This window comes from Puma concolor, chromosome C1 (genome assembly GCF_028749965.1).
Source record: "Puma concolor isolate L17-30 chromosome C1, mPumCon1.1.hap2, whole genome shotgun sequence".
NCBI classification, from domain to species: domain Eukaryota; kingdom Metazoa; phylum Chordata; class Mammalia; order Carnivora; family Felidae; genus Puma; species Puma concolor.
Window position 1 is genome coordinate 222,303,184 of NC_141674.1, and position 137,711 is coordinate 222,440,894.

Consider the following 137,711-nt stretch of genomic DNA (forward strand, 5'->3'; position numbering starts at 1 on the left):
TTTCTGCGAGAGAGCCCAAATATCGCAGTTTCTGGATCAATAGAAGAGACGTGTTGAGTAGAGTGACGGGAATGTTCGATTTGCTCCGTCTAGAAATCACATGAGATGGGAGCCATTTACTAATAAGATTCACACGTGTGGAACGAACACATAAAACACTACCCTGAGATTATAATCTTAGCAGTTCTCCACTTGAGGTGTTGGGTAATCACTTGATAATAACCATGAAACCAAAAGAGAAAAAATTGCATTTATTTTAGGAGACCAAATCTGGCCGTGTCTGGGTTATTGCATTCGTTAGCAACAACGAAATACTGTAATGACACTTCCCACAGAGAGAATAACACTGAAGCACTTGTAAGAATTGTCTAAGCCACCTGAAGCTGTAGAACATCGTCTGAGAATTATAATCTGAGAGGTTCCCACGTGAGCCACGAATGACCACTTAACAGCAGTAAAACCGAAAGAGAAAACCAAAGCTATTTCAGCAAAAAGAAGAGCGTCTCCCTGTAGACCTGCATCCTCAGAAGCAGGCTCACTGGAGGGTGGGGGCGATTCGGAGGGACTCCCTTCGGGCACCCCTTGGCGTGGGAGCCCCGTGCCCCGATTCCAGAACCTCCTGGAAGCAGGCCGGGAAGATCAGGGAGTGCAAGGTGGTTGCACTATAAGGTGAAGGTTTGGATGAAAACTGGAAAGCGTCCGTGAGGGATTCGCATCTCACATCTGCTGTACCTGACCGTGCTGTGGGGACAGACGCTGTGCTGGCCGAGGGGCTCCTTCCCCATCTGCCGCAGTCAGCCAGAAGGCATGTCAACGCCCCCTTCAGCCGGCATTGAAATGGGGGCCGGTAAATTGGCCCAAGCCCGAAGAGGCTAATATTTCGAAAGAGGATGGGACACCTGGTGGGAAAGGGGATGGCCATCGGACGCATGCGCTGTCAGAAGCTGGAGTGCGGGAGGACGGGGGCTTCCTGTGCTGTGGCTCTGTGTGGAGCACAGACAGACTATGGCAGAGGCCAGTGAGTGCCCCCCGGGGGCGACCACTGGGATACTGGAGCAGAAAATACCCAATTCGCTGGCTGTTTGGTTTTGAGTGACGTCGCTTATGGCCAAATGACCTGATCCTGAAACCCTAAATACTCGTGGCGTCCTGAGTGATGCCCGAGAAATCCTGCAGTGGGAGTTCAGTGACCAGAAGAGGCCGGGGACAGGGGGACATTTTATTATGTATTTTGCAGGTGCACATGCCACTACGGGGGTGCAAAGAGGTACTCACGTCTGTGAGCAGGGAGCCCCCCCGAGGAGCTGCCAGGTTCCACTGCCGCATGCACAGTCCCCGACGTGCAGCTCTCGGCTGGCCCACCGAGGGCTGCCTGGCTTGTTGCTGGCTTGTTCCAAGGGGGAACGGGCCGTGTCCTAGGCCACCACTCTGATCAAAGGCGGCACAAGTGAATTGGTCAGTGAACGGAACCGCGTGCCGTCGGCCCCTCTGTTGGGTTTTTACTGATGTACGGGTGGTGGCCGACGGGCTGGCCGTGTGATCGGGTGGACGGAAGATGGAAACCCAGTCTGGGACAGAGATGGCCCCGTGCAAACCCCTGTGCATATTTAAGGGGTGTGTTTGAGCAGGACGTGTTGATTTCACAGGAAGAACTCCCTTCCGGGGTCAGAAGTGACCGGGATTGGCAGGTGAGTGTCTCAGCGCGGCTGCCTGTCGAGGCCACCGCGTCCGCGAGATGGGTTGAAGGGGGGCACATAGAGCCGGGCCGGGTCTGCCCGTGCCCCTTCCGGCACCCTGGAGCCAGGCGTGCCCACACGAGCTGCTCCGTCCGCAGGAAGAGCGGGTCCGCACACAGCTGTGGGGCAGGCTCCCCGGCGGTGGCTCCGGAAGTGGGCGCGCAGCCGACAAGCTGGACCGACGCCCGGTGGCCCCAGGGGGCCCGGTGGGTCCTGACCGACTGGGCGCCGACTCTGGACAGGGCTTTACTTACCTGGTGCCCTGGGGACGCAGTGCTCAGAGCGCCAGGGGACAGGAGCAGAGGGCGTCACCGCCACCGGGACCGTGGAGTTCACCGCTTCAGGCCAAAGAGCGTACTCTTATCTTCCGAGTGGCGGTTTGACAGAGGCCTGGGACGGGCGGCTGAGACCCGGGTGGCGTGCATTGTGCGAGCGCACACCAGGCCCCACAGGCCGGAGGGACGCTCCGGCTCTCTGGCAGATCGGGAGGAGGCAGAGAAGCGCACACGCGTCCTTCCGCAGGGGGTGGACTCTCGTGTCCCTGGACGCCTGGTGCGCACGCGCTGGCCTGGTTTTCTTGCCCGGAAGTGTGTATCTGACACTGCGTAGCCGCGCCTCCTTCACCAGGGCCGGTGTTGGCGTGCTGGGTCTCCCCCCCTCCTCTTACCCTCCACCTGCCCGTGCGGTTACAGTTGATCTGAGTTTCTTAAAGACCGTGTGGATTAGAGCCAGGTTTTTATAGCCATTCTGCCAAGATCTTTCCATTGTGTATTTGATCCACTCACATTTTCTGTAGGTGTTGATGTAATAGGGCTTAATCCTGCCGCATAAAAAACTATTGTTCGTTCTCTCTGGTTTTTGTCTGTCTTGTTTTTCTCCCCACAGATTTTGTTTTTTAGAGTAGTTTTAGATTTATAGAAAGATCGAGAAGTGCAAATACTCCCCATATACTCCGCATCTACGATCTCCTTTGGCTAACGCCTCACCTCAGTACAGTCCGTTTGTTACAACCCACGAACCCACGTCAATTGTGTTCATTCATGTAGTTTAGGTTTCTCTGATGTATGTTTCAGTTTGTATGTGTTTCTCTTCGTTTTGCTTTAAGTTTGTTTGTTTATTGGAGTGAAAGAGAGAAAGCACGAGCAGGGGAAGGGCAGAGAGAGAGAGAGAGAGAGAGAGAGAGAGAGAGAATCCCAAACAGGCTCTGAGCTGCCAGGGCAGAGCCTGACACAGAACTTGATCCCATAAACTGTGAGATCGTGACCTGAGCTGAAATCCAGGGTCAGATGCGCAACCGACTGAGCCCCCCAGACCCCAGTATGTGGCTTTTGTCTAATGTACTTTCTCCGTTGTAGTGCACCAGGCCAGAGATGACACTGTGTTTGATTTTCACGACTCCTTGGTCCTCTTGGCTGGACGGCCTCTCAGACTTCCCTTGTTTTTGATGACCTTGATCATTTTAAGGAGGACCGGCCAGGCATTTCGTAGGATGTCCCTCTATTAGAATTTACCTGACGTTTTTCCCTGTTAGGTTGTGGGATTGTGGGTTTGGGGAGGAAGACCAAGAGGTCAAGGCCATTCTCATCACGCCCTACCGAGCACGCATACTGTCGACGTGACACGTCACAGCTGATGTTGACCTTGGCCACCTGCTTCAGGGGGTGGGTGTCAGGCTTCCCTACCCCAATCTTTTCCTGTTTCCATCCTGCCGTCTTCGGAAGGAAGTCGTTATGAGCAACCCACCCTGCGGGAGTGAGGAGATAGGATCCCTCCCAGAGAGCAGAGTGTCCGTGCCAAATAATAAAAGATCTGAAATTCTCCTACACAGGAGTTGTCTCCTTCTACCTCATTGATTTATTTACTCAGTGATTTATGTATATCGGCATGGGTTCACGGGCACTTGCTTTATAGTTTGGGTCAGTAATTCAATATTATTATTATTTTTTGCTCAGATGGTCTTGGTGATGGGGGGGGCTCTTTGAGTTGGCCTCTGTATCCCTTTGACATGCTCCCATCCGTGTGGGTGTTTGGGAGGCGCTCTCTAACTTCCTGGTGCTACCAGGCGCTCTGGGCTCACTCGGGCATGTCCTGTCCCCGTTCCAGATTCAGCCACGTCTCCACAGAGCCCTGGTCCCATCACTCTACCCCCTATAGCGGGCCCTGAGCAGAGCCCCCACCCCGCAGCTTGCCCCTGGCTGGGGGGCTCCCCCAATAGAAGCAGGGCCCCCCAGGGCCTTCCTCAGCTGCCCATTGGACCCTCTGGTCCACCCCAAATCTCTTTCCTGTGGCCCTGCCTCCCTAGAGGGTCCAAGGCAGAGGTGGGCACCACTTGATCAGAGTCAACGGGCAGTTGGTGTGCACAGGGGCTGTGAGGCCTCAGCCAGGGACGGAGGAAAGGCCCCTCAACACGTTAGTGGCCTTTTCCCTAAGTGGCCGGCACAGGGACAGGAGCAGGTGCCCAGGCTGCTTCGTTAGAGCCAGTGCCTGCCAGGGGCCAGAGGAGCCCGGGGGCACAGGCCCTGAGGGACTCACCCCACATAGGCCAGCTGCTAGGGGGCCTTCCGGGCCCCTGCCCTGAACGCGCACATTTAAGTGAGCACGTCCACACACACAGACACAAACATGCAGAAACACATACATGTTCCATTTCGCACTCAAGGCGATTTCCTGCAGTGGCCACAGGTGGGGTGGGACACGGGGGCCCCTCCGGGTGAGCCAGCCCGGGCTGGGTGAGAAAACGTTTCACTTAGGAGAGCGTGGTCGGGCGAGGGGCCCCGGGGGATGGTGGGACAGGGACCCGACGTGCTGAGCCCCGCGAAGCGGCTGGCTCGGTGCTGGACCTGCTGCGGAGGGCCTGGAGGCTCCGCACACGCCTCCAATTTGCAGAAGAGGAAATGAGTCAGCAGGGTGTAGCCAGTGTTCCCCGCGGGCTGACCACACTCAGCTCCCCGGAGTGGCCATTGGCATTTCTTTTAGTCAAAACGATTGCTATCACTGAAGCTTCACACGAGCAGGCGGGGTCTCCCCTGGGCCTGCTGGACGCACGGCTCAGAAACGCTCATCCGTGTTGCCAATATTTGCCGGGGTCAGCCACGTGCCTGTGACCTCTTCCTGCTTTTCCACCTCACAGCCTGAGCTGCCGACTTCATGAGCCGGAGGGGCTGCGGGCCTCTGACCGGCACCCCGAGCACGCTTATCCCCCGGGAGGCCAGCCCTGGCCCAGGAGGCACTTGCTCTCCAAATCTCTCTCCACTTACCCACCGTTCCACCATTCAGGATTCACTCCTTTGACTAGATCACAGTCTCTCCACTGGCTCTAGAAAAGGTTACACTTTCAGGCACTGACACCGGACAGGTGTGGGCCCTGCTGGGAAGGACAGTCTGCTCAGGTGAAGCGGATACGAGGCTCCAGGCTTGGTGCCCGGGCTGAATCTAACCCCCTCGAGTGGGCAACTTCCTTGCCACCTGCATGGCTGGCATAACAGGTGAGTGGGCTCCCCGGCTCTGTCCCTCTGAGAACCCAGGTTATTTCGGCCACGAGCAGTGACGCCCAGAAGTGGCGAGGAAAGGTCTCAGAGGCAGGGGACTCGGCAGGCACTCAGCACGAGGTGCCAGCTCTGCGGGAGGCCCTCTAGGTGTGACCCTTGGGTACTATGGTGCCCCCAGGCAAGAGCTGGATGCCTGGCTGTCCCCCTGAGCGGGTCCGGGGTAGCTCTTCCTCCCCGCACCTCCCCCCACAACGGTGCCCTGCGGGCCCAGCCCAGAGCTGCACGCAGGGCTTGGGGCAGCAGCCGCCTGGGGGCCGGTGTGAAAGTCCCAGCCCTGCAGAGTCCGTGGGAGAGAGCGCAGGCTCTGGGGGGTTGGGGCCCGGACGGTGAGCCCAGCTGGGGCCAGGAGGAGCCGAGGGCCACAGCTGAGGGCCGTGGTTTGTCCCCTTGAAGGATGTGATGGATGCTCGGGAGCCCGCTGGCCTCCCCCCAGCTGACGGGGACCGGCTTCCACCGGAGGGAGGCGGTCTGTCCCTTCCCTCGACAGCCCAGGCCTGTTCCCGGCCCTGCACCGAGGGAGGCGGGGTCAGGGTGTAGTGTCCTGTCCTAAGGCTCCGGAGTGATGGCCGGGCCGGCGGGAGCAGGGTTTCGTCTGAAGTCAGGGGCCCCGTCTTGGGGCCGGGCTCCTGCGGCTCAGCAGGAGCTGCCTGCCCTGCAAGCTCGCGGAGGCCTGGCTTTGTGCAGAGAAGCTGTGGTTTTTTTGGTTTTTTGTGTGTTTTTTTTTACCACTGTGGGGAGGAACACGGTACCTGACATGGTTTGCGGTCCTCTTACGGGTGCGAGCCTGTCGCTGCGCACCGAAGTCCATTTCTATTCATGGTTTCTCTGTTTTTTGAAGACAATGAAAAAAAATTTTTTAATGTTCATTTATTTTTTTAGAGAGACACAGAGACAGAGTGCCAGCAGGGGAGGGACAGAGAGAGAGGGAGACACAGAATCCCAAGCAGGCTCCAGGCTCCCAGCCGTCCCGGCCCGACACGGGGCTCGAACTCACGAACCTCGAGATCGTGACCGACTGAGCCGCCCGGGCACCGCTAAAACTATTCTTTAAAGAGTTCTTTGTACATTAGTCTTCACCCTTTGTGACAAAGGTTGCCAACTCTTTCTCCCTAGTTTGCTATTTGTTATAGGTATCGATGCTCTTTATTGCTTCTGGATTTTCCGTCACGGTCAGAGAGATCTCCCCCGCTCCCAAGTGTAGAAAGAACGTCACCCCCGCTTTCACGTTTTTACAGTTAGGTCTGCGATGGCTTCGAGTCCCTTCTGGGAGTTCACTCGGTGCGAGGCACAGAGTCAACCCTCCCCCACACGGCCCGGGCACCATTTACCGCGATGTCTGCTTTCTCCCCAGCGACGCTGGGGCCGCGCCCGTCAGATACTGAGTGTCCTTTGTACTTGGGCCTGGTTGTGGACAGTCATCTTTGTCCACTCGCCCGGAGCACGTGCTGTGACTGCGGAGGGTTTGAGCTGTGTTTGGTGACCTGACCACAGTGCCACCGCCCGTGCGTGTCTCCTGCGGCGTTTGCTTGGCTTTCTTGCTGGCTGTTTTCATACTGATCTGGGAATCTGGCATCCAGCCTCAAAGCACTCTGGCGTTATTATTTGTTATTTTTATTACTATTATATATTTACGATTCTATATTATGTAATTTTATGCTAATGACTTTACTATTATTACTGTATCATCAACACGTATGTGTTAACTTGGGGGGAACTGACATCCTTAGGATGTTGGGATATCGTTTCTAAGAGCAAGGGATGACTTTCCGTGTTTTCAAGTCTTTCGGGAATTTAAAAAATTTTTCACTGGAACCAGGATTTACACATTCCCTGTTAGATTTATTTCTAAGCTCTTTACAACTTTGCTGTTACTAATATTTTTCTTCTCATTGTATGCTATGTGAAGCCTGTTGGATGCTTATTTTTTTTTTAATTTTTTAAATGTTTATTTATTTTTAAGAGAGAGAGAGAGTGTGCATGAGCAGGGGAGGGGCAGAGAGAGAGGAGACACAGAATCCGAAGCAGGCTCCAAACTCTGAGCCGTCAGCACAGAGCCCGATGCGGGGCTCGAGCTCGCGAACCGTGAGAGAGATCACAACCTGTGCTGAAGTCAGACGCTCAACCGACTGAGCCTCCCGGGCGGCCCTAGTGCCTGTTAATGTGACATTCCGCCACCGTCCTGAGGCTCTCAGTGCTTGTGATTGGTTTTGTGGTGTCCATTTCTTCCAGTGTCACTATCACGCTGTCTGCAGATAGGAATTGGTTTTCCTCTAACTGTTCCCTCTTGTCCGGTTTCATCCACTCGTATCTTAGCAGGAGCCGCGACTCCTCACTGTCTTTCTGACTCGGCCAGACGTGGTCTGTTCCCACCGAGTGGGGCGTCGGGTTGTGGGCGCGCCCTGTGCGCACGTAGGCGTGTACGCGTGATTAAGAAATGACCCACCACTTCCTAATGCGCTAGCATCTTTTAGAACAGGAAACAGATGTTATATTTTCTCAGAGGCCTTTTAAGTGTCGGTGGAGATAATCGTATGATTTTATTCCTAGATTGATTAACAAGGGGGATTATATTAAACAGTGGCCCAGTATGGAACCATTTTGCATTCTTCGTGTTAAACTCGTCATCGACTTTTTGTAGTAATTTTTAAGTTGCCTCCCACGTTAGTAATCAGTTCATCAGAGCTTCGTATGGAAATTATGAAAACTGTGTTCTTTCCATCAAGTGCAGTGTTCCTTAAATTTAAGTCACGCTTCCCAGCATGTGGGGGTTGCTTTATGACGTTGAAGTTTTCCAAAACAAAGACCCTAAACTCCTCAGGGAATTCTGATAATTTGCTGATATTATTTATTACAATGTGCACAGGTTTGCTTTTCCTGTACGAACTCACTGGTTACGTTTACTACATGAGTGGGGCGCCTGGGTGGTTCAGTCGATCGAGTGTCCTACTCTTGAGCTCATCTCAGGTCTTGATCTCAGGGTTGTGAGTTCAAGCCCCGCATTGGACTCCTTGCCGGATGTGGAGCCTACTTAAAAAAAAAAAAAAAATTTACTAAGTGAGCACCAGAAGCTTCTGTCCTGGAAGTACTTGTGCAGAGGCCACGTTCTCTGGGGACAGACGTGCCAGCCAGCCTCTAACCTTGGCCCCCCAGGACCCTCCCCTCCGTCCTGGGGCTACAACCTCTGCTATCACCCCCGGCCCCCCGGCCCACAAAGACTCCTTTCAAAGGGGGCTGGACGGCCCCCCATCCTGGCACCAACCCTGTGTGCACCTGGTCCTCCTTCTGGAAGCTTCCGTGTAGCCCCATCAGGCCTTCCAGAAGGCACACAGGGCTGGCCTCAGAGACCTGGGCCTGCTCACCCCTCCCGGAGCAGCCCCTCCGGGGAGGGGAGAGGGAACTGGGGCCCAGAGGGAGCAGCCTCACTGCCAGGCCAGGTGGAGAGCGGATGAAAATGGGGCGAAGGGGCAGCCACGGGAAGTTGGGGGGAGGGGCGGAATTCTCCTTTCACTCCTGCCCGGCCACGAGGACCCGGGGGCGTGCCGCCCTGAGGGTCGGATGCTGGCGGATGGTGGGACCCGGACCCTGCGTCCAGCCCGCTCCCCTGCAGCCTCAGGCTCCGGCCACCTTCCCCCGCGTGGCCAGCAGGTCTCAGGGCGAGGAGGCTGCTCGGGCCTCCGGGGCGGTGGGTTCTGGGCAGCCAGGCACCACCTGTGGAATCTCTACCCCAGCATCTTCTCAGGACCCCGTGACCCACCCTGGACCTCTTCTTGCCTTTCCTCCTCGGTCTTCCCTTTGATCCTAATTCTGTAAAGAGGCAAGAGACGCCCCGTGGGAAGATGGAGGCGACGCAGACCAGCCTCCATGGCATATGCCCTTCCTTGCCTGCCCTTCCAGAAGCCTCTGTCAGGCCAGGGAGACTGGCAGGTCTTAGTGATGGTTTATTGACGAAAGGTTGGGGGGGAGAAAGGGCTGCGGGTCCGGTCCCCCCTCGGCTCAGGGAGGCCCCAGAGTCCAGCCAGAGCCCCGGCCCTCCCCCCAGACCGCGCTGGCTCAGCGGGGGCCCGGCAGCGGCTGCCCCGCCCCACCCCGCCCAGGCTCCCGGCTTCTGCACCCCTCTGCAGGCGTCTGGGTGTCTCTAGGCCCCGGGGCCGGCTTCCCTCTAGGAGTTCGGTACTTGTTCTTCTGGCTGTACAACAGGTTCCTCTGGAACAGGCGAGGAAGGCGGCCATGATACAGCAGGACGGCCAGGACCATCCCTGCAAGAAACCAGGCGTCAGACCACAGGGCCCAGTCGGCTCGATGCAGCATGAGGCAGCCCGGGTGCTCACTGAGCCGGGACCCTCAGTGCGACGGGGGCCCCGCAGGCCTGGGCCTGGGGGAGCCTGCGCACCTCCGTCAGGGAGCCAGCGCCCGGACCCTGGTCTGGCCCTTCCCACACCTCCCTCCCCTCCCCGCCCCCTGCGCCTACCCCTGGGAGACGTGCATGACCCATCAGGAACCGGGCTCACTTCTCGGCCAGGCTCCGGGGACCTGGGCCTGGTGTCGCCGGCACAAATGTCGTGGGCCGCGTGCACAGCCTCTTTCTTCCCAGGGCTGCCTCCCAAGTGACCTGTCATCCCTGTGCATGGCTGTGTTGGGCGTGTAGGCAAGAGTGGAGGTGACAGCGAGGGAGGAGACGGGTGTGGGTGGGGCCGGGGCTGGGAAGTGCAGGGTGTGCTGAGGGCAGGGCCCGGCCCCTGGTTCCCAGGTTCTTCCCGGAACTCGTGGAGCAGAGAATCCTAAATTCTCACGTGGCCGCTAGGGTCACTGGGAAGGTAAGTGGGCCACGGCGGGACAGGAGAGCACATTTTCTTCAAGTGTACGTGAATCTTCTAAGGACTTACACAGGGAAGCCCCCTTGAGCCCGAGGGCTGTTCTCAGGTGCACACGGCCCGTCCCCCGGGAGGCGGCGGGGGAGGAAGTCACAGGGAGGGCCGAGAGAGTTAGTGCCCTAACTGAAAACCCAGAAGTGGCTCTGCGAGCCTGTTATGTAGGGAAGGGGGAGGGGTTAAGGAGACCCTCGCTGCCTCTGGAGGGGGGCGGGGATGCGGGCAGGGCAGGGACTGCTTCTCTTCCCGGTGCTTTCTGTGGACGGACCACATGCACCGGAGGCCGCTGTCAAGTGGAAAGTGAAGTCGCAAATAGGAACGATGGGAGTTCTCATGGCTCCTACAGCTGCCTGGGAGCCCCGGGGAGGCCGAGGCTGTGCTCCCCGAGAACACGCCCACCGTGTAGACAGAGAGAAGTGGAGGAAGCTTCCAGAGCTCCACTGGACCCCGCTTACCCGCCGGACAAGGTGTGGAGAGTGTGGTGAGGCCGAGGGGCCAAGGCCAGGTGCTGGAGAAGCAGTCCCTGCCTGGGCCCCGGGCTCAGGGTCCGTGAGGGCGCCCTGCAGGCGTGGGTGCGTCCCTCCTGCCCGCCCAGCACCCACGTCCACCACAAATGCTTTGCGCGGCAATCCCCAAGCCACTGTCCAGGCCTGGCCTTGCCTGCTGCCCACGGAGACTCCCAGGTGACCCCTCTGCCCTTACCTGTCAGAGGACCCAGCCAGTACACCTGCATGTACTCCAGCAGGGTGTGGCCCGAGCAGTGGAACGTGGCCCAGGTGGCCAGGGCCGGGTTGAAGAAGGCGGACGTGAAGGGCCCAGCTGTGGGAGGAGGCACAGACCGTCCCCGTGGGGCCCTGCCTGCGGCCGCCTCTCCGGCCAGGAGAGGAGCCACCCCGGAGATCCCCACCGTGGCTCCCGGCACACAGGCTGGGGCTCAGCCTGTCCTCGCCCCCCTGTACTGATGGGGACGTGGGCAGGAGGGCTGCTCGGCCAAAGCCAAAGGTCCCCGGATCAGGGAGCAGCTGGGACAAGAGTCCGTCCGCAAACCTCCCCCACCCGACCCACCGCTCATCTCCCCCAGCTCTTTTCCCCTCTGTCCACCTGGGGGCACTTGTCCTTGAGAGAAAGGGAGACAGAGACAGAGAGATGGAGAGAGAGACCGAGACGGTGAGACAGGGAGACAGGCAGAGACAGAGAGAGATGGTGGAGAAGGGCTGAGCCCAGTGAAGGAACAAGAGAAAGGGGAAGGGGCGGGGCAGGTGAGGAGGGGCTGGGGGAAAAGCCAGCGTCCTTCAACCGCGGCCACGTCCGCCGCTGCCAAAGAGCGCCGGCCTCGTCCGGGCAGACCAGAGTGGGAAGCGTCTGCAGACCAGGATCTCCAGGAGGCGCCCTGGGTGGCGGCAGGGCCGACTCAGGCGCTCCCGGCATCTCCCCCCGGGCGGGACCCCAGGCAGTCCGGACGCACAGCCCTGCTCCTGGCAAGTCTCTGCTCACCCGTGACTCAGTTTCCCCGCCTGTGCGCGGGCTCTCGCGGCGCCTTCCCGGGCACGCGATGTCTGTTCTGTACCAGACCCTGGACGGCGTCTCAGAAAGTCGGCCCTCTGGTTCTGTCCCTACCGGGCCCCGCCCGCCCCCGAAAGCAGACTTGGGAGAGCTGGGCCCTCGGGCCCTTCCAGGTGTAGCCCTAGCGCCCCGAGCAGGAGTGAGCCGCCGGCCACATGACCTGCACCCCACCCCCACAGCTCTGTTCCCCTGCCCGGGACAGCTGCCCTGTGAGGCCAGCAGTCCGGACATCCCACAGCTGACCTCAGCCCTCTGCTTGCACCACTGGTGGGAAGGGTGGCTGCGTGGGGTCCGGGAGACGGGGGCGGTGCCAGGGAGCTTGGTCAGGAGGCCCGGGGCCCGAGGCGCGGGCGAGGATGGGAGGGGGGAGGCGCTGCCCTCCCTGGAGACATCTGGGGCCAAGTGGGGAGGGGGAGGGGGCGGGGGCAGACACGGCGGGACCTGGTGCTCTTGGATGGGGCGGCAGAGGATGCGCAGGGGCTTCCAGAGCGGGGCGGGGCCTGGCCTGGGCCCTGAAGAAACCGCACTGGCTGCCCCTCCCCTCGCCCCGACCTGTCCCGGGAGCCGGCCTCCTGAGATGGCCAGGAGCAGCTGGGATGTGGAAGATCCAGCCAGAACGACGGCCCCGACGGGGGCCCAGGTCCACCCTGCCGCACCGGGTCCTGTCCAGCCGGCCGCCGTGCCACCACTGGGTTCCCGGGAAAGGGAGGTCGGCAGCTTCCGTGGGCCGGCGGTCCCCCTTGGCTGGCGGCCTCGCCCCCGGGTGTCCGCAGGTGCGGGTGGGCGCGGTGGCCACGCGGGTGCAGAGGCTCTGACGTGGCCCAGGGGAGAGGCAGCCCCGTCTCACCTGTGTGGGTCATGACGGTGGCCAGCAGGGCCACGGCCGGCACCCGGTAGGCGGGCAGGCTGTTCCGGAGGCGGAGGAGGGTCAGGTGCAAGAGGAAGGCGCCGGCGCCTTCCACGAGCGCGCCGTGGGACACGGGCGTGCGCAGGGGGGAGCTGCAGTGCGGGTCCAGGAGGTTCTGGAGGACGTGCAGGTCACAGAGCTCCCAGGCCCAGTACAGCCGGGTCAGGGCACAGGCCGCCCGCACACCGAGCCCCTGGGCCGCCAGCTTCAGCAGCGTGCGGGGCACGGAGGCCTCGGCCAGGAGGAAGTCCTGCAGGGACACGGTGGGGTTGGCCGCAGCGCCGTCGCAGGTCGCCCCGTGAACCAGGAAGAGCAGGGTGAGCAGGGTGAGCAGCAGGTCGGGGCCGAAGCCCCCCGCCCAGGGGCCGAGCTCCGCCAACATCCGCATCTCCAGACAGCAGGCCCCCAGCTGGGCCGCGCCCACCGCCTCCCGGGCGAAGCTGGCGTAGGCGCCCGCCGGGAGCAGGGCCTTGCACGCCCTCCTGGCCGCCTGGCAGAGGACGAAGGTGGCGAAGAAGAAGGAGAGGGACACGTTCAGACTGGCCATCGGCCTGGGGGCCCCTAGAGGAGCAGGCCGAGCGGGGGACCCGAGCCGACGTGTCAGGGCTGGCGCGCCCTGAGCCCTGAGCCCCGAGGACGGGGCCGCTGTGGGAGAGTCCGCCTGGGCGGGCTGTCCCTGCGAACGCCACACCTGTGCCTTCACCTCCCCGCCCCCCCACCCCCCACCTGCCGGCCCGGGAGCAGAACCACAGGGGACGCCCATAGGTCAGGCGTCCTCCCTGGGGCCTGAGGCACGCCTGGCCCCCTGCCCCCACTCGGCCAGCCGCGGGTGCTGGACGCAGCTTCAAAGCCTCCGTCGGAGCTCCGTGACTCACGGCCCGGGCCCTTGGCTCCGTGGGCACGGCCTGGCAGCTCCCTGCCCCTGTGCTGTGTCCCACCTGGGTGAGGGGCCCTGGCTCTGCCTCCACTGTGGGTCCCCTGGCCCCAGATCCCCCTGTGAAGGCAGCTGCGTGCCGGGCCAGGTGTCCCCACACAAGCGAGGGAGGGAGCCGTGGGCGCTCCGGCCTGGCCGCTCCGGACTCCTCAGGAAGCTGACCCTGCAGAAGTCTGCCCGGCCCACCATGCACTTTGCTTTTCCTGCCTAGCAGCCTAGACTCATAACGATGCATTTCCAAGAAGCCTGGCTGGCTGAGACGTTCAGGTGCTTCCTTCCGGACCCAAGATCACAATGACCTTGGAAGACTAGACCCGTTCCCCCTCGGTAAGCAGAGACTGCCTGTGAACGGCCCTCCTGGGGACAGGCTGTGGGGCCTGGCTCTCAAGCCCAGAGCAACCGGGGACTTTGGGACACTGGCCAGGCTTCAGAGACACGAGCTCGGAGGTCGTAGTCTCAGGGGCTTGAGGTCACCGACACGTCACAGTGACTGTAGTATGCCATCGACCTTGGGGAAGAGCAGACATTAAGCAGTTGCGTTGGGTCACTGACGGCGGCTGGATTCAGCGGCCAGCCCCTGGTGGAGGGGTCATTCCAGGCAGAAGGAGATGGCCTGGCACAGTGCAGAGACCGCTGGATGGGGAGCTTGCCGGGGGAGGGGTCTCTGCCAGGCTGGGGAGGGGCCTCTGGCCCTGAGCTCCTCCCTCAGGACTGGGAGGGGAGGGGGACAGAGGCTGGGAGGGGCGTGGCACTGGGGAGGGAGGAGCTTCGGGTGAAGGCCCAGGTCAAGGTCTCCTGGACATAACAGGCCCAAGGCAGTGGGCACAGTGGGGCGGGGAGATCAGCGGGGCAGGTGGGCCAGTGGGAGATGGGCACCTCGTCACCTTACCCCATGTCCCAACCCCCGTGCCCCGCAGATGGACAGACAGAGCCATGGAGATGGGCTCTGAGCACAGCAGGTGGGCTTTCCGCAAGGCAAAGGCCCCACCGTCCAGACACCGCTGGGGGTACGGGTGACGCCTCTGCCCCTCCTACCCTCACCCTGTGCCCACCTGGGGGTCCCCAAGGCCTGCAGCAGCACCTCACCCCTCTCTCTCACAAGCCTTCCCTATCCTGCTTCCCCCTGCCCCTCAAGAGAAGGCCGGCCACCCACTTCCTTCCAAGGAGTTCGGCTGAGCAAGACTACTGGAGAAAAGGCTGGGTATGACGTCACCAGGAGGGGGCCCCCTGAGAGCGCCTGACTCCTGGGGGACCGTGACTAAAGTCCTGGACGTGTCCCAAATGGCCCTGTCACCTGCAGCACTGCAGGGTTGCTCAGCAGGGCCCAGCTCTGGACCGCGGCCCCCTCTGGAGCAGGTGCACACATTCACAAGGAGGCCCAGCGGTAGCTCCGCCTCCTTGAGAACCAGCCTTCCTGCGGGGCGGGGGGGGGGGGGGGCAGAGGGGCCTCACCTCTGGCCCAGCCTCCGCCCCCCTGACCCTCCTTTTGTTTGTGTGGCTCCAGTCCAAGGGCTCCCCCCGCCCCCCTGGCAGCCTCCCTTTGCGTGGACGCAGGGGAGACTGACAGCTAGCAGGGGGGTCCAGAGCATGGGTGACAGGTGCTGCCTTTACTCTGGTTGTCCCAGTAGAGGATTTTGAGGTCCAGAACTTTCCTGGAGGTGGGGAAGGGGCCTGGGCCCCAGGGGGCAGGGGTGAGGTTAACCCCACAGGAGCTCTGCCTGCTGCTCCCCCTGGAAGGCCGACAACCGTCCAGACCCCAGCCCCAGGAAGGGGTGTGGGGGGCAAGGGGTCTGTTCTTTCCTTTAAGGTCCCGCCCTGTTGGAGGAGCGGGGAACAGGTGGAGCCCTGGAGTCCGTGAGCGGAGAAGCCGGGGCTCCCTCAGGGATCACGCAGAGACCCCCTTCCACCCTCCAACCCCCTGCTCCAACTGGGGTGGGGGGTGGGCCTGGCCCAGTCAGAACACACAGAAAGTGGTTTTAGACCCAGGAAGCACATCACCGAGAACACAAGCCTGGCTAATGCTCAGTGGCTATTCATGCTGAGCGATCAGCGTGAGTTCAATCTTTATTTTTGCCTAAGTTTAACTTTTATTTACTTATTTATTTGTATTTGTTTTTGAGAGACAGGGAGAGAGAAAACGCACCTACACGCATGCTCGCACAAGCACACACGGGGGAGGGACGGAGAGAGACAGAGAGGGAGAGAGAGAGAAAATCCCAAGCGGGCCCTGCTCTGTCAGCACAGAGCCCGACGTGGGGCTCCATCCCAGGAACCGTGAGATCATATGATCATGTGAGCCGAGACGCTTAACCGCCTGAGCCACCCGGGCGCCCCATCATTTTAACGGGGCCAACATGCACGCCGTGGGGCAGCGGGATAAAGCCAGGGGACAGGCGACGATCACAGGTGCTTACTCCTCCGTTGTCAACGCGTTCTCTAGGACCACGGCCCGCGACTGCAGCGGTGGTCACACTGCTGAGCCTGGCGGCCTCCCCAGGGGGGTGTCGGGGGAGCTCAGACCCTGTTGTGTCCGAGTCTGCTTCCTTTCAACTGCTGCTGACAGAGGACGTCCTGTCTCGCTCCCAGTCCTGAGGGTTCCCACTCCCATCTGCCCGTAGGGATGGCGTTAGCTGTGGGCTGCTGAGAGACGTGCCTTGTCAGGTTGAGGACGTGATCGTCCACGTAAAGGCTCAGGTAGCAACGGACGTTACATTTGGTCAAACGCTTTTTCTGTGTCTGTGATTTTTCTAATTTTTCTGATTTTTCTGATTTTCAACCAGATTTTTGTTGGTTTAACGTGGTGAATCACACTGATCGGTCTTTGAGCCAACCCCGCATTCCCGAGGTTCGCCCCGCCCGATCACGAGGGATTATCCTTCTAGTCAGTAGATTCGATTTGGCAAAACGTTACCGAAGATACGTTTTCTTTCTTTTTTTTTTTAATTTTTTTTTAACGTTTATTTATTTTTGGGACAGAGAGAGACAGAGCATGAACGGGCGAGGGGCAGAGAGAGAGGGAGACACAGAATCGGAAACAGGCTCCAGGCTCTGAGCCATCAGCCCAGAGCCCGACGCGGGGCTCGAACTCACAGACCGCGAGATCGCGAGATCCCACGAGATCGTGACCTGGCTGAAGTCGGACGCTTAACCGACTGCGCCACCCAGGCGCCCCGAGATACTTGTTTTCTATGTCGCTGAGACACTGGTTTGCATCTCATTTCCTTGCAATATCGTCGTGTGGTTTTGGTACCGGGTGAAGCTGACCGTACAGAAAAGCTCTGAGGCTGCCCGGGCACGTGGGTTACGCAGCCAGGTGCGGCCGGGTGCCGAGGGAAGCAGGCGGGTGCTCCCGTGACCGTCGCCCCTCACCCCCCTCCAGGCTCTCTTCCCCCCTGCCTCACCGGTGTGGGAAGTGGGTGCTCTCCGGACAGTGCTGGACCTCTGACCCCAGGGGCCATTCTTGGCCACATCGAACAGACTCAACACACAAGTAAGGCCACAGTGGACACCCGCGGGTCTGATGTTGCATAAGGAGCCACATTTATTTCTTAATTGGACAGATTCTTAAGTGCACACACACAGTACAGGAGCCTAGAGCCTAACACTCAGGTTTAGGACGTCAGGGAACTCGAGTCGTTACGTCGGGATGGTGGTTACGGTGCAGGGGCCAGGGTGTGCCACACAACCACATATGTACAAGCTACGGGGGGACGCGGGGGACGGCCAGCTGTGGGAAGCACCGGCCTGGAAGAAGCCATAGAGTCTGTTGATCCCTGGGGGCACTTCCCCGGTCCCCGGGGTAGAAGGAGGGCGCCTCCCGGGGTCCCGCACCGGAGGGGGCGGACGGAGGACCAGCACTGCGATCCGCTGACGCCCGAACCACCAGCGACATTCAGGAACTCTCCCCGAGTGCTTCGCCACGCCCGCCCGACAGGTGCGGAGGGGGAACCGGGACGGAGGGGGAGGCTGCCTCCCTGCAGCCACCCGGAGCGTGTGTGTGCGTGTGTGTGATCGGTGACCGAAACGTTGGCATCTTAGGAGTGATTCCTCGGAACACGGAGGCCTTGGAACTTGGGAACACGTCAACACCCCTGGGCACCAGCTGGGTCACACTGGAGCCTGGAGCCCAGCGCCCCCCTTCCTGGGACCACAGCGTATCAGCGGGGGGACTCCCCGTCTCCCTGGAGGAGACAGAGAGCTTCTCTGGGTGAGGACGGCTATCCCTCAGAGCAAAACAAGTGCCATCAGGTGGTAAAAAAAAATCCCAGAGAGATGGCTTTCTGGATCTTTCTTCCCTCCCCACTCGGTGAGACATCACAGCCACAGCCATGCCTGACCTCCCTCTGGGAAACCGCAGCCTCCCTCGTCACAGATGTGAAGACTGTGGCCCAGTTTGCTAAGTGCCGTCCCCTCTGACGTGACACATTGGGTAGCTTCTAGCAGGGCGGACAAGGGACCAGGTGTTCTGACTCGGATCTCTCTCCCCACCAACTCCGAGGGTCTGGCAGGGGACAGGGGGTCCACGTGGCCCACACCTGGCTCGCGGGCACGGGCACCAGGGCCAGAATCAAACGGTCTTGGGGGCACCTCCATGGCTGTGGAGGCTCCCGCGTATGGGGCGCGTCCCCCCTTCCCTCAGCCCCACGAGGCAGGTGCTCTGCAGGCTGGCTGGCCTCAGACCCCTGCGCCCCGGGTGCGGGGGCCTCGGAGCCTTCCCAGGCCGCGGCTCCAGGCTGGCTGACCTGGGTGCCCTGCGGCCCGGGCCCTGCACCTCCAGTCTCCCCGCGGGAAGGGGGGCTGTCGGGAACCAACTCATCTAGGAACCACGTCCTCCTTCCCTGGTCCCCTCCCTGCCCTCAAGGCCATCACAGGAGCCAGAATAAATGCTTGCTCTGGACTGTGCCATACCCCTGCCCTCTGCGTCTCGGCCCGGGAACGTCCGGTCTCCGGACGTTTGCTCTCTGTCCAGGATGCGAGCCCTCCTCTGGGGGTCCCCAAAGAAGGCCGCTGGGTCCCCGCGTCCCACAGATGTGGTTTCCTGGGACGCGTTTTCTGCCAATGGAGCGATGCCATCAGTGGTGACTTCCGAGCACCGGGACGAGGGGAGCGGCGGGTGGAAGTGACCGCTGACGCACTGCCCAGACCAGCTACGGGAAAGGCGCGCTCACAGCCTCCAAGCGGCCCGGCGCGGCCGGCGGAACCAGACGCGGCTGCCAGACGGCGCTCAGATGGGGGAGCCCGTCCGCCTGGTCCCACGTCCGGGGCGAAGCTCAAGTTATTGGGGGGACAACTTTCCCAAAGGGAAGCCTCCAACCGAAACCTGGTCGCTTGGTGTGGGAGCCACGCCCACGCACCCCTAGAGGAAAGAGGCCGCGCACACCTCGGGCCTCAGGGCGCGGAACCCGTACAATATCCACAGGCCTCGTCAGTGCCGCTTGGGGACAGCCAGGCTGAGGGGGCCCCAGACCACTGGCCGGGGTGCGACAAGGTGATCTGAACCAAGTGGGAAAGGGGGTGTCACTGGGGTGCCCTGCAGGGTCTGGCGAAGGCAGTGGAAGGCACCAGAGAACGGCATGGACGCCCAGGTTCCGCGCGGAACCTGCTCGTGGCGGGACAGGGGTTTCTGGATCGGTTGCTGTTTTGACTGGAGTTAGAAAGAGGCCACGTGTGGCTGCGGGCAAGGGAACAGGTCACCGAAGACCCCCCCAGACCCCGGGGTTTCTCTGATGTGTTTGTGGCCCGGGTGTGGTGCCCGACCGGACTCCCAGCCCGGGGCAGGCGCTTGCCCCGGCGGCCGGGCCTGGGGTGGGCAGTCCCTGGGGGCACGAATCGGACACTGCAGCAACACAAGGGCAGCGCCCTCCGGTGCGAGAGGGGAGCCTCCTTGATGACGGGGGCCCCGTTGCTGGCTGCCCTCCCCTGACCCCGTGGAATCTTCTCACTGGGACTCACAGACACTCCTCTCTCGGGGCAAGGGGGGGAAGCCACACACCTTCTTCCCGGGAACCACCTGGAGCTTGAGAAGCTGCACCCCCAGCCCCCCACCGCCCGGACCATCTCTCCCCCCGCCACCTGCACCCTGCCGGCCTGGACACACCACCCCTGCCGTCCCTGCCGGGAGAGCCCCACAGCCCAGGGGCCCATCTGCCTGGTCCCCCTCGTGCCCGCACGCTCCTGGGGAGAAGCTGCCGGCACTGCCCGCGGGGTCGCGTCTCGGCGGCCGCTGTCCGGGTGAGATGCGGATTCTACCTCCGGCTGGGAGGGTGCACGCCACCCCCCTCGCGGCCTGGACCTCGGGCGCCGGGTCCCCTGACGCTCACACACACACACACACACACACACACACACACGCACCCTGGGTGGAAGGCCTCCCCCACGAGCCTGAGCTCGGGCCTGGGTGGACGTGCCCCCGTGGTGCCAACCAGGTGGTGCCCCGGCCTGTGCAGACGCCTCTTCACCGTGGTCTTCCCTACGAGGCTTGGGGATGAGAGAGGGAACAAGCAGGGGACGGGGTCCATCCGAATCCTACGGGTCTATGTGAAGGCATTAGAAATAAATACTTATAAATAGAACACAGTCTTATAGTTAATTTCTGAGTGGCCTGTTTCGGTGTCACTAACTAATGTATATTAATTATAAGTCTGTCTATGCTTAAAAAAATATCAGAACGGCGGCGACGCCCCTGACTTGTGCCCTCCGGCCTCTCTGGCACCTCCCAGCCGCTCCCACCCGGGGCCCGCTCCGAAAGAAGACAGAACGTGGCCTCTGCTCGGGGCAGGATAGGTCTTGCGGTGCAGGCACCCGGGCCAGAGGTGGCGCTCTGTGTGGGGCCCCGCGCAGCGTCCCCAACAGGGGACCGGCTGGCTGGCTGGCTGGTGGGGGCAGGCTGGGCACGCGTGACATGACGGATGGTGACGGGGACTGGGGGCGGGGCTGGCCTGCTGGCTGTCGTGGGGGCGCGGGGGGCTCCGGCTCAGACCCTCATCTGGGCAGACCGCCGTCTGGACAGCTTGGACCTGCGGGAGGTGGAGACAAGCGGGGGTCGGGATGTTGGCCTCTCGGCGGCGGACGCCCCCTCTGCTTCCCTGCTCACGCGGAGACCCGGGCTCAGGAGTCGCCCACCTGCCTTCTGCAAGTCAGCGGTGCAGGAGGGGCGGGGGTCCCATCGCCAGGGCTCGCTGTGCCCAGGCCTGACCGTGAGTTGTGTTTGCAACCGCGTGAGGGCCTGCCCCCGGGAGCAAGTACATTTTGAACATCTCAGGGGCTCGTACGCTTTACCAGCAGCAACGACACAAATTAGGCATTAACGTCCTCAAGAACGCGCCCGGGGGCGGTGCCCTCCTGCCACCTGCAGGGGGAGCCGCGTACCGTATGGTCCCGGCCAGGAGGGGGTTGAATGCGTACAGCCAGTCGTGCATGTCCTTGTCGCTGTTGGCCTGCAGCAGGATGCCGCGGTGCTCCGTGCACACGGCAAACGTGTTGGGTGTCTGCAAAGGCAGGGCTGCCGTGAGACGGCGCGAGGCCTCTGCCAGGTTGGCCCGCGGTGGTCACTGTGGGGCATGGGTGGGGGCAGGGGAGGGGCGCCACCGGGACATCCCAGGGGTGAGGGGGCAGGAAAGAAGAGCCCGCAGGAGACAACCGCAGTGCACACGGCCCGGTCTGACCCACACGGGGGCGGCCCCCTCGCGGAAGCCTCTGCGGTGGGGACACCCTGTGTCTTCTCCTGCCCCAGGGCTCCCTTGTGGCCTGCTCTGCGTGGTCCCCTGGGATGCGTCTACCCCTCCCGGGCCGAGGTTCCTTCCCCTGCGATTCTGACTCCGCTGCCGTGCCGGCCTCTCCTGCTGAGCCTGAGCCCTGGGTGGGGCAGGAGTGGGCGGCACGCCGAGTTCGTGCCCACCCCCCACCACAGGGCATCAGAAATCGGCCAGCGGGTGCTGTAGGAGTCTGGCAAAGCCAGGGTCACTGCTGGCTCGGAGAGGGGCAGGGCAAAGCCAGGGGACAGGAAGGCCGTGTTCCCAGGCCCACGACATGGCCGGCCCCGTGGGGCTCAGAGCCCCGACCCAGGGTGTCCCTGGGGAATGGGCCAGTGCTCCCCCCATCTGTGGACCACAGCCATGGCTGGCCATCACCAGGACTAGGTGCCCCGTGGGAGGGCCGAAGGGGGACCCTGTGAGAGACAGGACATGGGGACCTCGGTCTGGCAGCGAGTAGGAAACGGGCCTACGGGGGACGGGGCCTGGCTCCCACCTCCCGCAGCCCTGCCGGGGGTTCGCCGGGCCTTGGCCAACCCGGGACCTGCCCATCCCATTTCCAAGGCTGTACCTTGAGCATGGCCTGCTGGTCCTCGCTGTACTCCACCTGGGCGGTGGACAGGTTGAGCACGAACCTCTCCACAGAGTCCTTGTCACTGTTGTACATGTAGGCATACGGCCGCCGTACCACCACGAAGCGCTTGGCCCAGCCGGCCGTGTGTGGCTCCAGGAAGTGCAGGTAGCCCTTCTTGGAGACGATGGGGCTGCAGGAGGGACGCCTGCTGGCTCATGTGCTCCTGGCGGTCAGTGGGGGTCTCACGGTGGGGCCCACCACCCTCCACCAGGCCCGTGGCGGTACCGGCCGGGGCTCAGGGGCTATGGGGTACCCGGTAGAACCCCAACCTGGGAGATCGGAGACCAGAACCACCAACCTATTTCTGGGCCTCAGTTTCTCCAGCTGTGAGAAGGAGAAACTTTAAAAAAAAAGCTGCAGCCGCCTTCGCTGTCACATGGGGTTCCGTGACCACAACCTGTGGAGGGTGCGTTCTTGGGCCACAAGGGCCAGGCAGGCATCTGGCACAGAGGCCAAACTGATAACTCGCAGATGCATTAAACCATCTTTCTGCAGAGGTGCCCGCGAGGTCCCCGGCCCCCTCCTGCCCTTTTGCTGTCTGCTCCTTCTCTGCTCCTGCCCCAGGTCAGGGGTGGCCTGCCTGCCTGCCTCCCTAGTGTGGTGCTGTCCCCGGGCCTGGGTCAGGGACAGAGCTGGCCGGGTGGTTTTAGAAGAGCCCCGGTTTGGGGCAGGGCACCCCCCACACACCTGACCCGGATCTCCTGGATGTCAGGAACCAGCAGGCGTGGGGGCTCTTTGTCCGCCTCCACGGCCCGAGCAGGGGATGGAAGCTTCTTGGAATCTGCCTCGGGCACAGGCTCAGGTTCTGGGCTGGCCGGCCGGGAGCAGGGCTGCGGGGTCCTGGGGAAGCAAAGCGAAGCCTCTGCACCCCTGCAGGGAGAGTCCCCGCTGGGCCGGGGAGCCACGTGGGACCGGGCTTCCTCCCACACCCAGCCGGCCCCATGGGCACCTCCCAGGGTCTGCCCGGCCGCAGCCACAGCTGGAGCTCGGGGAGGGTCCGGCGTGGCCGCAAGACCCTACCGCCCTTCTCCTGGGACTTTCCGCTTGCCGCCCCTGTGAAAGCGGCCCCCTGTCTCTTCAGCTCCCCAGCTGAGCACAGGCCCGTCTCAGATGAGGCCCAGAGGGCGGGATGCCTTTTTATTTTAAGAAGGAAACGTGGATGCCTTGAGGGATTTACAGTCTAAGGGACCGGGCGTTAAGAGGTGCTGGGAAAGCTGAGCAGACACCAGCCATCAGCACGACGGCAGGCCCGTGGGTCTCCAAGCTACTTCGTTGCTGGTTTTCCTACTGACTGTTGTACAAGCACTTGCCCCCGAAAAGGGTTTGGCTTTTGTGCCGGTTTGACCCGTTCCCGGTTTTCGTCCCCGGTGCAGTTTAAATCTACCCTTCAGCAGAAACCGGCCTCGGAAAAGTAACACAACCGGAGATGGGTGGGGGCCGCGCCAGCCAGGGCAGGGCGTGGGGCAGATCCCTTCCAGCTGGCCCTGCCCCAGATGCCTGTGGCCGTCCCGGCCACGCGCGCGCCCCGCTCCCTGCACTGTGCGCCTGAGTCACGGCCGAGGTCATCGGTCGGTTCTTGGCACCGGAAGCTGCTCCCGGAGCCCGGAGCTCACTCACCTCAGATCGGCTGCTCCGTACCGCCCCTCCACCAGAGAGGGGCAGGTGGAGGAGGGTGTGAGCGTGGCTGCCCCCAGAGGGGACATGGATGGGTCCCGAAGCAGGGTGACAGACATCTCGGAGAGCTGTGGAGGACAGTGGGCCTTTGGCGGGGGGCTTGCAGAGTGGGGACACCCTTGCAGTGGCTAGTTCCTATGCCTCTGCTCACCTTTTACCTCCATTTGGGGCACCCCCATTCCAACCGCAGGCCAGACCCTCTTCCCAGCCCCCCTCGACCTGCCCCTAGGCCCTACACGCCCCTACACACGTCAAAGGTGACGACCAGCGACGGGCCGCAGACTGAGCAGAGACTGCGCGCGGCAGGTCCCGAATCAAGGGGGGTGGGGCAGCACAGGGACCACACTAGCTCTGGGGACCAGGATCCGTCCCCTGGTAGGGGAAGGATGGCCACAGGGACGGGGCCTGACCAGCCCAGGACAGAGGCAGCTGGGTGAGGGCCAGGCCGGGAGGCCCCTGTGCTCCACAGACCCCAGGCACAGGGAGACGGGGCCCTTGGCTATGACAGTATGTTTCTAAGAAAACCCTTATTTCCTTCTCTGGATACGACTGTGAGTTCTTCTTGGTGACAACAGCCCCGTGATGACCTGGGGGTGGCCCCTCTCTGCCCACCTTGCTCTCGCTGGCGCTGACGCACACGTGGCTGTGCGTGTACTCTCGGTTGAACGTGTGCGTGAGGAGGCGTAAGCACTGTTAGAGGAACAAATGCCCGGAGTCAGGAGGCCCCCGGACCCGGCTCCGCCCCAGGCACGGCCCCTGACGTGGGTGACTGTCCGGGGGCCCAGGCACCTCCACCCTCCGAGGTGACGGCTGAGCCGGGGAAGCCTCTCAGAGCAGGCTGGGGGCCGAGGGCAAAGACGGGGGGTGGGCAGCGCTGCCCACAGTCTAAGAGGCCTTCCCCGCGGCCCGTCAAGCGGCAGAAAGAGCCAGCTCCGGGCAGAGGGGGTAAGCTCCCCGTCAGCATAGGTATTCAAGGAAGCAGGTCACTGCTCGGGGGAGGAAACTGTAAAAGGCTGACAAATTCCAGTGTGGGTGGGTGAGGGGTAGGCGAGGGGACTCCCGGGACCCCTCGTTCTCCCCGCTCCTGCTCTGACGGGACAGGGCTGAGTCACCCCCAGAGGGGCCGGGGTCACAGCAGCGCTGCCTGAGCCACCTTGACGGCCAGCTCCCGCTGTCTCTCGTTGGGAGCCTCCAGGGGGGACGGCCGGCCCTCGGCCGAGAGTGGGGACGAGGGGCCGGACGGGCCGTGGGAGCCGGAGTCCTCGCTGGAGGCGGGGGACGGCGCCTCGGGGCCGGGCCGCTGCGTGGTCTCCAGCTTCTCCCGCAGCAGCAGGTAGTGCCTGGTCTTCTCCACCTGCACGAGAGCCGGAGCGCAGCTCAGCCCCGGGGGCGCCCGGACCCACGAGCGCCCGCCGTTTCCCTGGGGCACTGCCGGCACTCGGCCTTGAGCCCCAGCCCCGCAGCCGCCCTTCGAAGCAGCCAGCGAGCTGCCCTCCCCCCGCAGGTGTGCGGCTGCCCCGGGGTCGGTGGGGGGTGGAACTGATGGACACTCGAGCCCCCCACCCCCCCATGCACCCGCAGTCCGCGCCCGATGAGCACAAGCGCACCTCCTGCAGGAGACTCAGCTTCTCCAGCTCCCACTGGTGGTCCAGGATGAGGCTGTCGCTCCGGGGCCTCCAGCCCGCCAGGTTCTCCTCGCCGCGGACGTAGGCCACAGACGTATCGAGCACACGCCTCCGCCGCCGCTGCATCCCTGGAAAGGGGGTGACGGTCTGGCCACATCCGCGCCCTGGCGCCAGGCCTTGGGCCCCCCGTGGGGACTTGTCCACGGAGGGAGGCCGGCCCCCCGGGAAAGCCTCAGCCACAGGAAGTCATCCAGCACGGCGGCCGCTGGGCTCGCCCCCCGCGCTGCCTCTCCCCTCACGGTCCTCCGGCCTCTCAGAACAACTCCCGAAGTGCAAAGGTGAGCACGTGAGTCTCGAAAGTGAGGGCCCCCCAAAACGGCAGCTTAGCTGAGGGACCCCGGGGAACCCTGGATCCTAACCAAGTACACCCCCCCCGCCCCCACCAGGCGCCTACCTGGGCTGCCGGCATCGGCCACATGGCACAGGCTGAGCTCGTACACGCCTGTCACGCGGTTGCTGCGGGGAGAGGGCAGGCGGGTGGGCACCGGGCATGGCCAGGGCCGATCAAATGTGAAGCTGGCACCGGTCCTGCTGCGAGCCCATGCCTGGTGGCCCTGCGCGGGGCCGCGGGGGCCCTGAGCTGCAGCCACGTGTGGGCGGTCCCCTTCCCAGACCCCTCCGGGCCCCCTCTTGCCAGGGACCACGATTTCGCCAAGTGCGCGCCACGAACAGGGGGGAGCCAGGCTCGCAGGCGGAATCCCGCGCTCACTAGGTGACCCTGCGTGGCCGGGTTACAGCCAGCCCAAGGCCACTAAGTCCTGAGCCCCAGACTCTGTCCTCCTGGCTGTGCCCAGGTGTCCCGCACACTGGGGTCCACGAGACAGTGTGGGGAGCCTCACCGAAGGTGAGCACAGGTGGCCCGGTGGTCTCTCCTCACTGCCGTGACACTCTCGTTCACCACCCCTCCCCGCCCCAGGAATGCAGGGACAGGTCAGAGAGCAAGAAGGGACGGCTGGGCCTGGGCCTGACACTCTCCTCCCTCGGGCACTGCCAGCCTCCAATGGCAAGAGGCCCTGTCCAGAATGCCCTCTCTCCAGTCGCAGCCCCCAGGCCTGATGGCACGGCCCTGAGGTCCTACGGGGAAGCGGGCCCAGGACCACCCACAGGAGGGCCGAAGGGCAAACCCCCCAGGCCTTCTCCTGCATGCCTGTGGGCAGACTCGGGCTCTCTCATGCCCCTCAATGTGCCATCTGTGTCCCATGGCCTCCAGTGACCCCAATAGCAGGGGCAGGTGAGAGGCTCTGAATGCAGGGGACTGGCTGGGACAGCGGCCAGTCTGCCTTCTGGTCTGGGCCCGCCTGAAGCCGGCGTGTCACTCGAGCCTCTGCCAGACACGCCAGCCGCTCCCCGTGCAGAGTCCGGTCTGTCCTCACTGGGACCAGAGTGCCGGACAGCAGACCCCCGGGCCACCCCCCGAGGGCAGGCTCACCTCTCCGAGGCCCGCAGGCTCCCGCTGCCAAACAGGTTGCGGATGGAGCGCGAGGCGGGCAGCTTGGCATCCCGAGAGTAGAAGACCATGCAGAAGTCCTTGGTGATGACGGCTGGCTGGGTGCAGTTCTCCATCTGCAGTGGGGGGCAGGGGGGGCTCAGGCGCAGGAACGCCCCGCGGCACCCGGGCCCCAGGCCCCCTTCTAACCTCCCGGGGCGCACAAGCCACTGACCGACAGCCCCAGACCTTCCTGGGTCTCTGCCCTGGCCCCCCACCCAGATGCGAGCTCCCTGCACCACCCCCCCCAAGGAGACTTCCAGGAGAGCGCCAGGGCCCCGCCTCCCCGGGCCGCAGAGGGCTGGCGTCGGTGCCGGGGACCCCGAAGGTCCCAGACACAGGCCTCACCCTGTCAGGCCCGCGCCACCTTGCCACGGGATGGGGCAACACGCTCCCCAAAACACCTGTGAAGATCAGACCAGATCCTGGCTTCCCAGCCACATTCTAACTCTAGATGACTTCCCGGGGCCCTGACAGGCCGTTTCTCACACCGCTGCTTCTCTTGTTTTCCTGCAGCTCAACAGCAGGTGCCGGCAGGGCCGCTGTGGGCCAGGACTCATGGCGACAGGGCCCAGCCAGTGCTTCCCCAGCAAACCGCCACCCCGAGAGGCAGTCGGGACGCTCCCTTCCCACAGCCGGAGCAATCGGGCTGGGAGGGGAGGTGGAGTGCCACCGTGCCACCAGCTGCCACCCTCCGGGCTGCTAGGTCCCCGCTGTTGCACCCAGCCGGCAACGCCCATGCTCCGGGCCACCCGCTGTGCTTGGCAGGGAAGGCACAGCGCAAGACCCTGGGGACGGGGTTGGGCAGGCTCTTGGTTCAGGCTGCCCGGGACATGGACGCAGGCCTCCCGCAACCCCGAGGTCAAAGCCACACTGAACATAGTGCTGGGAGGGGGAATGGCGCCATTAGAAGTACGTGGATTGAATAAGAACTTGACAAGTCCTCTGTCCGGGGCTACCCAGGGCCCCCACTGCCCCTTGGCAAGCATCTCAGACTTGGGGGGGGCAGCGATTTGGGGGTGCACCCTTGGCACAGATTTCTCACCTCAATGTAAGCCGAGAGGGTCATGTAGATTTTCTCTCGGTACGGGGTGACCCGGTTCAGCAGCAGAGAGTTGTGCATGGAGCTGTCCCACGCGGCCTCAAACTGGTAAAAGGTTCTGGAAGGAAGCAGAGACAAGGTCAAATGTGGCAGCACACAGGCCGCGCTTGTGGGCTGGGGACATGCAGACGGACAGACACAGACAGAGAGACCTATGGGCCACCGGTCAGGAAGCCCGGGCGGCAGGTCGAGGAGAACAGTAGGTTCCTCCTTACTGGGGACCGGGCTGGGTGGGGGACTCCCCTGCGGACGGACAGATGGACGGACGGACGGGGCGGCCGCAGCGCAGACGCTGAGGCGGGGGCAGAGGGGGCAGGGAAGGGAGCGCAGGAGGCAAGCGGGTTGGGACACAGCAACAAAGGGAAAGAGGGAGGGAGAGGAGGGGAGGTGGGGGCAGACAGGGGTGAGAGACGCGGAGAGGGCAGAAGGGGGCCGCCCCTTCCTGCCCCGTCTGAGTAAGGAGGTCCCGACCTGCCCAGCTTTGCCAAAACCTTGTGTGGCCCATCTCCTCCCTTGGGGGAGGACACTTGGAGTGGAAGCGGGGTGGCCCGGGGCAGATGGCCTCGCCCCCGCCCCCCGCGGCCAGGCTCCTCTCGATTTAGCACACAGCAGGTGGTGGGCCCTGCTCCCTGTCCCCATCTCGAACCCAGAAAGATTGTGAGCAGAGCTGGAGGCCCGTGGCCCCTCTGAGGGCAGCCTAAGCCGCCCCTGGGAGGCGGGACATCACACTCTTCAGCGGCCTCCGCTCCGGGGCAGGGTTTCCTATTATAGGATAGCTCCTGTTTTCAACCACCCTGCAGAGCTCCTAAACTCTTGTCCGAGGCCGGGTGGGCATTCGAGGATCCTATCTGAGGTGGTAAATTTGCCTCAGTCCGCAGTGTGGCCACTCAGCCCCCAGCCTTGCCCCGTTTCCATCCAAGCATCCTCAAAGACACAGACCGCGGGCAGCGGCTCATGCCCTGGCCCCACCGGGCCCCCCGCCCCCCGCCCCACGAGGAGCCGGCCCGGCCCAGGGGCGCGGAGGGCGGCCAGGAGGAGCAAGGCCACGCCGGGGCGCGGACGGGCTTCCCGTGACACGCTCAGGGGCGCGGGGCGAAGCTGTGGGACGGGGCAGGGCCGCTGTCACACACACGTCACCGAGGACAAAGACCCAGGGGAAGAGACGTGAGGACAGCGGGGTGACCGGAGAACTGGCAGAGAGCGCAGGGGAGACGTCGCAGGAGAAAGGGGACTGAAAAGCGGAAGAGGGACGGACCAAGCCAGCGCGGAAGAGAAAAGTGAGCTGTACCTAGTGTCATTTCCGAACGAAACGCTAAAGGTGGAGGCAGCCAGGACACACACGTACACACAGAAGAGATGGACAAGTCAGAACGAGCACGGTCACACGGCCGGGTACAAGCTAACCGACAGTGAGCGGGTGTGTGTGCTGTCCCGCCGGCCGCCGAAGCGCCTCACGGGGCGGCGGGCGGGGCCCTCTCTGACCCCGGCCCCCCGCGTCTGCGCTGAGAGCTTTGGGTCCACCCCAGCAGGACCAGGCGGGTACCCGTGGACCCGTGACCAAGACCTAAAGGGACACCCTCGGTCCCGGGGGCCCCCAGACGCCGCAGGCCCGCAGGCACGGCCGGTGGTCCACGGCAGCCTGGCCCAAACGCCCTCCGGACCCCCGGCCTCCGAATGCTCCCGCACGGCCACTAGACCCCGGGCCTTCGCCAGACATCTCTGTACCCTGCTTCCTGGACGGACCACCGGCCGGCACTGGGCCCCATGGAGACGTGCTGCGGGCTGAACGAGCCAGTACAAGGTGCCGAGGGCGGGGCCCGGGGGTCATCATCCTTAGTCCTCGCCTCCTAGAGGCCCCGATGACACACCGGGGACGGCTAGCCTGGGGCCCCCACCCAAGTGGGCCAGCCAGCCCCAAATCCTCCAGCTTGGCCCACGGCCTCAGCTCGGTGCGGTCCCCTCTGTCCACCTGCCTCAAAAGTCACTAAAGAACACCGCCGGCTTCCGTTCCACTGCAAGCGCTCCGGCCGTGTGGACCCAGCCTGCCCCCACCGCTGGCCCGAGATCGGGGACCCGCACGGGGACAGCGTGCACTCTCTGTGTGCCCCTCCCAGGGCAGGCTCCTACTCGGGCATCAGGAGCTGGGTCCCCGCCTCGTCCGGAGCCCCTCAGCCTCGGGCGGGACACTCCAGAGGAGCCAGAGCCAGCCCGGTCTGGCCAGCCAGAGACCCAGGGCTCAGCCAGGGGCCTCGCCCCAGGACCAGGTGGGCCATCCCAGAACCGGCTGGAGCCGCATGGAGAGACGGCACACCTCCAACAAGGCTTACCGAGGCCCCTTGAAGGTGCTCTTGGCCGGGAGGCCCTCCGTCAGGCTTTCGCCCTGATGAGACTCCAGTGACCAAGAATCTCTCCGAAAACCTGAACCTGTGGGTCTCACGTATGAGGTGATGGGGGGTGGGGACCCTCTTGGGCCCACGTCCACAGCCTAGGATGGCACCTTTCACCACACCGTTCCCCAGGTGCCAAGATGGCCAGGGTCTGACCTGGCATAGCCAAGCTGCTGCCCATAGCTGGCTCCAAACCACTGGTCAGCCCCCAGCCAGCCGTGGGTGCCAGACCCCAGAGCCCCAGGCAGGAAGGGTCCCCAACAACACTCCCGAGCCCCTGGAGCCTCTGCAGAGGGAGGTCCCGCCCAGATGACGGCAGGTGTGCTTGGGGTGCAGAGGGCGGTGGCCCCCCCGATGTGGGACCTAGACAGCCACGTAGGACACCAAGCCTGCAGGACGCAGCATGGGAACCGCTGCTTGGTGCCCCCCTGATCAGGAAGCAGGAAACTAAGACCCAGAGAGCCAGAGAGGGAGCCGTAGTGAGCCAGGATGCCATGGGAGGCCGTGGGTACCATACCGGACCCCCACTTGTGAACAGGCACAGGACTCTGGAGAGCTCTCTGGGCATCAGGTCACCCCCAGAAGAGAGCCCCATTCCCCACAGCACCCCTCACTCTGCCCCACCCGACACCCAGCCAGTCCCTCAGATACAACTCCTGGGGGAACCGTGCAGCCCGGACGTGGGGTCCCCGGACCCGAAGCGGCAGCACCACTCGGACGCTGCGCTGTTAGCAGTGCGGATTCTCAGGCCCCACCCCCAACCCACTGACCCACCGAGGCCGAAACACTGGGATGCGGCCACCTCGTGAGTGGAGCCCCTGAGCCCACTCCGGCGCCTCCCCTTGGGCTTGGCCCACCCCACCAGCCCGCGGGCCCTCGGGATCCAGCCCATTTGGGGAAACAGGCCAGAGCACGTGTCCCTCCTCCAGTGAGGTCCCACCCACGGCCCCAGTCCTCAGCCCTTCTCCGGGCCACCCTTGTGTAGAAAGAGCAGCGGGCAGGGCAAGGCTTGGCCCACGGCAGAGCCCTAGGGGTTCCCACGGGGCCCTCCCTCTGGAAGGAAAATGCTGCCCTGCACAGATCCTTCCGCAGCCGACTGCGGGGCTCAGGATCAAGGCGCCCCCTCCTCTGAGACATCCCTGGTCCAGTCCAGCAGCCTCCAGCCCTGTCTCAACACAGAGCAGCTCAAGCCGGGTGGGGTGGGGTCCCAGGCTGGGAGGTCGCTCGGCCGGCTCTCCTCTAGCCACGCATGAGAGTGGGGCCGCAGGGGCCCAGAAACGGGACCACCCCCAATTGAGTGCCGGGACGTGGAGCTTGATGCTCAAACAAGGGAGGACCCACGTGGGGAGAACCAAAAACTCACTTAAAAAGTTTGTCGACAGAGAAAACGTCATACGCTCTACAATGTCTTGTCCGTGTCGACTCTTGCTCAGAAAGTTTCAGCGGCTACACCGGCCAGGACAGGGGCAGGTGTCTCATCTCCCCTCGGATTGTGACACGGGAGCCCCCACGCCTGCCCTGCCCTGCCTAATCCAACGGGCTGTGCGCCCGCGCACGACCCTGCGGGGCTCAGGTGGGGCCGGACTGCCAGGGTAGGGTAATCGGGAGGTCGGGGCTCCCAGCACACAGGCCTGGGCATTCCCGATGGGACTCTCGCGTGCCGGCTGCACGTGGCCTATTTAGACATCTAGACAACCGTGTTGTGACTTGCACCTGGCGCTTGTGACAAGTGTCTCAGCTGTGGCAGGTCAGTGGGCGGGCCAGGTGGGCATCCTGACGTGAACGGATTTGTTGAGAATCTGAAAATTAAACCCATGCTCAAAGTTTCAACAAGAAACTCATAACGCTCTAGGAAGTCCGTTTCTAGAAGAGAATTACTCTCAAGAGTGGCCCTGGGGAAGGCGAACCGACAGGCAGACTTCCAGGACGGAGCCCCCCGGACTGCAGCCGGGACAGCCCTCGTGTCCGGTGAGGAGCGTGACCCCAGCACGGTCACACAGCTAGGAGCAGGGCAACGGGCTTGAACCCCAGCCTTGGGGATTCTGCTGCACCTGACGCGACACATGTAAGGCTCAGCGGCCTCACCCACCGTGCCGTGCGAGAGTCCTTGGACCAGAAGGAAAAGGAGAAATGAGACGATTAAGGGACTGAGGGGACGAGGAAGTGGGGAGGTGAGGGGGTGAGGGGATGAAGGGATGAAGGCAGGGGGTGAGGGGATGAAGGGGTGAGGGGATAAGAGGTGAGGGGTGAGGAGATAGGAGAGTGAGGGGCGAGGAAGTGAAGGGATGAAGGGGTGAGAGGATAAGAGGGTGAGGGGCGAGGAGATAAGGCTGAGGGGTGAGGGGACGATGGGTGAGGGGATAAGAGTGTAGGAGGTGAGGAGGTGAGGGGATAAGTGGTTGGGGGTGAGGCGTGAAGGGTGGGGGGAGAGGAGGTGAGGGGATGAGGGGCGAGGGGTAAGTGGTTGGGGGTGACGGCTGAGGAGTGAAGGGATGAAGGGGGAGAGATAAGTGGTCAGGGGTGGGGGGTGTGGTGTGAGGGGGTGAGGGGGTGAGAGGTGAGGGAAGACGGTGAGAGATAAGTGGTCGGGGGCGAGGGGTGAGGGATGAGGGGGTGAGTGGATGAGGGGATGAAGGGTGAGTGTTAGTGGTCAGGGGTGAGGGGATGCGGGGTGAGGGCTAAGCGGTCGGGGGTGAGGGATGAGGGGACGAGGGTGACAGGTGACGGGTGACAAGCAGGAGACCCATGGGTGCAAAGCTGTGTGCAAGCCGCCCTGCCCAGAGCTTCACGTCGCAGCCCGTGTGTGTCACGGCCATTCAGGCAGGGGCGAAATTATCCCCTTTCTAAGGGGGAAGGAGAACAAGGTTCCCGAAGGCTCTGCCACCTGTCCACACTCACTCGGCCAGAGGAGGGCACTGCCAGGCTGTCCCGGGTCCCCGCCCTACGCCGCACACGTGGGACAAGACCCTCCCTCCACCACCTCCCACGGTCGCGCCAGTCCCCGGTCCCGCCACCGCGGTGGCTCCCTGCCCCGTAGAGCCGGGCCCTGCGGGGAAGGCACAAGTGCGAGTCTTGGGGCTCTGACCCCCATTTCGCTCTCAGTGCCCTAAGCCTCCTCTTACGGGCCAAGCCCACTGGGGCCAGTGAGCCCTCTTCTGGAACTGGGGGGACTGTGCTCCCCGCTCAGGTGCAGGGGTGAGGGCCTCATGACGCTGGGGGGCTAGCAAAGAAAGCCCTGCCAGAAAGGAAAACTGCTTCCCTTTCCTGGTGCCACACCTCCCCCTGGCCACGGGGCATTATCTCTCCCCAGAACCTTCCGGAAGGTCTGTGTCTGGGGGGCGGGTTGAGGACCGGCAAGCGCCCCTCTATCCTACTGCGCTGGCTGTGGCAGCTCAAACGTGGACAAAACAGTCACGCCCCCTCGAGCCCTCACACCGACCGGCCTGGAGGTCTCCACTCGTCAAGGAAACAGCCCTTAACTTGGGTCCCGCCCAGGGGAGGAACCCGAGCCAGGGGCTCCCAGCCCAGAGCCTTCTGAGAGCAGCGACACGGCCTTAACCAGCCCGGCTCCCCGCCCGACCTCCTCCAGCGCATGGCCCGGAGAGACGGGTCCCTTCCGGCCGGCACGGCCGTGCCCCCTTTTCTGGGGCAGCCACTGCCACCCTAGTTCTCCCCTGACAGGGTCCCCAGAGGGCCCGCAGAAGGCTCTGGAAAAGATGGGTTCATCCAACAGGTGCGATGCTCGAGTGCGCCCCGAGGGTCACACCGGCGGGACCACAGCCTGCCGCCCTCCCTGGGGCCTAGGCTCCAAGTGCCCGGGTCACACTCACAGCGACCCTCACGGCCATGACTCAGTCCTGCCGCGCCCCCTGCCCCACCCTGGGGCTCCGTCCAGAAGAGGAGCAGGCACCACCCTTACCCGGCTCAAGCTACCATGCAGCCTCAAGGCTCAAACGTTTGCCGGAAGCCTTCCAACCGCTCACTTCGCCTTTCAAAACGGCTGTCCTGCGAGACCGCCACCACGGAGCTCTGACCACAGTCCACAGGACCCGGAGGGAGACGACCTTGACCCTCTGCCCAGAACAGACTTGGGTCTCAGGGACGGTCCTGATTAGGAACTCTGAGGCTGTCTGTGCCCAGGGCCTCACTGACCCTTGCACCCGGTGGGCACTGGCAGGGGCCCCACTCAACTCAGAGAGGGCATCCCCTACCCGGGAACCCCCGCCTCCGGGGGGTTTGGACCTGGGGCCACCCGAGTGAGTCCCGAGACCTACTGGGCCCTTCCCAGCTTCACCGCCCACCTACTTGCAAACAGGGTGTGTGGTGGCCAGCCTGGCCGGGCAACCGCCCAGCAGCGGAGGGTATGGTGCAGAGGTCCCTTGCAGGGCCGGTACCCGGCTGCCCTCCCGTCCCGGGCCCAGCGCCGGCCCCTCCTCCCCCTTTTCTCTTTCACCTTGCAGGGAGTGGGGCTGGTGCGGCCAGCCTGCATGCGGGGGGGGGGGGGGGGGGGGGGGGGCACCGGCTCCTGCTCCGGCAGGGGTGGGTCAGCGCGGGGCGGGCAAGGCTCAGGGGTGGGAGGAGCAGGAAGCCAGCCAGTGTCTACGGAGGGGCGGGCGGGAAACTACGGATGCAGCCAAAATCAAGAGTACGGGAAGGAGCTCAGCCAAGAGGGAGGGAGGGAGGGGGTGGGAAGAGGAAGCAACAGAGAAAATCAAAAAAGTATTCCGAGGAAAGAAAACGGAAGAAAACGGAGAAACAGGAGGGAAAGGGGAGCGAGTGTAGAAGGGATCAAAAAGCCGAAATTAAAAGTCAGGGCTGTGGGTCTGGGGAAGGAGAGAGGCTGGAATAAAACCAAGGGGGCACAAATGATACCTAGGCATGTCCGAATCAAGAAACTGCCTGCAAAACACAAACAATCACAGGTTAGTGAGGGCGGCGGGGCAGGGCGGCGGGGCGGCAGGGCAGCGGCAGCGAGGGGAGGGGCAGCGGGAGAGCAGCCGTCTGCGGCAACAGGCCCACTCTGAGCAAAGCGTGGGGACTTGCGGCGGAGGAGGCCGAGGTCGTGGCAAAGCATGAGGACAGCCCGAGCCCCTCGGCCCAAGCCAGGCCTGGGGTCTCTGAGCCCCAGCGTCTCCAGGGGGAGCGGGGCGCACCCAAGCGGCCCATCACAGGGCTCTGAGGACATCAGCCAGGGTTGGGGAAGAGGAAGATTCTCGGGAAGGGGCCCGCTGGCTTGGCCAGCGGAGCCTCGGGATGGCACCTGCCTTGGGCCGCCAGGTGAGGAGGGTCCCCGGGACTTTGCTGGGGGCAAAGCTGGGGGGTCAGAGCAGTCCTGGGGCTATACTGGCGTGGGCAGGAGCCAAGCCTGAGGCCCAAGCAGCTCTGGCAAGGTCTATGGTCCTGCCCCGTGGACGGGCCTTCCTCTACCCTTGGACCAGGGCTTTGACTTAAGACACAGGGCCAGTGGACCCCAGAGCCGCCCCGAGGCCAGCCTCACTTGCCACAGCTCCCAGGAAGCGGAACCAAAGCCCCATCAGTGACGGGTCCTCGGGCCTCTAGGGACAGGGGTGGACCTATTTAGCTACAGCCCTGCTGACCCGAGGTCCAGCCGGGAGCCACAGCCTCCTAAGCTACCCTGGGACGTAGCCCAGAGCCAAGGGCCCCTCGGCCAGGCTGGCGGGACAATGGAAAGACCCAGAAACACGGTCCTCAGTGTAGAGAGACCGCGCAGGGAGGGAGGCCCAGAGGGAACATACCCACCCCCACTCGCTTGGTTTTGCCCCCACTCCATTTCTGCCCCCAAAGCTAGAAGTTGCCTGGGCAAAGGAAGGGTCAGAGGCCAGGGGGATGCTGAGGTCACTCAGCATGGCAGACAGACCCCTCCCCAATGGCACAGGCGGTCCCGGGGCCACCCTCCCCTCTGGGGTCCCGGTCCCCACATCCCTGCAGGCAGCCCCGTGTGGCTGGGGATCAGGCCTCCTCTGACACATTCTCACGGCCTCAGAGGGGCCCCCCGGCCTGCACATCATGAGAACCCCCTCGGCACTCTGCATCCCACTCCTCCCTCCCCTGGACATGAGGGCAGCGGAGTTTCTTCTGGGTGGCTCCCGGGCAGGGCTAGGAGTCACGGCTGCCCCTCTGGGGGTCTTGGACTCCTAGCCCCCCAACTGCCCACACTGAGGGTGCTTCCCTTACAGCCCACTCCTTGGGGTGTCCATGATGAACCCAGGCTCCGTCTGGACCCGGGAGTCAGGATAGGACGACTCCCTCAGGTCCTTTTACGTTTACGGACCCCAGCCTTCATTGCAAGTGTGGGGTCCCCTGTCCCCTCCGAGCACACCAAGCCCTCAAAGTTTTTCCTGCAGACGCTGTCACAGGAACCCGTGAGGACACCCAGAGTGTGAACTCCAAGGGTCAACTCTCAGCTTCTGCCTCTGGGCCAGGTCTAGCCCTCCGCAGCGGCCATCCAGCACTCTGGAACACCTCATCCTTCCCCCAAGTCCCTAGAAAGCAGCATCTCAGACACAGCCAAGCCCACGTCCCCACCAACAGGGCAGCTCTCGGCAGTTAGGAGCTGCCCTCCCCCCGCCCCCCGCCCCGTCAGTCCTCAGATACCACCCCTCGCCTCCCGCGCCCTCGCCTCCGGCAAGCCTCAACAAGGCTGTCTTGTCGGGGGCTGCTAAGGGTGTCCCTGGGGGCTTGCATACCCCGACCATCGTCCCAGATGTGGCGGGGCTGGGGCTGCCCGGGCTGCTGAGTCTTGGCCATTAACCACAAGCTCGGAAAGGAATAGCCCAGCGACAAGGAGCGCGTGCCAAATGGTGCCTGGCGGATCCAGGACCCCCAGCCCGAGGGACCCCGGCCAGAGCCCCAGACTCACCCACAGCGGTGTGGTCGGGGAGATTCAGGACCGCCTGTCTGCGCACCACCCCGTGTTGCCCCCCCAAAACTCCTGAGGAGAGAACCCAGCTCACCAACCCCCGAGTCCCGCTGCCCCTCCACCAGGTGACCGAATGGACAGGCCGGACGAATGCGAGAGCCAGTGATGGGACAACGTGTAGACAAACACACCAAAGGACGTGGAGGCCACGAGCCTGCCCGTCCCGCACCTGTTCCGGAGGTGTCGGAAAGGAAGGCCCAAAAGTTTCGGGGCTGGACACGTACCGGACCCTACAAAGCCAGGTCGGCTGAGGGCACGCCCTGGGTCTTGACCTGGACCCTGTCTCCAGGGAGCTGGGAACAGAACCCACTGTCACCCCAAGGGGACTCACCGGTCGTCCTGGGCCGGGTGGATGTAGCCGGAGGAGAGGATGTTGAGAGACAAGATGTTGGGGTCGATCAGGGAGTCGTCAGTTTCTGGTGTGTTTCGAATCCGACCTAAGGGAAAGGCCATGGGCTCAGTCACCTCTCAGGATAACGGAAGGGGGTGCCGGGTCCCTGCCTGGGCGGGGCCTCCGGAACCGTGACACTGCGTCAGGGAGCGGGTTCCCCACGTGCCCACAAGAGCGCCGGACAGGGAGCCCATGGCAAGGTCTGCTACCAGCCCGGGCGTGAGCGCCCTGTGGATCACTCCACCGCCGTTCCTCCCGTAATTGAAGTTTTTCAGCTTAGACACTCTCAAGGTCTGTCTCTCTTGCACCCAACTGATAGATTCCAAACACTCGGCCTAGAATGTACAGGCTCTCGTTGGAAAAGAAAATCTTAGCAAGATAAGGAGAGATTTTCCCTTCAAGAAAGAAAGAAAGAGAGAAAGAGAGAAAGGAAGGAAGGGAGGGAGGGAAGGAGGGAGGGAGGGAGGGAGGGAGGGAGGACACTATCTGGGCCACAGATCTCTCCCTGAAGGGCACATTTCCAACAGAAGCCTCTAAGCCGCCCACACTGGGGTGGTGGTCCTAGCCGCTGCGAGTCAGGAATCCCGCTGGCGACCCCGTTAGTAATTTCCTGCCCTGGTAGCATTAGGTTGAATACTCTGCTTCTTCAGGGGACACACACGCGCTGCATTTTCTCCTCAAGCCCTGTGTGCCGCCCCCCACACAGAGGTGAGGCAGAGCCCGGGACCCGGCCAGGATTCTGTGTCTGTACACGCAGCAGCTGCTGGCCCCACTTCCTGGAACCTTCTTGCAACTGTTGGGCTCTGGGAGAAGGCAGGTGTGGGCTCCCCGAGAAGCGCTCTCCAGCACGTGCCCCCGTGGCTGGAGGTGGCGTGCCCCACGGCTCGGCTGCCGGAAGAAAGCTCGCCACAGTGCCGGCCTCATCCCTGCTCGGCCCCTGGAGCGCGCGCCTCCGCAGAGGTTCTCTGCGCCTTCCGAGCCTGGCCAGGTGCTCTGCCTGCAAGGGCGACGGCCCGGAGCCCATTCGCTCCCAGCCCGCTCGCCGGTCCGTGCGGCTTATGAAGCCCAGAGAGGCACCGCCCAAGCACCCCAAGGTGGAGCAGGGGCCTTGGCGTTCACACCAGCATCTCCCCAGATCCTCTCACCGGGTCCCCTTCTCTGCCCACACACGGGACACACACTCCTGCCTGCATCCGGTCCACGCGCCGGCCGGGTGTCTGCTAACTCCTTAAGTCGATTCACTGTCCACGCCGGCCCTAAACGACACCTGAGAGGAGGATTGGCTCGCCTGCTCCAGCCTTTCACCGTGTGAGTGAAAAAAGATACGAGACGTCTAAAACGAAAGCATCTGTCCTGGGCCCCCAGAACCTCCTTGTCCACAGCTCTGCGCTTTCGGGCATAGCACGATGGGTCTCACGGTCATGTCCCCGCTCCTGCACCCTTGGGACCCCCTCTCCAAGCCCCAGGGACGGCACCCTGCAGCTGCTACCCTTCTGGCCACAGAAATGCCCAGGATGGGGTTTCCAGAGGGATCCATCAATCCAGGAAGGGCAGGGGCGGACAGGTGTCCATGTCCTTGAGTGAAAACTGGAAAAAGTCTATAGCTCGGCCAAGAAACTCTTCTAGTAGACCAAAGAGTTCACAGCATGAGGTCGTGGAAGAAAACCGTCTAAGATCCATGGTGACCACCAGGAGCTGAACTGTGTCCTCCCTCCAAAACGGTTGTGTTGAAGTCCTAACCTGCAGGACCTCAGAACGTGACTTTATTTGGTGACAGGGTCTCGGCAAGTATAATCAGTTGAGATGGGGTCACGATGGAGTAAGCAGGCCTGAATGTAGCTTCTTCTATAGGAAGAGGCCACGTGAAGTTGAAGCATTAAAGCCGGCGGGTCCCCAAGCCGAAGAGGGACAGACATTCCCCACCAACCTCCAGGAAGGGCTCTCCCCTACGGGCTTCAGAGGGGGCATGGCCACCTGCTGACACCCTCAGACTCAGGCCCCCAGGTCTACGGGAGGATCGTTTTCTGCTGTTTAAGCTGCCAGTCTGTGGTGCTGTGTCACGGCAGCCCTGGTGAGCTGACACGGTGATTGCATAGAAATTTGGAATCATCGCCCTAGTCCGAGCTTTCCTTTCCTAGGCTCTTCAGAGAGGCACAGAGAGGTTAAGCGACTTAGCCAGAGTCACACGGCATCAGGGGCAGAGCTGTGGTTAGCAGTCAGCCGCCTGGCCGGGACGGTGGGGGACGGAGAGGGTGGGGCCCCGTTGCTCCCAGCGGCCCAGCCCCAGCCCCCAAGGCAGCCCCCACCCGTCTCGCTCACCCACGACAAGCTCTCGGACTTCCTTCCAGCGGATGTGGCTGCCCGTCTCGTGCAGCAGTGTCACGGTTATCCGTCTCTGGATACCCTGCCAGGCACCAGGAGAGAGGACACGGTCAGATGGTCTGGGGGTCGCATGGGGCGGGGCAGGGACACGAGGCGGGCAGGGCCGGGGAGCGCTCCGCACCTGGTGGAGCAGGAAGGTCCCCATGCACGGCATCCCGCCGCGGTGGTCCACCACCGCAGGAATGTAACTAGAAGAGAGAGATGCGTGAGGCAAGGCCCCGCCCCGCAGACACACGCGGCCCCCCGCCCGAGGAGCCGAAGGGCCACGGCAGGGAAAGCAGCCCCGCCTTCTGGCGGAGGTGAGGCGGTCCGGCCCGGAGCCCAGAGTGCCCCCGTGCACCACCTGGAGCCCTGCCGACCCCGGCAGGCGCTGGGACTCACTCGCCGTTGGCCTCCAGCTCACAGATCTCGAAGTAGACCAGCACGTCGTACTTGCAGTGACAGGGCCCCGGGCAGGGCCGCGCGAGGGTGCTGAGCTTGGTGGCAGGCACTGGGGGAGGACGGGAGAGAGAGAGGCAGCCACTGATGGGAGACCTGACCTGCCACGTCCTGGGGGCACGCTCAGGAAGGAGGCCCGGGGCGGGGAACGCGTCCAGGGTAGCGTTGGGCACCTCCCTCCCCCGGGGGTGGACTCAGGAGGGCTCTGTCTACCTGGCTTGGACAGCGGCATGACCCTCGGGAAATGGCGGCGTGAGGGCCTCAGGGGGCTGTGGAGGAAGAAGAGCCTCTGTGAGGCGGCTGCAGGGGGCGTCTCTGGGACCCTCCAGCTGGAGAGGGAGCCAAGGGCAGGAGGCTGGCAGAGGGCGGTCACGACACGGTCCGCTCCAAGCCTCCGCCTGACCCCTGCCTCCCAGGGCCTAGGAAGGGCCCCGGGCTCAGGCCCTCCAGCAGCCTGGATGGGGAAGGAGGGCCCCTGGGGACCCCAGACCTTGCCTGGGTGGTCCCACGAGTCCAGAAGAACGGGGCGAGAATGCTGGTTCTCCATCCAGGGGCCTCCAGGACAGAGCCTCCCCTGGCCCTCCCGAGGACAGACGAGGCTCCTGGGGCCACCCCCCCCCCTGGAACCAGTACCTCTCATGGCTTTTCTCTTCCTCTACCACCCGGGACGCCCCACTTAGCTCCGGGTCCCCCAGGACAGCTGAGAGGGGGGCAGAGGTGGCCAGAGGCTCCCATGCCACAGAAGCCACGTGCCATTCTCCCTGCGCCCAGGTGGGGGGGGTGGGGACCACAGAAGGGACACCCTGGCCTACCCTCAGAGTCCCCCAGAGGTCACGTGGAATGAGGGAGACGGAAAGATATTCCGTCACTCAGTCTGGGGGCCAAGGACTCCGGGGGAAGGGACAGCTGGGCGGTGGAGTGGTGAGCAGGCAGCAGGAGCCGTCTCCCCGTGGGCCACCCGGGCCGTCCTCCCGCCCAACGCCCGCTTCCCTGGCCTGGGGACATGGCCCATACCCGCAGGGGTCTGGGCCCAGACGGCGGTACTCTTTAAGAAACATCCCCGAAGGGATGTCTCTGCCTTGCTCTGGGTCCCGCTGACCTTGGGTAACCAGGCGCCCCATCATCAGGAAAAACGGGCATCTGAGGCCCGCGGGCCCTGTAGCCGCCCTACCAGGCCTGTCTGGGGCAAGGCCGGCTTCGCTGGCTGGGAGGTGGAGAGGGCCCATGCCCTGCGGGGGCTGGATGAGGTCTGGGAAGGGGGCCCCTAGCCCGCCCAACCCAGGGCTGCCGACCTGAGCACGTCCTTGCAGAGCGGGGGGAACGGGTGCTGCTGGTAATGGCCGAAGACCTCGAACACGATGGGCTGGCTCTTAATGTACTCGATGAAGGACTTGGTCACCTCCACTGCGATCTGGTGGGTGAGGAGAGCGGGCAGGAGGCCGCAGCCGCGCCACAGTCAAGAGAGGGAAGGAAGGTTGCAGAGGTAAGCGCTCAGCCTCTGCGGAGAACCAGACTGGATGCCGCGGCCGCGCCCGACCTCTGCCCACGAAGGGGTGACACTGCTCACCTGGTCCTTCCTGCCCCGCCTCCCCTCCCATCGCACCCCTGAAGGCCGGACCCCCGAGAGTGCCCTTTCAGAACACCGGCCTGGCAAGGGGACGAAGGTCTGTGGCCTGGCCTGAGCCTTCCTGGGCCCTCGCCCACTCCCTGAGAGTTATGTGCCCCCCTCCCCCAATTCCTATGTTGTAGCTTGAATGCCCAGGACCTGTGGCTGGACCTAGACTCTTCAGAGACATCATCCCAAGTTAGAATGAGGGCATCGGGGCGGCCCTCATGCGGTATGACTGTCCTCACGAAAAGGGGAAATGAAGACACAAAGACAGGCACGGAGGGAGGGCTGCGTGAGGACACAGACAGAAGACCGCATCTATCCGCCCAGGAGAGGCCCGGCACGGAGTCCCCCTCACAGTCACCGAAGGAACGACCCGACCCACACTTGCATCTCGGGCTTCCTGCCTCCAAGGCCGAGAGGCAGTAACTCGGTTGTCAAGGCCGCTGGGGTGCGGGCTTTGCTCCAGAGCCCAGGAATGGAGGCTGCACACCCTCACCCCTGGCCCGGCCTCCCTGGCTGAGAAATCACTAGCTCCCTGCTGCCTGAGCGTCGGCACGGGCCGGTCCGTGGGGCCCTTCTGAGTGCGGGGCCTGTGACTGCTCGGGCCACACAGCCCGCACCCACAGGCCACACCGCTTAGGGTCAAATCCCACGCTCCTCGGCGGGCACCCGAGGCCTTGCCCCCCGGCGGCATTCATTATGGCCAAGTGGAGCGCATCTCCCCCCGCTACCTGGCTGGCCGGCCACATTCTCCTGCCTCACGGAGCCACTCCAGTCCGAGTCCCGCTCTTCCCACAGCCAAGCTTGGGACGTGCCCCACCTGCGGCTTCCCCGACCTCTCCGATGCCCTCGGTGTGCCCTGCCTCTCTCTCTTCTTCCCCGGCAGCAGGCCGGCGCCACATGGGGTACCCCGGACTCCCCGTGCTCCTATCTGCTCCCCGGGTTGCCCCTACCCCCAGGTAGCAGCCCACCGAGGCCCCGACTGTCCAGCAGCAGCCTCCACGGCCCTGCCTGGCACCAGAGGCCCCGTGCCCTCACACCCGGGCACCGCCAGCTCACGGCTGGGGCTCAGGACAGGGAGACGGTATGACGGAGAGTGACCACAGCTCGGCTCAGCTCCGGGGAGGCCCCGCAAAGCCAGAGACCCGGGAGGGGGGCGGAGGCGGGGGCGCTCAGGACGTACGTTCTGGACGTGGTAGAAGCCCAGCGGGGGGCCCCTCCCCGTGTTCTTGAGGGGCTCCGTGGAGAAGGCCTCGTCGTGGCGATGGATGAAGCTGCAGAGTTAGAGGAGATGCTCGGCTGGGTGCAGGAGACGGGACGGGGACCCATTCCCGGGGACTGGTGGGGGTCACCGGGGTGCCAGGTGCCCGCCCTGGTCCCCAGCCAGCAGGGGGTGCCGGGGCTCACTTGAACTGGCAGAAGATGTCCGCGTATTCGGCAGAGATGCTGGACGCCTGCAGGACTGTCACACGGAAGGTGAAGGTGCTGCCCAAGCGCAGGTGGTCCAGGGCGGCGTCCAGGGGCCCGTCCAGGGCGCCTTTCTCAGGGCTGTCTAGGAGGAGGCCTTCTGGAGGCACGGCTGCAGGGGGCCGAGGGCAGAGCAACGTGGCAGCACCCCAGAGGCCTGGAGCCCGGCGTCAGGCGGGGAGCCCACGCGGTGTCCTCTCGTGGAAACGTCTCACAGCCTCCCCGGCCACAGCGGGGCGGGGGCCGTGTCCCAGTGCCCCAGGCCCCGGGGCAGGTGTGGCAACCTACCTGAGCAGGTGTTGTTGTTGACCTCATCGGCCGAGGGCCCTGCCTCCGCACCCTGGCCCTGACCTTCCACGATGCGCAGCTCCTCCTGCGAGGTCCCGGAGCGGGACATCCCCACCACGGGGCAGGACTCGGACTGGAACTGAGTGGGTTGGGGACCAGAGTCAGGGGGAGCCGGCTCCAGGTGAGGCCACTCTGGCCCACTGAGGGCCCCGGAGTCGGGTCGGGGCCTTTGTGGACCCGCGTTGCAGACCTGCCCCCGCCTAGACGGGCGCCCACCTCCCTCGGCCTCTCCTAGGCTGCCGTGGCCTGTGTGGGCTGCAGTGGGAAAGCGGGGGGGCAGTTCAGGCGGGGTGACGGGTGGCCAGGTGGGGGCAGGTTAGGAAAGAGCCAAAGAAGGAGAGGGAAGGAGCCTCCTGGCCTGTGAGCTAAGCCCGGTCTGGGGCCCTGAGCAGGACCCTCCCCCTCCTCCACCCTCTGGCCTGAGAGTAGAAAGGGGAGCCCAGGTGGAAAGCACTTTCCTCTGAGGGAGGACCGGGCCGGGGGCAGCCCGGCACCTGATGCCGAGACAGTGAGGAGGGGCCCTCTAGCTCTCAGTGGGATACTGGCAGAGGGCAAAGATGCTGGTGGAAACAGCATCCAGGAGAGCAAGCCCGAGGAGGGGACAAGGGGGATGGGGTGGAGGCATCGCGGCGTCTGGGGGTGCGCACCTGCTCTGCGTCCCGGCCCGCAGCTGAGGCCCAGGCAGGGAGAGCAGATACAGACCCCGGAGAGGCCGTGGAGAGGACAGAGACAGACCCGGTGGGTCAGGGCAAGTCAGACAGTGAGAGACAGGGGGACATGCCACGAGGCCTGGGGCTTGGAAGGAGAGGAAGGAACACAGGAGGCCCCGGGGCCCGCTGCACAGCTGCCCCCGGCGTTCGTGCTGGGCAGCCGGGCCAAACCCTTCACGGCACCTTTTCGAAATGCTGGTCATCAAAGGAGATTTTGGCGGTTCCTGACTGTCGGACGCCAGAGCCGTAATCGGGGGCCTCTTCATCAGCTGAAATGGGGACAGAGCAGACGGTCGGGGCCCAGCTCGTCCCCCAGGGGGAAGTGGCAGGGCCAGGCGGGGTCGCCAGGTGGGGGGAAGGCACAGGAGCCGGAACAGACTCTGGCCCACACGGGGGGATCCCCAGTGCCGCCCACCGCAGCCCCAGAACAAGGAGGACGCGTCCCAGGCACACCGGTCGCCCGCCTGTGCTGTCCGAGGACCCAGGCGGGGCCATATCCTCAGCACAGCCTCCTCTGATGGGGCCACAGCTCCGTGTTTTCAGAACCAGCCTTATGACCACTGCCCGTCTCCCTGAGTCCTGGCCACCCCCGCCCTCCCCCAGACTCGGCTGCACCAACAGAGCCGTACTGGGCAAGACCCCTCCGTGGGGTCCTCCTGATTTTGACTGCACCATCATCCACCCAGACCCCAGGCAGCCCCCGCTCAGCTCCCACGCCTGCTCCCCACACGCCCCCCCCACTTGCCGTCCTTCATGGCGTCCTGTGCCTTCCCACTGTTTCCCAAGGGACACCCCCGAGACCTGGCTTCCGTCAGCCTCCCCAACCCCAAATCCAGCCACCCCCCTGGGAGGCCTCTCAGATGATCCAGGGGCTCTGACCTCTTCTTCTGGGGCCCCCAGGGGGACGGGGCAAAACCCTGCTGTGCTCTCTACCCCAGCTGCCCAAGGGCCCGGGGCCGGCCCCTCCACTCGGTGCTGAGGGGTCCTGCAAGCTGACACTTGCAGGACAGGTGTGATTTCTGTGACCACCGGAGCTTTTCCAAGTGGCTCCTTCTCCATTGTAGCCACTAGACAGGGAATGTCAGGTGTGGCCCAAATACACACAGCGTCCGCCTATAAAGCAGGCCTCTCTGTGGGACCGGCTGCATCGGGGCTCCCGCTGGTCACAGAGGGCCAAGAGCTCAGGGGGACAGAGCCCCTCCAAGATGACAGGGACAGGGTCCCCCTTGAGGAATGGCTGTGGCACTAGACGTCCTTAGAATCCCCGTCCTCTGTCCTTTCCCCCATTCAGGGTCCCCGGGGGATCTCGGCACCACAGTGACATGACTGGGAAGCGCTGTAAAGAGTATCCGGAAATTACAGGCTAGTGAGAATTTGACAAAAGAATCCTAAAGGTGTAGCCAAAACTGCCTGAAGTGGCTTCAAGTGGCTTCAAGTGGCTTCAAGTGGGGTGACTCGAGACCCTTTCAGTGGCTGGAGCATTCTGGAGCAGCCCAGCCCCACCTAGTCTGGGAGGAGACAGAAGGAGGCCACGGTGGAGGGGCTGGGGGCCCGAGGGCAGAGAAGGGAGCAACGGCCATTAGAGCACGAACACTAGGCCCTCTCTGGCCTGCAGCTTTCTGGTGGCTAAGCATGCCCACATCTGTGTTCTGGAACAATCTTTCGACACTCCTATTGGGTAGGGAGCTTCAAACGGGATGCCATTTACAGGGAAGCAAACCCAGACTCCAAGGCATTCTGTGGCTCTCCTGTCCCGGGACCCCGGCCGGGGGGTGAGGGGAGGGCTCAGCGGCAAGAGGGTGTCCACCTCTGCAGGCCCACAGTGAGGGGGGTTGTGCACACCCTCTGGGGAGGAAGGCCAGCTCCAGGGAGGCCACGGGGCCCGCAAGCGGGGCACACCGGGGAGTCTGGAGAGAGGCTCTGAGGGCTGCCGTGGCCCCGGTCCGGGCCCCAGTCTGCACGCCTGTGCTGGGCTCAGAGACCGCCGGGGAGCGGCCGCTCCGCACCAGGCTGGGGTCTGGAGCCGGTCAGTCTCTGGGTCCACCTGGGGCTGTCCAATGGGAGGGAGGAGGGCCCCCGAACTGAAGCAGGTTCGGACAGCCCTGGGCTCGGCCCGCACAGTCTCCTAGGACCCCGGCTGACCTGACCCGGGAGCGTCTGGAAAGCCGGAGCGCAGAGCTGGGCAGCAGAGGCTTCTCCTGGAGCCAGCAGCCGTGTGCCGGCCGGGAGCCGGAGACACAGAGGCGGCCGGTGGCGCTCCGGCCGCTGCGTGGTGCCCACGGGGCCCTCCGCCCGGGCCGCCCCACACGCACCTGAAGTGGCCTGGACGGCCACGCGGAGGAAGCCCTTCACCTCTCCCTTCTCGCTGACGACGGCCACGCGGTGCACCAGGGGCACGGGGTACAGCAGGTTGCTCAGGTACACGAAGGCCCTGGGGGAAGCAGAGGCCAGAGGTCAGGGCCTCTCCAGCGTGCGCGCGGAGCGGCGCTGGCGGCAGCACGGCCCGGGCTCACGACACAACACTGCAAAGCAGAGCGAGGCGCAAGGCAGCCAGGGCAGCGAGCAGGCGGGACGGACACAGGGCTGTGCTGGGCGGGGGCTGGGGGGGGGGGGGTCCACGGGCCGCGGAGGACACAGGAGGAGGAGGGCGTGCGCAGGGCGGGCAGAGAGGAAGCGCGGAGCGGGGCTGGCACGGGGCGGAGCCCGCGGGGCCATACCCGCTATCAGAGCTGAGGAGGGAGGTTTCAGCCTGCTTCAAGGAGGAGGAGGACCTGGGGACCCGGCCACGCCGAGCTAGGACCTCACACTGGCACTGATGCCCGGCATCCCCCTGCCTCCCGCCTCTTTCCCAGTGACCCCTGACCTCGGGGCCCCACAGAGGGCTCCTAAGGTGGAACACAGCTCTCGGTTCCTTCTCGGACCCTTCGGGGAACACGGCGGGTGGGAGCGCACAGTGGCAGCCGACGGGGCAGCAGCCCCGGCCCACAGGGCACCGCCACCCCCAGGGCGCCCAGAGCCCTTCGCATCCCGAGCGGCTCCGCCGCGCACCCAGCGAGTGGCAGGCCAGGCCGGCGAGGGGCCACGTCACCCAGGTGTCCACCGAATTCCCGGAGCTGGCCAATGCGCAGAGGTCGCACGGGCCGCCCGGACAGAGAGGACTCTGGGAGACCCGTGCCACGCAGCTAGGTGTGCAGGCTGACGCGGAGCAAAATTCCTCCCCGGTCGGGGGCACCCGTCCCGAGGGGACACCTGACACAGGGAAGGCGGCCCACGTGGCCCATCTGGTGAGAACCCGCAGCTCCGCTCACACATCGGCGCAGGACCTGCCTCCCGCCCGGCCCTCCCCTTCCCTCCCGGCATGACCGGCATTGGGCCCAGCTCGGAGGTGCAGATTTCGATAGCCCCGGGCTTCCAGGGGGGATCTTGGGGCAGTGGGGGATCCCAGGGGAGGGGGAGAGCTTGGGCGAGGATGGGCAGGAGGTGTGGGGGAGCAGGTGTAGAGATGGGGCAAGGGAGTCCCAGGGCTTCAGCCGGGGAGAACACAGTGGGGACAGAGTGAGAGCAATAGGGGAAGTGGGGGAGGGAGGGAGGGGAGGGAAGGTCACAGTGTGAAGGCCATGTGGGTGCTGGCACCCAGATGCACGGCCCAGGGCTGAGCTGGGAGGAGGAGGAGGGGGAGGAGTGGGAGGAGAACGAGGAGGAGGACAGGGAGGAGGAGGGGGAGGAGGAGGAGGAGGGGGAGGAGGAGGAGGAGGGGGAGGAGGAGGAGGAGAACGAGGAGGAGGGGGAGGAGGAGGAGGGGGAGGAGGAGGAGGAGAACGAGGAGGAGGGGGAGGAGGGGGAGGAGGAGGAGGAGGGGGAGGAGGAGGAGGAGAACGAGGAGGAGGGGAGGAGGAGGAGGAGGGGGAGGAGGAGGAGGAGAGGTATCACCACATCCCCGACCCCTCTTAGCTTGCTTAGAGATCAGACACCACCCAGGCTGAGCCCCTTGGTCTCGCCCCGTGCCTCATTTCCTGGAGGAGCCCCTGTGACCACAGGCGTGGGGAAGGGCTGTGCCCCAGGGGCCTGATTCCAGACCCCGGAGCCCCTCTCTCGTGTGGGCTCCAGATCTTGTCCCCCCCACTCCTGCCGGACCTCTGCCTACAGAAGGTTAGAAACCTGAGCAGCGTCCTGGCTCTGCTCTCAAATGCGTCAGCTCTCCCTCAAACGTAGAGGTCCTCTGCGGAGGACCTGTCACCCAGCTGCTTCCCCCTCGGCCCCCACAGCAGCCAGACGGGGCCTGGGGTTCTGACCAGACTCCCACACACCCTCGATGCCAGCCAAGCTCCTGCCTCACCGTTAGCCCTACCGCCCAGCCACCCCCTCGGTCCCGGGGCAACCCCGGTGCTCTCCGCTCCCTCCACAAGTGAGGCCTGTCCTCCTCTCTGTTCCCAGCCCCCATGTCACGTATCTCCTCAGAGCCATCTGTCCCAACCTGCGGGGGGGCGGTCTCTGCCAAGTGTCTCTTGCTCCCTGGGCACCCCCCAGGCCAAGACAGGCACCAGCTGGAGGAAAGGGCTCACTGCCTTCCAGGGCCCGGATGTCCCGCTGGGGCAGGGGAAGCCCCTGATGGCTTTGTGGAGCCCTTCTCTTCGTCAGCAAGGTGCCCTCTCTGAGAATGCCCCAGGGGAGGGCTGTCCCAGGGGAACTCATCACTGAAAAGCATTTGTGTTGAGGACGGTGCAGGTAGGTCTGCCTGACTGCGACAGGGGCGGGGGCTCTCCTGCCCCTGGCCACCCAGCAAGACTAGGCACGGAAGCTGTCGGCAAAAGCCAGCCATGGCCCTGGTCACAAAAGGAAACCGAGACTCAGAGAGCAGAAGCCCCTTGCTTCTTGACAGGGTCTGGCCGGGGCTGGCTGGTGAGCCTCTCACAGCACTCACTTCCGGACAGGGACAGTGCTGGGCTGCCCTCCCTGGGCCCCCGGAAACCTGGCCAAGGGCCTCTGCTTGAATTTGAGGGTGCGTGAAGGGGGCGGCCACGAAAGAAAGCGCAGCCTTGAGGTCCAGAGGGGGAAGCGGAGGGAGCCCGGACCTCAGGCTGCGGGAACATGTCCCGACCCTGCTCTGCCCCCTTGACTGGGCCCCCGTCTGGCCAGCCCACCACTCTGGACACAGCTAAGGGGACCAAGCAGGACAGCCCCCAGCTGCAGGGCCCTCAAGTCAGCCCCCACCCCATCTCCCAGCGCAGGGCCCACTGCAGAAAGCCCCGTGCTGGGAGGCAGAGAGGAGGCCCCCAGGCGCCCTGGGCACAGACGCAGGGGCCACGGCCTGCCCACCCCCATCGATACTTGCCAAGGAACCAACGGGAGGGCCCTCAGAAGCGGAGGAGCACCTCCCACCGCAGGCCTGTGAGGGCACAGTGCCCGGCACCAGGGTCCTCAGCCACTATAGCCTCCGGGAAGGAGAGCTGAAGGCTGTTCCCACCCAGGCCAATTCAAAGCCAGGAGTGCCTTCCTAGAAGGCTCTGGGGACCATTCCACGGGGGCTGGCTCTGGGCTCCGGGGCCATCCAGAGTACCGCTCACAGCACCCCAGAGGTGATCCCTACCCCTTTCTGAGCTCTCAGGGTCTGTGCCCCCCTGCTTCCTGACTCTCCTCCCCTGTCCCTAACAAAGGCCAGGACAGAGGGAGACCGAGGCAGAGGGCAGGGCCGGGCCCAGGTCAGGGCAGGCATGCCCAGTCCTGGCTCTGTCCTTAGGGCCTCATGGCACAAAGCCCCTCGCCGTCTTCAGGGTGGACGCTTTCGGCCACGTTGCCAATCCACGGGCTCAAGAACCTGTAGCATCGTGCAGGTTTGAGGTTTCCCACGCGCCGGCTGGGGCTGGGCCTCTCGTGCGCCCGAGGCCACAATCACCCCGTTGGTGGGTGGAAAAGTCGTGAAGCCATCCTGGGAGCCCGTGCCTCTGAGCTCACGAGGGGCCAGCACTGACACAGCGGTGCCTCCACGGCCCCGGGCAGCACGTGTGTCCTCCTCACCCACGACGCGTCTCAGTTCAAGCACCTGCACCTTCCTCGCCTTAGAGCTGTCGGTACCCATCTCCCAGACCCAAAACTGAGGCACTAAGACAGAGGCAGAAGTGCCTCGGGCTGGGAGCTAAGGCCCCGGCTGGGGTTTAAACCCACAGGCTGGCTCCTAGCCCTACTAGGTAGACACCATCGTCCCGCCCACCAGCTCGATCGGCTAATTAACTAGTTCAACTTAGGATTTCCTGTCGGGGGCGAAAAAACATCCAAACACCCGTGGCATCAAAAACTGCCATTTCCAACTTCAAACCATTAGACAAATGCAGCCTCGATGTGCTGCCCAGGGGTGGGGGCTGCCCAGGGGTGGGGGCCTCGAGGTGCCCCCTGGTTGGAGGTGCAGGACCACACAATGAGGTCGGCCGCGGGGGTCCACGGCCACCCCTCTGCCCCTCTCCGAGCTTCGTAACCCAGCAGTGGCTAAAGCACATGCACACAGTCCCCTGGGGCACCCAGCTGGGACGCTCCCAGAAGGCAAAAGGGAGCACGGTGCCGGCCGCTGGGCCCTCTCTCCCTCCTGCCGCCCCTAATCCCCGAGACCTAATCTTGACACGGTGATGGGCACGTTCGGCCAGAAGGGACCCCTGGGGCCCAGCAGCCACCACCTAGTGGCGGCACAGCCTGGAAGGTCTCCACAAGCCAGGGCTGGAAGAGCCCACGGCCCAGGCAGAGCCCACCCTGGCCGACAGAACCCCGGACGTGAGGGAATAGGACCCTGGTACAGACGCCGGCCTCCCCCCCACAGCCCTACACGCGCCAGACGGCCCGACATCAGCGTCCGTCAGCAAAGGGGCCAGAACAGCCTCAGCACCGCCCCGCGGGCCCCGCCAGCCACGGTGCGCCGGCTGCACAGAGGGGCTCACGGCCTTGCTGGCCCGGGACACGGAGGGCCCCCAGCTGGGAGCCGAGGCACTAGCCGTGCCAGCCCAGGTGACACGATGCGGACGCGCAGCAAGTCAGAATCCTCCCACGCAGAGCCTGGAACACTCCCCTCGGACGGTCCCGCCTCACGCCGCCCCTGCCACCCGTCCCCGGGCCCTCCATCCCTGGCTGCCAGCCCCTCGCCCTCCTCTCTGGGGCTCCCTGCCCATCCAGCTACTGAAAGTGACGTTCCGGGCAGGGAGCATTCTTGGGGGAGGGGGGAACCAGAGCCCCCGGGGCCACTTTTGCTGCCTGGGTCAGCCCGTCCCACCTCCCTCCTTCACCTCGCACCCCAGACCACCAGAGGGAGAGGCCACTGGGGGGCTAACCCTGGCCGTGGGTGAGGAGCCCCCCAGCCTGGGGGGGGGGGGGCCCGTCCACAGGGGTGAGGGCACCTTGAAGCAGGCTGAAACCCGCCCGGAGAGAGAGGAGACGGCAGAGCGGCAGAGCCAGGGCTGAGTGCGGCGGGAGGGGAGGAGGCAGGGCTAAAACCACGAGGTTGGTGAGGTGCAGAGACGCATGCTGGGGCCAGGAAAGCCTTTCCAAAGGGAGACAAGAGTGGGTGCCCCAATTCTGCTTAAGCTTTGGAGAGAGAGAGCCAGCAGCTACCAGAAGGATAAAAGGAAACCAAAGATGGGGTCCTTCTCAGGGCCTGGGCCTGCACAGCTGCTGCGCGGGAGAAGCCAATTCTTGCCAAACCAAAAAGATCGGGACATTTCCAGATGAAGCCCTACACAGACCGCCCGCCGTAGGGGGGGCTGGCCTCTCGCTGACGACTTGGTTTGATTTGGTTGTTTGGTAACATCTCAGATCCACAGAAGGGGGAAAGTGTTGGAAGGACCCAGCTCTTTCTGGCTGAGACTGCAGAGCTCACACCCCGTTTCTCCCGGTGCCCTCGCTCCCCTGCGCCCTGAGCCCACGCCTACCTGACACCGGAGCCGCCCAGGGCTTTCTAGAGGCCTGCGTGGAGCCGGCCCCGGGGCTACACCCCACTCTCAGCGGAGCAGGAGGCCCAGACCCAGGGCATCTCGGAGGGTGAGAGCCCACGTGTTTATGGAGCAGGCCAGCACGCCACACCCACGGAAAGCTAGTCGAAGGACTCCACGACATGCGCCCGTGGGGAGCTGCTTCCTTCCAGGAGAAGCTGGTGGGCCTTCAGTCCAGCGTCTGCGCCCAAGGGCTCCTAGTGTGAACCCGTTATCTGGGGGCCAGCCTCGGCCTTCAGCTTCCAGTACTGGGGCTCCGAGGTCAAAACCTGCAGAAACTCCCATTGGCCTAGCCCACAAAAGCCGTCTCCGACTCAGAAAAGGCTGCTGTTGAAACCCTCTTGTGCTTTTTCTATACGTAAAATCAAAATGAGCTGAGTGCCTTACTACAGCAGCTAAGTTTCTAGATCTTTCCTTCCTCTGTTTTGCCTCCATTCCATGGGAGTAAAAAACATGAATGGCAGCTGCATTTGCCCAATCTGCCTGTGGGGTCTGGGCTTCCCCGGGGCCTCCGCTCCACCTCCTGACCTCGGCCTCCCTCTTCCATCCAGAAAGTGTAACAAGCCCTCTCTGCCGAGGGCATTTCCTCGAGGGCACAGGGCCACGTGTGCCCTCTCTCGCCATGACAGCTGGGAGGTCAGGAGGAGTGAACCGTCCTTACTCTCAGATGGAGAGAGGCTCGGGGAGAGGCAAGGTCCACCTGGGCCCCGGCTTCAGAGGCAGACCCTCCCCTGCCAGCTCTTCCTCCCCCCCCACTCCCCCCCCCCCCCCCCCGCCAGGGTGGCCTCCTTCTCCCAGCGGGGAGCTATTGGTCAATAGCAGGTCAATAGCACGAGGAGGCAGAGGGAAGTGAGGCCGCTGCAGCCAGTGGTGGGTGCACAGACGCAAACCCCCACTCTCCCAAATGCCCCCCAGCGGCCCCGCTCGGGGACTCCTCCCGGGTTCCAGGGCCTGTCTGTAGACACAGCTCCACCACACAGCGCCGGACGGCCGTGCTCCGGGAGCACCACCTCTTCTGACACTGGGGCCCGACTCTCCCTGCTGGGCACACTCCAGGATGGCCAGGAGTCCTCTCGCTCCCTCACACCCTCTGCTCGGGGGTCACGCCCTGACGGCGGTCAAATTGTGCCCGCAGCAGTGCTCCTGCGCAAAAGAGCTGGTTCCTTCCCAGCATGCCGTCCTCGACCTCACCAACCTTCCTACTAAACTGAACAGGGGGGGCCGGTCGTAAAACGGGTCCCGGCCGTCGCACAGCGCGTGCTCCGGAAAGACGTCGTCCTGCAGATCCTCCTCCTCCTCCTCCTCCTCCTCCTCCTCCTCCTCCCCCACGCTCTGCTCCTCGGCAGGCTCGGTGGCGTCGGAGTCGGGGCTCGAGAAGGTGGGGGAGGGGGTGAGAGCAGCCATGCGCTCGCTCATGCATGTGTTGAGAAGAGGGTAGCTGTTGCAGCCAGAGATGACTGAACTGAGGTTAGTGCGACAAGACAGAGAGAAGTTAACACCAGCTACTCGCGGGGACGGACAGGGCGGGGGTGGGGGCTTCTGTTTAAACCAAAACCAAACACACAGACCATCAGGAATGCTGCTTTAAAAGACACGAGAACCAAAAGTGCATCCCGTCCCCAGGCTTGGAAAGAAACCACACGTGTGCTCAGGGGAAGGTCACCGAAAGTTCTGGAAAGTAGCCACTGGCGTGATCCTCGCCAGGTGTGGCTGAGGTCGTGTGAGGACCAGGTCACTCAGCCTGACCAAGCCACACATTCACACGCGGGGACACGTGCACCCCGGCGGCCACAGCCCCGCAGCAGGTGTAGGTGGTGATACTGAGACTCCCTCCCCTTCCCGGTCCCCAAATTATAGGGCCCACTGGTCTGTGGACAGGAGTGGCTGGGGCGGGGTGCCTCGGACCCAGGAAGGACGAGGTCAGGGACGTCAAGGTGGGAAAGGGCCTCTCGATGGCTCCCTCCTCATGTCAGGGCCAGGGCCCAGCCAGGGCGCTCGGCCTTAGGAGGACGCCCACTCCCTGCCCCTACCACCTTCTCTCTCTCTCTCTCTCTCTCTCTCTCTCTCTCAGCCCAGGGAGGGAAGGAGGCGCCCACCTGCCCACCAGCCGGAACCAGGGAAAGCGGTCGTAGAAGGGGTCTCCGCCAGTCACCACGTTGTCACAGTCCTCGATGACACTGGAGGGCACCTCCGCGGCCCGGTCGTACATCTCCCGCATCAGGTCCAGGCGCTGCCTGCAGGGGAACAGGGATCACCGTGGGCCTGGGCGAGCGGCCGGCACGGCACACCTCTGCTGCTGGGGACGGCAGGCTCCACCCGGCTCCGGCCACAGTTCAGCGTCATCCGGGGTTCAGCATGGTTTGCTGACAGGCCCCGCGCGGTCCTCGCAATCTGTCAACCGTGAGCAAGGAGACCTCTAGGTGAGCATGTGCTAAACACTCTCGATGCTGGCCCAGGGACACCACGCGATCTGTGCAGGCAGGACGGGCCGGGAACTGGAGGGGAAACGGAGAGGGCTCCGGCCAGAGCCACGGCGGGGACGCTCGGGGTGGGGGATCCCGTCACAGAGCCCTGAAAGCTCAAGGGAAGGGACGGCAAATCGGTGACGGGATACAGAAACATGACACATTTCAAAAAGTATCATCCCCAGGAAAACCAACAAGTTGTGGAAGAATGGGAACGAAATCGTTTCCCGGTAGGGCTCAGTGGCGATAGGAACGGGCTCATCCCCGCCACAGCGCGGCCCCGGGGAGGGTGGGGGGCCCTGAGCGTGCGCATCTACTCGCATGAATCTTATGAGAGCGCGTGTACCTGTGTGCGCGCGCGTGCGTGCCAGCGTGCGTGTGAGCGTGTGAGCGAGCCATGCGAGAAAGGGGGCGTGCGGGCGTCTGTGAGTGTGTGAGGGTGTGTGCGGGAGTGTCTGGGTAGGACTGTGTATTTTTACAGCTTTCCTTCTCTGTATTTTAGGGTGTCGGGACATCTGTGGGGCCTTGCTGGCCGGGCCGGTCGGTTCCTGTAGACAGTGGATAAGTCCTGGGTGAGCCCACCTCTCACAAGGAAACCGAAACCACCCCTCACCCCCGCCACCCACCTGTCTGACTCACGCCAAGCCAGCACCCCCTGCCTGAAATCACCCTAGAGCCAGGGACTCGGCAGCCAGGGGCAGGCTCTGTGTGCCAAAGCCCTCCAGAGAAATTCAAACCGGACGGTCCCAGCGGTTGGCCCTGCCCTGCCCAGGGCGTGAAGACCCGCACGGAGGCCGCGGACTCGCTTGCTCTGCTCCTGTCTCCCTCCTGATGGCCTGCGCTCCCTCCCGCCCACCCTGGCTCGGCCTACGTGCAGGGGCCTCACGTCTGGGGCACCTCGAGCAGCGCTTGTTCGACTTCCCTTGGACGGCATCGCCTGCGCCTCACTCAGTCCCCTTTCTCAGGTAAGAGCCACACGTGGGGACGAGCACGCGGGGAGGGTGCAGGCGGAGCTGGAGGAGAGACGCCTCTCGCAGGGACAGCTTCGCCCCCAGCCCAGCCCCCTCAGGCCCTCCCCCGGACCCGCGTCCCTGTCTTCCCCTGGGATCCCTACAGCCCCAGGGCGGAGAGGCTTGCAGCTGCCGAGCTCTTCTGAGGACATGTCCGCCCGGCGTGCCCTGCCGGCCCCCCGCCCGCCTTCCTGCAGCACCGTCAACCTCATCCGCCCCGTCCTCCATGGAAGCGCGGGACACTTGACCGCTGCGTCCGTAGGAGGAGAACGCCGACTCTACGCTAACACTTTTGCCTTCAGTAAAAACAACTCCAGCAGGAGAGAAGCGCAGGGACGCAGGAGCGCCGCGAACCCGCACCCACCCCTGCCGCCCCCCCCCTCGCGGCCTGCCCACCACACCTGAGCTTCTCCAGCGTCCAGTAGTGGGTGGCCCCGTTCTTCTGGTCCTGGACCTCCACGGCCACGATGGTGCGCGGGAAGGGGCGCGTCTCCCGCTCTTTGGCGGCCTCTGGGGGCAGCAGGTCCGGCGGCAGTGGGGAGTACAGCGTGTCCGTGAGGAGGACGAACTGGAACTGGACCTGTGGCGGCAGGAGGCGGCCGCCCGTCAGCCCCCGGGGGTGTGCGAGCCGGGCCCCACCTCCGGGCTGCACGCCCCACAGGGTTCGCCGGAACCTTCCAGCCGGCAGCCGGAGGGGAAGCTGTACTTGCACCCCGGCTGCTCCCGGGGCAGGGAGGGTGCGCATTCGCCTGGGTCCGTCCCCGGGCCTCCCTCGCTCTGCCCACGGCTGTACGGGGCCCGGGTTGTGGGCGGCCGGGTGGGGGCCCACCTTCTTCTTGAGCTCCACGCTGATGGCATTGGCCTCTTTGAGGAAGATGGCGTTGCCCCACAGCAGGTCCCGCAGAGACGTGAACTGGTACCACTTCCACTTCCGGAAGGCCCACAGCGCCAGCTCACACTCCCTCTCCGTCCACTGGACTGCGGGGACAGGCACGTGCGGTCGTCACGGAAATGCCACCTTACCCCACTCTGGCCCGGGGCCCCCACTTCTGCACTAACTGTCTCGGGCTCTTGGAGGGAAGGAAACCCACAGAGGGATCCGCCCCGGGGGGCGGCCTGAAGGCTCCATGTGCCCCAGAGGGGCTGACCAGAACCGGACATTCTGAGAGTCAGAGAAGCCCAGAGGGGCTGGGGGCGGGGGGAGGGAGCAGCATTGGGGCCACGTGCTCACAGGACAGCAAGAGAGCACAGTGACCTCCCACCCTGTCCCAGCTCACACACCTTTGTCTACTGTGTCCCCAAGAGAAAGGGAGCAGGGACACCAGGAGGGGCCTGTCCAGGCTCCCAGGCTCCGCCCCTCTCATCCAGGGCTCCTGCCCCGAGGGAAGATGATTCCAGGCAACAGGAGGCCAAGGTCACATCTACACAAAGGTGCTGACCAGAGGGGTCGAGCTGGACGCGCATCCTGTGCCTGACTCCACCCCATCTGCCCTGCCTGTGGGCCGCCCTCGTGCCCCACAGCAATGTGAGGTCCTCCCCCTGCCACAGGGGGGGCTGCCCAAGCCGATGCTTGGAAAGGGGGTCCTGAGGTGAGGAGCGGTGACCTAGTCCTGGGAAAGAGCACCAGCCTGTGCAGGCGGGACACACGGCAGGGCGGACGAGCAGACACCACACCCTGCCCGCACCGTGCTCCCCACCACCTGGGCCATTCCTGCCATAACCTGCGTGCGCGAGCACACGCCTGTGTGAACACACTGCACGAGCACACGCCTGCGCTTTCCCGCTGCAGCGCAGCCTCCCCCAAATCCTGCCTCCGTGGGTGCTTCCCGGGGACAAGGAGGCCTCGCTCCCTGAGGGGCGGGGCGGGCCGGGGACCCCGAGGGCAAAGGCGCCGACCAGGCGCCTGGGGGCTCCTCGTGCCCAAGACCCCGCCCGGCCCCGGCCCAGAGGCTGCCCTCCCCCCCCCCCCCGAGCCTCTCACCCTCGTCCTCCGGCTCCTCGTCCTCCTCGTTCGCTTCAGAGAAGCACCTGGAGCCCATCTGCTTCTGCAGGGCCTCCAGCTTGCTCTCGTAGTCCTGGCCACGGAGGGAGGAGTGTGGGCCCACGTGGAGGCCGGGCCCCTTCACGCCCCGCCCCCGGGCCTGACCCCTTCAGGCTCCCCCACCCCCGGCCCGGGCCCTTCATGCACCCCCCTCCCGGCCGCCGCCCAGGCCGGGCCCGGCGGCGGGCGGGCCGCCCTCACCAGCCTCTGCTGCTCCAGCAGGTAGGTGGCCTCCTCTCGCTCACGGCGGTACTGGTCCTCCAGCTCCTGGAGCCTGCGGGAGGGGGAGCGGGAGCGGGCTCGGGTGAGCGGGTGAGCGGGCGCAGCGTGGGGGTGGAAGGGGATGGAGCGCGGCAGGGGAAGAGGGGGCGCGGTGACCCGCAGCCTCGGGCCTCACCTCTGCTCCATCTCCTGCTTCATGTCGATGCCCTGCTTCTCCAGCAGCTCGCGCTGCGCGAAGGCCCAGTCCACGGGCTCAGCGGGCGTCTCTGCGCAGGGCGTGCGCTCGCGCTCCTGCCGTGCCTGCTCGGGGTGGTTGAACCGGAACACGTGGCTCTTCCCCATGATGATGCGGTTTCCTGGGGGACAGAAGCAAGGCCGGCCATCAGGGGGTAGCCTGTGGCCTTGGGGGTGGCCTCAAGGGGTCAGGGCGGGAAGACGGGAAAAGTGGAGCACGGGCAGGTCCCCCAGGCTGGCCCGCCCCAGGGAGGGCCACCAGGAGCCACCCGGCTCGGCTCCGGACCAGCAGCCACCTACCCCGTGGCCGGGACCTGACTCTCTCCCCAGACCCACCCCCTCACCACCCCCACCCCCCCCAATATACAGCAGCCAGTGATGTTTGCAAAACAGTCCTGGGGATTTCTCCAACGTGCGGTCCTGCGCACAGCCCACACGTCACCCCCAGGCCAGCCTGGTCTCCTGCCCCCAGGCCCTGGCCCTGGCCACTCCTCCACACCTGTGGGCTGTGTGTGCCCCCACCCCCACCCTGCAGGATGCTGCAGCACGGGCTCACGGGCCCTTCCCCTCAGTACCCACCTCGATGGAAGCAGGGCAGGGGCCAGGGCCCCCCGTCTGTATGTGCCCAGGGCCAGGGTCCCCCGGTCTGCAGGACCCTCCAGGCAGACACGTCCACCAGGGCTGTAGCACCCACCGTCTTGGACAGTCCTGCCTACAAGGGCTCTTTGGACAGCCTAGTTTCCTTCTGACTCAGGGCCCACGGAGCAGGCTCAGCTCCTGCCACACCAGCCCCTGTCTGCTGGTGAGTCCTCCCTAATGCCTCCCTCAGCTCCTCCCCCACCACCTTGGCCAGCCACCCTCATTTAGTCACCCTCACTTGTCCTCCCTGCCCTGGGGCCCAGGTACCAGGAAGGAGACACCGAGCTGAGGCCTACCCTCCTGAGTGCGTGGACCCCAGGCCTAGTCCCGAAACTGCAGGGGAGAAAGAGACACCTGTCTCCAGGGCCTCCATACCTGACCGCAGGATGCTGGGCTCCGTGACTTTCTTGCCATTGACATATGTGTCTGCCCCCTCACAGGGTTCCAAGGTCACCACGGCTACATGACAGAGATGGGGAGAGCAGAGAGTGAGGGACTGTCATCCTGAGTGGCCATGCCCTCTGTCCGCATGCAGGGCTCGGCTCAACTGGCTACCCAGGTGTGGCCCGCATCAGGCCTCTCTCATCCCTGCTAGCTGCAAAGCCTGATGGCCACCAGACAATACATCGTGTGGGCCCTGGAGAAGCCAGAGGAGGGCTACACCCCATACAACAGGTGAGGGTGACGCCCGATGGGGAGGTGCCTTTGCCCCAGTCAGAGAACCAGGTGGGCACGGACGGGAACCCGTGGCTAGTGTGTCCCCAGGGGTCCCAGGGGTCCCAGAGCCCCCTAGAGCTTTGTGCCCATCCCAAAGAGGAGGGCAGGCGTTGGAGACAGAATTCTGTCCCCAACCCTGCTCAAGGCCATTGCCCTGAGGTGACTGGCAGGCAGGCTGGGGACACGGACAGATGGCCGCGCCACAGCCAACAGGAGAGTGCGGTGTAAAAATAGTCCTCCAGCCCGGATGGAGGTTCATTCCTCACGGCTCCCCATTCTCCTGCCCACGGAGACCCCCAGACCGCTCGCGGCGTGGGGAGGGAGCCCCCCGCATCCACAGCCGAGCCCTCAGAACACCGTTGTAACGGAAGGGCTTTGCCGGGACAGACGAAGGAGTGAGGGCTGACCCACAGCCCTGCTCGGGCCTGACAGTCAGTGGCGCCAGAGCAGAGGTGGGGACTGACGGGCAGAGGTACCTTCGCTGCCGCCCCGGGAGTCGCTCCGGAAGACACAGTGCTCCTCCTTGATGAAGTGCCCACTCAGGACAATGTCCTGCCGCCTCTCCGCATCTTCCCGGCCCACCCTGGGGAGGGGCGGGGGACGTCAGCACCGGCAGGACCCAGCGCACCCGTGCCGCCACCCGCTGGCCTGCCCACGCATCCCCACGGGGATGCCCCAAGCGCCGCCCCGCCCGGGAGAGCCACGTAGCCCGGGGTGGCCTTCGGCATTGCCTCCAGCAGCCATCGCGGGGGACAGCAATGCTGCAGCACATACCCAGGCTTGGCGGCCTCTCTGCCAGGGAGCCTGCCCCACCCTGACGACCCCCACCTGGTGATCCCGTCCTTGATGTAGTACAGGAGGCACTCGGACATCAGCGGGTCCTCATTCAGGTTGACGAGATGTGGTGTCTGGGGGGAGAGGAGGGTCACCTCTCCTGGGGAGGCGCCAGGGCCCAGCACTGGCGCGCACCTGACCTGTCTCTCCTCAGGTGCCAGACCGCCACCAGCCTAGGCCTGGCCTCCCGGGGACACAGCGTCCTCCCGGCCTGGCTCCCGTGAGGAGCCCAGGGAGCTCAGAACCAGGCAGTAGGCGCTTAGGGGAGCTGGGAACCTAGGGGTTCTGAGGGCTGTGGCGGGCCCTCAGATGTGCAGGGCGCAGGCCGAGTCCCGCGGGGCCCGTGGCACCAGGCTCTGGGTCTGTTGCTCCACCCTACAAGGGGGCTACAGGCCCTCAATGCAACTGAAGTGCCCAGGAGCTGAGGTCCCAGCGGATCTGAGAGTCCAGAAGGATTAGGACACTAGCCAGGGAGGGATCTGGCCTGGGGGCTTGGAGCACAGCTTGTAAAGGAAGTCCCTGCTGAACCACCCAGCTCGGAGCCGCTCTCCTGTCCACGGGCCTACCAAAGGCGACCAGCACCCGCCAGCTGCCCTGCCCTCCGCAACCTGCCTCCCTCCCAGGGCACTGGGGCCCTAGACATGCTTCCTGAGCTCAGGAACGCCACCCCTGACTGTGTCCCAGGCCAGGGTCCTGCAACATGGTGGAGGCTGGGACAGCTTCCTCGGTTTCCCGCTTGGCACCTTGGCATAAACCGCCTCCACTTTAAGCTATACATCCCACGATGCACCACCAACGCTCCTGTGCGGGGCTGTGAAGTCCTGGTCATCAGACACTGGGGACAGCGGTCCCCAACCGCCCTCTCTCCCAAGCAAGGGGAACGGTGCTCGCCCTGCAGGGCTGAGTAGAGGGGTCCAGCTGGCACGGGCACTTCCCCAGAGTCCCAGGAATGCTGCCCTTCTCAGAAGGAGGTGTCCTCGGCGGTCCCTAGGGCCATTCTCCCACTCCTGGGCAGTGCCCAGATCCGGGGCCACCAACCAAAGGCACCAGGGTGCCAAGTGTCCCAAGAGCACCTGCTCCCACAGCCCCAGGGTACACCCCACCCTCCGGGAAGGGGCAAGTTTCCCCAGGAAAACTCAAGGCCTCTCCAGAAGGCACATGAAGCAGGGTGTGACCTGCTTCTCAGCCTGCCCCGAGTCCTTGCAAGCACTCCCACCCCCGCCTCTGAGCCTCAGCACTGCTCCCCCCACCCCACCCCCAGCCTGGAGCGCACGAAGGCGGAAGAAGCCCGAGGAGCCTGTCCCTGTCCCCAAGGAGCGGACATCTGGCCGATGCACGCATCACACCATCGTCCACACATCTCTTCCCACAGGGTCCTCGACGGCACCGTGGGGGCTCCATGTGTGTCTGGCTTTGGGCATTGGTGGCACAGAGCACCTGCCGTCCCAGACAGAGCCAGGGTGAGGGGCCAGCCACACGAAGATGCTCCCAGGAAGGCGGGCAGGAGCTTCCTCACTAACAAAGTATCGAGGGCAGGGCCCAGAGAGTCCGGAGCTGTGGTCAGAACACACGGCCACCACCTCCTTGGAGACTCCCCGGCTTAGAACATAGTTCCTGAGGGCTCGAGGCTCTGGCACTCTTTGGGGTGGGTGGGGGGCCTGGTCCTAGAATTATCAGAGACAACTTCTCCCCAAACGCTCGTGCTGTGCCCCACCTGAGCTACTGAGGAGGACAGTGCTCTGGAGGCCCCCCTAGTGACGGGGCCAGGTCCTGTGAGCGAGGTGGGCCCGGGCGGGAGAAGACTTGAGTGCCAGCTGGGATAGCCAGACCTGACTTTGGCTGAGCTCCACGAGGGTGTCTCCCACGCTGGGGAGGTGTGGTTGTGGCCGAGCGTGGCCCCCGGTGCCTGGACCTGTCCCCTCTCCTCCCAGAGGAGCTGACACCTCACAAAGGGCTGTGGGCCGCCCGGCCCTGTCCCAGTCAGGGCTGCACCCCAGAGCTAGAAAGAGCACCTACCTTTTTTGGAGAAAACACACCCAATGTGCCGCCGTCCTCCCTCATGGCCACGCCCATCTCGGCCAGCAGTGCTTCCCTGTGGGGACGGTGTCTGGGTCAGCTCGAGCCTCGAGGCCGCGGGACCTGCCTGGCCCCCAACCGACCAGTCGGCCGTGGGCTCTGGCCACTCGGCCCGAGGCGGAGCCCGGGTGGCGTCCCATCCGGTCAGAGAGTGGAGGTGTCCAGCTGGAGGGACTGGTCTCCTGATCAGGGATCAGGTCGGTGGGGCCACTGGTGACGGGGCAAGAGTCACTGGGTGAGAGGGCATGGCCACCCCCAGGAGCGGGGGCCCGGGCTGGAGCGCTGGAGTCCTCGGTTTCCCCGCCACCCACCTCTCCATCCGGATGGCTTCCGTCCGCCGCAGCTTCTCCTCCCAGGTCTCGTTGAGCTCGGCTATGATCTTCTCCGTCTCCTGGGCAGCGGGAAAGAGCACAGTGAGGTGAGGGACCTGTGCCAGGAGCGGAGGCCAGGTGGAAGGGCACCGAGACCCCAGTCCCCAGTCTGGTCAGGCGGCACAATGCCTGAAAGGTCAGGGTGAAGGGCTGAGGAGCTAACGTGTCCAAGGACACGAGTCTCTCCCGTGGACGCAGCCAGACAGTAGAGGAAACGGCAAAATAAACCTGGAGGGAGAGAAACGCACACATACGAGGACACTGAGAGACACGTGGGGACCCTGGGAGACACGCAGGACGCTGAGAGACAAGCAGGGATGCTGAGAGACGTGGGGACACCGAGAGATACGCGGGGACCCTGAGAGATACCTGGGACATGGGGACCCTGAGAGACACGTGGGGACCCTGGGAGACACGCGGGGACCCTGGGAGACACGCGGGGACCCTGGGAGACATGTGGGGACACTGAGAGATATGTGGGACCCTGGGAGACACGTGGGGACACCGAGAGATACCTGGGACACAGGAGACACACAGGGACCCTGGGATACACATGGGGACCCTGGGAGACATGTGGGGACACCGAGAGATACGCGGGGACCCTGAGAGATACCTGGGACACGGGGAAGCACACGGGGACCCTGAGAGACACATGGGGACGCTGGGAGACACGCGGGGACCCTGGGAGACACGCGGGGACCCTGGGAGACACGCGGGGACACTGGGAGACATGTGGGGACACTGAGAAATATGTGGGACCCTGGGAGACACGTGGGGACACCGAGAGATACCTGGGACACGGGAGACACACAGGGACCCTGGGAGACACATGGGGACCCTGGGAGACATGCGGGGACACTGGGAGACATGTGGGGACACTGAGAGATATGTGGGACCCTGGGAGACACGTGGGGACACCGAGAGATACCTGGGACACGGGAGACACACAGGGACCCTGGGAGACACATGGGGACCCTGGGAGACACGTGGGGACACTGAGAGACATGTGGGGACCCTGGGAGACACGTGGGGACCCTGGGAGACAAGCAGGGATGCTGAGAGACATGTGGGGACACTGAGAGATACCTGGGACATGGGGAAGCACACGGGGACCCTGAGAGACACGTGGGGACCCTGGGAGACACGCGGGGACCCTGGGAGACAAGCAGGGATGCTGAGAGACATGTGGGGACACTGAGAGATACCTGGGACATGGGGAAGCACACGGGGACCCTGAGAGACACGTGGGGACCCTGAGAGACACGTGGGGACCCTGGGAGACACGTGGGGACCCTGGGAGACAAGCAGGGATGCTGAGAGACGTGGGGACACTGAGAGATACCTGGGACATGGGGAAGCACACGGGGACCCTGAGAGACACATGGGGACGCTGGGAGACACGCGGGGACCCTGGGAGACACGCGGGGACCCTGGGAGACACACGGGGACACTGGGAGACATGTGGGGACACTGAGAAATATGTGGGACCCTGGGAGACACGTGGGGACACCGAGAGATACCTGGGACACGGGAGACACACAGGGACCCTGGGAGACACATGGGGACCCTGGGAGACACGCGGGGACCCTGGGAGACACACGGGGACACTGGGAGACATGTGGGGACACTGAGAGATATGTGGGACCCTGGGAGACACATGGGGACCCTGAGAGACACGTGGGGACCCTGGGAGACACGCGGGGACCCTGGGAGACAAGCAGGGATGCTGAGAGACATGTGGGGACACTGAGAGATACCTGGGACATGGGGAAGCACACGGGGACCCTGAGAGACACGTGGGGACCCTGGGAGACACGTGGGGACCCTGGGAGACAAGCAGGGATGCTGAGAGACGTGGGGACACTGAGAGATACCTGGGACATGGGGAAGCACACGGGGACCCTGAGAGACACATGGGGACCCTGGGAGACACGCGGGGACCCTGGGAGACAAGCAGGGATGCTGAGAGACATGTGGGGACACTGAGAGATACCTGGGACATGGGGAAGCACACGGGGACCCTGAGAGACACGTGGGGACCCTGGGAGACACGCGGGGACCCTGGGAGACACGCGGGGACCCTGGGAGACACACGGGGACACTGGGAGACATGTGGGGACACTGAGAGACATGTGGGACCCTGGGAGACACGTGGGGACACCGAGAGATACCTGGGACACGGGAGACACACAGGGACCCTGGGAGACACATGGGGACCCTGGGAGACACGTGGGGACACTGAGAGACATGTGGGGACCCTGGGAGACACGTGGGGACACTGAGAGACACAGTGGACCCTGGGAGACACGCGGGGGCACTGGGAGACACACGGGGACCCTGGGAGACACACGGGGATACTGGGAGACACATGGGGACACTGAGAGACATGTGGGACCCTGGGACACTGAGAAACTGATTCCGAGGCACAGGTGACCCTCAGCCGCTGCCAGGACAGGGGACGAGCACTTCCGACATCCGCACCAGCTCCCCGTTACCTTCCCAGCTGCCCCCCCGGTGGGCAGCCTGCCCCACCCGTGCCCCACGCCAGCCACGGTCCAGCCTCCGTCCAGCCTCCGTGCTTCTGTCTCCGAGGCCTGGACCCCCCCAGCCCCACACAGCCCGGCACCCCAGTCATCCGCTGACGGAACGCCAATAAACGAAAAGGCAGCCCGCCCGCCGCTGGGCCGCTGTGGGCCAGGGGAACACTCCGAGCAGGTGTGAGCACAGAACCCCCAGGACCCGCGCCCGCCCTGCTCAGCAGGCGGGGACCCCTCGGTGCTGGGCGCCGGTGGGGGCACCGGGGGTGGGGCCCAGACTCCGTCTGCACCCATCCGTGCGGCCGCTCCGCCTCCAAGCCGGCCCACCCCGCGCCGTTAGCACGGCCGTGCCAGCGGGAGAGGTCCCGGGCCCACCCCCCCGTCCCCGCCCCGGGGGTGGCGTCCCCGCCGGCCGAGCCCTCACCTTCAGCCTCTCGATGGCCTCCTCGCTGCCTGGGGCGAACAGCATGCGCTCGTGCAGGCTGGACACGGAGGCGGCGCGGCTGGACAGGGCCGAGAGCGAGGACGAGGGGCTCATGCCCACCAGGGTGTTGGTCACTGTGGAGAGATTGTCAGGGGCTGGACTCAACTCCGCCCCGCCACGGTTACGGTTATTGTTCTCAAGGTCGGACACGTCTATGGGAGGAAGGGAAGGAGAGGGCGGGCAGACAGACGGGAGGGAGAGAAAAGAAAGACCAAGTTGGGAAAAAGCAAGAGGCAGGTGAAGAGAGGCAGGAAACAGACATGGCCGGCGGGTGCAGCCTGGGGCCCAGCGCCGCACAAGCACATGCAAGGCTGCCCACCACCTCCCGCCAGGGCGCAGCCCCCCGAGCCCGCCCACCACCCCGGCACCCGCTCGAGCGCCTCTACCCTCCGCACCTGCCCGGCCCTGAGGCCCGTCTGCTTTCCCTGCGCCTGCTCCCAGGCCGCCCGGCGGCCTCTGTCCGGGAGCGGCCTCCCCGCACCCCCCACCCCATCCACCACCCTGTGCTGTCGCTGTCCTGCGGCCTTCCTACGCCCGGGGCCCCGACACCAGTCCTCATCCTCCCTGCCATGGGCGCCCACCCCTGGCACCCATCACCCGCCTGGTCGGCCATGCACCCCCCAGCTGCGAGGACTGCGCTGTGCTAACTGTCCAGCCCCACCGGGCACAGGAATCTGCCCCGAGAACACCCTGGAGGAGAGGTGAACTGGGAACCCCCTAGGGAGCACGTTACTCCTGCACCCCGAAGAGCCTGCTCTGGGACCAGGGTCTCCTGGCACTGGGGTGCCCAGAGAGCCCGAGGCCTGGGATTTGAGCTAGGCCACCCCTGGTACGGGAGATGCCCAGAGCCCTCCTGGCAGAAGCAGACACACAGCAGAGCAGCGGCAAACATAGGACAGCACGGGGCGCTGGGGCAACCGAGGGCACCCTGCGGCCCCTGGATCGGGGAGGCACCAAACCACATGTCCATGCCGCAGGGAGCCAGGCCCAAGGCCAGAAGGGCACACGGGCGCTTCCAGGGGAAGGTGTGTGCGGTGTGGTCTGGGGGAGGCCGGAGCTGGGAGCCAGGGGACAGGCCCCGGGCCTCGGCAGGCCCTCCAGCTCTCCCAGCCCTCCGGTGCCAGCTAACATTCCGAGCTCGCCAGGCCTCTGGCACTGCGGGGCGCTTGGACAGGCCGAGTTCAGTCACTTCCGGCCTGGCAGGGCCTCGACTGCACCAGGCCTCCCTGTGGCCTCAGTTTCCCACACAGACACGGGACTGAACCCGGAACGCAGGCTCACAAGGCAGCATGGCCTGCATCCACCTAGAGGGCGTCTGCGAACAAGACAGCTGTTGTCCCCAGCCCCTGAAAGAGGGGAAGGCAGAGGAGGGCTGGGCGGGCCCCTCCCCGCCATGCTGCCCTACACCCCGCCGTGCTGCCCTACGCCCCACCGAGCAGGCACAGAAGCGGGGATGCAGAGAGCAGTGAGGGGGATACACACATTTGGGTCCTCCGGGCACAGTGTTGGCTATGGGGAGGGGAGGCGTGGGGGAGGAGGAGAGACAGAGAAACAGAAGAACAGGTTTGTCTCCAGAGGGTCTGAGGCACGCCGGTCGCAGGCCGGGCCTCCGACAGGGTGGCGGGGGTCTTCGGGGGACGCACGGAGACCGCTGCAACCCCCCGCGCCCATGGCCTGCCCATGTGGCTTCCGGGAAAAACGTCCGTGGCCTGCCTGGGCCAGCTCCAAACCCGAACCATGCAGTCCACCCGGGTCGAGGACAGAAACCCCAGCCTCCCGCCAGGGGGGGGGGGGCTCGCACAGGGACTCAGAGCGGGGCTAGGATTCCGGTGGCAAGGCCACAAAGGCCGCCTGACCGGTCCCGGCCGGGCCGCAGCCAGCGAGCGGGTGGCCGTCCCCAGGAGGGAGGCCACTCTGGCCCGGCTGCCCTGCCCAGGACAGGCGGGCACAGACACTCACTGTCGGTGATGTCCCCGAGACCCTGGGCGTACAGCAGGTCCCGCAGCCGGGTCACCTCGTCCTTCAGCTCACGGATCAGCTTGTTGTTGGGGTCCTCGTTGATGACGGCGTTACAGCGTATCTGTTTGGCCCGGTCGGCGTACCTGGACGGCCAAGGGAACTGTGGGCTGTGCCCGTGCCGGGCAGGCCCGAGGGCACCCGGAGCCCTGCCCGGGGCAGAGCCGTGGTGGGGAGGGCCTCAGTAGCGGGGACCCAGGGGCTGTGACACAGGGCAGGGGCTCATGCCACTTGGAGTCAGTGGGGCCACTGGCCAGAGACCCACAGGGGGCCTCACCTAACCCTGCCCCCTTTCGGGGGAACTGAGTCCCCAGGAGGAGCAGGGACAGGGTGGTATCTTCTCCCCGTGGCGGGGCCTTCGCGTCTGGGCCTGTGGTCCCAGGGACGAGCGAGCAAGTCCCATTGCCGGGGTGGGGGGGGGGGGGGGACGGGGCCCACCTCCCTGGAGGACACACCTCAGCGTGCTCAGAGTCTCGTCGTAGTTGATGTCTGCAGGGCTCAGGGCCGCTACCATCGCAGTCCTGGAGTTCCCGCCTGCGGGAAGAAGGCCAGGTCACGGGGGCTCCTCCCCCCACCCTCCTGCCCCTCCCCAGGAGGGAGGGCGGGACGGCGGCCCAGGGTGGAAGTTAGAACCCGGGGGATAGGCGACCCCGAGAGGCCTCACCTAGGTTTTCCCGGAGCAGCCAGGTCAGCACGGAATCTCGGTAGGGAATGAAATCGGTCTTCTTCTTTTTCTTGTTCTGTGGGGGAGGAACATTCGAGGTGAAGCCTGAGCCCGCCAGAAGGGAAGGGAGCTGGAAGGGCAAAGCACGGGGTCTGTGGGTGGGTCCCCCAGACCGAAGGCTGGTGTGGAAGGCGGGGCCGGGCCGGTTCTCAAGGCCTCTCCCCACCGGAACCCCAGGGTGCTGCCCCCGGGCGCCTGCACTCAGGGCTGGGAGCAGACTTGCCGGCACATCCCTCGGGTTCCTCCCTCGTCTGTCCCGTCGCGCGTCTGGGCCACGCAGCCCGACACGGCCGCGTGTCCCGCCTCTGCTCCGTCCGAAGGGCCGGTCTGAGCCCACCGCCCCCTCCTCGGGCCCCACCGTCAGTCCCGCTGACTAAACAGCAAAGGCCCCGCTGCTTTACGTGACAACGCGGGCCTCTGCCCACGCCCGTCGCTCACGTGTCTCCCTCACTGAACTCACCTTCCCTCCCCTGCCCTGCAGTCCAGGGCACAGGCCCCTTCTTCGGTAGCCGCTCCTGCCCCCGCCCGCCGGCCCCAGGACGAAGCGTCCTCCGCACCCTCGCCTACTCCTGTGCCTCTTTCCTCCTCCATTCCGGCAGATAGAGGACATTCGGAACCCGGACTCCGGCCACGCGACGGCCGCTGGGCACCGCGCCCCGTGGACACTGCTTACGGACTGACTGAGGGAGACCGCTGACCGCTCCCTGGGGACGCCGCTGATGGAACGAGGGAGTCCACTGACCGAGGGCACCCAGTTACTTTCCACCGTCTCCTCGTTCGTGCACACAGTTGCTTAAGAGTATTTGTTGAGCCCCTGCAGAGGCCACCGGACACGGCCCTGTCCCCCGGAGCCCTCCTGGGAGACGCACACGGGCGCCACCACAAGGGCTGTGCCTTTTCTCTAGACGCAGGCTCCTCCGTCGCCGTTCTTCAGGCTGATTTCCAAGAGGCGCTCCCCTAGATCTCGGAGGGCGCCCGGGGCGCCGGGCGGCTCAGCCGGTTAAGCGTCCGACTTCGGCTCGGGTCACCATCTCACGGCTCCTGAGTTCGAGCCCCGCGTCGGGCTCCGTGCCGACAGCTCGGAGCCCGGAGCTGCTTCGGGCTCTGTGTCTCCCTCTCTCTCTGCCCCTCCCCCGCTCAAGCTCTGTGTCTCTTTCCCTCAAAACTGAAGACACATGAAAAAATCGTTTTTAACTGCGAAAGCTCTTGAGGCACGCGATCAGAGCCCGCAGAGAGGCCGCGCTGGCTTCGCTGAGAGCGGGTCTGAGGGCCCATCTCACGGCAGCTCGTCGGCACCCAGGGCCTTTGTTCTCCTTCGAAACGCCACGGACGAAGACTGTATTTCTACCTCGTTTTTTGCTGATTTAATTCCCGAGAACGAACCCTCTGCCACATTTGTCACATTCCTCGTCCCCACGGTAGACGCCCTCTGGGCACACGGGTCCTTCAGCAGGGACCCCCAGAGTCCCCTTCGATGCCGCCGCGCCCCCACCACGGCTCGCTCCGTCCGCCGCCGGCAGCCCCCGATCGCTCCCGCTCCCGCTCCCGCATCTCCCAGAGCCACCCCTGCTCCCCCTTCTGCCCCGCCTTCCCGGCCTCCGTCATCTTGCACCCGGATCTCCGCGACGCCGACTTCCGTTGCCCCGGCGGCCGCACCAGACCGCCCGTCCCCAGTCTCCTCTTCGCGCGGCGCGGCCCGAGCAGCGCGGGCCAGATTCGATCAGACGTCACGAGCCCTGCTCGAAACCCGTCCGCTCGCCCCGTCGAGCCGCGGTCAACTGGCGCCTGACACGGACCTCCGGGCCTCACGTCGGACCCCTGCCCTCCGCCGGCCTCCTCGCCTCGCGAGGACGTGTCCCCACGCCCCCTGCTCCGGGCCCCGGTCCTCAAAAACTTCCTCGCGCGATCCCCGCCCAAGTTTCCACCGCGGCTGCCGGGGGGCCTCGCCGATGACCTCACGCCCCTCACTCCTCCCTCCCACGGCGCCCCGCACGCTTCCGCACGACTCATCGCACGGCTCGTGACACGGCTCCTCGTGTCGGCCCCCCTCCACACGCTTCGACGCGGTTCCTCGGCGTGCACGCCGTCCCTCGCGGTTCCCGAAGGGTCCGTACGGCGCCGCGTACGGCTCCGCACACGCACCTCCCACACGGAGCCCGCGCGATTTTCCACGGCCTCACGTGCGTCCCCTCGGAGCCTCTTGCGGTCCTCCGCGCGAATCTCTGGCACGGTCTGTTCCACAGACCGTGCGTGCCCGGCCCCAGAAAGTTCCTCACGGCTCCTCAGGCACACCCCTTCTCCTGCTGACTAGGAGGGGAGCGCGTGCCCAGAGCTGTGCCAGGAACGGCGTGATGAACCGCACCGAGGCCGCGCGGGGGACTCTGAGGAACCGAAGAGAACCGTGTGGGGGGTCGTGGCCTGTCCTTCCCACGGTTTTCCGCCCGTCCCCACACGGCTCCCGCACTTGCCCACGGCGTTGCCCGCGCTTCCACACCGTCTCCCAGAGTTCACGCACGTTTTCTCACGATTCCTCACACAGTTCCCCACACGGCTCTATCACGGTTTGCCACGCAGTTTCTCTCCCGTCCTCCCAGCCCCCCACGCCCAGCTCCACCCGGTTCCTCGCGCTCCCCAACATGGCTCCCCCCGTCGTCCCAGAGCTCCGCACCGCCCTCCAAAAATGTCCTCCAGAGTCTCTCACGCGCTTCCCACGCGGTCCGCCCACACCATTCCACACGCTTCTTACGGCTCCACGAAGCGCCTCCCGGCTCTCCACCTACACCCTCGGCTTCTCTCACGGTTCCTCGCACGTTCGTCACACCGTCCTTGCCTGGTTTCCCACGAAGCTCCGCACACAGGCTCGCGCCCCGTTCTTCACGGTCCCCTCACACGCGTCCACACACTCTCACACGCTATTCCCCAGAATTCCTCACACAGCTAGCTCCCCGCACACCTTCTCACGCGCTTCCGCACACTTCCGCGTGCCGTCCCCGCACGGCTCTTTATAGGCCCCGGGAGTGTTCCTCTCGCTCTCTCCCGTAGTTCCCGACGCTTTCTTCACACAGTTCCTCCCGGTTCCTCAGTCTGTCACACGTTTCCTCTCACGGTTCTTCCCAGTGCCCTCAGGTCCCCACAGAGTCCCTCGCGCAGTTCCGCGCAGTTCTCTCTCACGCGCTTCTCCACTAACGCCTCACAATTCCCCTCCTAAGTCACCACTTTTGCACACACCATCCACACCACCACTCCCCACACGCTTCCTACGTGGCTCCTCACACGGTTCCTTACAGTCCTTCACACGGTTCCTCACGCTTCCCCACAGTTTCCCACACGGTTCCTCAGAGCTCCTCACGCCTCAGGCTGTCACACACACGCAGCCGCACAGTTGCTCACGTTCTCCATACAGCTCTTGCCCGGTTCCTCACACCATCCACGCAGCTCCTCACGGTTCTTTCACGGCGTTTCACGCATCACTCCCCACTTCATACGCTTCCTCATGCAGGTTCCCTGGACAACTCCCCACGGATCCCCAGAGGTTGCTCACATGGTGCCTCTCACAGACCGCAGTTCCTCGCACAGCCCTCTACGCAGCTCCTCAGAGATCCCTCACACCATCCCCACGCTGTTTCACACAGAGTCCCACGGTGCCTCACGCGGTCCACATACAGTTTCTCACAATTCTTCACATGTATTCACATGCAATTCCCACAGATTTCCCGACACAGCATGTCCAACTCCCAGCACAATTCCTCCCGCGGTTCCTCACAGTTCCTCCCACAGTTCTTCACACGGTTCCTCACGCGGTTCCTCACACGGTTCCTCACGGTTCCTCCCGCGGTTCCTCACAGTTCCTCCCACGGTTCCTCCCGCAGTTCCTCACGCAGTTCCTCACGGTTCCTCCTGCGGTTCCTCACACAGTTCCTCATCCAGTTCCTCACAGTTCCTCCCGCGGTTCTTCCCACAGTTCCTCACATGGTTCCTCACACAGTTCCTCCCGCGGTTCTTCACATGGTTCCTCACGGTTCCTCACGGTTCCTCCCACGGTTCCTCACGGTTCCTCCTGCAGTTCCTCCCGCGGTTCCTCACAGTTCCTCCCACGGTTCTTCACACAGTTCCTCCCACGGTTCCTCACATGGTTCCTCCCATGGTTCCTCCCACGGTTCCTCCCACGGTTCCTCACGGTTCCTCCTGCAGTTCCTCACATGTTTCCTCACGTTTCCTCACACGGTTCCTCACACGGTTCCTCACACAGTTCTTCATGCGGTTCCTCACAGTTCCTCCCGCGGTTCCTCACATGGTTCCTCCCATGGTTCCTCCCACGGTTCCTCACGGTTCCTCCTGCAGTTCCTCCCGCGGTTCCTCACGGTTCCTCCCACGGTTCTTCACACGGTTCCTCCCACAGTTCCTCACAGTTCCTCCCGCAGTTCCTCACGGTTCCTTCTGCACTTCCTCACACATTTCTTCACGGGGTTCCTCACCCGGTTCCTCACCCGGTTCCTCACAGTTCTTTCCGCGGTTCTTCACACGGTTCTTCCCACGGTTCCTCACACGGTTCCTCACACGGTTCCTCCCGCGGTTCCTCACGGTTCCTCCCATGGTTCCTCATACGGTTCTTCCCACGGTTCTTCACATGGTTCCCCCCGCAGTTCCTCCCGCGGGTCTTCACACGGTTCTTCCCATGGTTCCTCACGGTTCCTCCCACAGTTCCTCACAGTTCCTTCTGCAGTTCCTCACACGTTTCCTCACAGTTCCTCCCGCGGTTCCTCACACGGTTCTTCCCACGGTTCCTCACATGGTTCCTCCCGCGGTTCCTCCTGCAGTTCCTCACAGTTCCTCCCACAGTTCTTCACACGGTTCCTCACACAGTTCTTCATGCGGTTCCTCACAGTTCCTCCCGCGGTTCCTCACATGGTTCCTCCCATGGTTCCTCCCACGGTTCCTCACGGTTCCTCCTGCAGTTCCTCACGTTTCCTCATGGTTCCTCATGCAGTTCCTCACACGGTTCCTCACACAGTTCTTCATGCGGTTCCTCACAGTTCCTCCCGCGGTTCCTCACATGGTTCCTCCCATGGTTCCTCCCACGGTTCCTCACGGTTCCTCCTGCAGTTCCTCACATGTTTCCTCACGGTTCCTCACGCAGTTCCTCACACGGTTCCTCACACAGTTCTTCATGCGGTTCCTCACAGTTCCTCCCGCGGTTCCTCACATGGTTCCTCCCATGGTTTCTCCCACGGTTCCTCTCACAGTTCCTCACGGTTCCTCCTGCACTTCCTCCTGCGGTTCCTCACAGTTCCTCCCACGGTTCTTCACACGGTTCCTCCCACAGTTCCTCACGGTTCCTTCTGCAGTTCCTCACACATTTCCTCACGGGGTTCCTCCCACGGTTCCTCCCACGGTTCTTCCCACGGTTCCTCACGGTTCCTCCTGCGGTTCCTCACGGTTCATTCTGCAGTTCCTCACACGTTTCCTCATGGTTCCTTACGGGGTTCCTCACACGGTTCCTCACACAGTTCTTCATGTGGTTCCTCACAGTTCCTCCCACGGTTCCTTACACAGTTCCTCCCACGGTTCCTCCCACGGTTCTTCCCACGGTTCCTCACACAGTTCCTCATGCGGTTACTCACAGTTCCTCCCGCGGTTCTTCACACGGTTCTTCCCGTGGTTCCTCACACGGTTCCTCATGCAGTTCCTCACAGTTCCTCCCACGGTTCATCCCGCGGTTCCTCACGCGGTTCCTCACACAGTTCCTCCCGCGGTTCTTCACATGGTTCCTCACGGTTCCTCACGGTTCCTCCTGCAGTTCCTCACACGTTTCCTCACGTTTCCTCACAGGGTTCCTCACAGGGTTCCTCACACGGTTCCTCACACAGTTTTTCATGCAGTTCCTCACACTTCCTCCCGCAGTTACTCACATGGTTCCTCCCATGGTTCCTCCCACGGTTCCTCCCACGGTTCCTCACGGTTCCTCCCATGGTTCCTCACGGTTCCTCCTGCGGTTCTTCACACGGTTCCTCCCACAGTTCCTCACAGTTCCTCCCGCAGTTCCTCACGGTTCCTTCTGCAGTTCTTCACACATTTCCTCATGGGGTTCCTCACGCGGTTCCTCACACGGTTCCTCACGCGGTTCTTCACACGGTTCCTCCCGTGGTTCCTCGCAGTTCCTCACATGGTTCCTCACGGTTCCTCCTGCGGTTCCTCACACAGTTCCTCATGCGGTTCCTCACAGTTCCTCCCGCGGTTCTTCACACGGTTCCTCACACGGTTCCTCACACAGTTCCTCCTGCGGTTCTTCACATGGTTCCTCACAGTTCCTCACAGTTCCTCCCACAGTTCCTCACGGTTCCTCCTGCAGTTCCTCACACGTTTCCTCACGTTTCCTCACGGGGTTCCTCACACAGTTCTTCATGCGGTTCCTCACAGTTCCTCCCGCGGTTCCTTACACAGTTCCTCACGCGGTTCCTCACAGTTCCTCACACGGTTCTTCCCATAGTTCCTCACACAGTTCCTCACGGTTCCTTCTGCAGTTCCTCACACATTTCCTCACGGGGTTCCTCCCGCGGTTCCTCACACGGTTCTTCCCACTGTTCCTCACGGTTCCTCCTGCGGTTCCTCACGGTTCCTTCTGCAGTTCCTCACACGTTTCCTCACGGGGTTCCTCACGCGGTTCCTCACACAGTTCCTCACACAGTTCTTCATGTGGTTCCTCACAGTTCCTCCTGCAGTTCCTTACACAGTTCCTCCCACGGTTCTTCCCACGGTTCCTCACACAGTTCCTCATGCAGTTCCTCCCACGGTTCCTCCCGTGGTTCCTCCCGCGGTTCCTCACGGTTCCTTCTGCAGTTCCTCACACATTTCCTCACGGGGTTCCTCACGCGGTTCTTCACACGGTTCCTCCCGTGGTTCCTCCCGCAGTTCCTCATGCGGTTCCTCACAGTTCTTCACACGATCTTCACGTGGTTCCTCACAGTTTCCACACAGTCCCTCAGTTTCCTCGCATAGATATTTGTCCATTTAGCTCCCCACGCCATTCTACACAGCTCTTCACACAGTCCACACATTTACTCATAGTTCTGCATGCAACTTCACACGCATTTTCTCAGCTACAGTTACACGTTTCCACACGATTTCAATTCTCTCCTGTCCCTGACACAGTCCATCACACGGTTCCATAGTGCCGTACTCGTCTCTCATACTTCCTCACATAGCTCCTCACACAGTCCTACACACGGTATCTCACAGCTGCCACACAGTTCCTCACAATTCCCTCAGAAGTGCCATCCTTGCCCCACCCCCACCTCACGTACTTCCTCTCACAGTTCCTCACACGGTCCACTCTTCCACACACACTTCCCTTACAGTTCCTCACACAATCGTCCACATAGTTCCCCACAAATATTCACACCGTTTCTACAGTTAGTTCCTCTCAGACCCTCGCTTAGTTCCTCCCATGTTTCCTCACAGTTCCTACCACATGTCCCGACACAGTTCCCCACACGTAGTTCGTCACACACTGCCTCTCATTTCCTCACACAGTTCCTCGTGCTTCCTCACGTTTCCTCACACACAATTCCTACACAAGCCAACATTTTTCCCCTTTAGCACCTCACACTGGGCGTTCCAGCTACATGGCTGGCTCCCCCCCGCTCCTCATGTCTCAGCCTTACAACTACGTGTAAAGCTTCCTTGGCCACCCCGACTAACGGCCGTCTCACTTGTGCGTCACTCTCACAGCCCATCTTTTTCCTTTATGAAAGGTGTACCAGTTCGTAATTTTTTTTTCTGTGTCCACGTCTCTACATCTCCGTCCCCCATTGTGCCGTGGCCCCGGAAGGGTTGTGTTGTTCTGGCACAGCGCCCAGCTCAGCGCTGGCTCGATGTGTCTGTCTGTGAGGTGCACAAACGAAGGAGCACTCTTACGACCGAGACCTTCACAGGACAACCGGAGCTAAAGGGGCTCCTTGCTTCCAGCCCCCAGCCCTGCCCTGGAGGAAGATTCCTCCCCCTAGAACTGAAGAAAGCAGCTTACCTTGTTGGGCCCAGAGTCCTGGAAAAGAAAAGACAGAGTCTGAGGACCTGGGGCGAGCCTGGGGACCCAAGGTGTGTGGGGAGGAGACTCTGGCAGGCTCCAGAGAACAAAGGAGCAGGAGAGGCCTGAGCACGTGCCAGGGGTCCATCCCTCCTCACCTGGCCACCGCTGGCCACCCGGGTCCCGACGGGCCAAATGACAGCGCGACCTCTCGGGTCCCTTCACCCCTAACAATCTCAGAAGGCTAGGGCCTCGTAAGATTCGTCCTTCTCTGAACAAAGGCCCGGGTGTCTTGAGTGGCCAATACTGGTAGGGAAACTGAGGTTCCAGGGAGTAACAGGGATCACTACCCCGTCTGTAGCCTAGCGACACACACCCCTCACACCTTCAGGCTTTCCCTTGAACCCCGGGCTCCTTGCCAGAGACAGGGCCCGGGGCAGGTGTGACAGGCCCCCGGCATCCTCCACAGAAGGCAGGACAGGGAGCCACCTCCGCAATCCATCCCATCAGCCTAGTTCTAGAAACCCAAAGCTGGCTCACCATTTCCGCCAGAGCAGAGATGACCTTCCCCAGCGTGGTCAAGGACTTGTTGATGTTGGCTCCCTCCTGTGTGCGGAGAGGATAGGAAGCCTCATGAACCTCTTGCTCCAGCATGATCCCATGGGGCCTGACCCGCGTGACGTTGGTCTGAGGCCACCAAGCCCTGACCGTTAATCCCGGGGCTCCTTGGAGCACGGGAGGCTCTGGCGAGGAGCTGCTCAGAGGCCCACCCTGGCCAAGGGGGTGCAGCGCGCCCAGTGTTTGTCCTAGTCCCCCAGGGAGTCCTTAGAACACCTCACACGAGCCCCGCTGGTACAATTTCCAGGGCCCCCTCCCGTCCCCCAGGTAACGGCGGGCACCAAAGGGAGGCTGAAAATGAAAAGTCTCCTTCCGACACCAAGGACCGCTTTGACCAGAGACTGTCCGCCTCGCAGCCTGGGTTCTGGCGGGGAAGCGCAGACACGGGTGGCCGGGGTCCTGTGACGGCCCGCACGGGGCCCAGCCTTCCCGCCAGGGCCTCCGTCCTCGTTAACCACTAAGCCAGCGTGCTGGGCGCAGCCCTCTGGCTACTGGCCTCCTCCCACGCCCTCACCCTCGCCCCCTGCCCTCCCTGCCCGGGCTCGCCCCGGGTGGCGGGGCTCCCCAAGGGGAGCCCTCCCGCCCGGCCCACCCTGGAGCAGGCCAGGCTTGGAAGATGGGACCTGCCGGATGAGCGAGGCGTGGAGGGGCCCCGCTGCCGTCCACAGGCATGGTGGCCCGGCCCTACCTTGAGCCGCGTGCCCTTGGCTCCCGTGGAGTCGGCCCGCTCACTCCCCGCCAGGTCCACCAGGCTGATTTTGCTCACCTGAAACGGCACGTGTCAAATGCAGGAGATGTCCAAGGCCGCTAGGGGGCGCCCTGCCCCCTCCGAGGCCTGAAGTGCACACTTGAGGGGCCATGGCCAAGCCCTGCCTCGGGGGTCCGCCGGTCTCAGACCCCGCGGTTTCCCTCTATTCACAGTGCACCGGAGGCTCTGCCTGGGGTTCAAAGCCCACCTCCCCAAGAGGCTGCGTGCCCCTCACCCCTAACACTCGCGATGCTGCGGGGACGCTGCCCTCGGTGCGCGGGGCTCTCCACGTGCTCGCACGGAACCCCCACAGAGCTCCCCAGATGTGTCCTGCCCCCCTTTTCCACAGATGGGCTCATCACCCGCGGTGGGATCTGAACCCAGCTCTGGCTCCGTTCTCTCTGCCCACCCAGACCCTGCCGGGCCATCTCTGGGAGGATGGCACCAGGCTGAGAGGACCCTGGCGCGATCGGCGACGAAGTGTGGCAAACTTCCCCGGGACATGCGGACCCTGGGGGGCTGCCTGCTGCCGGAGACAGCACTGCCCACCAGGCGGCGGCCGAGGCGCCCCGGGGAGGAGGCCTGGACAGTGGGTCAGGGGAGGTGACACAGAGAAAAACTGACCCCAGGGGACAGGGCCACCGATGGGCAGGAAGAGGCTCTGAGCCTGCCCTGCGGCCCCTTCCGGGGCATGGAGACCACGTGTCCAGATAAAGGTCCCAGGGGACCGTGCTCCTACCCGGGTTCCCTGAGAACGCCAAGGCGCGTGGGAAAGGCATCCGGAGCCGGGGCGGTGGGCGGGGTGGTGCTCAGACCACAGCCTCTCCTTTGTGCTTGTGGATGCCGGGGCCCCCGCTCTCCTGCCAGTCGGTCACCGTCGTGACAGGCACTCACTCCACCCACGGCCCTCTGCTTCCGAGGGCCACCGGTATCCTCAGCGGTGCGGCCGTGGGGACGCCCTTCCTCAGCCCCCACGGTCTCCACCAAACCCGCCCGGCAGGAGGCAGACCCCGGGTCCACGGCCCCTCCACCGTCAGTCCCTTCTACGCCCAGACGGTGCCAAATACCGAGACGAGGTGGCCCCGCAGGCCGGCCAACTTCTCGGAGGCCCACGCTAAGCCGGGGGTGGGGAGGGCCCGGCGCCCAGGGTGAGGACGCTGTCCGAGCCTCGCAGGCCGGTGGTTCCCTGGCCTCCTCGTCCTGCCCGATGGGACTGACCCGTGCCCCCGCCCAAATGGCCCGCCTCTGCCAAGGCCACGCTCACCTTCTCTGTGGTGATGTTGGTCTCCGCGTCGTGGCGCTTCTGGGTGAAGATGATGTTGAAGACAGCGTGGGAGCGGCTGCTGGTCTCATTCATGTTTGTGGCGGCCACGGTCCTGGGGGAACAGAAGCCACACGTGGTTACCTGTCGTCCTATGGTCGGGCGGGAGAGTCGCTGACGGTGCTAGCCAGCTGGACCAGGTCACGGGGCATGGCTCTCCCAGGGCTCCCGGGGCTGCCCTACCCAGCCTGGTGGTGACCGCGTGTCCTGTCACAGTGCGAACGGGGCCCACGCCCTCCCGGCCACCAGCTCCAGCCTGGTACTCGGGCGCCGTGACAGGGGTCAGCAGAGCCCAGGAGCACTCACGAAACAGGGAGGGGGCCCTGTCGGGCCGAGATGTGGAAAGGCCCCGCCCAGGAGGGAAAGGAGGCGCCCACCTTCTGTCCCTTCGGTCCCCGTCTGGGCAGGGCCGGCAGCAGGCCCCTGGGGGACAGAGCCCAAGGCAACGCGAGGGGAGCTGCAGGGCTGGTCCCAGGGCTGCCGACCTGCCGGGACCTCAGGACGTGTCCCTGGTGGGGATTCGCTGTCTGACAGCCCACAGAAGGGACGGGCCTCACCAGAACCCTGCTCCTGCGGGGCTCTGACCCACGTGAGGTCGTTCACCGTGGGGGCGTCCCTGGGCGGCAGAGAAGGCGACCGTTTCTGTGAGCAGCCAGGCAGACCCCCCCGGGGCAGTGCCACCAGTGCCCGTGGCCAGCAGTGCCTTATGGCTGACCCTGCCCCCAGGCCCCCACCTACGACCCCTGCAGAGCGGGCAGAACCGGGCCTCACAGCCTCCTGACCACTGGGCCCAACGGGGCAGCTGCCCGCAGGGAAGGACCCCGGGAGGAGCCTCACAGATGATGCCAGTCCCCCCCAGGAGGAGCAGCCCCTGTGGAGGTGACAGGGTGGGGGTCTGGAGGCCCCTCCCAGGCTGGCCCTTCAGTGGCCTCAGGCCCACGGAGTCCACCCTCCACGGGGGTGCTGGACAGACCCCACGGGGAAACCGACAGGTGCCCCAGGAGCAGGCCTTCCCCAGGGAGACTCACAATGGCGGTCGGGGGGGGGGGGGGGTGGGCGGCGTTTAGGGTAGAGAACTGGGGGAGGGCGAGCCCCCGGCATGCACCTGGCCTTGTTCCCTGAGTCCATGAGGTCCTGGATGTCATTGTAGGAGGTGACGGCCAGCTTGGAGAGGTCCTCCACATACGGCCCCATCAGCGGGTGCTCGCGCACGCGCAGATTGCCCTTGTTCTTGGGATTCAGGAGGTCACGGACGCGTTCACAGTAAATCTCCATGTAGCTGACCTGCAGGGCGGAGATGTACCATCAGGGACCCCCCCCCCCCCCCCCGGTGGGGTGCCAGCGGGTGTGTGGGCCAGCACCGGGGCCCCCCAAGGTGGGGGTGCAGGGCCGTTACCAGGGACTCTTGGGATAGGGGTGTGGGGGCCACCTGCTGGCAGGGGGAGGCATGTGCGAGTGTAGGGGTCAGGTGAGTGCAGTGAGTGCGCAGGGAAGTCGGCCCACCTCCTGCTGGTCCCCCCCCACCTGCGCTCATCCTGGGGCTTGTCCGACGTGGACACACCGCGGCCATGGCAGAGCCAGGTCCCGCGGCTCTGAGACATCCGTCCCTGCCCCTGGTCCGGAGCAACTACTCAGTGAGACTTGCTGAGCAGAGGACTGCCCCTCGCTCCCGTGCCCGGTGTGGGTGTCACATGCAGGAGGGAGGGACGAGCCAACGGCACAGACCAGTGGTGGGGACTTGCTTTAAAGCAGAAAAGCACCGCTGTCCACGCCCGAGCCCCCCGCTGTGCTGGAAGAACGGACGCTCGGGGAGCCCTACCTCCACGGAGTAGGACATGTTGTCGTTGGTCGTGTCGTTGATGCGGGAGAACAGGTCTTCACAGAGCTATAGGGCCGAGGACACACCGTCAGGTGATGGGGACAATGGGACTGTTCCTGGAGCCCTGCCCCCGGGGTGCTGTGGGCAGCCTGAGCCCAGGCCAGACGCCGCTCTCCCGGCCCCTCTTGCTCATAACAGTCCACCTCAAAGGCACTGAAAAGGCCTGCAGCCAAAGAGCGGCTGTCTTCTGCTTAAGTCATGGAGTCCCCACGGACCATCTGTGATCCCTTCCTACGCTCTTCGTGCCGTCCTTGTCTCCACCGGGTGGGCTGGGGTCCCCCGTGCTACAGGCTACCCGGTGTTCTCTCCTGCCCTGACCAGGTCAAGCGCTGACCAGCTCAGATCCAGAAGCCTGCCCGGGGTCCCAGCAGCTCAGGGCCCCTGAGTCATCTATGTCTCAGCCTGCAGTTAACCAAAGGCCACCCCTTGTCCGGGCGTCTCTCCCTGTCCGCCGCCAGCCTCCACAGCTCCCGGGGGAAGGGTCAGCGTGACAATGACTCTCCCGACTGCCCGGTCTTACGGATGTGACCCGGGGGGGCACGGCCAGGGCTCTGCCCCTCAGCACCCCCCATCGCAGGGCCTGGGGCTCCGGTCTCTTCAGAGCAGGTCCGCCCCACGCCGCCCCTCCTGCCCTGCCCTCCCGCCTCGCAGTGTCCCTCCCCTCCTGGCCCCCTTCTCTCCGAGGCTGCTCCCCTGGGGCGCCCTGCCCGGCCCTTCCCCACTGGGCTCCTGCAGCCCTGCCCGTGCTGCCCTCCCCCGGCCTCCCGCCCCAGCCCCGGGGCCCGCGTGCCTGCGGGATGATGCCCTGCTGGTCCTTCTCCTGCTTGCCCATCATGGTGTAGGACTTGCCGGCCCCGGTCTGCCCGTAGGCGAAGATGCACACGTTGTAGCCCTCGAAGGCGTGCTGCAGCATCTCCTCGCCGATGTCCCGGTACACCTGCTTCTGTGACGCGTACTTGATGTCCTCCGGCTGCAAGACAACAGGGAGCGAGGCTGTAGGAGGCCGGGTGCGCCCGAGGCTCAGCCCGCTGTGTTCTCCGAGCACCTGCCTCGCAGCCCGAGGCCTCCCCCTGGGGAGGGACGCCCGCCCCACGCCCCACTCCCCGGCGCGCAGACGCCCCGGAGAGGGGACCTAATCCTGCCTGGCGGGGTGCAGCTTCCTGAGGGAGGGGTTGGGAGGGGCTGGCGGGGCGGAAGGGCATCTCAGCAGAGGGAACTGCCTGTGTGAAGGCTCCGAGGCAGGAACATGGGACATAAGGCTCAAAATCAAGGCTGGGTTGGCAGCCTTGGGAATGAGAAGCGGTGGGGCTGGAGGCCCTGGGAGCCCACAGATCGGTTACGGCGGCCGGATGCTCTCCCAACAGAGGATTATTTAGGCACGTCCGGGGCATTACCATAACCATGCCTGTCACTGCTCAGGGTGACCTTTCAAGCACACGGGGACTTGAGGAGGTAGGCCCCTTCTCCCCCCCCCCCGCCCCCACCAGGCAGGTGCCGCTGGCCCCTTCCCCTGTCCCACCCTCATGTCCCAGGTCATGAGCTCAGAGAGGTTAAGGGACTGGTTAAGGCCCACACACAAGCATCCACACGACTGCGGCCCACCCCCCTGGAATCCAGCCCTGGGCTTACCGAGGTGTGTGACCAGTAGGAATAGTCGAAGCTGAAGCTTTTGGGTGTCTCCTTGGGCTGTTTGGGGTTAATGATGGCTGCGGAGGGGGCGGGGGGGAACAGGCGTGGCAGTTAATGCTGTGCTGGGGGAGAGACGACCAGTATGTGGTCCATACCCACCAGAGAGGTACCCAGGGCAGGGAGGTGGGGTCCCCGGTGGCCTCTGGCCCCAGACAAGCCCCCCACAGTGGGATGGGGCCAGGGCTCCAATTCCAGGCAGACAAGCCACATCTGCCCCTTTCCTCTGTCGGGTGGAGCCTGCAGCCCACCCCCACCGCTCGGTCCAGCCTCCCTCGCCGCCCACCCCTCTGGGTCTTACACATCCGCTCCGCGTACACGTGCCCTGGAAGCAGCCAGAAGGCCGGGCAGGCTGGGCAGCCCGGCACGGTCATGCTCTGCTTCCTCCGGGCCCTGTCGTTCCCATGTGGCTCCCATGTGCTGTGTGCGGCCCTGGCTGTCCCCGCTGGGGCACCCCATCACAGCCTCCACAGCCTGCTCCTCCCGGCCTGTGCCTGCAGGCTCCCTCCAGGCTCGCGCTCACGGGCCCCCGGGGTGCCGTCCTGTTCGCGCCCCGCCCCCGCAGCGGGCTGCACCCCGGGCTGACCAGAGGCAGCCCTGGGAACGAGGCCACGAATGCGTGCTGGTGCCGTCACACACCAGCCGGTGCCTGCCACGTGTCCCAGCGGCCCCCGACCCAAGCCTGCTCTGCCCCCGTTGCCCCAGGCCTGCAAGAGGTGACTGCTCTGTGGCCAGGCAGGAGGGACTGAGGCCTCCACCCCCATTGAGCCACCCCGCCCGCTGCCTACTGGAGCACCATCTGAATCTCTGAGGTCTGCGTTGACCTGGACGGAGGACTCTGGGGCCGGGGGTCTGTGCGGAGAGGCCCCGGGGGCCACTTGCTCTGGCTGACGGGTCTGCTCCCAGCACGGGCATCACCTGAAGCCCTGTCCCCAGGGCTGACTTGGCTTTGGGACCCAGACCCCAGGTTTGAGGAGTTCCGGGAGATAACCAGCACCTTGGGGAAGCTAACAGGAAGGAGCAGGTGACTGACCACCCCAGCGCTGTCCTCGGGGCCTCGAGGGGGTCACATCCCTGCTGCCTCCAGGAGCAAGGCCAAGGAGAGCAGGCTGTCCTGCTGTCCACTCCTGCTGGGACCTGGGGACACAGCCACCGGAACCCCGAGCGCAGATAATGCCAGCGCCATGGAAACAACAATCACGGCACCCCCCCCCCCCCCATGCAAAGTCCGGGCTAGGCCTCCCATGGCTCACGCGACAGGGGCCGGGTCCCCTCTGCTCCTCACTTCCCTGCCTTGCAGGCCTGGCCCCCTTACCCTGCTCCCGAAACAGGCCCTGATCCCTATCCCGGGTCCTTGGACAGGCCCGCTCCCCAACCCTGCTCCCTGGGCAGACCCGGGCCCACCTGGCACACCGTCCCCACCGCCTACCCCCTGCATGCCCAGACACAGCCGATTTCGCCGGAGAAACAGCTTCCTTTGCCAGGGTCTCGAGTTTCTCCTTGTCTGGGATCGAGGAGGGAGGAGGAAGGGGGGTCCTCGGGGGCTCGCCGAGCCGGGGACGGGCTCCCACTAAGCCTGGGGGGGCTGGGGCCCCTCCAACGAGCACACAGTACCGGGAGAGCCGCCCGGGGTGCACGCCTGCAAGGGACAGACATGTGGGGGGGGGGGGGACAGCTGGAACAGGGAAGGGACGGCCGGGAGGAAGCAGCGGAATGGAAGCCGTTCGTCTCCGTCTCAATGTCCCTGCGACCTCAGGCCCCACGAGCCAGCGTGTGCTGCTTGGGCCCCTTCCAGCCAAACACTGAAGACTTTTGTGAGCCTGCTGTCAAACCGTTGCAGCTCGAAACTAGCCGAGGGGAGAGTATTTATACCACGTAAATCAGGCGACAGGTGTGTGTGGGAGAGTGTGAGTGTGTAAGCGCGTGGGGGGATGTGCAAGTGTGTGTATGTGAGAGCGTGTGAGCACGTGTGAGACGGCGTGTGAGAGTGCGGTGAGAGAGTGTGTGTGTGAGCGTGAGAGCGCATGTGCACAAGCGAGCTGCCTTACCAGCAGGCCTCTGCCTCAAGCGTGCAGGATTTAGGAGGCGGCCACCCTCATGGAGCGGGACCTGGGCGGGGCCTCGGGGAACAGCGAGTCCCACACCCGGCCGCTGGCATTCCTCGCGCACGGGACAGCCCCCTCCTCACCTTCTCCCGACAGACAAGGAGGCTCCGTGGCCATCTGATCTGGTTCACAGCCCCTGTGCCCTGGCCAGCCCTGCTGCACCCCAGCCAGCCCCCTGCACCCCGGCCAACCCGCTGCACCCCGGCCAGCCCCCTGCACCCGGCCAGCCCTGCTGCCCCAGCCAGCCCCCTGCACCCCGGCCAGCCCCCTGCACCCCGGCCAACCCCCTGCACCCCGGCTAGTCCTGCTGCCCCAGCCAGCCCCCTGCACCCCGGCCAGCCCCTTGCACCCGACCAGCCCCCTGCACCCCGGCTAGCCCTACTGCCCCAGCCAGCCCCCTGCACCCCGGCCAAACCCCTGCACCCCGGCCAGCCCCCTGCACCCGGCCAGCCCCCTGCACCCCGGCTAGCCCTGCTGCCCCAGCCAGCCCCCTGCACCCCGGCCAACCCCCTGCACCCCGGCCAACCCCCTGCACCCCGGCCAGCCCCCTGCACCCGGCCAGCCCTGCTGCCCCAGCCAGCCCCTTGCACCCCGGCCAACCCCCTGTACCCCGGCCAGCCCCCTGCACCCGGCCAGCCCTGCTGCACCCGGCCAGCCCCCTGCACCCCGGCCAGCCCCCTGCACCCGGCTAGCCCCCCTGCACCCCGGCCAGCCCCCTGCACCCCGGCCAACCCCCTGCACCCCGGCCAGTCCTGCTGCCCCAGCCAGCCCCCTGCACCCCGGCCAACCCCCTGCACCCCGGCCAACCCCCTGCACCCCGGCCAGCCCCCTGCACCCGGCCAGCCCTGCTGCCCCAGCCAGCCCCCTGCACCCCGGCCAGCCCCCTGCACCCCGGCCAGCCCCCTGCACCCGGCCAGCCCTGCTGCACCCGGCCAGCCCCCTTGCACCCCGGCCAGCCCCCTGCACCCCGGCCAGCCCCCTGCACCCGGCCAGCCCTGCTGCACCCGGCCAGCCCCCCTGCACCCCAGCCAGCCCCCTGCACCCCGGCCAGCCCCCTGCACCCCGGCCAACCCCCTGCACCCCGGCCAGCCCTGCTGCCCCAGCCAGCCCCCTGCACCCCGGCCAACCCCCTGCACCCCGGCCAACCCCCTGCACCCCGGCCAACCCTGCTACACCCGGCCAACCCCCTGCACCCCGGCCAGCCCCCTGCACCCGGCCAGCCCTGCTGCCCCAGCCAGCCCCCTGCACCCCGGCCAACCCTGCTGCACCCGGCCAGCCCTACTGCACCCCAGCCAACCCCCTGCACCCCGGCCAGCCCTGCTGCCCCAGCCAGCCCCCTGCACCCCGGCCAACCCCCTGCACCCCGGCCAGCCCTGCTGCACCCCGGCCAACCCTGCTGCACCCGGCCAGCCCTGCTGCACTCGGCCATCCCCCTGCACCTGGGACAACCCCCTGCATCCCGGCCAGCCCCCTGCACCCTGGCTAGCCCCTCTGCACCCCATCACTGTGCCCTCTTGATTCTGCAAGGCACAGCCCTCATCCACGTGTGCAAGGTCCGCCTCCCTGCTGGAACATCACCCCTGAGGGTGGTAAGAGCCTCTGTCCTGCCCCCTAGGGCTCCATGGGGAGAGTACTTTTTACTTGTTCCATGTAAATCACCAGCAGGTAGGTGAGTGTGTATGTGCGTGTGTGACACAGAGAGAGAGAGAGAGAGAGAGACAAAGAGGACACATGCCTGCAAGCTCGTGCCCAGCACACGCTTGCTGACAACATGAAGGGGCCCCCTGTCCACTTTCCTGCATGGCCACACGTGATGACAGGCCCTCACAGAGCCTCGGTTTCCCCGTCTGTGCCTCGGAAACGGTCCTCATCCCCATGGGGACAGCAAACAAGGTCACCACTGTGACCCTGTGAGCGGAATGGCCATGGTGACCCTATCGGGTGGCAGGCATCCAGGAGAGAAGGCAGCTGTCCCAGGGCTCCTCCCTGACACCGCATCGGCTGTTCCTCCCATGAACAGGCCTGCAGCGGCACCACTGCCTCCTCAGCCACTGCCGAGTTCCCTTCGGTGGTCTTCTGTTCCCAGTTTCACTCTATTTGGAGCCAAGAACATTCTAGAACAGTGATGGCAAATAGGGACTGACTTAGATGAATTAGGTGTTTGCAACACCTGGGTCTGTGCACAGGGCTGCTGGTTGACAAAGGCCTTTGGGAGAAAGACCACTATGAGCAGAGGAGAAGGGTCCGGAATATTCCAGCATACCATCCAGAATGGCGGTGCATTGCCTGATGCCCACCAGGACGAGCTCGCCAGCATCCAGGAGGAGGGCTGGAGGCAGGAAGGTCGGGCTGGGTGTGGGCCTGTGGGGCCTGGCAGGGCTGGGGGCAGGCCCTGGATGATCAGCCCTGCCATGGCCTTCTGCTCCAGAGGCAGTGTCCTGGGTGAACAGCGTCCTCCCCAAATTCACATCTACCTGGAACCCCAGAAAGTGACCTTTGGAAAAAAGGTCTTGGCAGATGTAATTAGTTAGGATGAGATCATGCAGATTAGGGTGGGCCGTACATTCAGTGACCGGGGTCCTTGTAAAAAAGGAAAGCACAGACAGACAAGCAGACACGTAGGGAAAAGGCCACGTGAGGACGGAGGCAAGCCCAGGCCCGCTGGCAGCCCCCACAGGCAGGAGACAGGCCAGGAACGGATGCTCGCAGAGCCTCAGAGGAAGCCGGCCCCATGGACAGCCTGATCTCACACTTCTGGTTTCTGGGAAAATAATTTCCATCCCAGCTTTTTTTTCCTGGGAAAATGAATTTTCCCACTGGTGCAGAGGGTCCAGGAATGAAGGCCAGTCTGAAATGGACACAAGAGACGCTGAGATCCAGGCCCAGCCTCGCTTCGGGGCCCCAGGGGTACAGGGGCAGGGGTGGGGGGCCCCCAATCCTGAGGGTTCCTCTGTATAGCCGGGACTCAGAAGACAGCAAACCCTTCCAGAAGTTTCAGTCTGTTCTTATGTAAAGCGGGGATGTGGGGGTATTCACAGGACCTCTGTACCCGAGTAACCTACACCAGACCTGCCACGTAGGCACAGAAGCGTACGCTGCGTACGATTTGGTTGGCTCGCAAAATTACTAGTTTTGGAATGTTCCAGTGAACCGTATTGTTCATCCAGGCAGTGAGTATGGGACGACAAATTAAGTTCACCTCTAAATGCTTCTAATCTGCGCCTCACGATGGAGGTTCAAGGGGTACATTTAGGGACGTGGCATCTCCTGTGCACACCTAGTCTTGAGGTTCAAGAAATATGTCACATCCCTGACACTCACGGCCTGGCACCGGATGCCGTTGGGCAAATCCACTTTCGGAGCCCACCGGGTGTATCACTGGGGAGAGTGGCTCCCTGCTCCACACTTCTCTGCTGGCCCTCGAGGCCTTGCACAGCCTTACCCAGCGGAACATCGTCCCCACCCCTTCCCATAGGCCCCACAGACACTGGCAAGGTGGCCGCCCAAACCCCGCCTCCATGGGTGTACACCCACCTGCGCTGCTCTGCCCCGGGGCGGCCAGGAATAAAGCCCGTCCTGCCCTCTGACCCCGCTCCTCAGACACGCTCTTCTGTGCTAAGGGCTGGAGGGCACTCTCCTTGCCTCTGGGTTTCCTCAGCCTTCACCCCCACTTCTGACCTGGCTTCTAGCACTTTCTATCAGTACCATCACTGCTTTGTTTTCTCTGAAAATGAAAATAGCTTCCAAAGCAAGTGTCCTGATTATCCATTCTTCTGACACTCCTCTCCCTCCCTGTCTGTCTCTTCATCTCTGTCTCTCTCTCTGCCTCTCAGGCCAGAGGTAGGTCAGAGTTTTCACCCCCCACGGCCCATCATCTCCTCCAGCCATTTGCTTCCGTGACACCCATCCCATTCTGTCCTAGACCACTCCCAAGTTCCAGGGGAGACAGGGGTCCGACTCTGATGTTTTGTTCTTTCTGTTTATTCTGCAGGCTCTTACAGGGTTTGGTTGCCTGTGAACCCCTCAGGCCAAGACCCTCAGCTACTGTCTAAGGTGGCGACTGTGCTGGTCAGGCCTGGCCCAGGTGTGAGCAGGGACCCCCACAGTCATTCCCGGTGTCCTGGGTCATCCAACACTGACATGACAGACCCTGTCAGCTCCTTGGGCCGGTGTCCACTGCCCATCCAGGGCCAGAGCCCCTACTAGAGGTCGCAGTTCCCACCAGGGGCCACCGTTCTCACTCAAGAGATCACAGTTCCCACCCAAGAGGTCACCTTCCCACCCTGGGTCACGGTTCCCGCCAGGGGTCACGGTTCTCACCAGGGGTCACGGTCCTCACCAGGGGTCACGGTTCTCACCAGGGGTCACGGTTCCCACCAGGGGTCATGGTTCCTACCAGGGATCACGGTTCCCACCAGGGGTCGTGGTTCCCACCCAGGGGTCCCAGTTCTTGTGCAGCTCTTGGCTTCCCACCTCTAAGGTGAGAGTCACCCTCCTGAGCACCTTCTCTGGCCGCGAGGAAAACAGGCCCCTGGACCGACCCTCAGCTCACGCTGGGGAGACGCCGGACAGGCAGCCAGCCTCTGAGGACAATGACTCAGAGATGCATTCTCTAGGTCAGGGGGTCCCGGCGACCAGCCCCTGCCGCCTGTGATGCCCCCTGCCCCCCAGGCATCAGCGCCCTCCGCATTTCCACGTTGTCTCCCCACGTGTCACGGACCACTTCCCCGGTAAACCCTTCTGAATCCTCCCGTCAGGGTCTGCTTCCAGGGACCAAGTGGAGGCGACTCGGTTCCTAAAAGCCACGACAAAACCCGGGGGCCTCCACAACCTGCCCACACGGACGAAGGGACGTAGGGCGCCACCTCCCGGCCCCTCCCCCTCCCACGGAGCCTAAAGGGGCCCAGAACATTCCCAGAGACTCCCCAGTCCTCACACCCTCCACACGCCCTGAGTGTCCCTCCCCTCGGCCAGCCCCTCCCTCCAACCTGGTGGCTAACAGGCGGGGTAGGGTTACGTGGGGGTGCAGGGCACCCGAGGACGGGCGAGGCCTCCATCCACCCCACGACCTGAGGACGAGGCGCGGAGTGAGCAGCTGGCATCGAGCACACAGGACAGCTTGTACCCCCGGAGCCCGCAGGTGGACGGCTGCCTTAGCCGCTTGAGGGACCTTGGGGGCAAAGCGCCTGGCTGAGCCCTGAATTCTCATCGTACGTCAGCGGTTGTGGGGACAGGCTATCAATCAGCGGGAGATATCAGCCAAACACGGCTGCAGTTTCCACGGGACCCTAGACAAGCCCCGCTAACCCACGGGTGGGAAGCAAGGTGTGGGGGGCCTTCCAGGTGGCTGGAGGTGGGGGGGTCTGGCAATGCTCTGCTCAGGCTGTGAGACCTCCGGGCTACGCGCTGTGCTCTGCCTGCAGGCGTCTGCACGCGTGCTGACACTCAACATGAAAGTGCAAAGCAAAAGAGCAAAGGACAAGCTCGGAGAGAGTGCTCCCCAGACTCGGAGTGAGTGCTCCCCGGACTTGGAGTGAGTGCTCCCCTGGACTCCAGCAGCCTGTGTGTGCCCTAAAGAAACCCTTCGGGGCACATCTGAGCGTGAAACCATCATCTTATCTCTTACTGTCCACGTGTTGACTGCAGGCCTCCTACTCAGGCAGTTTTGAGGCGACTTACAGTCACAAGGCCAAAGGACAGACAGAAATAAAAGAACGTGTCAATGGAGGGCAGCTGAAACAAGATGAGAGACCAGTAACCTCGCGTACTGGGTTGGAAAGCATGCCCCCAAATTCACGTCCACCCTGAGCCTCAGAACATGACCTTATTTGGAAACAAGGCTGTTGAAGATGTAACTAGTCGTTACCATGAGATCAGACTGGATTAGGGTGGGTCCTATATCCAGTGATCAGCGGGGTTTTGTCTTGGTCGGGCTTTTAGTTAAAATATAGTGCGATACCGGTTTCGGGAACAGAAATTCAGTGATTCGTCACTCACGTGGGATACCCAGCGCTCGTCCCAACAAGTGTCCTCCTTAATGCCCATCCCCCGCCCACCTCCCAGGCAATCCGTGCTGTCACGTGACGGTCACCTGAAGATGCCGGCTACAGGCCCAGATGGCCAGACCAGCAGAAGCCGCCTCCTCTAGGACCTCAGAGGCAGCACGGCCCTGTCAGTGCCTTGATCTCCGACACTGGCCTTCAGAACCGGGAGAGGACACATCTCCGTCACTTTAGCCTTCCCGCCCCACTGGTGATTGGCCACTGCTGCCCCCAGGGAGCCAACACACCAGGTGGACAAGGAGGGAGGTGGGGGCCAGGGCGGCTGCTGTGTCTTGCGGGGGAGGCCCAGGACCCTTGGCCCTGAGCGCCAGTAGCCGACGACAACGCCGTCACGACCCATACTCACTGGTGGTGCTTCCAGACATCTGGATGATGCACTTGGAGTCTCGGCTCATCTCCCTGGAATTGAAGGGGCGGACACGCACCGCCACCTTCACCGAGGCCCCGGCCATCTCTCCGGCCTTCGTTGGTCACCCTCAGCAGCGCTGGGAGCCCTGGCGAGGGCGGAGACACCTTGGGAGAAAGGGAGACACGAATTAGAAGCAATATCCAAAAGGCAGAATAGTGTTTCCAGTTGGGGACTGAACCTTCTCCCTTCCGAAATCCCCCTAAGTGATACGTGCATGTGGTGCCACACCACAGGGGCCAGGAACTGGAGAGGGCGGCCAAAGATGCGAAACACCACACGTTTTAGACAAGAAAGAAGACAGGATGAGCGGAGCCTGGCTTAGCGAGCCTGGGAAATCCAGAGCCCAACAAGAAATAAGCCGATTCACGCCGCGGGACCTGGGAAGACTCTAGGTGCCTCCGAAGGCTCGCGTCTGGGTGGGATCAAAGGCGGGTGTTTGTGGAAAATCAGCATTAAACCTGTTATGGGTTGACTTACGTCCCGTCAAAATTCCTGCGTTGAAGTCCTAAACCCCAGGAACTCAGAACGTGGCCTTATCTGGCGACGGGGCCCTTGCAGATGTTCCTGGTTAAGATGAGGTCACACTGGAGTCGGATGAGCCCCCGACCCAATACAGAGTCCTTATAAAAAGACACAGAGACACAAGGAGAGTGCCATGTGGAGACAAAGGCAGAGATCGGGGCGATGCCTCCACAGGCTAAGGAACGGCAAAGGTGACAGCAAACACCAGGAGCTGGAAAGCCCAGAACAGTCTCCCTGACGGCCTCAGTAGGAACCAGCCCTGTTCACACCTGATGGGTTTCCGGCCTCCGGACCGGGAGACAATATGTCTCTGTTCTCTGAGCCAGCGATCTGTGGAACTTTGTTACAGCAGCTCGGGCAGGCCGGTGAGGACCCCTAGCCCCCCACCCTCCCCCTGCGGACATCCAGGACCCTGCCCTCCACCACCACTGGGCAGGAGGTCAGAGGCCCTGCCCGGCCCGGGGCGCCCGAGAGCCGGACGAGGGCAGGTGCGGAGCGCCCACTGGAGAGGGGCTGAACGAAGGCCACGGAAATGCCGGGCGGCGGGAACCCCGTGCAGGGCTCTCGTCTGGGGAAAGCAGTCAGGACCATACCCTCTGGCAAGAAACAGAGGCTAAAACAACCAGACAATGAACGCAACAGCAAGAGACAGTGCAGGGAACAGAAAGAAAGTATTTTCTTAATGCCTTGTAACTAATGTTCTCAGAAAGGAAAGCTACCAGGTCCGCGAGCGAGGGGAGGACGCTATTTGTAAGAGGACCATTTAACGAATAAGGCAGTTCTTCGAAATGAAAACAGAAACTTTAAAAGTTGGAATTACCAATTTTCCATGAAAGGGGACGGACAGAATTTGAGGGTCAGTGAAAAGCAGCCACTGAAGAGATAATTCAAGCAAACCTCCCCGGACTGTCAGTCCCGTCTCCGAATTCAAAGGGCCTACCCACCCTGCCGGCCGTAAAACGTCACACACCAGGCAAATCGTGAAATTTCAGAACTTCAGGCTTAAAGGGAAGATTCCATAAGCTTCCTGAGGCACAACAGACCACAGAGGATGGAGAATCAGAGCGGTATCTGTATCTCCTCGGCCACATGGTGATGAAGAGACGCTTCCAAACTGCCGAGGAGAGGTGTCCTGCCACCTCCAGTTCTAAACGCAGCTGAACTGCCAGTCGAGTGCGAGGAGAACGAAGACCCGGAAGACTGTGGAACATGCCGGGATCTGTGCTCCGGCAAGTGCGGGAGCGAACAGGGGAACGTGAGGAAGACGCGGGTCCAGGCCCAGGGGATGGCGCAGGGGGTCCCAGGAGGACACTGGGGCTGCCTCAGGGGGACACCCCTGATGGGAGGGGACATCAGTGACGCCAGCGGGAGGGAGGCTAGGTCCGAGGCCAGGGAGAAGTGGCCGTCAGAGTGTCACAGGGTTTGACGAGAGCAGAGGAGGCACGTGCGGAGCAGAGAAGGGTCCTTACTGGTCCTACCGCTGCAAACACAAAGTTCTAACTCAGGAACCGCACAGGAAATGCGGCAGGAAGACGGGGATGGAGTTGTCGGGCCGGGGTGGGGGGGTGGTCTCTGCTGGAGCGATGCTATGGGACAGCTGAACCTCCAGAGTGGCTAAACCCAGGGGCGCCCGGGGGGGCTCCGTCGGTTAAGCCCCCGACTCAGCTCAGGTCGTGATCTCACGGTTTTGGGGTTCGCGCCCCACATCGGGTTCTGTGCTGACAGCACAGAGACTGCTTGGGATTCTCTTTCTCTCTCCCTCTCTCTCTGTCCCTCCCACACTCACACGCTCTCTCGCGCTCAAAATAAATCAACATTAAAGGCAAAAAAACAGATTAGCTAAATCCAGAAACCAAAGAAGTGGCCACCTGAGCGGACTTGAGAGACGGGGGAGCACACACCAGAGCCGGGAGCGGGGAGGGGGGGGCAAGCGGGGCCGTCCCTCTGTCCCTCTGTCCCTGCCGAGGAGCCTCAGCCCCGCTGCCTCGGGTGCCACGTCCACATGTGCTACTTGGTGAGAAGTTTAGGAACCAACCAAAGGACGACAAGCAGGACAGACACGGTTGCTGGAGCCCCGGCGCCACCAGGCCTGCTCTGTGACAACCTCGGCAAGTGCGAGGCCGACCTTCACGTCCCTTTGGAGGTCAGCCTCACACTCACGCCAAGGAAGCGGCTCCCCGAGGATGCAGGCCCGGGTTGGGCTCCCGCCAGCTGGACACGACAGCGTCTGGGCGCTGGAAGCGCTGGAAGCCCACAGGCCAGGGGCGGGCGAACAGTCTTTGCGGCAAGACCCGGGCGAGACGGGACAGGAGGAAGGAGGCCGAGGACGGGGCCGCGGGGGGAGCAGGCCTGTGCCTGTTGGGGGGCACATGACACCTCATCGTCCCGTGCGGGAGGCGGCCCCTGCGCATCCCCCTGCCCACCCTGCGTGCCCAGACTGAGGCTCCTGGAGGGAGCCCCGGAAGCGGGGCGGGCGCGGGTGGGCAGGACTCACGGCGGAGCACAGGCCGCCAGCCCTCCCTCCAGGCCTCGATGCCAGCGAGGCGCCGGTGAGCTTCCTCCAGACATCGGACTGTGCTCGACTCCCCGCGTGCCAAGGGGGGCAGAGAAAGAAGCCGCCTGGGGGACCCCGGGGAAGCCGGGGGCGGGGTGGGGGGATGCACGCACAGGGGTGCGGGGACTGGCACAAGGGGACGATCCCATGATGCCGGTGCACACAGAGCCCCAAACCCCACCCGGTGGGGGGGAAGGGGTGAATATTCACAGGAATCACAAAGGTACAGAAAAATCTTGTTTTCCCTAAAGCCACAGCTGCCGAAGACCAGATGACTCACCGGCAAGCCTCCCGAGGCAGAGACGGGGCCTGTGGAGATGCACGCGTCCCCTCACGGCCAGTGGGCCCAGGGAAGCTTCCAGGGGGTCCCGGGAACAGAACCACCTTCACGCATCTGTTTCCACAGAAAATGCTGCCAACCGGGTCTCTGAGGTGCTGTCTCTTGAGCGCCCCCAGCCACAGTCCCCAGGCCCCAGACGCCAGGACAAGGCAGGGCCCGGAATGAAGAGGGTGGGGCAGCCACAGGCAGCAGCAGACATAGAGCCCCGGTGCCCTCAGACTCACGCTCCTGAGCCCTGGCCTAGCCCATCTGGCCAGGGACCCGGCGGGCACGCAGGCAGCGGGCACAGCCGTCGTGAGACACAGATGCTCTTGGAGCGGGAGCGTGACCCTTAGGTAGTCTGGGCCTTCGAGGCATCGAGAAGGGTCGTCAAGGTGTGCTTCAAAATCGAACAGGGTTCCAGAGTCTCCTACCACACCCTACACCCTGGGGTTCTCGCTGGCAGCCGCAACCACGAGTATGGCCTCCACACTAGCAGGGAAGGAAACGATTCGCTCGAGAGCAGATCGAAAGGACGGGGCAGGCAGCCCTCGGCAACGAGACAGGGGTCTGCGTGTCGGCGTCACGGGCCACTGCGCACGGCTCGTGCCGAAGGCGCCTGGGGTATTCCCGAAGCCACATCGACGTCCATTGATGAGGAGCAAATTGCGTCATAGACAACTAGGGGCAAAGCAGGGACCGGAGGACCCGGTCCAGGTCCTGCCTTTACCCCTGTGACTTGACCCCTGGGCCTCGGTTTACCCACCTGTGAAATGACAGGCTGAGGTGGGGGGCCCCCAAAGTGAGTCGGAGTCTCGGGTCCCGGGCCCCTGAGGCAGAAAACTCCCTGCGGAACTCTGCTGCCGCCGTGGCCGCGGTGATAGGCCGTCCCCACAGGGCGCTGCCGGGGCTGCCGGCCTGAGGCTGCGGCGGGCCACCCCAGGGGGGCTGGGGACCCGAGGGACGGGCCCCTGGGGACACAGAGAGGGACAAGCTCGGGGCAGAGAGCTGGTGTTTACAGGAACGGCCAGAAGCGCCGGGAAACAACTCAGCCCCACCCGGAGAGGCGCTCGGGGCTTCAGCCGTCCGAAATGAACTCACACGCCCGTTTAGCTGCGAACCCCCCGTCACTGGAGGCATCCAAGTAGAGCAAGGGCTCGGGGACAGGTCTTCAGACTCGCCCACACTGAGGCTCCACGAAATCCGCCCTCCCGGAAGGGGCACCTCCTGCCTCACCCTCCTCACCTGCGACTCCCACCCTCAGGAGAATCTGCCCCAAAGACCCGTTTCCAGCAAGGACCCAACCCCCGCCCGTGACGACCTCTGGGGACCCGGGACCAAGAGCAGAGGGGGCCTGCGGCGTGTCCCGGGGCCTCTCGGTGCAGGCGGAGGGGAGCCCCCCGGGGACGGGGACCGGTGCAGGTTTCAGGCGATAAACTCCCAGGCCCTCTCAGGGCCAGGGCCTCGACCCCTCAGAACTCCCCGGAACACGGAGCGGAACCCATCCCCTCAGGCAGCCTCAGCTCTTCCACAGGCTGCAGGGAGAGCAGGAAGCCCAGGGCAGCCGACCGCGGAGGGCCAGCAAGCGCAGGACGCGAGCGGGAGCCCGGGCGGATGGAGGGGAGCAGGGGTCTGGGCTCGCCCCGCCACACCCCGGCACCCCTTACAGCCGCAGCGCTTGTCCACACAGCCCCGAGCGCTCCCAATAATTTCCCCTTCCTCCCTCCGCGAGTGACCACCCAGGCGGGAACTGGAGGGACGTGCCTCCCTGACAATCTGCTTCCTCATGCTGGAAAATCTCTGTGCCCTTGAAACGGGGAAAAGTCTTAGGACATTCCAGCCGGGGTGGGAAGAGCGAGACCAAGGTCACGAATTCCTGGGGAGAATGTAAATTGGAAAGCCATTTCTAGCATTTACCAGCGTGCCTTGTGCCCTAAAAAAGGAGGCTGGGGCGCCTGGGTGGCTCAGTCAGTGAAGCGTCCGACTCCTGGTTCGGCTCAGGTCACGATCTCGAGGTCTGTGGGTTTGAGCCCCATCGGGCTCCGCACTGACAGTGCTTGGGACTCTGTCTCCCCCTCTGTCTCTCAAAATAAATAAGTAAACATTAAAAAAGAGGCTATATCTGTAGAGTAAGTAATGTTCAGCACCGAAATAGGAAATCATTAGGAATGAGGAAAATATTTACAAGAGCAGATGTTCAATTCAATATTGCAAAATTTTCAGCTCTCCCCAAATTTAGCTACATTATTTCAGTGCGATTCCAATAAGCAAAATACTCCAACGGGATTTTCAGTGGCATGTTGCAAAAGTTCGAAAGACAGCTGTGGAAAATAAGGACAAAGGGCATATCCTACCAGGTATCAGACTCGCTGTAAAGCTACAAGTTGCGAAGTCCAGTAATGACACAGGCACAGAGATCAACAGAAAAGACTAAGCCTGACCAGAGACAGACGATAAAACAGCATTTCAGGTAACGGGGTGAGGCTGGTATTGGAACCATTGGTTCCCCCATATTAAAAAATAGAGCTAAAGGGGTGCCTGGGGGGCTCAGTCGGTTGAGCATCTGACTTCGGCTCAGGTCATGATCTCTCGGTTCATGAGTTCGAGCCCCGCGCCGGGCTCTGTGCTGACAGCTGGGAGCCTGGAGCCTGCTTCAGATTCTGTGTCTCCCTCTCTCTGCCCCTCCCCCACTCATGCTCGGTCTCTCTTACTCAAAAATAAATATTTTTAAAAATTAAAAAATAGAGCAAGAACTTTGCTTTTGAAAGCATTGCAAGAACGAAGACCACGCTTACGGCTCTGGGGTAGAGACCGTGCATTAGCACGAAGCCCGGAAAGCAGAGCAGGCAGCAGAACGGCCGTCAGCACAGCAGTGCCCCTCCCACCATGCCCAGCTAGAGAAGGTGGGTAAAATCTTACAATCTGTTGGAAGCAATCAAAGAGCTACTGAAACCATGCAGGCGAGGAGGCCAAGATTCCGGAGATGGGGGGCTGCCAGGGCAGGAGACAACATTCCAGCACTCCGCAGCACTTTCTCCTTAAATGCATTTGCATTCTGGGCACAGGGCAAGAGGCTGGGAATCTGGAGTCTTCCCAGGCAGAGGGCCGTTGCCGAGGGATGGAGAAACGCGCTGAGCTTTTGGTCAAAAGAAGCACACTTGAGAGACCAAGATCCCAGGAGAAAGAAGGAGTGGGGAACTTCGCTTGGCCAGTTCAAGCCTTAAGACGTGTGCCGAACTCTGAGGGTCTGAGGGGTGGAGTTTAAAATCTCAAGCAGAAAGCTTCTAAAAATCCACCAGGAGTCTTTTGCGGTCTCGGGTGTTAAGGAGACAGGGATTAGCATTCAGGATCCTCTTGGTGATCACACCGCAGCCTGGTTTGAAAGCCCGGGGAAGCACACAGTCTAAAGGGAGGGCAGAGCCACAGGGAGGATTAACCTTACCCAAACTGCAAGGCTTCCCTGACTCCGTTTAGTCTCTGCCTGAATCAGGGATGACCGTCTACTCTGCCCGTCTGGAAGGAAAGGAGCAAACCATCCAGAGCCTCTACAGTGTTTTAACAGGCAAGGTCTGACAATACATCCAAAGTCATAGGACATGAGAAAAGACAGGACTATAGGATTCAAAACAAATTGGGGGGGGGGAAAAAAAGAAACATATCTACACATGATCCAGATCTAGGAGTTATCAAACAAGGACTTTAAAATGACCACAACTTATATATTCAAAATAAAGAGAAAAGTACGGAGAAATTAAATGGAAAAAAATGAAGAATTTTGCAAGAAGACTTGAAACGATAACAAAGAATTTCTAATGGGAATTCTAGAACTGAAAACACAATAACTGACATTAAGAGGTCAAGAGATTAGACACAGCTGAAGGCAGTGTTCATGAACTGGAGGACAGGCCAGCAGAAATTACAGAACAGAGGAAAAAATGAACGGAAAATACAGAAAGTAGACTCAGAGTGATATCGGACACAGTGAAGCAGCCTAACATGCGTGTAATTGGAATCGAAAAGGAGAAGAAATAGGAGAGAATCAATACTTAAAAAGGTAATGACGATTAATTGTCTAAAATTGCTGAAGCTGGGGTGCCTGGGTGGCTCACTCAGTTAAACACCTGACTATTGATTTTGGCTCAGGTCATGATCTCATGGTTCACGAATTCGAGCCCCACATTGGGCTCTGTCCTGACGCCACAAAGCCAGCTTGGGACTCTCTTTCTCCATCTCTCTCTGCCTCTCCCCCCACCTCTCAAAACATAAACTTTAAAAAATATTTTAGGGGAGCCTGGGTGGCTCAGTCGGTTAAGCATCCGACTTCGGCTCAGGTCACGATCTCGCGGTTTGTGAGTTTGAGCCCCGTGTCGGGCTCTGTGCTGACAGCTCGGAGCCTGGAGCCTGCTTCCGATTCTGTGTCTCCTCTCTCTGCCCCTCCCCAACGTGTGCTCTGTCTCTCTATGTCTCTCAAAAAATAAATAAATGTAAAAGTTAAAAAAATATTTTAAAAAATACAAATAAATTGCTGAAGCAAGGGGCGCCCCAGTGGCTCAGTCGGTTGAGCATCTAACTCTTGATTTTGGCTCAGGTCATGATCTCACGGTTTGTGAGATCAAGCCTTGAATCGGGCTCTGTGCTGACAGCATGGAGCCTGCTTAGGATTCTCTCTCTCTCTCTCTCTCTCTCTCTCTCTCTCTGCCCCTCCCCTACTCACACACACACACACTCTCAAAATAAATAAATAAATAAACAGTTTAAATACATATGTATGTGCATACATACACACAATTGCTGAAACAGATCAACCCATGGATTCAAGCAGCCTTGCAAAGGCAAAGCAGGATAAACACAAAGAAATCTACATGAAGGTGCATCATAATAAAACTGCTGAGTACCAAAAATGAGGAATCCTAAAAACAGCCAGGCAAAAAAAAAAGAGACATATAACCTTTAAAGGGACGAAAACAAGCCTGACAACTGACTTCTCCGCAGCAATGACGGAAGCCACGAGACAGGGCTCAGGCGTCGGCATTATTAGGTAACCGGAAAAGCAACAATTTATATTAGACTCTCGAGTATACGTGTTTCAACTGCTAAGGTAGTCATCAAAAGAGCAGAAAAAGAGACAATTTAGCAGCAAGAAAAAAAAACAGGAAAAAATGTAAATCTTATTGTTAATCCAATAGAAGGCAACTAAGGAGGAAACACAGAACAACAACAACAAAAGTTAGGCCAAATGGAAAATGAAGACTTAAGACTGCAGACAAAAGCCCCATTAGTATAGACGAAATTTGTATGAAGTAAACACTCCCACTAAAATGTAATTGTCGAAACAGGTCTTTAAAGACTCTATGTTGTTGCCAAGAGACACCTTAAATAAAAAGACACAGAAAGGTTGAAAATAAAACAATAAAATTTTTTGGTTTGCGTGTTCCATCAGCTACTGAGAAGGAAAAATATATATCGCACACATTCTTTTAAAGTGCATGCAACACGTACTAAAATTAGCCATCTGCTAGTCATAAATCAAACTCTAACAAATTTCAATTTAAAACTAAAATCAAGGGGCCCCTGGGTGGCTCAGTTAAGCATCCTGTTAAGCGTAACTGGGTGGACAGATAAGCGTCCGACTTTGGCTCAGGTCATGATCTCACGGTCCGTGAGTTCGAGCCCCGCGTCGGGCTCTGTGCTGACAGCTCAGAGCCTGGAGCCTGCTTTGGATTCTGTGTCTCCCTCTCTCTCTGCCCCTCCCCGGCTTGTGCCCTCTCTGTCTCTCTCTCTCAAATATAAATAAACATTAAGAAAATAAATAAATAAATAAATAAATAAATAAATAAATAAATAAAATTATACTCATAAGGTGCATAAAACGGAACAAAACAAAACAACTTACAAAATCCCCCAACTGCTTGGACATGAAGCAGTACAATTCTAAATAACCCATGGGACAAACAAACAACTCATCAGATATGAGAAACTATTTTGAACCGAACAACAGTGAGGATACAGCATATGAAAACTGTGGGATGCGGCTGAACCACAAGCCTGGGGTGGGGGGGGTTCACACTGTCCCGGGGGTGGGGGGGGTGCTTCACTGTTCCCAAGCAGGTTCGGACCCCGGCGTCCCTCAGGGAGCTGCAGGTTCGCCGGGGGGGACCTCCAGGAGAGTTTTCCTGGAGAAAGGCCCAGGTCTGTGGACCAGCAGCGGAGCCTCTGATAGGGCAGAGGGCTGGAGATTCGAGAAAAACTCTACTAGGGAGGGGGCTGGACTCGGTCACTGAATCAGTCACTGGTGAGCACTGACTAAGTCACGGCCGAAGGGTTAGAAAGATGGAAAGAGACAGAGAAGAAGCAGTGGAGAAGCCTTGGGAATCCAGCCGCCCCTTAAGCAGACTTCGGGCAGGTCCCCTTGAATCTCGCCCTCACTGCCACAGGCAGCTGGGTGCCCAGGTCCTGGGCCTTGTGAGGACACCACAGGTCGCTTCCCGGTTTCCCCTCGGCCTCCTTGGCGTCCAAGGAGTCTGCCGTCAGTCACCACGAGGGTTCGGCTTTTCATTTTCCAAAATGCGGTTACTGTGCCTTCTCTGGTCTTTCTTCCCACCTGAAGAGTTTAGGTCTTTCTTGAGTTTACCTTTGCCCTTATTTTGGTGGCATTTCAAGAGGGAGAGAAGATAAATGGACGAATCTCACAAACATAACACTGAGAAAAGAGGACTCAAACACAAAAGGTACACACTTTATAATTCCACTTATGCAACTTCCAAACCAGGCAAACACCGTTCAGCAGAATAAGCACATTATTTAGCACCGCAGAACGACGGAGCGACTGAGCACGACACAACAGCCGAGAGAGAGAGAGAGAGAGAGAGAGAGGGAGCTGATGGGGACGGGGACGGAGACGGACACCTGCTGATTCCATAAACAGGTTTGGCGGCTGTATCTGACCCTTCTAGGCTGTGGTCACACTTACAGAATTTGTTTCAATTACCAAATGGCCCAGGCAAATAAGTAGATAAATAAACAGACCTCCTTTTGGTTGGCAAACACCGGCATGTGCAGAGACAAAAACAGTTGGCTCATCAAAGTTAGTATTTCTAGGGGCGCCCGAGTGGTTCAGTAGGCTGAGCAACCGACTCTCCCCTGCTCTCACTCTCTCTCTAGAATAGAATAGAAAATTATAAATAGATAAATGATAGATAGATAGATAGATAGATGAATGAATAAATAAAAGTCGTATTTCTCAACCAACAAGGAAAACAGGTGAATTTTTTCTGGGTTTTCCCTGCTGAATGGAGGCTGGAGGGCATGGCCTCAAACACACACAAAGTTGGAAGTCGAACCAAATCGTGTGACATGGAAGGCTGGGGAAAAGCCACCTGTCATCAAAGGGACCCAGGGGAATTACTGTGACACCTCTCAGCTCCCTGGGGTGGAAAAGCCAGTGTTTCCGAGACTCCGAGGTCACAGACCTGTCCTCCTGCAGGTTAGGGTCTCAAATCTGCGACCCCTGCATGATCAGTGAAACTCAAGTTTGAGAAGTGACCTCAGAGCGGGGCTCAGCCGCTACAGCACATCACAACCACAAGAATAAATCTCCTGAGAAACAGCTTAGCCCTCGGGGCACCTGGGGTGGGGGGTGCTCAGCTGGTTAAGTGTCTTCGGCTCAGGTCATGATCTCACAGTCGGTCGGTTGAAGTCCCGCATCGGGCTCTGTGCTGACAGTGCGAAAGTCTGCTTCAGATCCTCTGTCTCTCTCTGCCCCTCCCCAACACTCACACACAATCTCTCTCTCTCTCTCTCTCTCTCTCAAAAATAAAGACTAAAAAATAATGATGATAAATAAAAGAAACAGCTTCTTCTTCTCGGGTCCCCAGGATTCCCACAGATGAAGATCAGTCAAATGGATGCTCACAATTAAATATTACCCAAACGCCAGAGAAGCAATTCACCATGAGCAAGAGTTCTGGTGGGGGGTGGGGGTGGGGTGGGGGGTAGAAAAGGAAACGAAAAAAGAACCAGAATTAGATCTTCATCCTGGACTATCGAAGATTACAGATACTGGAATTGTCAGCCACAGATTATAAAATACGTGTGCCTAAAATGCTTAGAGAAATAAACAGGAATGGGAAATGATGGTGTAAAATATGGGGCAAAAACCATGCAGAACTTTTAGAAATGAAAATGCAACCATTCAAATTTCAAAACTTAGCAGACATATTAATCAGCAAATTGAATGAAGCTGAGCAGAGAATTCATGAACTGGAAAACATATCAGAAAAAATTACTCAGAACGGTCCCAGAGAGACAACACGATGAAAACATAAAACCAAGGTTAAGAGTCATGCTACACGAAAGAATTCATTAACTTATCATGACGGGAATTTTCACAAATCCCTCACTAACCGACAGATCAAGCAGACATAATTAGCAAAGACGTAGAAAACCTGAACGTGATAATCACGAACTGATGAACACAGGTGCTGTCTTCCTCTGGAAAATGAGAGAAACGGTCCCTTTTCTAACACCCATGGAACATTTACAACATTTCACCACGTAGTAGGTCACAAAACAACTCCTAATAAATGTCAAAGACTCTGTGTCAAATGGATCGTGTAATTTGAACACAATTAAAAACCAATAAAAGATCATTAAAGACCTGTGTTTAGAAAACTTCAAAAGAGGGGCACTCAGGGGGCTCAGTCTGTTCATCGTCCAACTCCTGATTTTGTCTCAGGTCGTGAGATAACATCCCACGTCTGGCTCTGTGCTAGGTGTGGAGACTGCTTGAGATTCTCTCTCCCTCCTCTTCTGCCCCTCCCCTGCTTGCACACACATCTGTATGCTCACGCTCTCTCTAAAGAAACGAAAAGAAAATGAAAATAACTTAAAAAAATAAAATCGAAAAATAAACTTCGAGACAGCTAATACACAAAAGAAGAAACTTCCGGCACTTCCACATTCAGCCACGAGGGAAGCTACAAGGGTACCTTTAAACTCTCACTGTAAATAACAACTCAAAAACTGAACAAAACGTATGAAAATAACTGTTTTCAGACGTTGTACAGCAGGCAGCGCACGGCTGTGATCACGGAGAGAAGGGAGACATACAAGAAGAACCCTATAATCACTCCAAATCTGCCCAGAGGCAACTTCCAGATTTCAGGCTTTGGGAGGTAGGACCCAAGCAGCTTTCAGGACTTGAGGAGATGGAGGCCAGAGTTTGGGTAGTTCGAAGCAGCTGGACGTCGTGGAGCAGAGTTCTGGAAAGGAAATAGCTGCTAGGTAGCAGAGGTTCCCTTGAGTCTTTGTAGAGACCTAGTCTGTCCCCATGTAGTCCAGGCAAAGAAGACACAGGTTCCCAAAGCTCACATAAAAGAAGGTATCTGTGCATCAACCAGCCAGAAGAGAGTCCTCTCGATCCCTCCCTCCCAGACATTCAGTAGAGACCCCAAAGAAATCATACTTCAGCAGCAGGCTTAACTGTCCCTGGAGCGACATCTACTCTAGAGTAACTCTAGGAAAGCTTAAAAATCAGGTCTCAAGGATCAAATTATCTCAAGTAATTTGCTGCCTGCCAAACTAAAGCCCAACATGCTTTCTAAGAAGAAAGCGTAATTCAGACACTCCACGATGTAGAAATGTCTAGAATCTGATAAAAAAAATTATTATGCATGCCAAGAAGCAGGGAATGATGATCTATAACCAGGAGAAAAACTACTCAGTGGGAACCTGAATTTTCCTGTAACTATTAAAGAAGTTGACTCAATAGTTTAAAAATCTACCTACCAAAAAAACCCAGCAGACACAGACACTTTTTGCAAGTGAACCCCAACACACATTCAAAAACCTAGGTAATTCCAATCGTAATCAAACTCTTTAAGAGAACAGAAAAATGAGAGGCAGAGAGAGGAAGGGAGATTATACTCCCGACTCACTCACTGAGGCCAATATGACCTTAGCATCAAATTAGACAAAAGAAATTTGAGAAAAGAAGACCATAGACTGACCTCACTGATGAACATAGATACAAAAGTCTGAAACATTAGCAAGAAGGCCAAGCAGCAAATAAAACGGATAACGCGGTAGGTTTACTCCAAGAATACCGGTATGATAACATATGTACGGTTTAACATAAGTACATCTATTAATAGAATTCACCACATAGCAGATGAAAGGAGAAAAAGCCAAATGATACTGAAAAAGCATTCAGTAATTTTCAAAATCTGTTTATGATAAAACTCTTGGCAATACGAGAATAAAAGAAATCTTTAATCTCATGATACGTATCTGCTAAAACCCTACCCAAACATCATACTTAATGCTAAAATATTGGGAACATTTCCTTTACATTCAAAAACAAGTTTGGGACGCCTATCACACTTCTATTTCACATGGAAGTGGTGGTTCTGGCCAGAGCGATAAGACACGAAAAAGAAACAACAATGACAAAATACAGATTGGAAAGGAGAAACCCAAATTGCCATCATTTACAGACCATTTGCTTATCCACACAGAAATCAAGAGGATCCACAGACAAATTATTTGAATTGGGGAAGGTACGGTAAAATTGCTAGAAACCAACCACACTGGAATATACTAGAGGCAAAGAGTTAAAGATGTGTGTGTGTGTGTGTGTGTGTGTGTGTGTGTGTGTATCTCTTTTTTGAGAGAGAGAGAGAGAGAGAGAGAGAGAGAGAGAATCCCAAGTAGGCTCCATGCTTAGCGCAGGGCCCCACGTGGGGCTTGATCTCATGAGCATGAGATCATGACCTGAGCTGAAATCAAGAGTTGGATGCTTAACCGGCTGAGCCACCCTAGTGGCTAAAATATATTTTTAAGGTACCTTTGAAGAATAACCCTTGGGGCGCCTGGGTGGCGCAGTCGGTTAAGCGTCCGACTGCAGCCAGGTCACGATCTCGCGGTCCGTGAGTTCAAGCCCCGCGTCAGGCTCTGGGCTGATGGCTCAGAGCCTGGAGCCTGTTTCCGATTCTGTGTCTCCCTCTCTCTCTGCCCCTCCCCCGTTCATGCTCTGTCTCTCTCTGTCCCAAAAATAAATAAATGTTGAAAAAAAAAAAAAAAAGAATAACCCAATTCCCTGTCTCCCTCTCTCTCTGCCCCTCCCCTGCCCGCTCACTTTCTCTCTCTCAAAATAAATAAACGTTAAAAAATTAAAAATAAAAATGGACCCAAGGCATACAGGACCTTGATAGTAATAAATATCACAAAAGATGTGCATAACTTTTATGAGGACATTTTTAACCTTCACAAAAATTTTATAGAAAATCTAAATAAATGAAGACCTATAACTTGTTTGTGAAAATTTTTCAATATCTTTTAAAAAACATTTATTTTCACCCGAGTGAATCAAAAATTCACTGTAATTTCAAACGAAACCTCAAACACGTTTTTTTCTGGAAAGTTGGCAAACTCTTTCCAAAAACTTCTACGGAAGAGTGAGGCGCTGTGAATACCGCAAACCGTCTGAAGAAACACAGGAGGGTAGATGAGGACACTCCCTCCTGGTATGAAGATTTAATACGAAGCTATGGTGGGTAAGGTGGCGTGGCTGGGACCAGGTGAGTCACCACCAGGGTAACAGAAGAGACCCAGAAACACACGTGCACAGACCCAGCCCTTCGGAGAGCGGACCGAGGGGGCTGTGCAGGTCAGCGGGGAAGGGAGGGATCCGGAAGCTGCGTGGCTGACGAAACTGGCTGTGGACTGAACGTCCGTGTCCGCACATCCCTAACCAAACCCTACCCCACGGGGTGGTATGGGGGAGGCAGTGGGAGGCGGTTAGGCTCAGATGAGTTCGCGAGGGGGGGCCGCACGAATGGGATTAGTGCCCTTATCAAAGTCCCAAGAGAGCCTGCTTCCGCTCTACGACGGAGTTGGCCAACTGCAACCCAGAGTGGGCGCTCGCCAGAACCTGGCCCTGCCGGCACCCTGACCTTGGACTTCCAGCCTCAGAAGTGTGAGAAATCACTGGGGTCTATGAGCCGCCCAGCCTGGTGTGTTCTGTTACAGCGGCCCGGGGGGATGAAGACAACTGGCTGGCCATATGGAGAAACGCAGAATTAGATTCCTTTTTTATACCAAATCCAATTCCACCCAGACTCAAGACCCGAACGTGAACAACAGTTTGGGGAGAAAACGGAGACGGGTGCTATCTCCACGTTCTCCTTTGAGGCTTCAACCCACAGATGTAGACTCCAGAAGGAAAAGCCCAGACATCGAGATACCATCGTGGGTGCAGAGACGCTCAGGCGCCCAGAGATGTCTTTAGCACGTCTAATCACGCGGACTCGTGTGCAGAACACACAGACGACACACAGAAACCAAGTAAACAAACAAAAAGGTCGAGAAAATAGCGACGAGATCTGAACAGGTAACTTACAGGACACGACACTCAACCACCACGGTAATCAAGAGCGTGGGCTCCAAACCACACCCCTCGGGTCCCAGCGTCAACGCATGTGGCAACACGACCTGTTGCAAGGACAGGTCAAAGGGAACAGCATGGTCCTCCCGGGAACAGCTCACCGGCATGACCGCCTCAGAAACAACACGGGGAGACACATCCAGGACGGTCGCAGACTATGGGACCGGCCGCTCTGTGACCAGACGTGTACCCCAACACTGCAGTGTCTGCAGTAGAAAAGAGGAAGAGGAGGGAAGAGAGAGGGGATGGAGAGACCGGCTGTCCACCGACCAGAGACAGGACAGGTCACACCGCGGCTGTCCAGATGGGACAGAATGAAGCAGAGACACGGTCCCTGGGAACGTCATAAACAGCAAACGTCACTCGGACAGCCCGGCGGGACACGGACGGACGCGAGAGGGGATTCGGCCCATGCAGGGCTGCACACCCACGGGGGAGCCTCGGGGTCCATGACGCAGCTCTGAGCACGCGGGGGGCAGTCTGGGTGATGGTGAGCCTTCAGGTCAGGTCAGGAGTCTGACCACGGGTGCCGCCGAGGCTTTGATGTGGCCCTCCGGGTCAGCAAGGCGGCCGGGCCCCAGAGGCCCCTCGCGAGGGTTAGGGGGGCAGTCGCCCTCAGTGCCGGGGAACCGGGGAGCGTGCTGGAAAAGCTTTACCTCCGAAGTTGAGGGTGGACACGTGGCTGTTTGTGGACACGCTCTGCATTCTTTTTCGTGAGTCCTATCACATAACAACAGTGTTGAACTGCTTTCGAGGAGTCTCGCCACGAAGGGGAGCAGGAAATCAGGGTGATGAGGCAGGGGGCGGAGCCAGCCCGTGACACCTACGGCAGGGGGCGGGGCTGCCGGCGGGGGGTGTGAAGGTGTGGGGCTGGGGGGTCACTGCCGCAGACACGCCACAAGCTGGAGAGCAGGAAGAGGGCCAAGCTCCCCTCCCAGCGCCTGGTGAGGCGTCTGAGAGGACACGGGAAGGCAGAAAGCGCGCCATGGTCCCTTTAGGGGTGGAGGGTCACGTGGCTGCAGGTGCCGCAGAGGGCGGCCGGGAGGGCGTGTGCAGGGGTGATGAGCAGGCCAGCCCGGGCTCAGAGCCGGGAGAACCACGCAGGTGCAGGGAGCACGCCAGAACCCAAGAGGAGCCCGAGGAACGGTTCCAGAGGGCCCCCGAGCCACGAGGGTCTGCCCCGTGGCCCGAAGAGGGCTGCCATCAGTGTCTGAGGGCGACAAGACCTCCGCATCCGTGAGAAGTGGGGCAGAGAAAACAGTCAGCAGGAGAAGGACGAGAGGGGCCAGGCGACAGCAGGCACGCATGTGGACGAGGAAGTGACGATGGTCAGGACCGCGGGCGAGGGAGACCCGGAGCCATGGGCCAAGGCCCCCGGGTTAGGAGGGGAGTTGAAATCCGTTCGCTTGGTGAAAACACGCGGAGGACCCAACCGCGGACAGGTCACTGCGGACACAGAGGATGGGACCAGCCCCTCGAGGAGCTCACATCTGTTTCTCAGGGCCCTTGGAGTATTTCTCCAAGGAACAGGACAAAGGAACGGAGCAGGGGTGTGGGCAGCATGCGCAAGCAGAGGCCAAACCTCTGTGGAGAAACGGACGAGCAAAGGCTGCCCGAGGCCTGGGGCCGGCCCCTGCACACATCCGCACCGGGCGCCAAGGCCTCCCTGGCCGCTGTCCCCTCGGACATCGGTCTGCGCCCCCCCAGCCCAGCGGCACACCCTGCAGCACCACAGCAACGCAGCACCTCCTCCCGAAACACTGATTTTTCCTGAAGAGTTTGAGAAAAGACAAAACTAGCTTTTCTTAGTATTACAACAGATACACATTGGAGTCCATGCCGGCCAGGCCCCTAGACCCCTCAGAAGGGTGAGGAGGACCCCCGGGCTGCACGAGTGCCAGGCGTGGCCAGGGGTCACTCTGGACGCCCCAGAGCACGCCAGTGAGTCACCCCAATGGTGAAGGGCAGGGGAGAGGCATCACCCATGACCTCAGGCCCTCATACCTTTGTGGGAGGGGGCGGAGCCAGACACGGCCCAGAAGGGGCTGGCACACAGCAGGGGCCTCGGGGGTTCTGGGCCCGTGGGCTCAAAGCAGCCAGTGGAGAGCAGGGGCAGGAAGTGAGGCTGGAGAAAGGGTCCTCAGTGTAAGTCTGACTGTAGAACAGCCACATCAGTAAAACTTTCACTCCCTTCCCTGCCACCCACCCTCACAGAGGGCAGTGGCTGCCAACACTCTCAGGCACACAGCTGACGTTTCTTCTCACAGACATGGAAGGAAATGCCCAGTGAGAGTGAATGCTTCAGTGTGGATGCCGGCGCCCCACACTCCAGTATGAGGGAGCAGGACAGCTTGGATCCAGCTCCTAGCCCTTCAGACCAAAAGCAAAGGCTGCCAGTGGAGCCTCCACAGCCCACACCGAGTGCCAGTCGGAATCCCACTCAGACCTGGGGAAACCAGTGGCAGCACGCTCTACTACCCAGTGGGCTCCCCAACACAAACAGGCCCACGAGGACTTCCATGTACAAGACAAGAGTAAAAAGTTTCAAAGGTAAAGACCAGAATAAACCAGCAGAAGACAAGAGATAAAGCACAGAATGGAAGCACAAACAAGCAAATGAAAAAAAAAAAAAACCCTCAATGAATATACTCAGAACGTTTCAAGAAAATAGTACATTTACAAAACAAGAACAGGATGCTGCGAAACAGGAACAGTTGGTAACAAGAAAGAAGGAGCTCTTAGAGATGGAAAAGGTAGGTGCTGAAATACACAATTTCAAGAGGAACTTGCAAATGAAGTCCAAAACTGCCCAGAAAATAAGACCTAAAAAAGGAGACACGATATATGAAAGAAAAGAGAACAAGACGAGAAGACAATGCATAAAGTCGAGGAAGAAAACAGGAAAAGAAAAGGGGTGGATCTTTGCTCATAAGGAACTGGATGCAGCAGGCTATGAAGCCAATGTCGAGTGCTCTGAGCGGAATGTTTAAGGAAAACAAGTGCCGCCGGACAAACCATGTACCCAGCGTGAGGACACAGCAGAGACGCAGACACATGGCCAAGAACTCATCACCATTTTCGGGAAGTCACACAGGACAGGAAGCCAAAACCAGAGTAGCTCTGGGGTCCGAGAAACAGAGCCACTGACCCAGGGGATGTGGTGAGCAACACGCAGGCTGGCACGTGGCAGGTCACAGACAGGAGGGAGACAGCAGGGACGGGGCTCCAGGGGGTGTGGGAGCCAGGAAAGAGGGGACCTGGCAGGACAGAGTGTGACTGAGGGCTGGGGAATAAGGCGCTAGTGAAGAATGTCCTGCCCAAGCATGGAGCTCATGCAGAGGAGAGGGAGGCCCTAAGTTTCCTCCTCCACTCTGGGCCTGGCCGCCACAGCACTGCTTATCCCGACACCTTTCAGGCACCAGGGCCTGTGTCCGTGCTGTGGCCCAAGCATCAGGAGCAGGCGGACAGTGAGGATCAGATGACACAAAGCAGATGACAACCCCCATGCCCCAGCCCCACAGGGGCCCCTCAGATGCCTGGTCTTCGTGGACCCACAGCCCGTGGGCACTGATGGTCCAGCCCTGCCCCTCACCATCCTGGCGGAGCTGACGACAGCTGGGGAAGAACACCGATGCCCCCCCTGAGCACTACTGGCTGGGCTAGACCTGAGAGGGGGGAGAGGACTCCCGACACCCCCCTAGGGCACTCCTGGGCACCAGCAGCCTCACTCTGAAGGCAGGAGAGGGGTCTGCAGGTGCAGTGGGGGCCATCCCCACCCCCTCCCCAGAGCTGCATTTCGGGAGCCTCACGGGACACCCAGAGCAGGGGGGCTCTTTCCTCAGGAAACACGGGCCCTAAATGGGAGCTGTGAAGGCACACAGAAAATCTGCACCTGAACAGGGCGGTGGCTGCCTTGTCTGGGCACACAGGAAATGGACCACTTGCGCTAAAACAACCAGCTCAACAAGAAAATAGCATTTACTGGACGCCTAGTGTCTGTGAGGTGGGGTGGTGGGGCACTGGGACAGAAGAGTGTGGTGGGGATGTGAGGGGACAGGTAGGGGTGGTGGGTGGGATGGTGGGGGTGGGGGATTGGGTTGGGGGTTTGGGGCTGGGGTATGTATGGAGGAGAAGGGTGGGGGTGGGTGGAGTGAGGCAGTGGTGTGGGGGGTGGGGGGCGGGCCAGTGGGTGGGGCGGGGGTAGAGGGTTAGGTTGGGGGGTGGAGGGGTGGGGTGGGTGGGAGTGAGGCAGTGGGGTGAGGGGTGGGGGGCAGGCTGGTGGGTGGGGTGGGGGTAGAGGGTTGGGGTGGGGGGTGGAGGGGTGGGGGGGGTGGGAGTGAGGTTGTGGGGTGAGGGGTGGGGGGCAGGCTGGTGGGTGGGGTGGGGGTAGAGGGTTGGGGTGGGGGGTGGAGGGGTGGGGGGGTGGGAGTGAGGTTGTGGGGTGAGGGGTGGGGGGCAGGCTGGTGGGTGGGGTGGGGGTAGAGGGTTGGGGTGGGGGGTGGAGGGGTGGGGGGGTGGGAGTGAGGCAGTGGGGTGGGGGGACAGGCCGGAGGGTAGGGTGGTGGTAGAGGGTTGGGGTGGGGGGTGGAGGGGTGGGGTAGGTGGGAGTGAGGTTGTGGGGTGAGGGGTGGGGGATGAGGCTGGTGGGTGGGGTGGGGTTAGAGGGTTGCGGTGGGGGGTGGAGGGGTGGGGTGGGTGGGAGTGAGGGAGTGGGGTGGGGGGGGCAGGCCAGTGGGTGGGGTGGGGGTAGAGGGTTGGGGTGGGGGGTGGAGGGGTGGGGTGGGTGGGAGTGAGGCAGTAGGGTGGGGGGTGGGGGGACAGGCCGGTGGGTGGGGTGGGGGTTTAGGGTTGGGGTGGGGGGTGGAGGGGTGGGGTGGGTGGGAGTGAGGCAGTGGGGTGGGGGGGGCATGCCGGTGGGTGGGGTGGTGGTAGAGGGTTGGGGTGGGGGGTGGAGGGGTGGGGTGGGTGTGACTGAGGTTGTGGGGTGAGGGGTGGGGGATGAGGCTGGTAGGTGGGGTGGGGGTAGAGGGTTGGAGTGTGGGGTGGAGGGGTGGTGGGGTGGGTGGGAGTGAGGCAGTGGGGTGGGGGGGCAGGCCAGTGGGTGGGGTGGGGGTAGAGGGTTGCGGTGGGGGGTGGAGGGGTGGGGTGGGGGGGCAGGCCGGTGGGTGTGGTGGGCGTAGAGGGTTGGGGTGGGGGGTGGAGGGGTGGGGGGGTGGGAGTGAGGCAGTGGGGTTGGGGGGGTAGGCCGGTGGGTGGGGTGGCGTAGAGGGGTGGGAGGGAGGGCAGGAAGTACTAAGAGCAGCCATCTCCGGGGTCTAGGGAGCTGGGTGGACTCTCAGGGCCCCCGGACAAGCCACAGGCCCATCAGGAGCCTTAGTCTCCAGATCCGAGAAACGGGAGAGCACCGCCCGAGCGGCTGGGGGCTCGGGAGCCCCCCATGAGGAGAGGCCCATGAGATGTGCAACGCAGTCTGCACCCACTAAATGCCTACTTCTCTCCCCTGACCCAACACCTACAGTGGGGGCTTGCAGCTGGCTTCACGGTGGTGGCAGGTGAGGGGGTCCAGGGACCTCCCGTGGAGGCTGGGTGGAAGGCTCCAGAGAAGAGAGAGGATTAGGCAGGAACAAAGACAAGCGAGGGCTGTGTGCGTGTGTGCACGTGTGCGCGTGTGAGAGGGGAGTGGGGGGGGGGGTGAGTGTGCGAGAGTGAGACTGGAAGAGTGTGTGAGGCCGCGTGTGTAAGAGACAGTGAGAGGGTGAGGTTGGGTGTGTAAGTGTGTCTATGGGTGAACGTGAGCGTGCGTGTGTGAATATGTGTATGAGTGCGAGTAAGGCCGGAAGCATGAGCGTATGTGAGTGAGTGTGCGTGGGGGTGTGTTGAGACTGAGCGTGTAAGGGACTGTTGTGTGCACAGCCAGCCCAAGACCGGTGTGGAGCAGGCTGAGGAGTAAGGAGGAACAGGGGGCGAGGGTCCTGGCCAGCACCCCCACCCCCGACCCAGGGGGGGCTGGAACCCAGCAGGCGGGCAGTGCGGGCACTCTGCACCCCTGGGCGTCTGTCTGCATGGAGGAGGGGGAGGGCGGGCAGGGCTCAGGCAGCCAGACTGCGGGACCAGGATTAGCAGCTTAAAGCCAGGCGGAGGAGGCTTTCGAGAAGGCGACAGCCCCTCCTCTCAGATGCCCAGCCACCCAGGCGGCAGGTAAATCCTGCCCAGTGCCAGGGACAGCACCCAGTGAGGCCTCACCAGCTAGCAAGGGGCTCCCAGGGACTCGCATGACAAAGCCAGGGTGGGAGCTGGCCGGGGCGGGGGACGTGACCACGGAGGCACACAGGAAGGGCTGGAGAGAAACCCAGACGGGTCAGAGGCTCAGCCTCAGCGGACCGTTGACTTGACCGTGCCCTCCACACTTCCAGTGCCCCCCGTGCAATGGCCCCTCACTGAGTTCCTGAGCCACCTGGGGCGGGGCGGGGGGGGGGGTGCCCAAAGCCAGAATCACGGTCCTGTTGGGAGTTAAACTGCAAACCTGCTAGGTCAGGTGGGGCAGTGAGTCACACGCCCACATCCCCCCCCCCCCCCCCCGACCCTTACGCCCTGCCTGCCACCCCAGCCCTGCTGTGGGGTGAGGCCCATCAGCTAATGGAACAGAACAGACCCACCTGCCTGGCTCTGCCCCAGCCAAGCTGAGAGGTTTGGGGCAGGGTGTGGTCCAGCCCCAACCAGGCCCTGAGATGCTCCTGGGTCTGGGTGGGGAAAGGGAGGCAGTGGATGTGGGTGGGGATCCACTCCCTTGGGCCCAAGAACCCTAAATGGGGTGCTGCTCTAGGGAGCACTCGGGAGTGGGCAGGAGGACGACCGTGCGCTCATCCTGGGGGTCACTAGCGGCTGAGTGACCACTCTCAGAGGTACGGGGTCTCAGGCATGAAGGGCATGGTTCCCAAAGCTGGTAGTCCCTCCCCCCCACAGTCCCCAATCCGGTGGTCCCAGGGCCCCATCTCGCTCTCCTTCCAAAGGACATGGTCAGCCCTGGGTCTGCAGTGGTGACTGAAGGGGGTCGAGGCAGAGTGGACGGGCCCCTGTGTCGGGTGGCATAAATTCTAGCTTTGACCAGTCTCCGGCTGGCTGTGGCGGGCCCAGGGCAAGGGCCCAGGAGGGGCAGTCTGCGGGACACTCCAGTGTGGGAGAGGGAGCAGGGCACACAGCCGACGTTCAGCAGGCCCTCGTCGCGCCCCCACCCCACTGGGACTCTTGGGTTCGGGGAGCCCTGACTCCAAGCCCGATCCCAGTCTCTCTGTCCTGTGGACCACACCCCACAGAGGACACCCCTCCTGTCTTCAGATGCCGGCAGAAGGCGGGACAGAGCTGCTCACCCGGTCCCTATCTTGAACCCAGTGCCCTCCGCAGACCTAGCATCCAGGTAGAGGCTGACTCCCCCCCCCCCCCTCTGGGTCTCCCAGCCAGCGGCCTCCCTGCAAGCATCAACCCATCTTGGATCTCGACCCCGACCAAGAGCAGCCCTGGCGCCTGGCCCTGGCCCTCGCAGCATCCCTCACCCGCCCCTGCAGACGCTGCGCCCCGCTGCCGGCGCCACGCCTGCCCACCCTCACCCCGCGGCCCCGGCCGAGGCGGGTGGCCAACCACACCTGCAAAATGGCCGCCGCAGGTGCGGTCCCAGCCACCCCCCCCCCCCCCCCCCCCCCCCGCTCTGGACCCCAGAGCTGGCCTTCAAACCTGCAGCTGCCTTCTCGGGCCGAGAGGCCAGGCATCCGGGCCAGGCTGCCCCCGGCAGAGCCCCTTTAGGCAGACAGACAGCAGGGCAGGGAGAGCGGGTCGGGTGTGACCGCTCCGCAGGAGCGGGCGCTCTGTCTTGCAGTCCTCCCCCGGGGTTGGGACCGGCCAGCCCTGCGCGGCAGGGACCTCCCCGCACCTCCTCCTCTCCGCAGCCCAGCCGCAGGGTCCAATTCGATGCCCTAACGGGCCTCTGGTCCCAGCAAAGCGGGCGCGCCTCGGAGGGGGCCGCCTCTTGGGGAGGGGGCCACCGGTCTCTCGGGAAAAGTCCCTATTCCTGGAAACGAGGGCGCGCATCGGGTCCGCGCCGGGGCGACGTCGTGCCCGCGCCCAGCAGGCCCCATGACTTGGCATTCCCTCCCTCCCCTCCCCCCTGCTCGGCCCTGCGGCCCGCTGTCCCCCCACCCCCACCCCGCCCACCCAGCGCCCGGGGGACCGCAGACCCTCGCTCGGCCCTGGGATGCCTCCGCCGCCCCTTCTCGAGCACACGGGCTGCGCCCCTGGTTTGCGGTGGGAGGAGGGAGGGGGAGCCGCAGCCTAAACGGGGGGTCCGGGGGTCCTCGCGTCCGCGCTGGTCCCTGTCACACGAGTCGGGCGGCCCCGCAGCCCCCTCCCTGCCCGCCGCCGGGCCACACCTGTTACTGGGGCGCCGGCTGCGCAGATACAGGCCTCATCCGCTGACGGCCCCTCCCAAGCCTTTCCAGAATGGAGCTGGGGTCTCTCCCGAAGAGGATGCGGCGGGGGGAGGATGAAGGGCACCCCCCCCCCCCCGAGGTGCGCACGAAGCGGGCCTCCCGCCGCAGCCCCCGCCCGTCCCGCCCCGCCCCGCCTGGTAGGCTCCGGGCTCCAGCACCCCCTCCCCCACCCCGGGGGCCCGGGCAGCCCCCGGCCGCGCGCTCTCCGCTTCGCCCCGGCCCGCCCTCCCCCGCGGTCTAGCCCGCCGGCCCCTCTCCAGGGAAGGACTAGGGCGGAAGCGACGGAGGGGGCGTCTCGAGAGGCCACCGGCGGCGCGCGCCCTCCCCTGGCGACCCCCGCCCCTCCCGGCGACGGTCCCGCCCCAGCAGGGGTCGCGGCGACGGCGCCTTTCCCGAGGGTCCGGCCGGGCCGCGACTGAAGGGCGGTCACCCCCTGAATTTGCCCCATTGTTCTCCTCGGGGACGGGGAGCGTCGGGGGGAGAGCAGGGGCCGCGCGCGCGGTGCCGGCGGCGACAAGGACGCGGCTCCGGGGTGGGGGGGGGGGGGCCCGCAGCGCAGGCAGGTGCGGGCAGCGGGGCGCAGGGGCGAGGCCAGGCGGGCGGCCGCCTTACCTCTCCGGCGTCACTGGCGGCGGCCCGGCATGGGCGCGGGTCCCCGAGCGCGGAGCTGCTGCCGCTCCTGGGCTGCGCTGGGCGCTGTGACGGCGGCACCGCGTGACGGGCTGCGCGCCCCCGGCCCGGCCCGCCCCGCGCCCCTCCCGCCGCGCTGGTTGGCTGCGCGCGGCGCCCGAGCCCCAGCCGCCAGCTGGTTTGTCGCGCGGGGAGAGGGACGGGCGTCGCGGCCGCCTCGGGGAGGGGGGCTGGGACCGGAGGGGGCGGGGGGCCTGGAGCCGAGCTGTGACATCACCGCCGACACCGCGGTCTGCTCCGCTCGGTGGGAGACGTGGGGAACCGACCCCGGGCTCGAACGCGGCGCCCCCTCCGCCCGCGCAGTCCCCGCGCGCGCGCGCGCGCCCTCCCCCCCCCCCCCCCACCCCGCGGGGGTCAGTGACCGGGCGGCGCCCTGCCCACCCGCACTTGCCCAGAGGCCCCCTGCCCACCCGCACTTGCCGCGGATCCCGCGCCGGGCCTTCCCCCAAGTGTGACCCCTTTCTAGTGAAATCTCCGCCTGCCCCCAGCCCCCCCCCACCCGCGAGGCTGGCAGCACGAGCGCCTGGTCGCAGAGGGACAAAGACTCGGTGGGGTCCCTGCCGCAGGGAGGGGCGGTGGGGGGCGGGGAGCGGACACCGACTCCGGTGTAACAGGTGAATTTTAATCGCGTCTGCAGGCTCGGTCCGGCACTGGAGGGGACCAGAGCATCGCGCACAGCTCTTCTCGGAGGGATGATGCAACCGGCCGGCCGCCTCCCGCTTCTCCTCCCATCATGCCTTGGGTGGAGACCCCCACCCGCCGCCCGCCCCACTTCTCCAGGTCATCAGCCCCCACGGTCCTCACACCCTGCCTCCGCAGCCTAACTTCCGTGGACCAGGTCACACGCTGCTGCCGGGCCACACGGGCAAACCCAGCCTGCGTCAACCTGTCCAGCGGCTTCCCAGGCCACCCAGACCGAGTGGCATCGCTGTTGCCACCGACCTCCACCGGCCACCCTAGGGGGTGGCACCTTTGACAGAGCCTCCAGCCAGCTCACCCACCGGAACTGCGGTGGGTGCGGTGACGTTATGCCTTCGCGGAAGCGGGGTGCTCAGGTCCCTTTCCAGCCCAGCTCCTGCCATCAGCTTTCTCTGCATCCCCGTGGCTCAGCCTCCCCCCGCGCCCAGCAGGTGCAGGACGCTGCCCTGAAGGTCTTAGTTAACCATTGAATCCTCACCCCACTCAGTGAGGGCTGGGGGGCTTCGCCTCGATTTGCACCATCTGTGTGGCACATTCCTCCAGAGTAACAAGGTGCCCAGGTCCCTTTCCAGCCCAGCTCCTGGAATATGCATCCTGCCAAGGAGGCCACCCTCCCACCCCATCCCCCAAAGCCCCCCCCCAACTTTTCTTCTTTTCTTCTTTTATTTCATGGAACCACCTACATAAAAGAGAAATTCTTGTTTTTCCAAACTTGTGGTAGAAACAATAGAACTATCTGGGCGGGGCATGGGGGGCTTTATCATTTCCATTTTCATCATATTTATTGATCTGGTCAAGGTCTCTATTTCTTGAGCCAAATTTTACATGTTTCTAGGAATTAATCAATTTCACTGAGCTTTTAAAATTACCAGCATATACTCATTCTTATGTCAATCGCTTCTCTAGTTATTTCTCCCTTTTCAATTCTGTACTTTGTTTACTTGCGTTTTTCTCTGGTAATATTTTTAAATATTTTCAAGGGACCAACTTTTTGTTTAGGCCGTCTTCTCATCTTTCCTCTTGTTTCACTCATTTCTGCCCTTGTTGATGATTTCCCTCCTTCCTGGTTCTCCGGGTCTGTATGTTGCTTCCGTCTTGAGCTAAGTGCTCAAACTCATTTATTTTTAAACCATCTAATTTTCTGACGGATATATTTAAAACTGCAAACTTCATTCTACAGCACAGCCTTATCAGGGCTCACAAATTTGGACATATGATGTTTCATTATCACTCAGATCTAAATATTTCTCTTTTTATTTTAATGTTTATTTATTTTGAGGGAGAGAGAGAGAGACAGAGCACGAGCAGGGGAGGGGCAGAGAGAGAGGGAGACACAGAATCCGAAGCAGGCTCCAGGCTCCCAGCTGTCAGCACAGAGCCCATCGCTCGGCTTGAACTCACAAACCGCAAGATCATGACCTGAGCCGAAGTCGGACGCTTAACTGCCTGAGCTACCCGGGCGCCGCAGATCTACATATTTCTAATATCCCTGATGATCTCCTTTTAAACTCGTGGGTTATAAGCCCATGCCTTGTTTAATAATGTTATTTACTTTCCAATAGCGTTTCTTGCTCGCTTGCTTCGGTATTTCTTTTATCGTAACTTTTTGTTACCAGTTTCTAATTTAATCGCATTACCGCCTGAGAACAAAGTCTGGGTTCAGTCAGGATCCTGGCAGGAAGCAGATGGCACACTCCAATTAGGTAATGTGAGGAGTATTTGATAAAGGGACTGTTTACAAAGGTGTAGGTAGGAGAAGGGAAACCCCAGGACTGAGGGACACTGCAGTGACACTGTGGCCGACTGCAAGGGGTGGGAGGGAGGAGAGGGAGCAGCCCTGGCGGGAACAGAGGGCTTAGCTGAGCACTCATCAAGAGGGACCAGAGCAGCCAACCCCTGGCCCTGGACCCCACTCTCCTCCTCTCTGGACCTGGGAGCGCCCCCTTTGCCTGAGTCCAAGGGCAGCTGGAAGGCTGGGGCACCCACTGACGAGGTCCATTCAGCATGGTTTCTTAGGACATGGCGCAGAGGGGACCTTGAAGCACAAGCCAAACATCGCAGCCCGCTGCATGGAATGTTGCCCCAGAAATTTATTGAGGCCTCTTCAGCTCCCAACACATGGTACTTTTCTGTAACTATTCTACATGTGCTAAAAGGTTGTACTCTCTGTTTGATGGGTATAGAGTTCTGTAGATATTTATGATTTTAAGATTATTAATTATGATGTTCAGGATTTGGAGACTTCTAGTTTTTGTCTGCTTGAGCTATTAAATTTTTTTTTTAATTAAAATCTCTAGTGACAATTGTTGAAATACCTATTTCTCCCTGCAGGTCTGGCAGATCTTGCGTGATGTACGTTGAGACTTATTCTCGGGTATTTAAATGATCCTGATGGACGTGCACTATTGTTCTGTGGCCCATTTCATCAGAATGCATGTGGTGTCCCATGTGGGTTTAAAAAAACTTTTTGGGGGGGCGCCTGGGTGGCGCAGTCGGTTGAGCGTCCAACTTCAGCTCAGGTCACGATCTTGCGGTCCGTGAGTTCAAGCCCCGCGTCAGGCTCTGGGCTGATGGCTCGGAGCCTGGAGCCTGCTTCCCATTCTGTGTCTCCTTCTCTCTCTGCCCCTCCCCCCTTCATGCTCTGTCTCTCTCTGTCTCAAAAATAAATAAACTTTAAAAAAAAATTAAAAAAAAATTTTTTGTCTTAAATTTGAAAGTCATATCCAGTTTCCTTTGGTTCATATCTGCCTGGCATGTCTTTTGCCAACATTTTATTCTAAGCTATTTGTATCTTTCTCTTTTTTAAAGTTTATTTATCTATTTTGAGAGGGGGGAGGGGAAGGGTCAGAGACAGATGGAGAGAGAGAATCCCATGCAGGCTCCTTGCCGTCCAATGCATGAACCGTGAGATCATGACCTGATCCAAACTCCAGAGTCGGATGCTCAGCCGACTGAGCCACCCATGTGCCCCTTGTATCTTTCTTTTTAAGTGTATCTCTTTTAAGCTACCCATTGTTAGCATTTTTAAATCTAATCAGGTTGTACCTTTTTTTGGTGGGGGGTTACCTTTTAATTGGAATTTTATCCACTTACATTTATAGTAATTAACTGTTATGTTGAGATTTGGTTTGCCAGCTTATACAAAATTTTATTTATTGTATTTATTTTTTTCTATTTTTCATGGAGTATCGTGAATTTTCTTCTGCTTTATCCTTGGTCTTACTTTTATTCTTATGGAAATTGCCCTAAATTTAACACCATTTTTACTTACCCCATGAACCTCTGTAGTCACATATTGTCCCTAACATCCAAGTACCTCAGCTTGCCAAAGATTCTTTACTCCAGGGCCCTGATTGTCTAGGATTATGGTTCTGAGTTATCGTGGACATACTCTTTTTTTTTTCTTTTGGTCCTCACTTTTGTTTAAAATAACTAACACTCATTCCCAGGAATGTGGTCATTTTTATTTTCCATACCTCTGGGAAGTCTCTCCTGCATTTATGTTGTTCATGAAATACACTGTATTTTTAACGTGGGTTTTGGGTGAAAAATATGTTGAAGCTTCAGGTTCCTGAGAAGACTTTTATTATACTTTCAATTGGGCTAGATACAAAACTCTAGGTGCAAAGCTTGTTTCCTTCAATTTGTATTTTTTTTTTTTATGTTTATTTATTCTTGAGACAGGGAGACAGAGCGCAAGCGAGGGAAGGGCAGAGAGAGAGGGAGACACAGAATCGGAAGCAGGTTCCAGGCTCTGAGTTGTCAGCACAGAGCCCGACACGGGGCTGGAACTGAGAAGCTATGAAATCACGACCTGAACCAAAGTCGGACGCTCATCTGATGGAGCCACCCAGGTGCCCTGTTTCTTCCAATTTTTAAAAAATATTCTTTCGTGGTCTCCTTGTATGCTCTTGAGACGTCCCATGTCCCCTGGGTTCTTGTTCCATGTTCTTTCTCTCAGGATGCTTCTAGAACTTCCTAAAGGTGTGGATTTTTCTGTGAGCCCCCCTTTTTAAAATTTATTTGCTTAATGTTTTTATTTTATTTTTTGAGAGAGAGAGCCAGAGCACAAGGCGGGGAGGGGCAGAGAGAGAGAGAGAGAGGGAGACACAGAATCCGAAGCGGCCTCCGAGCTGACATGTCAGCACAGAGCCTGACACGGGGCTCGAACCCACGAGCCACGACATCATGACCTGAGCCAAAGTCAGACACTTAACCGACTGAGCCACCCAGGTGCCCCCCTGTGAGCCCTTTCAACCTGAGGTTGTTTATTTTTCTTTCATTCCAGAAAATTAATCTGCATGGTTTTTCAAATATTTTGACTCCTCTTGGTTTTAATATTTCTCTGACTTTGGGACTCCCAGCATCTGCATGCTGGCCCTCGCATCCTTTCCAACTCCTTCTCTTCTCTTTGTACTTTCTGACCCTCCTCTCCCCTGGTGGAATTCATGCCCCTCCCCCCAGCAGCAAGACTGGACTGGCCGGCAGACCCCACATGACTTAGCCCTGCAACTGCACCCTCCCCTGGGCTCTTTCAGCCCATACCCTGATTGCCTTTCGTGGCCGTTCTTGTGGGCTTCGCTCTCCATCAGCTGTGTGACTCCAGACAAGGTCAGTCACCCCATGTCTGTCACCACTCCTCAAATGGGGTAAGAGTCGTCCCAACCTCACAGGTGGGGCTGGGGGTTTGCATGTGAAATGCTGAGAGCAGGGCTGGGCACACAGCGAGCCCTGTGCAGACGACAACTGTAACGGAGACACAAAAGGACTCCCGTGACAGCAAGGGACGTGCACAGTCCCCTCCACTCCACTCAGAAGTATCAGCCGCTATAATTGCAAATGAGAGAAAAAAAGGCAAAAGTATTAGAAAGGAAGAAACAAAATTATCATTCTTTTCAGATAATGTGATTGTCGACCTAGAAAACTTTAGGGATGAGCGAAAAGCCACAGGAAACAGTAAGTTGGGGCGGGTAGGAAACATCATCACTGAGAGGGCAACAGTTTCCAAAAAGCAAGCAGGGTCACCAGTATAACCAGTTAGAGCCTGGAATTGAGGAGTCCGATCACAATAGCACTGAGAAATGTAAAACATCCAGAAACAACAAGAAATGTGCCAGTTTCTCACGGGTAAAGAAACTGCATACAAAAATTAAAAATCCACTGAAAAGAGGTAAATTAATGGCAAAGCACAGCATACCCCCGGAAAGAAAGAGGCAATGTTGTAAAAGGCCCAGTTTTCCCTAGATTAAAAGGACGCATTTGATTCAGTCTTAATTAAAATAGCAACAAAAATTCACCTGGAAAAAAAAGGAACATACAAGACTAATCAGGAAATTTGTTTAAAAGGAGAGGAAGGAAGAGCATCTGCCCTGTTAGACGTTAAAACGGAAAGTTCCAAAATTCTAAATTCTGAAAGATACAGATCAAAAGTTTAGGATATCCTTTAAAATGATTTGGGGAGAGTAGATGACTTGGTCCCTGGTATCGGCCACTGTGGGAGATCTGTAACATTGAATACCGCCTGCCACGGCATCAAGAAAAGCTTCTGGTGGAGCAAACATTTGTTGTAAAAAAATGAAACTTTAGGAAATGAGAATGAAGCATGATTGGACACATTCAATATCTTGGTGCGGACAAACGAGGACCCATGACTTGAAAGTGCTAGAAACCGAAAGACCACGTGAAAACGGAGCGTCTACATGGCCCAAACATCATAAACGAAATTGAAAGACCAGCCCCGTACTGAAAAAATACTTCAGAACATATGAAGATGAAGGGAGTTTTCTAAAGCTACAAAAAGCCCGTGCGACCTGACAGTACAAAATGTAAACACCGGCAGAGAAATGGCCAGATACTACAGGGACACTTGACAGGAAGACAATGGGTCAATAGCAAAGGTCATCACAGTTAAAGGGATAGAGATCAAAACAGGGAGATATTTTTTGACCTACTGAATTGTCCAAAATTTAAATGTCTAGTGATGTCCAGTGAGCAAGGGTGTGTGGAAAGGAGCCCCTCTACAACATGGTGGTGGCAGTGGCCGGGACAAGTATCATTATTTTTCTTCAGTTTGTCGAATTGTTTCCACGTTTAAAGTGCTCCTATCATTCTTTTTATTTTTGTTTAATTTTTTAAAATTTTTAATGTTTGTTTATTTTTGAGAGAGACAGACAGAGCACGAGCAGGGGAGGGGCAGAGAGAGAAGGAGGCACAGAATCCGAAGCAGGCTCCAGGCTCCGAGCCGTCAGCACAGAGCCCGACGCGGGGCTCAAACTCATGAACCGCGAGATCGTGACTTGAGCCGAAGTTGGACGCTTAACCAACTGAGCCACCCGGGGGGCCCCTACCTGCAAGTGGGGCTCAAATTCACAACCCCAAGATCGAGCATTGCATGCTCTACAAACTGAGCCAGCCAGGCACCCCAAAGGTGCTCTTATCCTTGATTCAGTAAGGCTGTGGCTAGATATTCGCCTGCGGTATCTACGCACAAAAATTTGCCCCCAAAACTGGAGATAATCTAGGTGTTTCCCGAAGGGGAGTGGTTCATTGAATTGGGGGTATGTACAGGAGAGATTTTTCTGAAGCTACTAAAAACAATGAGTCCCAAATTATGTGCTGATGTGCAAAGATCACAAGGATGTTTGCTAAATTATTTCAAAGGGGCACAGAAGAGTGTGCATAATATTCACCTCCCTCTCTTGTGTTCCTGAACGGAAGCACCAGAACCGGGAGACGGTATTTGCCATGGCTGGGGCTGCTGCTGGGGAGAGGAGCGGAGAAGGCCTTCGCTTTTAAACATGTTTATATAGCCTTTCTGTATGTGCAGTTTGAACTTGCTAATCTTCTTTGGGTATACAGATACATTTTTTATTTCGGCGGCTCTAAGAGTAGAGGTTAAGATCCATTTTCACGTTTACTTTCTCTTTGTACCGTCCTGAATTTACAATATTAATAAATCCTACATTAGAAATCAGGTTTTTAAAATCCTGTCCGAGCTGTAGACAAAATGCTGTAGAGCTGAACAACCTGGAAAGACCCCCCAGTCACTCCAAACGTTAGGTTAACTCATGACATCCTTCATGTGCAACTATTTTTGACCTACAAAAAAATGGTCATTTCAAATGGTTTCACTTAATAAAAACAAATTGTGGAAAAATATATCGCAGGATTCAACACACACAAACCAAGCTTGCAAACAGAAAAGATAAACCGCCCAAGTGCCACAAACCCATGGTGTCGGCTCAGCCGGGCTGAGCCCCTCAAGACCAGCAGGGACTGTAATGTCTGCACAGCAGCTCGGAGGGTGCAGAGGGGACCTGGGGAACAAAGTGGGGACGGGGTGCCGGCTACTTGGGAGAGCTTTGTGAGCACCAGGTCCCACTGGGGTCACGTGGAGCAAAGTTGGGAAGAAAAGCAAAGCTCGAGGCTCCTGCCTGTCGGGTAAGGGAAGCCTAGGACTGTGGGCCCGCGCGCAACAGAAGCGCCGAGGCAGGGCGGTGGGGTCGGGAGAAATCGGGAAGCCGGGTAGGAGAAGCCTGTCACCTGTGCTTGAGAAAGGGCTCCTGAAATTCCGGAAGGAGGAGTGGAGAGACATGGAAACTATATTTGAAGAAATATTGGCTTCGCATTTTCCAGAACTGCAGATAGACAGAAATGCTCAGCGAGAAATCAACGTGATCCCGAATGAGAAAAATAAAACCAAACCTGCAGAACGCAAGACATCATCATCATCATCATCCAAAATAGAAGTCAGAGTGACAAGACAAGTTACCTGAAAAGTAGTGACAATTGGACCGTTTGGGGGGTAGGGGGAGGTGCTGGGACAGCTGTCGTCTGCCCAAATTACGCGACCTTGGCTCTGGAGGTGGGGGGATGTCTAAGGGGACAGGTGCAATTCGGAAGATGCTGCGAGGCCTCTAACGCCCGCCAGCAGTCCGCGGTGTCCTCTCGGTGGATGGGCGGGGCCAGAACTCCCGACTCCTTTGCCCACTCGGGGACCTCCAGCCCCGGGTCTTTGGCGCCAGGGGCCCCGAGCCCCGCCCCTGGAGGCCCCGCCCAGTGCGGGCCTCGCCCCGAGGCGGCAGCGCCTGGTTGCCTAGGCAACCCCCGCAGCCCGGCGCGGGGCCCTGCGCGCCCCCGGGGGACGCGGCTGCCAAGGCAACGGCGGGGCGTGTCTCCGGGCCAGGAAGCCGAGCGGGGCGCGCGGACAGCGGCGCGTGTGCGGGGGCTGCTGGCCTTCGTGGGGCTCTCCTGCTGCGGGAGAACAGACCCCGCCCCGAAGGCGGGCCCGGGGCCGCGGGGGGGAGGGGCTCTGTGGGCTGGAGCTGCATCGCGGTGGGGTTCCAGATCCAACGCTGGAAGGCGTTAGCTGCATTTTACAGATGGGGAAACTGAGGCCAACACGGGAAACCGAGGGAAGGACTTGCGCGGAGGCACTGCGCTCCTGTCGAGGCAGGACCCGCTGGCCTAGTGGGGACCCTTCTCTTCCCAACTTGCTCAGCGGCTCGGGCTGCGGGGGTTGCCTAGGCAGGTCCAGGCCCCAAGGGGCGCCTGCGTGGGACAGTTTCCCTGACCTGGACCTTGGATCCTGTGGCCACACAGCTCCTCCACCTGGCGGAAGCCCCCTTGTCCATCTGGTCCTTGCTTATTCCCTCCAGGTGCCTGACCAACTGCCCCACTGCCCACTCCATGGTCACGCCTTCTCTTCACCTTCTGCGGACTTCCTCTAAAACTGACAATTCCTGTCCTCCAAAGCCCTATTAGGATGCCTCCTCCATGCAGCCTTCCTACCTCCTACACTGGATGGAATGTTCCCATCCCCCACTTCTCATTCGTTCCATCCCCTGAGAGTCTCAGGCCCTTGTGTTTAAAGTGGGGATTGTACCCTTGTTTGGGTTTGGAGAAAAGTAAAACAAACGAGCCAACAGGGAGTGTAGTGTGTAAGCTGAGAACCAGGCTGTCTGGGCACGGACTCCCCAGGCTGGCAGGCCAGCACATGGGCAGAGCATTCAGGAACCTCACAGAGCCGTGGACAGGTTTCCTGCACTCTGTGGGGCCGCAGAGATGGGGTGGTGAGTGAACAGGAGCCACTGGTCTGGGTGCGGTGGAAGGAGGCCCCGCAGAGCCCCGGGCACTGGCCCAGCATAGGCAGTGGGGCTGGGGCCCAGGAGCTGACCACAGACTCGAGTCCTAGGGCTGCGACTGTCCACCAGGCTGGTCTGAGGGCAGCCCGAGGCTGGGCATGTGGGAACGCAGAGAGGCAGCCCCCAGACACCTGTTCCTAATTCTCCCAGCACCTGCATCAGAATTTGCAAAGTGCTTACTTTTGAATAACGAGCTTGGTTTACTCCTGCTGTCTTGCATAGGGAGGCACAGTTGTCAGCCCCATTTTGCCCAGGAGGAAACCAAGGCTGAGAAACTTGAAAAGGCCCCTGAGGGTCGGGGTGCGTGAAGTCAGTGCCAGTCAGGCCCTTGGCTGAAAGCTCATTCCCAGACTCCAGTAGCTTCTCGGGGGCCAGAGCCCCAGGGGTTGAGGCAGCCCTTGGGGGATGGTAGGAAGCAGGTTTCGGGGCGCCCAGTCCAGGCTTTAATTAATGGAGGCTCTGGTTCACAGCATCCTCCCAGCCAGCAGGGAGGAATCTGTATTTGGAAGAGCACACCTGTCCCTTTGCAATACCTGCTCTCACTTTACTGCTGAATCACCCAGGAGGTAAGACCAACGTTATATTCCATTTTATGAAGGAGTGAGATGGCCTGAAGGAGACAGGCATTGCTGGGTGTCAGACTCGGAAGCCTGGAACCGTGGGTGGGACAGAGCAGAACCGGGTGGAGATTGGCAAGGTCCCAAGTGGACGAGCCCCTGAGCTTCTGGCCCGGGAGACCCAGAGGGGCCCTGCACGGCGTGTGGACCGCTCTGCTGGGCTCTGTTTGCGGGCCAGATGCTGACTCAGTGTCTGGCTGGCAGCAGCTGGCAGCTGGGCTGAGCCAGAGCCCATTGTGGGGGGACCGTGTCCACAGAACGGCTGCTTCTGGGGGCTCCTCGTGTGACCAGACCAGAAGGAGGTCCCTAAAGGTCAATCGGAGTCCCCACCTGGAGCTCCCCTGTCCCTCCCCTGCACATCCACAAAGACCCTACAAGCTCTGAGCTGTGTCTGGGGCTTGTAGGGGGAGGGAACAGGAAGGGCTGTCCTTCTCTGTGTCCTTAAGATGCCGTCTGTTAGGTGGGGCTACATCAGGACGCCCCACTGCCCGCAATGAGCTGAGCAGGGTTGGGGGGGGTGGGGAGAAAGCAGACTGAGCACTCCCAGAAAATTCCAGGACGGATTCTGCTGCTGGCAGGGAAAGCCGAGGGGGTGGGGAGGGGGTCGGGGGAGCAGCAGCCGGGCACTAGACAGAGCCTGGAGGTCAGAGGTCCCGTATGCAAAGAACGTTCAGCACACCACCAGATGCTGCTGAGGGCTTGGGCCTGAGCAGTCTTAGTGAAGACAGGCCCTTCCACAGGAACTTACAGCGAGGCAGGGGACATCCTGTCACGGCCGTGCCTGGGGGTATGCAGGGTGGGGACCCCCTCCAGACCTGGCCCCTGCCTCCCCAGTCAGCCTCTGCCCGCTCTGTCCCTGGGGGCTGACCTCTCTGGGTCCTCTGACCTCCCTGGTTTCAGCCAGTGGGAGGGTCCAGCAGGAGATCAGAGGGCGGGGTGCGGGTGCAGGGAGGTGTCCCTCGTCTCCGCCTTTTCAGAGCACCCCTAGTGGTTTGCCATGCTCGTCGAGGGCTTTGGACCCTCCACGGCCTACTCCGGGTTCCAGTACGGCCCCCGCCCTGTACCCTCCAGGACCGGCGAGGCTTCTCAGTGCAGCTGACGCCTGGGACTCACCCCCAACTCAGGGGGCCCGTAGCCCTGCCCACGGTGACTAAATGCCCTTTGCGGACTCCGCGAGCCCGCTGACAGGACCCTCACCAAAGCCCATGAACACTGACAGCATTTCAGTTAGGCCTCGAGCCCCACCCCCCTCAAACGTCAGTAAATTATTCACAGAAGAAGTTGTATAGGTCATCTTTTTCTGAGTCCAAGGTAACAAAAAAGAGAGCAAACCAGAAAAACACAGCCCAAGGAGAAAACATCAAGCACTTTGGAAATGAAAAATGTATTTGGCTAAAGGGGGAGACAGAAGTGAAATGGCACTCTGGGCAGGGGTGAAGGAGGGGGTCCTCATTGGTGTCAGTCCGATGCAGCCCCTGTGTTAAAAGAAGCAAATGAGGGGCGCCTGGGTGGCTCGTGAGTTGAGCGTCTGACTCTTGGTTTCTGCTCAGGTTCTGATCTCACGGTTCGTGAGTTCAAGCCCCATGTCAGGCTCTGCGCTGACAGCACGGAGCCTGCTTGGATTCTCTCTCTCTCCTTCTCTCTGTGCCCCTCCCCTGCTGGCACATGTGCTCGCTCGCTCTCTCTCCCTCTTTCTCTCTCTCCAAAGAAATAAACTTAAATAAAGGGACACAAACGCGAGCCTTAAATGCTTTGATAAGAACTATTTTTAATGTTTATTTACTTTTGAGAGAGAGAGAATTTGCGCTGGCACGCAGAAGCAGAGAAAGGGGAGCAGGAGGGAGGGAATCCCAAGCAGGCTCCACGAAGCACAGCCCTGCTCCAGCTCAACCTCATGGGGCTCGATCCCACGAAGTGTGAAATCATGATCTGAGTGGAAGTCAAGGGTCCGACACTCAACCCACTGAGCCACCCAGGCCCCCCTGATAAGAATTCAAGAAGGACTGAAAATGATTGACTTATATTCAACCCCAGAATTCAGATGGTAAGTAACAACAACAAAGTTCAGCAGAGAGTTTTCAAGAGATAAGGTAAAACCTGGAGTTATGGAGGAGAAAATAAACAAAATCCAGACTCAGGGGGAAAAAAAAGGCTTAGTTATTTGAAAAGGAGAAAATGTAACTACAGAACAAATGCACTTTAAATCTTTATATAAAAGGTGAAAATCTAAACAAATTGGTAATCTTTTTTTTTTTTTTTAACCAGGGGGGAGGGTCATGGATTTACACTGAAAACAAAGGAATGAACTTTCTTTCTTTTTATTTATTTATTTACTAATTTATAAATTTGGGGAGAGAGAGCACGTGTGCGCAGGGCAAGGACAGAGAGAGAGGGAGTGAGAATCCCAAGCAGACTCCTCACTATCAGCTCAGAGCCTGACTCGGGGCTTGATCCCAGGGACCATGAGATCATGACCTGAGCCAAAATCAAGAGTCAGTCATTCAACCAACTGAGCCAACCAGGCGCCCGCCCCCCCCCCCCCCGCCCAAATTGGTAATTTTCTAAGCAAGTGTTAATTACCAAGGTTTTCTCACAGGAGCTAATAGACTGAATGTTTATGTCCTCCCGAAATCTGAATCCCCTAGCGGGATGGTATTAGCAAAGGGCTTCGGGCACCAGATCATGAGGGCAGAAAACTGGAGCATGAGGTATCCAGACGTCGTGCAGGACCAGCCCAGCAGATGTGGCCACATCAAAATCTGGAACTCGAATGTGACAGAATCAACCAGCAACAGTTCAAGGACAAGAAATATCCAACGAGGAGGAAATGTTTACAACGTCTGCAGAGGTGTTTGGCTTCTATTCCGCGAAGGTGCGAACAACTCCCGTCGTTTTATTTTTTTTAATGTTTATTTATTTTTGAGACAGAGAGAGACAGAGCATGAATGGGGGCGGGTCAGAGAGAGAGGGAGACACAGAATCTGAAGCAGGCTCCAGGTTCTGAACCGTCAGCCCAGAGCCCGACGCGGGGCTCGAACTCACGGACCATGAGATCATGACCCGAGCCGAAGTCGGACGCCTAACCGACTGAGCCACCCAGGCACCCCTCCCCTGTCGTTTTAGATCACGAAGCTGCGTCAGGCTCGTGTCCGGCTCGTGTCAGGCTCCGTGGCTGCAGCGGCCACCGCACGCACATCCCACAGGAGTCCGGCCGTCCTGCTCCTGTTCACGAGCGCGTGCAGCACCCGCTACTCTCGGGCCGCCAGGAGCCCCTTCCCCTCCCAGGCACTCCTGTGGCCACGTCCCTGACACAGTTTTTGTACTCAGAGGTCGTTCGTTCACGTCCGTGTGTCTGGCTGTCAGGATCTTCCTGCCCATGTGGCCCCCAAATCTGTGTTGTTTTGCACGTGATGATGTGCTTGTCGATCATTCGGGACGGGACCCCTTCTGCACAAAGCTGTGTGTGAAAGGCCTCCGACGCCCCTCTCCTCGGCACACGGGGCTCCCTCGGAGGGTCTTCTGCTCGCCTCAACCAAGACGGCGCGGCACCCAGGGTGCACAGGGTGTAATTCAGACTCGCGGCTCGGAAGATGACATTGCAGAATTGAAACTGGCAGCAGAAGTGACTGAAATTAAATCTTTTCTTAGATCTTGGCAGAAAGGAGGCTGACCTTGGAGGAAGGAGTTTGAGGATCAATTCCTTTCTCGTTGGTTATTCGAGAGGATGTGTGAAGGAGCCAGGAGGCCAGTCCCGACGACAGTGACGGTGCTGTTTGCTGAGCCTTCTCGGGGAGTTGGTGTGAGCGGACCGCACCCCGCATTGCTTGCCCGGGGATTCAGGCCTCCTTGGAAGTGGCCGGGGGCCCCACTCAGGTGCCTTCGCTGGGGGAACGTGGGCGAAACGGCGGGGGCCGTGTGGAGGGGCGTCCCGGGCCACGGTGGAGCAGAGACCAGGGTCCCCCCGGGGAGTTCAGGGCCCAGGGCGTGGCCTGTGCAGGCCCTGCTAGAGCAAGCTTCCTCTGCCAGGTATGCACGGGACGAGACCCCAGTGACCTCGGGGTCTGAGCCACATTCTGGGAACAAGGGGGGAAAGAGGTAGGACCCAGAACACATCTAGAAGTGGTAGAAAGGCTTAGCGGAGACCTCCCAACAGGGACGCGCTGTGCGTGAGCCATAAGCAGCCTCGGGCCCGGACTGCCTCCGGGAGCTGCCTCTGCCTGGCTCCCTCCGCGGAGGCCCAGGGCCCTGGCCCAGCTGGAGCAGACGGGCCCAACTCCTGGGGAGACCCCAGCTGGAGCCCTGATGGCAAGCATGTACCTGAGAGTGGCCCAGAGCTTTCTTCCTCTGCATGGTCACCTGGGGCCGGGGACAAGGAGCCCTGCCGGTCACCACGAACGGAAGCCCACGGCGGCCCAGTGGCCCAGTAAAGCTCAGTCCAGGGGGGTGAACTGCTCCATGCCTCAGTTTCCTCATCTGTAAACAGAATAGCAGCAGACTTTCTTCCAGGGGATTCAACGATTGGCTGAGTTCAGTTCTGTAAAATATAAGGACAGGACTACCACCCACCCATTGCCCGTGCTTCTAGAACACCCCGGAACCTACTTCCCACCTGGGCTTTTGGTTTCAACCCTTCCCAGGTGGATGCAGCTGAAGAGGGGGGCCCGGTACCCCCCAGAACTCTCTGTGACCCGCGCTTTTGGCCAGGCAGTGAGAACAACTTCCTGTCAGGGGTCCCAACATCACCCCCACGTCTCCCCAGGCCTTGTCTGCAGCCTTCCTGCTTGCATCAGCGGTCACTGCCGCCGTGAGTCCCCACAGGCTCCGGCCACAGAAGGTCATTGTCTCTTTGCTCACACCCAGAGCACGGCCGGGCTCAAAATTCTTCGTGCAAGAAAGTGAGCATCCAACTACCACCTGGGACCGACGTGCACCCACGCAGACCTTCCGCCCAGCTTGCACCCGTGCCCGCAGACCCCCAGCCTCGCCTCTGCCCCACCTGCAACAATCCTCCTACGCGGCTTTCTCCAGGCTCCCCGTGGGGCCTCAGTCTGGCCACTGGGTGTCGCTGTTTCCCGTGGGGCCAACGTGTGGTGTTCTCACCTCTGTCCGGTCCCCCAGTGGCTCCCTGGGCAAGGTGGGGTCCAAGCACAGGCTTTTGGAGTTGAATGACCTCTGACCCCAGACATACCCACTGAGAAGCCTGATCTTCTCGGGCTCCCTGCTGAAATGTGGATTCTCGGGCCTGCCCCAGTCTTCCGGAACCAGAAAGTCTGGGCATTCTGATACTCATGTTTGGGACACTGTCCCCTCCAGACACAGGAGGTTGCCCAGGAAGAGGCACCTCCCTTTCCTGGCCGACTCTTGAAGCACTTTCTTGCTGTGATCTGTGACTGTCATAGGTAAAGTCCGTGATTCCGTGGGGCTCTCCGGAGAAACCACGCAGGGCCTCCCTCCGTTCCTGACTGTGCCCTGCTCCACGGGCCTGGCCCACTCTGCACCCCGCCTTTATAGCCCTGGTTAACCTTTCTCCTTGTCAGATCTTGTCTCAGATGTGCTCCTGCCAGAAAGTTTCCCGGCCGGTCGCTCCCGCCCGGAGTGCGTGCGCTCGCTACCCTGGGTACTTCCCTGAGGCCGCAGGCCCTGCACCATCCGGGGTCGCGCCCTGGAGCAGCGAGGCCACTCGGCTCCGGCATCTTGTTCAGAATTGTTCATTCTCGTGTGGTTGACACGCAGAAGGCACGTGAATGGTGCTAAATAAACAAAAATACGAACCGATGACGCAAAATGCCAGAACCTCTCCCAGAATGTTTCCGGAAGAAATGAGGCAGACGTCTGTCGCGTGGAGGACAGAAATGTGGGTCTGTTCACACGGTTGTGGGTGCTAAGGGAAAGCATTCAATTTCCTGAGGTTTAAAAAGTCAATTGCACATACTTGTTGGGGTCCCCAAGACCACCCGGCTCGGTGACTCACGGGGGCCCCCCGAGACACAGCACAGGCCGCGCTCCCAGCTGGGATTCACAACACAGAAATGGTAGGGCGCGCAGGAAGGGAGAAGTCGGGGGAGCAGGCCTGAGCTCCCGGGCGCCCTCCCTGTGCACTCACACAGGCCACCACCAGGTGCCTGTGAGAGACGCAGCACCCGGGGTTTTAATCGGGGGCTGGGCACGGGGCCCCCCGGGCCTGGCGTAGATTCTGGATGCCCGGGCGGAAGCGGGTGCTCAGCTGAAACCACGCCGCACAGACCACACAGATGTCAGGGGGCAGCAAGGTCCTCTGATCCATGAGTGCCAGCCGCGGGCTACCTGGTGGGCGGGCATTCCCGAGGAGGGCAGCGGGGCCTGTTGGTCAACCCTTTCCTGGACACGATGTGTGGGTGCCCTGGGTCTGCTGTAACGGATGACCTCAAACGGGGAGGCTCAGACATGACAGTTTATTGTCTCTGTCCTGGAGGCCGGCGTAGGAGAGGTTCCTGCCCACGTACATCTTCCAGCGTCTCTGCTGCTGGCAGTCCGTGGCTTGTGGCCCCATCACTCTCATCTCTGCCTCCGTTGTCACATGGCCTCTTCTGTGTCTGTGCCCAAACTTCCCCCTCCTTGTGAGGACAGCAGCCATTGGATTGCGGTCCCCCCTACTCCAGTGTGGCCTCATCTTAACTTGATCACATCTGCAGTGACCCTGTTATAAGTCACATTCACCAGGACTAGCACATATATTTGGGGAGGACCCCATCCAATCTACGACAGCCAGAAGCCACTGGGATCTGTTTCCCTGGCACCAGGGCAGAATTTTCCAGCAGTGGGAGTGGCAGCCTTGGTGCGGCACAGGGCAGTGGGGCCAGCCCCAGCGGCGTCCCCCGACTTTGGCCTGGATTCTGCTCATCTCAGACGGGAGAGTGCTGCTGGGTCGTCCTGACGTAGGCATAACTCTCAGGCTCATAGAAGCCTTAAATCCCTAAAAGTCTGAGTCCCGGAGCCAGAGGAGTGTGATGGGGGCCCAGAGGCTCTGTAGTAATTGGCACCCTGGTCTCCCCTGGTCCCTGTGGCCCTTGGTGCCTTCCCTGACTTATGGATGAGGACACTGGACGAGGACACTGATCAGGCTGCAGGTGACTCCAGATACCTGCCCGGGCCCCCCACCTCCAGGGGAGAGGGCCCGGCCCCTCCTCTCTGAGCCCCACCCTGAGCCTGTTCACAGCCCTGTGGTGGGGCCCCCAAGGGTCCTGAGGATGGGGCCAGGAGGCTTCTCTCTCTGAGAACCAGCAGTGGGTCCCTGGAGGGCACAGCTGGGCCCTACCCCTGCTCCCCCAACCTCACCCAGCTCGGTGCAGCCTGGGGAACAGATGAATCCATGAAATTCTAACTCCTGAGCCCTTCCAGAACTTAGAGGCTGTGCCCATACCCCCGGGGCACCCCCATGCGTCCCCCTCCTTACCTGGAAGGGGTGCTTTACCCAGCACGCTCAGGCTGACCAGGGGCAGCACGGGAAGTGGGTGGTGTTTTGGGGGGAAATCAGGGAGAGCCCGGGGTCCAGGGTGGGCAGAGCATCGGAGCCCGTGTGCAGCCTCGGAGGCGCAGAGAGATGGGGACGGGGGTGACCTGGGGAGCCGGCGCTCAGACAAGCGGGCAGCGGTGAGGATGCGGTGGGCTGCCCGGGAGAGGAGCCTCGGCCGCCGAATTTCCCGGCCTTCCCAGGCGCAGGGCTGAAGCCCGTGGGCCGTCCCCACGTCTCAGCGCTGCCACACGGGGCTGGGCTCCCGGGTCTGCCCTGCAGGTGCACGTCCTTCACTCTCGGACCCCTGTGTCCCGCACCCCAGGGCGCCCTGTGCCCCAGGGAGGCAGCTCAGCGGTCTAGCCAGCAGACGGTCAAGACGGGCCTGTGGCGCCTCTTGCCACACAACTAAGCCATCACCCAGGGACACAGTATCTTCTCAGGGGCCTCTCAGTGGGGCAGGCTCTGTATGACACATACTGGGCAGAGACCCCTCCGTCACGGCCTGAACACCTGGGGCTGGACGCTGCCGAGCTGAAAGCCGCACTTCACAGCAGGCGGCCCCTGCTGGGGACAGTCCTGCCCCTCGGGCTGAGACGGAGGTTTCAGGCCAATCCCTGCCCCCTCCTGGGACCCGGCGGGCTGTCTGTGGGAAGGTGAGCACAGGGCCTCTAATGGCCTTCCCTGGCCTGGGGTGTCCCAGCAGGCTGGCTCTAGCCGTAGTTTGAGAAACAGCATCTTGGAGACGCCGGGGAGGAGCGGGCGGCCGGCAGAGGGGAGCGGGCCTGTGTGGCCCACAGACCGGGTCACCGTCCACCTCGAGCGCCGGGGGACAGACGGCACGTGCCCTGCCTTCCTCACGCAGCTCGGGGGCACGGCGGGCAGCAGACCCGTAGGCAAAAGCAGTCACCTGCACTTTTCACGTCCACTGTGGAAAAGCGGAGGTGAAAACACAGACTCTGTATCACGGCGTGGCAGGCGGCAGCCGAGGGGCCCACGGCCGAATGGAGACGCCAGACCGCCTGGGCCGACGGGGAGCTGGCCAGGGAGGACCACCCAGGCGCCGGGGGGAGGACTCCACGCCCCACCCAGGCCCTGGCTGACCGGCACACTCTCCGGGGTGGGTGCTGTCCTTGGTCTTGGGTGCCTCGCTTGGTCTGGTGTCGAGCTGAGGTCGAGGCGCACCTGGCCAGGTGGCCCTTATCTCCAGGGCTCCGGAGACAGAGGTCGGTTGCCTGGCCGCCTGCCGGTTGTCGTCACAGGCTCCCTCGGCTCCCAATGGGCTCTTGGCCTGAGGCGACGCCTCTCTGGATTGCAACAGCTCCCCCCTCCGCCCCCGTGTCGCTGACACAGGGTTCCTTCCTGTTTGGGAACAACGTGCACACCCCCTCTGGCTTCCTGGCCTGTGCCCGCCCACCCACCTGCTGGGACGAACCGGCCAGTCCTCCCAGACCCAGGCTTCCCCCTCCCTCCCACGTGCCGCACCGCACAAAGCGGGGTCCTTCCCCGGGGTGGGGCGGGCCGGACCGTGTGACCCGGCTGGCATGCGGCACACGGCTCGGCGGAAGGGCGTCCGGGGGACCCCACGCAGCTGAGATGACTCCCTGGACGGGAGGCTTGGCCACAGCCCAAGAGAAGAGCAAGCAGGGCTGAGCAAAGAAAGGGACAAGCATTCCAGGCAGAGGGAACAGCACGTGCCAAGGCACAGAGGCACGTGTTAGACTGGAGTGAAGGGGTGTGTGTGCCTGGAGGACACAGGGGGAGGTGGTGCAACCCCCCAGCCGGGAGGGAAGGGGGCCCAGAGGAAGGGGTGCCGCCACCAAGGGAAAGAGCCAGGGCAGCTGCTGAGCCGAGGGTGCCCGGCCCCGGGGAGGGCATGCTGTCCTTGTTCTTAGCGGGCAGAAAGGCGCACGGTGCGGTGTGTCCTGTCTGACCAGCTCAGGGCAGAGGGAGGATTCACCAGGGCCGGGCCGGGCTGACACCGCACCGTGACTCCCGGGGCCCAGGGCTACGCAGGCTCACCAGGCTGTGGTGGGGCAGGTGCCACGGTGGGGCAGGAGCTGAGAATGCCGGCTCCATTAGGGGGTCTGCACACGTCCTCCTGACACGGGCCTCCAGCTGCGTAGACCCCCCACCTTTGTCCTTCGGCCCCTGCGGTTCCCCCTGGGACCTCACTGCCCTCCTGGCCCTGGGACCGGCACCCTTCCCCACTCTCCAGGCCCCCAGTGCTTCCCGGCAGCCCCCTGGGGTTCTCCCCTCTTCCAGGCTCTCGGCTCCCAGCACCCCGGACTCCTCTAGTCCCCACTCCTCCCCTACCCATTAGGGCTTCTACTTTTCCTCTTGCTGATACTACATGAGCTGGAGCAGCCAGAGGGTCCTGGTCGAGAGTGAGTGCTCTGGGAGAGGGGAAGGAGGGGAGGGAGGGAGGGAGGGAGGGAGGGAGGGAGGGAGGGAGGGAAGAGGGGAGGGAGGGAAGGAGGGAAGGGGGGAGGGAGAGGGGGTGGGAGAGGAGGGAAAGGAGGGGGAGAGAAGGAGGGAGGGAGAGAAGGAGGGAGGGGAAGGAGGGAAGGGGGGAGGGAGGAGGGAAAGAGTGAAGGAAAGAGGGAAGGAAGGAAGGAAGGGGAAGAAGGAGAGGGAGAGGAGAGGAGGGAAGGGGTAGGGAAAGGAGGGGAGGGGAGGGGGGCGGGAGGAAAGAAGGAAGGAAGGAATGGAAGGAGGGAAAGAGGGAAGGAAGGAAGGAGGAAGAGAAGGAGAGGGAGAGGAGGGGAGGGGAGGGGAGGGGAGTGGGGGGAAGGGAGGGCCCACTGAGCTGGAGAAGTCCCGGCCAACTGTCATGGCGGGCATGCCCCGGGCCGGCTGGGACCGCACCTTCCCTGGGGCCGCCCGGGCTGCTCTCTGCCCAGGGCGTGGAGCCTGCTCCTGCGCCTGCTTCCTCGCCCGTCGGATGGACAGACCACCACCGCTTCCGAAGGCTGTGGAGGTTCCCGGGTGCTCAGGCCCAGCCT

At 61.5% G+C, this 137,711-nt stretch overlaps 2 protein-coding genes across 26 annotated transcripts; both read right to left on the reverse strand.

Moving 5' to 3' along the window:
• Positions 1 to 9,206: 9,206 nt before the first annotated feature.
• Positions 9,207 to 13,291, reverse strand: LOC112848767 (putative aquaporin-12B). 2 transcript variants are annotated; one of them, XM_025912569.2, is made up of 3 exons: positions 12,563 to 13,287; positions 10,855 to 10,971; positions 9,207 to 9,540 (listed from the first exon to the last, which is right to left on the reverse strand). In XM_025912569.2, the coding sequence occupies exons 1-3, from the start codon at positions 13,167 to 13,169 to the stop codon at positions 9,335 to 9,337; spliced, it is 930 nt and encodes a 309-aa protein (XP_025768354.1). In that variant the 5' UTR covers positions 13,170 to 13,287; the 3' UTR covers positions 9,207 to 9,334. The 2 variants fall into 2 exon arrangements, with proteins under 2 accessions (XP_025768354.1, XP_086576267.1); XM_086720141.1 differs by lacking the exon at positions 10,855 to 10,971 and having other exon boundaries at positions 12,563 to 13,291.
• A 3,781-nt stretch (positions 13,292 to 17,072) lies between these two features.
• KIF1A (kinesin family member 1A) lies at positions 17,073 to 117,778 on the reverse strand. 24 transcript variants are annotated; one of them, XM_086720143.1, is made up of 51 exons: positions 117,760 to 117,778; positions 91,689 to 91,855; positions 83,119 to 83,195; positions 82,280 to 82,459; positions 81,430 to 81,495; positions 80,716 to 80,894; positions 79,554 to 79,665; positions 78,230 to 78,307; positions 77,464 to 77,529; positions 76,924 to 76,941; positions 68,841 to 68,916; positions 68,632 to 68,710; positions 68,120 to 68,262; positions 67,643 to 67,669; positions 66,101 to 66,312; positions 63,080 to 63,159; positions 62,709 to 62,784; positions 60,687 to 60,766; positions 60,335 to 60,441; positions 59,517 to 59,600; positions 58,444 to 58,624; positions 58,248 to 58,320; positions 57,987 to 58,080; positions 56,835 to 56,983; positions 56,407 to 56,585; positions 54,627 to 54,764; positions 53,726 to 53,992; positions 46,876 to 46,994; positions 44,747 to 44,832; positions 43,794 to 43,932; positions 43,446 to 43,617; positions 43,222 to 43,312; positions 41,719 to 41,837; positions 40,640 to 40,695; positions 40,370 to 40,478; positions 40,110 to 40,176; positions 39,926 to 40,010; positions 37,547 to 37,652; positions 35,148 to 35,174; positions 29,177 to 29,200; positions 27,832 to 27,946; positions 26,730 to 26,863; positions 25,695 to 25,756; positions 25,223 to 25,368; positions 24,769 to 24,969; positions 24,228 to 24,305; positions 23,559 to 23,683; positions 22,629 to 22,781; positions 21,879 to 22,071; positions 20,925 to 21,043; positions 17,073 to 20,572 (listed from the first exon to the last, which is right to left on the reverse strand). In XM_086720143.1, exons 2-51 carry the CDS (start codon positions 91,792 to 91,794, stop codon positions 20,530 to 20,532), a joined length of 5,496 nt encoding a protein of 1,831 aa, XP_086576269.1. In that variant the 5' UTR covers positions 91,795 to 91,855; positions 117,760 to 117,778; the 3' UTR covers positions 17,073 to 20,529. The 24 variants fall into 24 exon arrangements, with proteins under 24 accessions (XP_086576269.1, XP_086576274.1, XP_086576271.1 ...); XM_086720148.1 differs by lacking the exon at positions 117,760 to 117,778 and adding an exon at positions 116,681 to 116,811 and having other exon boundaries at positions 66,101 to 66,234; XM_086720145.1 differs by lacking the exon at positions 117,760 to 117,778 and adding an exon at positions 116,681 to 116,811 and having other exon boundaries at positions 53,726 to 53,968.
• Between the last annotated feature and the right edge of the window lie 19,933 nt (positions 117,779 to 137,711).

Bases quoted from the DNA above. Each gene is read 5' to 3' on its own strand.
- LOC112848767 (XM_025912569.2), bottom strand. From the start codon at position 13,169: ATGGCCAGTCTGAACGTGTCCCTCTCCTTCTTCTTCGCCACCTTCGTC. The intron at 10,972-12,562 runs GTGAGACGGGGC...CTCCTCCCACAG, and splicing joins CACCGTCATGACCCACACAG to CTGGGCCCTTCACGTCCGCC. The intron at 9,541-10,854 runs GTAAGGGCAGAG...GGTTTCTTGCAG, and splicing joins CTGGCTGGGTCCTCTGACAG to GGATGGTCCTGGCCGTCCTG.
- KIF1A (XM_086720143.1), bottom strand. From the start codon at position 91,794: ATGGCCGGGGCCTCGGTGAAGGTGGCGGTGCGTGTCCGCCCCTTCAAT. The intron at 62,785-63,079 runs GTGGGTGGCGGG...CCGTCCCCACAG, and splicing joins GAAGCCATCCGGATGGAGAG to GGAAGCACTGCTGGCCGAGA. The intron at 60,442-60,686 runs GTGGGGGTCGTC...GCCCCTCCCCAG, and splicing joins ATCAAGGACGGGATCACCAG to GGTGGGCCGGGAAGATGCGG.